Raw genomic sequence first — 143,342 nt, 5'->3', positions numbered from 1 at the left:
TGGAATCTTGTGTGAAATATTTTCACAAGGGCGCACGATGAAAACATTTTAACGTGGGTAACATTCGGAGGAGTTTGAAAGACAAGAAAACGGCACAGAAGACAGAATGCAAATAGTGACTGCCACTTAATATTTTGATTCAACTCTAAACTCTTTCCCCGCTCATTATTTCGGTGTGTGTGCGTGATATTTCAGAGTGTGTGCGTGATATTTCCGAGTGTGTGTGGAGTGCGGTTTGTACTAATTCAATAGCTCTTCTGTCTCTCTGTCTGTCTTGAGCCAGCTCATGCTCGTAGCATAAAAAGCCTGCGGTGGAACAAAGTAGCTCTCGAGCCAGAACCAAAATTAGAAGCTTCATGACTGACACTCTTATTTCTCCATCCTTCCTTCTCCTTATTTTGTCCGCTCCCTCTGTTCCTCTCTCTCTCTCCCTCTCTCATTCTCTGTGGTCATTCTTCCACCTCTCCTCTGTCTCTCCCTCTCCTCTGTAATTGTGCTCTTTTTCTTTGACACACCCGCTGGTTTGTGTGGAGAGTTGATGTCACACTCATTGTGGTGAAGTGCTGTTTAGCCCTCTGCGCTGTAGCTACACTTAAGCCCAGCTGATGAATGGCTCCGGGGTTGGCTGGCTATAAGAAAACACCACGGAGAGAAAAAAATAAATAAAACGAATGGGGCACCAGGCGCTCCGCTGCCGCCCCTCTGAGTTTAAATAAACATGAGGCAATTTCAAGGGGCAGCCGCTGGGGAGTTTATGCATTGGACGTAGAGAGGAAGAAATAGGAGATACTTTGAAAAAGGAACCTAAATGAGACAATATGGTTGTGGAGGAAGAGCATCTGGGAATGTGTAAACTCTAAACGACGGCAAATGGAACCCCAGAAATTTCCTCGCTGCATTATCCAATTTGCTGCAAGCTAGTTTGCCTCAATAAATTGCAGTTTAAGTTGTCAAAGCCACAGTGGAGGAGAGAGACGCTTATTTTTGCATATTCTGTTTTTGGAGCCGCAGCCAAAGAAAAGTGGATATTGTGATTTCATATATCAGTGGATTTGGATGGAAAGGAAGCATTACTAAACAGCCAATCTCACACATATATTGCCCTAGCATCTGACAATGATGTATGCTAACTATTCAGGCATTTCAATGCAGCTAACTGTTAGTGATGAACAACTTCCAATCCAAAATCTTGCCCTGCATTGTTTACTCCAATCCAATCCAATCCATTTTATTTATATAGCACATTTTAAAAACAACAAGGTTACCAAAGTGCTGCACAACAAATACAAACAGTAGAAATACATAATAGTAAAATTAAAAGATAAAACAGAGACCAACACAAACTCTCATGCTGTATTAAAAGCCAAGGAGTAAAAATGAGTTTTAAGACGTGATTTAAACGTATCCAGGGTGGGGGCCATTTTGACTTGGGTGGGTTGCTCATTCCACAGTTTAGGAGCTACCACTGAGAAAGCTTGGTCACCCCTCGTTTTTAGTCGGCTTTTTGGCACGATGAGACGCATCTGATCAGCAGACCTCAGTGCTCTGGAGGGGGCGTAGATGTGTATAAGGTCAGAGATGTACTGAGCTGCCAGACCATTTAGTGACTTAAAAACAAACACTAAAATTTTAAAATTAATTCTAAAATGGACAGAGAGCCAGTGGAGGGAGGCGAGAACAGGGCTGATATGTTCATGCTGTTAAAAGGCGAGCAGCTACGTGTTGAACAAACATGTTCAAAGGGCAGGTAGCATCACTGCTGACCCCTCACACCCTGGACACAAATTCTTCAAACTCCTCCCCTCCGGCAGGCGCTACAGATCACTGTGCGCCAAAACAACCCGCCATAAGAACAGCTTCTTCCCCCAGGCTGTCACTCTGATGAACACTAAACCATAACAGTGTCACACCTGTCAGATAAATACTCTCTGTAAATATACATGTAGATACACAATGCAACAATTCTCAAAGCAGAATTCCATATTTCTATTTTTTGTACTATTTAACTTCTATTTTTATAATGTAAAACTACCTCTGCAACTCACCACTGCACTTTATCATATTATTTTAGCCTGTACATATTAGTCAAGCCTATTTGTTGTTTCTTTGTATTTATAGCTAAGGTTATTGTTATTATATTTTTATTTTATTTTTTATTGTAGTTCTTATTCTTATTCTTATTCTTATGCCTTGTACAAAGAGAGCACAGTTTACTAAAGTCAAATTCCATGTGTGTTCAAGCATACTTGGCGAATAAAGCTGATTCTGATTCTGAGGTCCTTGTAGTTGGCCTAGTAGTTACGACTTGCATCCATATAACAAGCAGCCCGGGTTGGAGTCCAGCCTGTGGCCCTTTCCCACATGTCATTCCAACACGCTCTCTCTCTGGTTTCCTGATCTATCCACTGTCCTGTCCTCTCCAAATAAAGGTGTAAAATCCCCAAAAGTGTTTTAAAAAACAAACATGTTAAGGTTAAAGGCATAGACTGTAAAAAATATGGACGTAGTATCCGTGACGTCACCCATCTGTTTCTGAAGAGCTGTTTTGAGACCAATCGGCTGCGGCAGCCATATTGCTTCTGTCGAGCCAGTGTGACGTAAAGAGGCGGGCTTTGAGCCTCCTAGCCATCGGACATCCAGGACATCGAGAAATTAGCTATTCAGACTACACTCATCTTTTGTACCAGGCTGTAAACATGTTTATTAATGCTGCAAAGATCGTCTTTTCCCCATTCATGTGTATGTGACTTCCGGTACTTCCGGAGCCAGCCTCAAGCGGATCCTCGATGAACTGCAGCTTTTAACACTTCCGCATTGACTCATATTTTAGACCGGAGGTTGCCGCTTGGTTAAAGGTGAGGCAAAATTTGAATCCAAGTTCATCAGATGGGTCTCAGTTTCACTGTAAATAGTGAGTCGCTACAAAGGCTTACTTCAGCCATATGAACTAAAAAAGAAACTAATATCTGTGTGATTTCTTTTTAATTAATGGTATTTAAGCTTACCAGAATAGCTAGCAATATAATGATGCTGATTAGTGTTGTAGTACTCGAGACCGGTCTGGAGGCCGCTTATTTCAGGTCTCGGCCTCGTCTTGCAATGAAAAGCATTTTTACTTGGTCTTGGACTGGGCAGACTCCGTATTTCATATCAAAACCAGTTGAGACCACCACTGATGCTCTCTGTGTCCCTGTCATTACTGTGATAAGAGAAAAAACTAAACTTCAGGAGTCAAAAGAAAGGCAACAAAGACAAAACCAAACCTTGTTTGTTGTTGTCAATAGTATTTAAAGCACACTTAAATGAAATAAACAGAAGTCTTTTATTTTGTTAACCCTCATGATGATTTTCATTGATATATATGGTCTTGGTCTTGTCTTGGTCTTGACTCGGTCTCGATCCCTAAATGTCTTGGTCTTGTCTTGGTCTCGGTGCACTCTGGGTTCAGACATTTCTTGGTCTTGGTTAATGTGGTCTTGACTACAACACTAATGCTGATTTATCAGAAGTAAAAGAGCGAGCTTTGTCAGGTTTGTCCACAAGAGAAGAAAACAACTTTTTAAAAAGCTTTGTTTGGAATGCAGCATGGATCGATAAGAGCTTATGCATTCAACAAAGTAAAGAAACCCAAAAGCTGATTGGCTTTCATGGCACAGCATCATGTTAATCTGTTGCTCAAGTCAACATTATTAATCTTAGTATGTATCATTAACTGCATTAGCATGCAGCTATCAGTGTACATGGATAAATAAATCAACATCAGATTGCCGCCAAAGGGGGGCCGGGATGTTGCTACAGCTGACCAAGCTGCAGAGATTCTACATTATGAATCTGTAAATAAAGATCCCCAACAGATAGAAAGTTATTCTGTGCCTACCATGTGACTTTTTTCCTCCTTATGAGCTGTGGATTTACAGTGTTATGAAATCCAACCCCAAAGTTCCCTCTAATCAGGGGGGGTTAATACTGAAAGGAGAAGTTGAAAAGTATCGGAAAGTCTTGCACAAGCATATTATCTAAATCTCTGCATGACTTCAGCCTCGCCTGTCATACTCCAAACCTGGCAAACTGCTGATATCTTATTCAGGTCATAAAACTTAGAGAGGAGGGGAAAGTGAGAGACGAGCCATATGTTTGATTACGGCAACAAAAGGAGATGAAAAATGAGCAACGACTGTCAGAAGAAAAAAAAAAAGAAGGGGGGAAGTTCCTTCAATGCTGTTGCCTGGCTAACATGATGTAGAGTCTATTTCATGCTCTGGCAAGCCCCAGGGAGAGGCAGCCATTTTTAGATCCAAATTGACCTATATTTTTTTAGACATGTGGGGGGGAAACAGATTTGGCCAGCGTCGAGGATGGGTAAGGAATAACATCGTGTGAAGCCGTGTCATGCACATGGCCTCTTGTTTTGGGGGCTTTTCCGAGGTTTGGCCGGGGCTCAGGAGAAGAGCTCTGAAGCCTCTTTGTGAGCGGCTCCTGGAAAATCATCACTAATGCAACACAGGAGTTGCTAGAAGCGATGTTCCTGTCAGGCTGCTTACATCCCTTCAACACGGTTATGTCACTCTCACATCTATTATGCCTCATTTAGATAGCACTCTGGCTCTGAGGCTTTTTATTTTTTTATTTTTTTCCTTTTTAAAGCTGTCGCACACTTCATCCCAACACAAAAATCCACGGCTGGAGTTATTTGTTGTTTGAAAAGACAGAAGTAAGCTTGACAAGGACAAGAAGAAAGCAACGTGGGAGTTGGATTGTTTTTGAAAGTTACTCTGGTTTTACTTTGATCTTAAAGCAAACATGTTTTAAAATTTATCAAAAAACTAAATGTGAAACTATCTTATCTCCAAAAAACCAAGGGCACTCAGGACAGGCAACACCTATTTAACAGTTCCCTTCAAACTGAAGCGCTGTACTGTTCTTATCCCGGGTGTAGGAACTCTAATCCGCTGAACCAGTTATCATCAAAGCTTTTGATGATAGCGATATGAATAAAGCCTCACACACCGCTCTGCATCAACAGTCTTACATTTTAAAAAAAGACATTAATTTTTAAATTAATCAGATTTGCAAAGGTGCATTACACTCAGTCGAGTGCTTTTTAATCAGCAGTTTCATCAAAAAGTGTTCAAAGCAACTCGAGTCAACCCACAGAGTGCCAAAGAAGAAAAATAATCTGTGCTGAATCAGAAAAACTGCTAAATTACTCAATATGTCAAGCAGAAGTGGCTGAAAAATCATTACAGCACATGGCCGACTGAGACAGGCTGCTCTCACAAAGAGGAACAACAGTCACAAGTCGACTCTCGCCAACAGAGAGATGACGCAAACTGCTGATTTGCATGCAATGATTCAACTTTGTAACAGTGATTAAAGAGTGAAAATGCACAAGTGAAATCAAAGTTTGGAGTCTCATTAAGCACCCCAGGAAGACCTGAATCCAGAATAAACGCTCAACATTTTGGAAACTTGTTTATAAAAAAAAAGCAGCTGGATTTGCAGCCAAAGCTTTTTTTTTTTAAGGCTGTGTGGGTGTTCCCAATCACAGTTTGATTTACATCCAAGCGGCAACCTCTGGTCTAAATATATGAGTCCAATGCAGAAGTGCTAAAAACTGCAGATCATCCAGGATCCGCTTGAGACTGGCTCCGGAAGTACCGGAAACCACATACACACCAATTCAAAAAAGCTGATCTTTACAGCAGAAATAAACATGTTTACAGCCTGGTACAAAAGACGAGTCTGGATAGCTCATTTCTCGATCGGTACACACTGTAGGGGGGTGAATTTTTTTCTAAGGCAGCAATTTAAAAGATATTTAGATTACGAGTCTTCCAATGAGAAGCACAGCTGACTTGATTAACAGGCGGGAACACTGTAGCTGTTGGCAAGGAGGCACAAAGCCCGCCTTCTTACGTCACAATCGCTTGACAGCAGCAATATGGCTGCCGCCGTCAACTGGCCTCAAAACAGCGCTTCAGAAACAGATGGGTGACGTCACGGATACTACGTTCATATTTTATACAGGCTATCCTTACACCTCACATGCTCTAATAAAACCCATCTGATCTGGAACAAAAAAGAGGAAGCAGAAGTCTGGTGCATAAAACAATTCAATCTAATTGGTCACTAAGTTGAGTTTTAAACTCTTTGATTTCCTTGTTATAATTAGCAGTCAGCATGCAATGTTAGCTTGAATGCACCTGTTTGTTTTCAAAACTGCATGTCATAAATTATTAAGTTAGCATTAGCGAGTGCTGTGTAACAGAGAAAGCTCCCTGCAACACCTGTCAACAAGACAGTTATCACCCTCAGAAGGTGCCACATCAAAACAAGAGTGACAGAAGCTCAAGGTGGACATACATCTATACATGTATTTCATTACATTTTCCTGTGATGATAATTTAATTTCAATTCTTTCTCTCGAGATCACAGCTTAAAGCTCCAATGAGAAACTTTAGGTTTCTGTTTCTGAAGCGCTGTTTTGAGGCCAATCATCCTCGGGAGCCAAATTGGAGCTGTCGAGCGATTGTGACGTAAAGAGGCGGAGTTTGAGCCTCCAAGCCAACAGCTACAGTGTTCCTGCAGTCAGCTGTGCCTCTCATTGGAAGACTAGTAATCTCAATATCTTCAAAATTGCTGCGTTAGAAAAAAACTCATCCCCCGTACAGTGTGTGCCGATCGAGAAATGAGCTACCCAGACTACACTCGTCTTTTGTACCAGGCTGTAAACATGTTTATTTCTGCTGTAAAGATCGTCTTTTTCCCATTTATGTTTATGTGATTTCCGGTACTTCTGGAGCCAGCCTCAAGTGGATCCTCGATGAACTGCAGTTTTTAGCACTTCCGCATTGGACTCATATTTTTAGACCGGAGGTTGCCGCTTGGTTTGCACAGATTCTGGTGCCCCCTGTTGACTTATCCCTTTGCTAATTCTGTCCTGTGCAGAGGTTAGTAGTGTCCTCTGACCAAAAATCTCATCCCACTTTATTTTAACATCCAATTTTATCATTGACTCATAATCTTTGCTCAGGAAAATGAACCAAAGGTTATTATGACAGCTGGCTGTCAACTGTTTTGTTTGAACCCACCTGGCAGCCGTAGTTGTAGGTATCAAAATTTATGATCTGGTAATAATTAATCTTGTTGCTAAAGGTCTTGTTTGCTTTTGTAGCTCATTGAGAAGCATCAGTTCTAATTTCAGTCTGGTTCATATCCAGCTAAAAAAAAAAACTCCTTACAGGAGCTTTTTATTTTCCTTTTTTTATTTAACCTTTATTTAATCAGATAAAAGACCCATTGAGATCGAGACCTCTTTCACAAGGGTGACCTGGCCAAAAGAGGCAGCAACACACGTCATAGTAAACAAAACAGACAGATAGCAATGACAACGAACATTCAAATATAAAACAAAGTGCAGAAGTTATTTTACAGTAACAATTTAAGAATGCAGGCACTGCTCAAAGGATTTCCGTTGTCGGTTTCTTAAGATAGAGCAAAAAGCTTCCAATGAAACAAATTCTGACAGTTTCAGTTCAGATTGGAGGGCATTCCAAGCAGCTTTATGATCATATCATCAGAACTGCTACCACCAGAGTTGCAAAAGCACAAAACAAACATAGAAATAGGCTTCACTTACATCCCCAGTGTGGACGATGGCAGCATGTTATGTCGTGGTCTGCCCTATCACAGTGACCAGCCTTCTATATCGCCAGAAATGTATCCAGATATCAAGAAAACCGGCTTTATCTTGAGATAATGGCAAAAATGTCAAGATCTCACACTTGACAACAAATATTGACAGATTTAACATTTTTTTTCTTATTGTTTGTGAAGTGCAAATCAATTAGAATTGCTCTTTGCATGAATGGTGCTTGCCAATGATATGGCCAATAGATTCTATTCACTAACAACGTGCCGACTTCTGAGTAAACAAACATGGCAGACATTGCTAGCTGCTTAGGTACTTGGTAAATCTATAGTAGTATCAATTGATGCTCAACTCCTCTCCTTGTTAGTTCCACTGTGATATATTTCACAGAAAACATTTGAAGAGTTCATTTGCAGAAACACATAACTCACTTTAAAAAAATTAAAAAAATGTTTCAAAAAACATATTTTTTCTATAACTAGCTTTAGGTGTTATCAATCATTTGAAGTCGGGTGGCTTTGACTAAGTCAAAATGACATTACTAATAAGAGGTATCTTAAAAATGTAACTTTATTAAAAATCTAAAAATAAATTTGTTTTTTGAACATTTATAAAAACGGGGAGATATCTGTTTTTGCAAATTAACTCTTTATTTGTATAAACGCTCACATTGTTACCACAAATCAACATGTTGGTACCCGATCTCTGATGTCCATCCAGCTTTATGCTTTGTGTTTCACATTGTCACCATAGCTGTCGTCAGAGGGGTTAGGATCCAGGCTACTTTTGTTTTGTGCTGCAGCCTGTAAATACCAGAGCAAGAACCCTCCTTGAACTCCCTAAACTGGAGCCTGAGTGAGACCTGAACTGAAATCTAACAAGTATAATCACAACTACTCTGACCCCTCCTAAACCTCCACTCCTGGTCTCCCTTATTGTTATTTGCCCTTCCTGTTTTTTATTTTCTGGCTGCAGAAATGCGCTCATCTCCTACCTTTTTCACCTCCCCACCCGGTACACCCACCATTACCCTTTTGTTTAATTTGATAGCCACAACCCACACACACACACATGCACACACACACCTAAAAATGGAGCTGTGCTGTGACTTCCTGTCCCAGCTATCAGGGGAAGAGGTCAGTGGCGCTATCAGGGGGAGCTTATATCAGCGGGGGACTGGCGTGCTCACAATCCCATTACCCACCCGCGCTGCAGTTTAGACCCACATTATCATCTGCCTTAAAGGGGCCTGCTAGGACATATGATTGGAACTCCTCGCCTCCCACCCACCCCCACTCCCTCACCCTCTACCCCCCCACACACATCTCCCAGGGCACATTAGCTGACACCCAGGGCTATGATTATCAACATCATTTATTCAGCACACTCACTTATCTAGGCTTGCATTCATCCACACTAAAGACAAAACATTAGCCACAGTGCATGCATGCTCGATAGCAGTGACTGCTGAGCGTGCATCCTCGCCCATGCGGTGATCCAACTTTTTGATGAGCACATCTGTCCAAAATTGAGGCTGAATCTCCGTGTAGTTTTTAGGGAGTCTGCAGCAAAATCGAGCAAAGACTTTTTTTTTTTCCCTCGCCATATGGTGTGCTGGGACTCCAACAAGATGTAATTAGCATTTAGCAAGTTGGAGATGGTACTCAGTGACATTTGCACTGATTGTGGCTGCTCCCACTTCAGAAAGGAAAGGCTCCATCACAACCACGAAATAAGATGATTTCTACAAGTCTAGGGTTGAAAAATATACACTTTAGCATTAGCTCTGTTGCTTGGCCTTTGCCTCTTTGAGCCTTGTTAGTGCAGCGTAATAATTCGCTTAGTTCTCCTGCCCTCCAGAGCACAGAGAGGACGGCAGGTCTGACATTAGTTGGAGGTCTTTAACACTCTCCGGGGGCTATATTTACTCCTCTGTGACCTCACATGGCATCTCCACTATGCCTGTGAAAAGTGGTGCTAAAGTCAGTCCTGCTTTTTATGTTTACCCCCCGCAGGCCGGGTCCCTACAAAGGCATCCATCTGTTAGTGACACTTCAGTGAACAAAATGGAACATTTTCTCTGAAATCTTTCCGACTTATTGATTGACGCTGGGCTTAAGCTGATAAAACGTTGGAAAGTTTCATCCTGGATTTAGTCGCTTACTGATTTGTCCCTGTGATTCTACCAGAAAGTAAGCCCAGGTAGTGCAGAATCAGATAGCCACCTCTCTGCAGAGATCAAAACAAGTTGCCGCCAGTCAAATCCAATGAAACAAAGGGAACAAGAGAATAGAGGAAACATGCATCCTTCCTTGTTATTCTCCAAAAGTGCGGTTGTTTCATGCACAGAAGTCCCCCTCTGACAAGTGCAAAATTGATGAAAAGTTGATTGCAGCTATTCAAAGATTCCCAGCTCTCTGCATCTTTGATTTGAAGCACTACAGGAGTTAATATTTCAGAAACAATGCCAGAGTAAACACCAAACACTCACATCCAGTCTTTGGGTCGATAGAGAGCATGAAAGCAATTTTAGTTTCTTAAGTTTTTTGATTAATGCTTGAGATTTTTTTTACTCAGATCAAAAAACCCAATTTGGAAAAAGAAAAGGTTGAAAGCAAGACTTAGTGCAAACAATCAGCTTATTTTACACACCTGAAATAGATCAAAATACAGCAATCAGCCACAGTGAGTGCTTTGTGCAAAGACAAGCAGCAGCACTCATACTCTAAATGCTAACAAACGCTTGGGTGGACACCACAGCTTGCTGTTGTCTGTGTTTTGGCCTGTCCTGGAGTAAGAGAAACATGATATTTGAAAGATAGAAATTTGAAAGAGAGAGAGAGAAATCTCTATTCAGAAGCTGTCTTGTCCATCTGCCAGGGTCAAACCCACTGCTATTATGCTCAGCCTGATCTTCCCTCCGACCTATCATCTGCCCACCAGCCTGTCTGACACCGCGTGGATATCGTGGAATGCACCACAGATATGTTAGCATGTAGCGCGGCGCAACTTCCCCCCACGCTGTCAGAGACTTCAGACAACTCTGTTAGCACGCCACAAAGGGATTCACTACACGTCAAAGCAGCCAACGAGGAACGACAGACAATTATTTCCACGGCTTCCCCCCAGTCAGCTGCTGCTGCTGCTGCTGCTGCTGCACTGAGATTGTGGCGTGCATGTGCAAGCAGAGCACTCCAGAGAAACTGCATAATAAGCAATTCAAGGCTGTCGTTCGAAGAGCTGAGACATGATGCACACAGGCCTACAGCAGGCTGGACAGCAATTTGTTGAGTAGTAATGGTGTCTGACTGCCAAGTTTTTGCGTTTTGCATGAGTGTGTGTGTTTGTGTGCTGGTGGAAAAGAGAGACAGAGAAAGGGAAGAAAGGGAAGGCAGTGGGAGTGCATCCACATGTTGAGACAAAACATGACCCGACGCTTCCTCGCCAACAGCCTACATGTTCATCTAACAGCTCTGTTTAAGCTTTGAAATAAATCCTCTGTATTTCAAGATTATTTTTGGAATTGCAGACACAATTGAGATTTTTTTTTTTTTTTTTTTACAATTAAATTTGTATCAATTATCCTTACTTTGATTCAAGAAATGTTACAATGTGTGAGACTTGAGAAAATCAGATTCTCCCTGAAAGGTTCCCTACAGACCTTTCATAAGATCTGGCAACTTATTTTACTCCATATAGATAGGGATGCACCAATCATACTTTTTAGGTCCTGATACCGATATTGATACCTGGGCTTTGGTATCTGGCGATACTGATACTAGCCAATCCGATCCTGGTATTGATTTAACAATCTCTATTCCTTAATGTGAGTATAGAATCATGTTTGGGCAACTTCAGGCTTTTCTGACTTTATGGGGAACTGTACCTGGGTTCCAAGTGCTAAACCAGAGGCTGGAATCCCTTTTATTTCCAGGATCCAGAATAATTAACTCCAAAAACCTGTCTGTTTTTTCACACGTTGTATCAATTAATAGAAGGTTGCTTGCTTCTTTGCAGTAGGCTACAGCTGAAGTAAACTTCTTCCTTTGGTCTTCCATTATATTTTTCAGCGCGACTGCCATCCGTGGAAACATTAGCGCTGCACATGTGGCAAGTTTCCGGCGGAGTTGTCGTGACATGCACCTAAACTGCAGAGCCACTGTAGTTATCCTCCATCATGCTCCACTGGGCAAAAATGCACAGACCTACTGGCGCTGAGACGCACATGGCTATTGTAAACACAGAAAAGCATAGAACCGAGATGAATAGATCTGCCATATGGATCAGCACTATATATCAGCCCCTTGTCACCGGCATCCCTACATATAGATATCTTACACATTGAAGCTGAAAACCAATGAACTACTAATCCCCACTACTTAATTTTTTTACATTTTATTTTTGCTATTTTATTTTTTTCCATCCTCTTCCCTTTTCTTTCCCACTCTGCGCTGTTATTTCTCCACTTGTTAACACTTTTTGACAATTGATTGTATTGATTGTATTGTCCTGTCCATTTTGTCTCTTGCGGTGTGAATGAGTGTGTTTGAATGAGTTGTCTAAGTTGGGCAGTTGTTTATTGTTGTGCATCTAAAATGTCATTTTTCTGTACCCACCTCATAAATTGAAAAATTCAATAAAAATATTTGACAAAAAAAAATTATCCTTACTTTAAATGTTGTTTTGTAAAGCTGTCCTCTGGACACATTTCACTCTAAATCAGGGGTGTCCAAACTTTTTTCAAAGAGGGCCACATTTGATGTTGTCAGAATACTTCAGGGCCAGTGGCTCCTACTGAGACTTTGGAATCATAAAAGTTATATATGAAATATTTAATAACAATTATTTTACATTTTTTTCTCAATAAATCAGTAACTAGGAAGTCCTCAGTTCTCCACAATCCATGTAAACATTAGTGAACTTTATCGGGTTGGGCAATGTGGGAAAAATATTGTCTCATTATTTTCCTATATCAGGATCATGATCTGGATTTCATCACACTTCTATTTCATGTTGTTTTTAAGACTTTTCTGACCAGCAGACAACATTTTAAGAACTAAATAATTCTTGTCCTGCATTCTGAACTATTTTTTATTCACCAAATTTTGCCTTTTCTGTACAATTTCATAATTTTGATCTTGTCTTGTGTCCTCTTTTGTGTCTTCTGAACTTTTAGTGTTCATCAAGAACATTTTCACATCATGATAAAAACATTAATTTGAAACCTGTCAACTTTAAGAGTTCTTGTGTTTCCTCCTTATTATATTCCTGCAGAATATCCAGAGCTTTGAATTTATAAAAGTAGTCCATGTGAAGCTTTTTGAGACCTTTCTGGATTGACTTTAGTTTTTGTTTGTGCGCTTGAAAGAAACTACAAATGTACAGATGATTCAGAAGGTTATTCATTTCTGTGCTATAAATAACACAATTTAAGATGGAAGCTTGGGGCCATAAATAAATGGACCTTGGGCCGCAATTGGCCCCCGGGCCGTACTTTGGACACCCCTGCTCTAAATGATCCAAAATCTCCACTTTATACAGGTTGGTATCAAAAAGAAGGAAGCAGTTAAAGTTAGGAAGGAGTGTGATTCGAGCACAGAAGAGTGAAGAGTGCAAAGAGTCTCACTTTAAAAGTGACATCAACATAAATTACAGACTTCGCTGAAGTGATAATTAAGCACATGCTGAATAAAACCCTAGGCAGTATTTATGTAGTAAATATGTTGCACTTGCACCTCACACTACATTTTAATTGTATGACTCATTAGCTTGCATGGAGCTGTTACAAATAAAGGTGTTCAATTATAGCAGTGAAATAGGAGTTAACAACAATTCTACAACAGTCTCTTGCAAGCATTAAACAACATGTTCATTCTCACTTAACATGATAGGTTTAATTACATTTCCAAAAATAAATAAGTGTAAGAAGAAAAAGTTTTGTAACTTGTTGGAAAATACCTGAACTAATGTAATGTAATGTAATGTAATGGATTCTGTGAGGTTGGAATAATGCTAAACTTCTCCACAAAGCAGTGATTGGCTAAATGTAGTTAGCAAGAGTTACATTCAACGGCAACATGCTGAGGCGCTTTGCATAACTGGACTCAAGTTAGATTAATAGATTGGGGTCTCATCATTAAATCAGTTTCGAAAAATACAAAAAAAACAGAAAGAGAGAGAGGAGAACTGCATTTTTATCTTCCATTGACTGCTAACATGAGCCTGCCTAGCTAACTTGTGCACTCACTGAAGCCATATAAACCTAAATTTAAACCTCGGAGCTGTTCATATGAGTATTTTGGGGCAGAATTAGGGAACCAGGAACCCAAGCAAAACTCAGCAAAACATTGCATTGTGTTTAACTAAAAGCCTCTTCTCAATGGTTGAATAGATCTGCTAGCAACAGTTAGTTGTAAAAGATTGTCATGAAATGTTAAGACTATTTTTCCATACATACAATCAAAGACCATAAATAAATTAATAAAACCTTTAAGGGCTGAAATTTGCCACTGTTTTTATTTATTCTATTTTATTTTTAATCATGATCCATTAGCTTTTGGTTCAGTTAGCTCAGTTATGTAGTTTGGTCAAATCAAACCCTCCTACTGAATTTCCTCCTTCGTGGATGAATAAAGTACATTCTATTCTCTCTATTTCAATGCCTTGCCGTTTATGATTGAATAAGGTTGGCTATATGAAAGGTGTCCTGCTTGAGCCATGCTAAATAAATGAACAGAAGTCCTGCAGGTTTTCGACTGTGTCTTTCATGGAAGTCGACTGTAATGTTCCAACACACTGTTAGTCTGAAAAGAATTGTCTAGAGGTTAATAGCAGCACGCTTTATACACAAAAAGAATAAGAACAGCATAGCTTCACTTCTTTGTTAGATTGACACTTATTTTTGGTGTGATATTTAAAGCTCCTGTGAGGAACTTTCTGTTTGTGTTAATTCTGGTGCCCCATGTAGACAAAGGGCCCGATCTACTAAAGGTTTGCGTGTATAAAAACACGTGCAAACTTGATGGCGCGCGCAAAGCTGACGTACTAACTGGGAGCACCGAGGATTGTGTCTGTCAAATGAGCAAAATAGCACTCGCAAATCATTTGTGTTTGCCTTCATGAATATGCAGAATACATGTAGATCATCAGAACGCGCAAAATACTGGGAGGAGGAGATGCAAATGTAAACATTTAGCACACGCAATGTGATCTATCAAACCTGAAGCAGATAGCGCGCTCTGTATTTGCGTCTATATTTAGCACGTTTGAAAGGCAGGTGCAAACTGGCACAGCGTTACGCACACATGGCTGTTGTCACTGTAAAGCTCATCATACCATCGATTTACAACATGACTGCAAAAGCTGGGATTATAAGCATTACTAAATGTTTTAGTCAATCAAACCAAGAGAACAAAATGATAATAATAAAACAACACAAATTCAAAGCAGTTCAGCACCACGGATAGCGACCGCATCATTCTGACACCCACTTTAACTTTTTCAACTAATGAGAGCACAGTAGGTCACTGTATCAACAGATATAAAGTTTAGTCAAATTGGCACAGCGGCCCACATGTTCACATACAAACAAAAAGACAATATGAACCAGGCCTACTCACCACTGTTTGGACAAGCCTTAAGCTCCGTGGACTTGTCCACGATGCACTGTATGTCCATTTTCTTTGATCTGTCATTCTCAATAGATATCATGACATGTCCACTCAGTCTATTCTGTCCCATCGTGCTCATCAAGGGGTTTTTAGTTAGTTTTAACGTGAATGAGCGCTCACTGAGCTGCTCCAGGCAGCTCTGCGTAACTCCTCATCTCGTGCTTGCAGCAGTGTGTTGGGGCGAATTGACTCAAACATGTTCCCAGTTCCATTTAAGCTGGTGAATCTTTGGGACAGTTGCTGGATGATGATATCAGGCATTAAAAACGTTCACCCGAAAGTTGCTCCCTGGGACAGTGAGGCGACGGTCTTCATCCAAGTGACGCCTAACTTTTCTAGAGCAAGACTGGCAGACTAAGCCTCATCAAATCGCTCTCTAAACTCCATCAAAACACTGATTGCGTTTTGCAGTAGAGTAGATGCGTTTATTTCATCGGCAGATCTTCAGTTTTTTCTCACATCATTCACCTTTTCACAGATGGCCTCCCAAATCGCGTTTTTAACGCTGAGAGGTCTCTGCTGGAGTTCACCGATGTGTTTATTTCCCTCCTCCACTAAAACCTCCAACTCCATATCTTCAAACTTCATTTATTGCTTAAGGCCACTCTGTTCTCTCAAACTCTCCATGGTGACAACCGATAGCACACGCAAAATCCTCGTAATATAGGGCGGTCCGCACCACTTTTGCACTCGTTATCATTTGTGCACGCAGTCTTAGTAGATCACCCGCAACACGCCCAGAAATAACACGTGCAAAATTATTATTTGCACACGCAAATTAACGCTCGTTATTTGGGATCTTAGTAGATCAAGCCCTAAGTGGTACCTCATACACCTTTGCTAATGATGGCTGCTGATTTTGTAGCATTTTTTGGGGGGGGCAAAAAACGAATCATGCTGCCTTTTAAACATCAGAATGTATCACTGTCCGTGACTACATGCGCAGCTCCATACAACTGCTTCCAGGTCCAAGCAGCTAACACATTTCTTATTTTCAATGTGCAGAAGTGGTGTGTTCCTTTTTGGTTTTTTTTAATATATTTTTTGAGCTTTTATACCTTATATAGAGGAGAGGACACTGGATAGTATAGGAATCAGGGAGAGCGGGGGGAATGACACGGAATCAGGGAGAGTGGGGGGAATGACACGAAGAGGCCGCAGGCTGGATTCTAACCTTGGCCAACCGCTTCATGGGCGCACAACTTAACCATTAGTTAGGCTAAGTCTGCGCCCAGTTACTTGCTGTTTTTAACAGATCAAAGTCTAAAACGACCATCATTAGTATTTGTTTTTTTACTTATACTCATGATGACAAAAAGGAAGTGAAATTCTTAAATGGCGAAAAGGGAAACTCATAACATTTTCTGAAGTTATCATAAAGCTAAGGAACTTGTAAATAAATGCTACCAATGTATTAAGTCCAAACAATTGTAGTACATAATTAGCCAAAAGGCTAATTTTCATTGATAGTCCCTTGTGATGATGACAGATCTCGTACAGTCTGTGCTCAGTACCTCTCCCTCTGCTGTGTGAGTCACTGCATGCAGGTACCGTTATACTGAGGAGGGACTGCTATATGTTAACTGTGCTAAATGTTACGACTGATGAAAAACAAAGCCATAAAAAGAAAGGCTTAATGAGAAAACTGTTTTAAACTTGTTTACCAACACCTGTATTAGCCCACATAGTATTATACACACTGCTTTAAATCTCAACAGTGTTGGATGACAGACTGCACAGATGAGCAGACAACATAATGCTTTTCTACATGCTAACTATGTGTTTTGATAATATGTTGGCCTTTTATTCACAAGGAAACCCACACAAAGATGTTCTTGATATTCTTCTTTGCTTCTGTAGGTCATAAAGAGGCATCACTGTTTATTTCAGTCTGTTTCATAACCAGTCAAAAACTCCTTTGAGGAGCTTTAAGTCCAAGAAAAGTAAATGTGTTGCTTCATTTTTATGAGATCTACTTTATTTTGCCTTACTAGCAGTTTGTTTATGGCCAAATAAGTCTGTTATTTGTACAAATGAACCCTCCATAGAATAAATTACCCGTATAATTGAGTTCTGAATAGAATTTGCTTAATGCAAAGCTTTATCTCCTCCATATGTCCATATTTTCATGTATAATAGATGAAGAAAGCTTTATTTATTTATTAAGGCAGATACTGGGTTAGCTGTTAGGGGGGTTCGAATGGCTCAAGAGGCTCTGACCAATTTAATTCTTGTGAGTGTGAATTTCAGGGCGCATTTCCGCACATGCATATAAGTGTGTGTGTCCATGTGAGCTAGTGATGAGAGTAAATATAGCCTATTCTCTTTGTAGTATCATTGAAGGAAAACATTAAAAAAATATATGAAACGTGAAAGCCAGCATGGATTGGACCTCCATCACAGACATGAATTATAATCAGGTAGCCAAATCAGGAAGCTGGGGGTTTTCGTATAGTCATCAAATATGCCCTTTCATGAGGGGAAATAAAAACGTCAACACTGTATTAAGTGTATTGAACCGAGTGATCAATACATTGTGGTTATTGTAGCGTGGTGTATTCATTCTGACATATTTCCTGACACAATCACATATTTAAAAGTGTTTATGGAAACTAATGGCCTCAGATGTGCGGTCACACATGGAACCTAATGGAGTATCAAGTGCAGGAAAGACAGCATAATCAGTAAGTAAGTTTAGTCATGAGTGTTTGTGCACTAATCCAATGTAGTCTGAGCAATTAGATAGGAGGAGATCAGAACTCAACACTACCCAAACTTCTTTCCCTTTATTTGAACCTGCGTTAAATACAGATTCGCCGCACATCCCGAAGCATTTGACGAGGTTGAATGAAGGGTATCATTAGGAAGACACATGGACGAGATGAAATCTAACGCTGAAACAAAGCAGCACAAAGGATTAGATGTGGTTAGGTACTCAGAGATCGCAGGAACAAAAGGATTAGCTGGAGAGAGGGATGTGGGTCACACCCGGCCGATAGTGAAACCAGCCAGTCAGCCTTGCCCCGGGGCCTTTCCCATAATCCAGCATTGAGGGTGAGGGTGGTGCAGGCCGTGTGCCGGGGAAGGGAAAGAGGAAGGGGGGGGGGGGGGGCGGTGGGGTAAATGTGTGGTTGGTCCAAATTGTGTGTGTGTGTGTTTGCGTGTGTGAGTGTTTTTTACAAGGTAACCAATCAACTTATGTTTTCTTTTTACTTTTTAAAATCCCTTTTTTTCTTTTTAGGAAATGGCTGCATGTTCTGACTCTTTTAGGTTTCCATGGATGGAGTGTGGTGCACCTCCCGGGCTGTGACCTTTGACCCGTGGTGGCTCAGGGGATAAGTCACTAAGAGGACAGTCTGTCAGGCTGGCAGCCGATGAGGATTACACCATTAAGCTCCTTGTTAACCTCGTGTCACGAAACAGACCCAAGTGTCTCAAGAGATGATTAGAGGGATGCATGTTGAGGATTTTTCTAGATATTGTCTGGTGTGAATAGTGATGCAAGGGGGGTTCAAGCGACCCTGCATCAGCCATCACCTTTCTAATTCATGTTCTTTCTAAATAAAAACATGACACATTCAGGGATAGAGCACATAAAAGGAAGCCACAATACTGGGATTTAGCTTCTATTGCCATTAGAGGATAAGTGGGGCTAGATGGTATCATGGTGCGGTAATTACTCTGACATGGCCTCTCCAGCGCTCTCAAAAGACATGGATTTTCCTCAAACATAGGAAGTAATATGGGACGACAGATCTGATAGGGAGTCATTGCGGGAAGCAGCCTTAGAAACCACCTCCTCTTTATCTGATGGGATCAGTGGGACAGCAGAAAACTCAGTGACCTACATCTCCCTCAGACAGACATCTGTTACCTTCCTCTCCACCCTGGGCCAAAGTGAAAAGCACCAATTACTTTGATAAACCACCTTCACAGTGGCCCTCTTGCAGCTACTGTAACTCTGTAACTCTCAGGTGGAGTTTCACATTCTGTTGTCCGGGGAAAATGGGCACAAAGCGTGATTTTTGGGGAAGGATTTCAATCAAGTTTTGCCATCTGCAGCACGGGGGTAATTACAAAGATCAGTGGTGGCATGCGGTGCAGGCAGGGGCATGGGACAGAAGGAGGAGAGATGATTATTATTATAGTATCATCTGAATAAGATTGGTGTGTGCAGTCTTGTGTTCTAAACCCCGGAGGTCAGAATAAAAGAAAGAGGATTACAACCCAGGAGCCAAGTAGATTAAACAGCGGCTGACTCTACTGTACTGCGCTTAAACTCCTTCCTTCATCCTGCATCACATTGAAACACATTACAAAACAGTTGCATTGACTATTACAGGTCACATTTCGAAGGGGTATGGATGTGTCTGTGTGTGTGTGTGTGTGTGTGTGTGTGTGTGTGCATTTCTGTGCATTTCTGTGCAGCTTTAGTCATTCTGTTGCAATCACCAGCAATAATCAAAGAAAACTAGCTGCACAGAGAGAACAATCAACCAATGCTGTTCTGCTACGTCGGCACGGCCTGATTGTGCCCTGGTGATCATGCAATCAATGGTTATAAATAGACATGCTGGTCATTGCTGGAATGCATTTCTAAAAATGTGCACTGAAGCGTTTATTCTGGAGGAAAAGTCAGTCCCAAGAGGAGTAAACGAACATTGTAAAGTTCAGGAAACACACAAAAAAAAGGCTGCTTCCTGATTCCCCTTCGACGGTGGTCAACATGAGCAAACCAACCACAGGGGCCTAGAGGTTGTCAGATTTTCTTTTGAGAGAAATAGGCTCACTTTTATGTGACAGAAACATGCTGCACATGAGAATAATAGGTTCAAAAAGCAAAAATGAAGGCTTTAAGTGTGAACACATATATTTTGCTGCAGTTAAAGTCCAGTATCTACGATTTTCCTTTCTTTGGGTCAATGTTATCTCTTTAAGCACACTATAGTTAAGCCTGTACAGCATCTTCCTGCCTCAGCTGCTACCATAATGGAAAATAATAACACCACCACTGCACCTTCACTGCAAAAACTCAAAATCTTACAAGTGAAATTGTCTAATTTTAGTCAAAATGTTTTATCCCACTTGATTTATGATACATTTACTTAACAAGTAACATTTGAGCAAGATAGAGGGACTTTTTTTTAAGACAATGCATCTTAAATATCTTGTTAAGTCAAACAATCTTCAAATGATCTTGTTTTGAATTGTAATTTAGAAGAAACAAGGTTTATTTTACATTTCATACATTTTTCAAGCTGAGATCTTATTTGTAGAAAACGGATAATCTTGATTTAAGACAAACTCTTTACCTGATTCAAGTAAATGCATTTTATTGGAGAATCTGTCGGAAAACAGCTCCATTGATAAAAGAAAGAAAGAAAGAAAGAAAGAAAGAAAGAAAGAAAGAAAGAAAGAAAGAAAGAAAGAAAGACAGAAAGAAAGAAAAGTTGTTGTTTTTAAGGGTGGGTTACAGTTTTCAAGCACAGTTTATTCTAAATCAGATAAAAATGTAAATCCTCAAACTACATGCACACAATGAAACACCTACTTTTGAGCATAGCTGGCTTATCCTAAAAAACAACATGACTGAATATTAGGATATCCAGCTCACTCTGAGATGACATTATATCTCAAAATGCTCAAATTAAACTTTGTAATCTTATTTCAAGTACAAGATGGTCTTCAACCTAGAGAAGTGCTGCTATAATACAACTCAAATTAAGGTGAATATATCTCAAATGAAGAAGTTGACATGAAATTTATTAGTGCAAAAATCTTTTTTTGAGTGGAAAAATAATAATTGTTAGCATTCCTGTCTTATTCTTAGACACTCCGCTTTAAAATACTGGTAAAATATTGCTTAAAATAAGTTTTCCCTGCTAATTTTAAGATCACAGTTTTCTAAATATTATGTCTTATTTTAAGAAATCCTCACAAGCAATTTTTTACTTGTTCTATTGGCAGATTTTTCTTGCTTATTTCAAGGTAAAAGTACCTTGAAATAAGTTTTTTTTGTTCTTGTTTTTGGTGGGGCATTTTTTCCAGTGTTTGATTGGCACATTTCCCTTATAAAAAACTCCCAGACAGCTCGGTGGACAAGTCAAAAGTAATATGCACTTTGTGTCACACAGAATTAAAAATCACTGAGTACACAGAGTTGGAGTTACCACCCTTGAGTTTAGCACACAGGTGCAGCCAATCAGACTGATGACAAACGGATGCCGCATCATGAAAGCAGTGCTCTATTTTGGAGTGTGCAAATTAACACAGACCTGGAGGAAACCAGATAGAATAAGTTAACTTCAGCACTTTTTAAATGGGTGGCAACTGACTGAAGACTAGTCAACATTTGGAAGACTCAGATCTAAGGAACGTCTTCAAGTTGGCATGAGGTGACCAGGTCATTTGCCTCAACAATAGCTTCATGCACACAGCATCTGTATGGAACAGAGAAAGCAACCAAATTGGAACTCCTAAAAAGTCATTGTTTCAGACCATACTGGTTTTTTGGACTACTTCATATTTTTGTAATTGGTATAATTTCTGAATTTGTAGCTGGTTTCTCCTCTTAAACTCCTTTCAGCTGCCAAATACGATTGCATTTGTTGGCTACTTTATTATTCATAATGATTAATTTTGGGGCTTCTTTGAGAAAGTTGAAGAAAGACAGGAAATGTGGGGAGATGGTGGGGGATGAAATGTGACAGGATCAGGAGTCGAGACTGCAACCAGTGCAACAAGGACTGAAGCCTCTGTACATGAAGCACCTGAGCTGAATCAACGGCCCATGCATCATTCATCCTTAAAGATAAAGAGAGGATATTCTGCGGAACACTTCTGGCAGAGAGTGCTTGTAAAAATGACTACATAGTGACATGTTTGCAAACCCTCTCTTTGCTAACATGGGAAAAAAATTTGATTAATGAATAACCAACATGCTCCATTTTTCTCAGTGTACTTTGCATGGCCTCCTCACAAACAACCCAAATGCCAGCCAGCTGAGCTCTTGCACGGTGAGTTATCTGTGCCCACGTGGGATTCAGAGTGAGCAGGAGAAGTTGATGTGTCTGAAACAGGAGGTGGATGCAGCCTCTCTGAGGACAGGAGAATCACACTACCGATGACATTTTCTGCTTTGCATCATGCACAAACTCTATTCACAGCAGCCGAGCTGATGGGACAGGCTTGCTTTCAACTCTGTAATTTAACAGGCTATGATGAAACGGCAGCATGGCCTATGGGCACTCAATAATAGAAGGAATGTGTAAACAGAGTGGAACTGTATGCCTCAAGGCTGATAACAAGGTTAATAATAAGACGTGAGGCCAATTGAACAACCTCTTTACTTTCTCCCTCTTCATCTGAGTCCAATCTCCCCCTTTGGTCTCCCCTGGAGTAGGCCTGTGGCTACCCTGAATCTCCATAAATGACCAACCTAAGCAGGGGCTATGACTGGAATAAAACAACATCCATTATGTAGAAGATGAGTGCCATTACTAAATGAAATAGTTTATTCAGTAGAAAGCTCTGAATCCATGAATTTCTAATGCTTTCCTTTAACAAATTTTCTCCAGAACCAGAATTGTGGGAGAGTGAAAGGGTTAAGACATTTGGAGGGGGTATTATTGTGCATATGGAAGGAGAGTCTGAGCCATGGTAAACACTTGAACACACTCAAGCGACTCCTTATCTAAGCATGGCAAGTCTGAGGGTTCATCTTATTAGACTTTCAGAAATAGACTGGAGTGAATCTCTCCCCTCATATGGAGAGATTGGCAGTGCAGTCAGGGAAGTGATTTCAGAGCTACATTGAATTGAATTGCTGGGGGGGAGGCTGGTTAAGCAAGGGGGTTTAATTTGCTCTGGAGTATGTATTCTCATACTGATATGCCAAAATGTAATTGGAGTCGCTACAAGAGCTGGTCGTTTTCATTTGAGATTTGAGGGTGTTCATTTGGGGCTTGTGAATTGCATCGTCTGAACAGCAAGCCTATACTAGATCCGTGTGCATCGTGCAAAACAGGAAAAATGTAAACCTATTGTAAATAAATTGCAACTCTGGGATACAATCTACATAATCTGGTGGGATAATAAATGTCTAACATGCAGTTACAACAAGCAACTGCATGTTTATTCCAACACACAAACAGGTAGTGGTCCAGAGGGGGCATGTGCCCTCTGAAATCTGCATGCTCAGACACCACCCCATCCTGGTCTATGATTGGCCACGATTTAAGGAGGATTTAACTGCAAACTAACTTATTGGCCTTTGTTGGATCAGGCTAATAGCAACTTTGTTGCATTTCAGTGTAGCCATAGACTGTAAAAAATATGGACGTAGTATCCGTGACGTCACCCATCTGTTCCTGAGAGCTGTTTTGAAGCAAATCGACGGCGGCAGCCATATTGGTAATGCGGAACTCAACTAGGCAGAGTGTGACGTAGTGTGAGTCTCTTAGCCAATGGCTGTGTGTTCCCGACCGGGATTCACGTCAGTCATGTCCTTATTTGGGCAAAACTCATAATCTTAATATCTTCTTAACCGTCATGTTAGAAAAAAATTCACCCCCCGTACAGTGTGTGCCATTAGAGAGATTAGCGTTGTAGGGCCAAGCCGTTTTTTGAACCAGGCTGTAAACATGTTTATTAATGCTGCAAAGATCGTCTTTTTCCCATTCATATCTATGTGGTTTCCGGTGTTTCTGCAGCCAGCCTCAAGCGGATTTTCGATGTATTGCAGTTTATATCACTTCCGCATTGGCTTCATCGTTTGAGACCGGAGTTTGCCGCTTGGGTGTAGCACATTTATTTTGTGTTTGTAAATCCATCTTTGTTTTGAGTCTAGATTGCATCTTGTGGTGCAGTTTGTCAGTATTTTGATCTAGAAAATAATGATGGTGATAGAGCTTTGTGTCGACTGTGTCTAGTTAAACTGACCACTAACCAACCACTTGACTGGGTCAATGTGTAACAAGTACAACTAGGTGGACATTAACCTGCAGGGGGGCACTGAAGGTAGTGGGGCTAGCTCTGCGAATGTTAGCTGCACTTGGCAAACCAAATCTCGGTCAACAAAATGTGATGAGTTTATTATTTTGAGTGTTTTCTTACCTTTAAATTAGTCAGTTAACCAGAAATAAGTCACTTCAGAGAATCCCACATTCTGAATTAAATGGAACAGCTTCCATTCTTTTTTTCTTCTTCTGCTTACCCGGTACTTTGTCACAAATGAAACAGCCCAAGCAAATTGACCCATGAATCCCTCTTCTTAGCAATGTTTACCAGCTCCTCCTGGAGTATCCCAAGGCTTGGGAACAAGACCCTGAGATACTTTAACTACTTCACATGGGGCAAAGGCTAACTCTTAATCCAGAGAGAGCAATCCACCGTTTTCTGGCACAGAACCATGGCTTCAGACTCAGAGCTGCTGACTCTCATCCCAGAGATGAGCACTCAACTGCAAACCACCCCAATGCCTGCTGGAGGTCACAGCCTGAGGAAGCCAAAAGAAGCACATCATCTGCAAAAAGCAGAGGATGGAACTCTGAGGCCCCCAAACTGGGGCCCTCCTCCCCTCCTTGAGATTCTGTCCATGAAGATCACAAGAAGAATCTGTAACATTGGGGAACCCTGGGCAAGGCCAACATCCACTGAGAACGTGATTGACTATGCTGAGTATGCAGACTTAGCTCTCAGCTTGGTCATACAGGGACTGAATAGATCGTAGTAACAGTTCTTGGACCCCATATTCCTGCAGTACTTCCCACAAAGCCCCAATGAATATCACAATTGAAGGACTTCTTCAAGACTCAAAACACACTTAGACTGGATGGGCAAACTCCCATGCCCCCTACAGAAGCCCTGCAAGTGTAAAGAACTGTCCCACTGTACTACAGCCAGAATGCGATCAAGCATTGTTCTTCCTGGATCCAAGGTTCAATGATTGGCAGGATGATTGGCATCCTCCTGGGCAACACTGAAAAATGTGGTTCCAGAGCCAGCACACGGTGTGGGGCCCAACTATATTTGGCGGGTACAGCTCCACCTCCCATACCAACTTCAAGCTGCACGGGATCAGCAGGTCCACACGCCTGACTGGTGCCCAGCTTACTTTCCACCTGACTCCAATACCTATCCCTGTTGGTGGTAGTTTTTTTGGCTCAGCCTGACCGTGCCCAATGGAAGGAAGCCCAGCCGGCAGATGGTTACCGTCTAGCTCTTCCCCCAGGTCTGCCTCTAGGGGAATGCCCTGATGTTACCTGGTGAGAAGACTTGTGTGCCTCTAAGTCTCTTTATGTTGGTACAGTGAATTGCTCTTAGTCTGGACACTTCCCCAGGACCAGTTTACCTTGGTCAGAATATGAAAAATGGTGAAGAAATGCTTGGACATTTGATTGTGACCACATTCATCATACAACCTGGCAAAAGCTAGTGCTACCTATTTTTTTTTAACTTGGCCACCCCAGTCCAAAAAGTTTGGACACACCCCTGCCTCCAAAACCCAAACTAAATCAACATCAGTGCTTTCTGATTGGCTTGGGTCGTGACATATGGAGATTAATGTCGGTAAACACTGCTGCACATGTTGAGTCACGTCCACTTCCCACACACCTCTCCCAGTGTGATTTCTGTGTAATGATCGGGGGAGTCTGGGCAGCCGTCTGCTAATCTTTGCCGCGCTGTGGGGTGTCGAGCTGAGTGAGAGGAGGAGAAAGAAGACAAGAGAGGAAGCTTTTTCCTTTTTTTCTCCTCATTCTGGCAACTCTCTCCATCTTGTGCAGAGATGTGAGAAATTAATAAACACAACCTCCTGTGGAGAAGAAAAAAAGTTGAAGTAAAAATTTTAATAAATGACAGCGGTTCACTGAACCTGCTCAGAAAATAAGCATCTACCGCTGATTAAGAAAACACGAAGAAGCATCTCACTGTGACTTATGTGTGTGATTTCATTCAGAGCATTGTTACAAACAAACAGCTGATGATGATTGTACTTTGAACCAGTCGCATTATGATACAAATCCCATTATTCGAGATGAAAAACAAAGAGGAAATTCCTTGGGTGTACTGATGCAGAAACGCAAATGCCCTCTGTAGCTTTCAATCCCTTTATGAATATTTTAAACGCATTGTTACAGTGAAACCAAAAGACACTGTAGATAAAAAGACATCAACTTGATCTTTTTGTGAGGTCTGGACCCTCAAGGCCATTCAGCAGGGTTTAAAAGCTAAGTCCTTCGGGAACTTACAGTTGTGAAATCAGTCAAACGGAAGCACATCAAACTGCCGGCTTAAGTAGGACACTCCTGCTGAGTTGTTGCTTTATTTTTGTGCTATGGTCCTCACACATTCTGGTGAAAGTGTTGGTTTTAGCAGAGGGAGATTGTGATATAGATGTGTTTTCACTTGGCACAGCAGAACACTGAATGCCAAGTGTAACTACTGATAAGGAAGTCATGGGAATCCCTGTGGGGGATGGAGACCTCCACTCTTCCAGACATGATCCATGTGTGAATAAAGACAGAAACTGTCTGAGTGACACTCTTTTTCCTGGATATCATGATTTTTTTGCTCCAGTCACGAGGACTCAGAGAAAGATGTAGGTGAGGGTTTGGTGTAAGAGGCTTATTGGGAATACTGGCCTACAGTATCAGGGGAAAAAAAGGGGGGGTGGGAAGGATAAAGAAGAGGAAGTTAAAGAGGGAAAAAAAAAGCAGAGGCGGGGTTGCAGGAGGAAAAAAAATCAACAAACCCTTAAGGGTTCTGTAATCCAAAAATGAGAGAGCTGTGACTCTCAGACACTCAATCTGACAAGATGCATTAAAGAAATGGAAGAAAGGGAAGAGGCAAAGCTAGATAAGAGGACTGCTTCCAGGGAAAAAAAGAAGGGGAGAGAGATGGGATGATGAGCTGCAGATGTGACAAAGGAGATTGTGCTGGAAACCAGCCATCAACAGATCCATGAAACAATGGCACCATCCTGGGCAAAGAACACAATCACTGGGATTATGCTGTGCAACACAATTTCATTCAGTCTGACTCAGTAGTGTGAACCTTTACAGAGCATGTTATGACTCACAGGACCAGGTTGGTTAGTTTTGATGATGAAAAAAAATCCCTTTTTTTGCAAGTTAACACTACTTTGCAATGTAACAATTCTTATGTTCAAATGTTAGGTGGAAAACAATACTTCAATCATAAAGGTAAACAAGCAAATTAAAGACAATAATACAAATCTGCTTGTTTGCTTTTAGCCATCATAAAAAAATTAGTATCACTCTCTTGTTTTTTTCACATGTATGAAACGACAGTTTGCCAATGGTTAGCTAAGCTAGTTTAAAGCCTGGCAGCAAGTTTAATAAACTAGCTAACCTTATATCTAAAGGTAACACAGGTCTAAGAACCTACAGCCAAGGTATCTACTGTATGAGGCTATATTCTGGGAAACATCAATACTGGCATGCTAACATTTACCCTATGAGAGAATGCTAAGAAGCTGACGTTTAACAGGTATCTTTTAGCAGATGTTTCAATTCAGTTTATCCTGTAGCATGTTAATGCCAATTTACAGAAGGAAAGAAGGACAAAGGCTGGGTATCTTTAATTTAGCATCTCCACTGGTTTCCTGGTCATTTCAAGGAATTCCACAAAGTTCTACACATAGGCAAGAAAGAGTGAAGAAAATAGTCCCCGTAAGAAGCACATTTTGTTTTGTTTCTCTTTGTTTCCTTCTGTGAATTAGCCAAACAAGTTATAGCATGCTAAAAATGTTGTTCCGGGACGGAGGCAGCCTGGCTTATTCTTTGGTTTTATGCTAAGCTAAGCTAAAGTAACAGGTTGTTTGCTTTAATTCATACCGAATGGACTGACCTGAAAGTGGTATTGAAGTTGTTGTTTCACTCTTAGCCAGGAAGCAAAATGGCTAAGCTAGCAAGCTAACTTTCCCCGTGGCTGTTTTCGAAACCTCCCACCACACTATCAGTACGTACTGATTTGGCCAAAATTCAGTAAGTAGTGTGTGAACAAGAGCAAAATCTGCAGTATGCCAAAACTACCCGGATGTCTACTGATTCAGGAATATTTCACAGCATGCAATCAGACCAGTCTGGCTCGCGTACTGGTTCTCACGATGCACAGCGCTTGTTCAGCTTTTTCTTTTTTCTTCTTTTTTTTGACGGAGGGAACTCAGTTTTTAGGTGCTGTGAAAATTATTAAATTACATATAAACAACTTCCTAACTTTTTAAATCATAAGTGGATGCTAAAGAAGCAGTTTCTCTATCAGCTTGGCCGTTGTTTACATCCACTTTCCTAAACCGGAAATCCAGTGACGTCTGGCTCAGCATGCTGCATAACAGATCGAACAGAACACTCATACTACATACTTAATTCAAACGCAGTATGTAGTAGGCAGTACCTACTGCCTACTACATTCGTAGGTAGTATGCTAGTATGTCTCCTGGCAGTTCCCCAGTCAAAATATAAGCTGAAGGGCGACCGTGCTTTTAGTGTAAAGGCCCCCTGTCTTTGGAACAGCCTCCCCTCCTCAATCAGGGCCGCCCCCTCTATCAACTCTTTTAAGACTCTCCTCAAAATGCACTTTTATATTTTAGCATTTGAGTCCTCTAGCCCTGAATAGGTTCTCATTTCCAGTGCTGTGCTTTCCTTGTCGTTTGTTTGTCTCTTTTTAAATGATTGCTTGTTTGGTCTCACATTGGGTTTTTTAATGTATTGTACAGCACTTTGGTCAGCTTCTGCTGTGTTTTTAAATGTGCTTTATAAATAAATTTGACTTGACTTGACTTGACTATGTTACAGGCCATTTCGTAGACAGCCCATAATTCTGAGTATAGTTGTATGGGTGTTATAGCTCAGATTAAGACGCTTTGTAAATAGCTTTCCCCTGTGTGTCTCTGATGACAGTTCTTCGACGTCATTTTGCAAATAGTTTAGTTTTGTTACTTGGTAGCTAAACACATATTGTTGCTCCTAATTATCAACATTTTAGACTCTGAACCAGCCGATTCAGATTTTTTTTAAGCTGATGCTGATGTAATAATTGTGTCAGTCCAACTATTGGGATATCTAAGCATGTCCCCCATAAGACAGCCAGTGCTCTGCTGAGCTGGATATCACTTTAACAAATATGTTTGCTTTGTTTTGATGTCAATTGAGGAGAAAGCAGAAGGCAAGAGAAGCAGACAAACCAAACCTACGCAGGAATTTTCAGTAGAGAAAAACAAACATGCTGAGGTTGAGGGTCAGATTAGAAAGGTCCTGTCATTTTACAGTTTCATTTACTCTGCCTACATATTTAGAGTTGTTGATGTTTTAAGTGGGAGTGGAAACAATTTTAGTCCTTGTTAAAAGATGACAGTAGGGACTCTATGCCCAGAGAGCTGTGTCTGTTTATTCCAGATAAATCTTGCCCAGCCTCTGGCAACATTTAATGTTTAATTTGAAGTGGTGAATTTTTATTAAAAAAATAAAGAAAGCTAAGAGAGGAGGATCAAATTAAACTGTTTAATTTTTAATGTCACTCTTATGTCAGACATTCCAATTTATTATGCAATTATTTGATATGAAGACTTCCTTTTGAAACGCTGCTTTTTCATTCTGCTGCAGTGAGGCTTCAGAGTACAGCAAGTTCTTGTCTCAGATCTGATATCATTACAAAAAGAACAAATTACATATTCAAGGAGGACTTTACAGGTGGATAGAAGGTCTTTACACGCTGAGTGACAGGAAGTAGGAAATAGAAGGTTAATTAACTTTCATTGGATGTGTCACCTGAAGTGTGTTGCCTTATTTGTGTGATAAATTCACCAATATGTATTTTTAAAGTGTTGTAATCAGACAGATGGAACGGGAACAGTTTATAGAAATGAGGCCAGACGACTTGTCTTTACACCAAGAAAAAAAAAGTAACAAACTGTTTGGATGACTACACACACTGACACACACATCATCAGTGTAATCTTTCTTCGCACAGTGTTGTCGATGCAGATCTGGCTGTTGGTGACACGCACAGAATGTTTTGCATTCATTCCTGCGTGAATTGGTGTCAAAAAGCCTTCGGGGCTTCTTAATCCTTCTACATCAAAATAGGACACGTTTCCCATAAATTACAATGCTGTATCGCATAATTACTGTGGCCCTCATGTTACATAAACAACTGACTGATGCCTGCGAGTTCAGATCCTTCACTTTTGGAATTGAAATTAATGAAGCTTGACTTTGTGGTGAATTTAAGAGTTGTTCTATGAGTCTGTGGTGCTTATATTGCTCAGAAACTTTCCTCAACTCATGTTAAAGGCTTAACATTTTGTGGAAGACAAGCACTTTGGCTTACAGATGCATCTCAAATCAAGGGGGAGGACCCTAAAACAAACTCAAATTATTCAACAAAGATTTAAAAATGGAAACTTAAGAGTTACTTTCCAGTAAAACACATAACAACACTGAAAGAGCCAAGAGGAACATCCACAAGGAAGTAGAGTTTAAAATGTAACAGTACAAACTGGCGGGGAAGGGAAGGCCTGATTTTTAAAGCAAAGCAAAGTAACAAAAATATATTACACTTTACAATCTTTTTTTCTTCTTTATTCTACATATTTTTTAACCTTTCTTGAGGCCCAATATGGCTGCATTCCTGGGCGAACTTGTAGTTGTTCGCCAGGAGGCTCATGTCTCACCTCATCCCACCTCACTACCTGACAATTGATTTAGCCAGCAATTCCAATATGGCAACTGCCATCGATGTGCCTCAAAACGCCACTTCAGAAACCAATAGATAGATAGATAGATGGATGGATGGATAGACAGATACATAGATAGATAGATAGATAGATAGATAGATAGATAGATAGATAGATAGATAGATAGATAGATAGATAGATAGATAGATAGATAGATAGATAGATAGATAGATACTTTACCAAGCACTCTCAAAGTCAGACAGTACAGTAAAAAACATCAACAAAGTAAAGTGAATAAAATAAGGTAATGACACTGTGATGGCGTCCATATTTAATACAATGTATGGTGGACAGTTGCACTGTTTCACCTCTATCATGCTTCTGTTACTACCTCTGATGTTGGCTCAACTTCTGACATTAGCATTGACAGTGAGGTATCTCAGAAATGTAATGGTCATGTCTTAAAGCTGCAATGTAAAAGGAGAAAGTTAGTAAATATACATGGGGTTATGAGACATGGGTGACGTATACAGTATGTGAGAAAAATAAGGGTGGGGCACATCATCACAATGGCAGGAAAACATACAGCATGAAGTGGAATGACATAAGAGATGTCTGAGTGACAAAATAAAGCAGTCAATGATGACTGAGCACTGATATAAATTCAATACAGAACTGATTGAGAATACGGCATGGCAGTTAAAATGTCAAGTTTTGACTCATCCCTATAAAATAAACAGCGACATCACAACAAATGGAGGGTTATCACTGTGTTCCAAGGCAGCCATCAGAGACTGTTTAAAGACTACATTAAATGCAAGAAATATTGGCAGTGGCTCGGTGGTAAGGTTGGTCACCTCTCAGTCCAAAGGTTGGCGGTTCAGTCCCAGCTCCAGCAGCTGACGTGTTAAGGGGTCCTTTGGGAGCACACTGACCTCCAAATTACTCCTGAGTGGCCCTGTGAGCAGTGTGTGAACGTGGGATTAGTTTGTACTGACAGAGACTTTACATAGCATGAATGTGGCAGGTGGTAGGAAGATTTGAAAGTAGTGTAAGTATAGTCCAGTTTGTTAATTCCATTTGTATTCATAACATTCTAAATCAACTTTACCTTATTTTAATGCCAATTTTAAACACTAATTTGTGTCATGTCATATTAAAGTGCAGCATAGAGTCGTATTTGCAACTAATTATTAAGTAGCTGTAAGGAACAGTTTGTACACGTCTGCAACATCTGTAGCCTTGTCGTCTGAGCCTGTGTCTGAGCCTTTTATCCTAATTTAAGGGGCTGGAAGCAACACAATTTCAATGTCAGAGCACAGCTGGAGCTTTTTGAGATTAAGCCACACTCAAATGCAGTAACTGGTTTTGTGAAATCTTGTGCAGTGACATCAGCAGTCAGTCACAGTCTACCACTTCTTATTAAAGTTGTAAGCACCAAGGTGAAATCATTTGCAGATTACCACATGTCTGCTAAAATTAGTCCGGCGTAAATATGTGACTCCATGAGCCAAAAAATTCTTCTCAAGCTGTGTCTGTTTTATTTCTGATAGATTTCGCTCATCCAATAGCAGCTGGCGTTAAATGTTACTGTCATTCGTAATTCACTCAGTTATGCGGTGTTGTCTCAACAAAGAAATGGAGAACTGAGGGCTTTCCAAGCCAGGCTGATGGGTGTCCCTCTCTCCTCAGCATTATGAAAATCAGCCCCAGCATAGGCAATGCAGAAGAGCATGACAGATTTTTGTATAATTAGTTGTATACAAGGAGGAATCCAGAAAATGCTTGCATGCATCATTAGCTGCAGATGCACGGGTACAATCTTTGATTCATAATTTGCTGTAATAATGCTAATCAAAGTTCCTCTTTACTGATTAATTCAACCATTTTTATGCCTCTGTGAAAAACTAATTAGACACAACATTTTGTTAAATGTTGGACATGAAATGAGAGATGCTATGTCTATCATGAAGATATGATCGACTAACAATATAACATGTATAAAAATGTCTGCCTGTTTTTGCATTTAGCAGTCTTACATCGTGTGAATAAACACAAAGAATCAATTTCAGCTCCATAAATATGATATATTTCCCCCCCGAATTCACACCAAGGGATAACAATTATACATTGTAAGTATTTAAAGCAGTTTAACAGCTATTTTGGGAAAGATGGTAAATAATGTGACGATTTCTGGCACTGCTAAGAGCACCTCATGACACCATGTTGAACAGAGGGATAATGGGCACTCATATTTGGCACTCAGAAACAGATAGCTTATTCACACTGATGCAAACACCCATCTGCAAGCTGAGTCCATACATTATGTCCAGGCAACACTGACACACATTTTTTTGCAATGTGCCAAATTTTAAGTACTTTATTTATATCCATCAAGCTAATTACTGTGCATAGGATCCAAATTCTGAGAGGTTCTTACAATGTTTGGACAATTATAAATACATAAAGCGCCATCTGCTCCTCACTGCCAAGCCACCAGTGACAGCTGAGATGTAGCAAAAATTTGCCAACTACCTACTTAGATTTGAGTTATCATCATATGAATTTATAGACTGTTGCAGGAAATACAGTGATTTATGTCAAGTCAAGCAAAAGCTTCCAGACAGCTGAAATATGGGTGTTGTTCCGTGTGGCTCATTTTTTCTCTTAGACTTTAACAATACTACTTCCCTCAATTAAACTGTTTTTAAACCAAAGGGCTGTATTGTGAATACAATAAAGGCCCCTTGGTGTTAAATAATACTTTCTGCTTTAAATAATAAATGAAATTGTAAAGGCACAGCAGCACGGGGTCAAAGCATTATGTATTATGAAATACACATTCAAAGAGCATCAGCATACTTGTGAAAGCACCCATACTGTACACTACTGTTGTTCAGTGCAGACAATACAGTGTGCTTTAGGTTCAAATGCTTCTTTGCAATATTCTTTGGCAAAGGTATGATACCATTACATTCACATCATAGTGTTACATTATTGTGCACTGACTACTGCCCTGACTAATTTTGGAAAGGTTGATTATTTTCGAATTCCAATCAAAGTCCTGCCTCTCCCCCTTGGCAGCCAGCACCAAACCAAACCAACTACCTTCTTGCAAAGTAGCAGTTCTCCTAACAAACACACCTCTGTGCTGGTGTTCAGAACGCTTCTTTATACTACAGTAGATTGTGAAGATAGATTCAGCTCTTCTGATTCTACGCTAGTTAGCTCTCCAAAGTGACACACCAATGACACACAGTGGAAGGGAATGATTGAAAGCTAATATTGACCAAGCGGCAACCTCCTATCTGAGAAATGATAGGGTCAGATTTTGTTCAGTATCATTCAAACTAAGACATCACACCAATATATATTCTATTGCTAGTGTAATAGCCGTAATGTGATAATTTAACTTAAATGATAATGTAGTTTTAAATTCATGCTTTTTTCTTTTTTATCCTTATGGTGTATGATAAAGCGGCAGCCTCCGGTCTCAAACTATGAAGCCCATGTGGAAGTGTTATACACAGCAATTCATTGAGAATTGTGGCTGGCTGCAGAAACACGGGAAACCACATGCACACCAATTCAAAGAAGAGGATCTTTGCAGCATTAATAAACATGTTTACAGCCTGGTTAAAAAAACGGCTTGAGCCAATTTCTCTTTTTTTTTCTAACGCAACGGTTCAGAAGATATTAAGATTACAAGTTTTGACCAAATAAGGACATAACTGACTTGACTCCCGGACGGGAACACATAGCTGTTGGCTAGGAGGCGCAAACTCCGCCTCTTTACGTCACACTTTGCCTGGTTCCGCATTTCCTATATGGCTGCCGCCGTCGATTGGCTTCAAAACAGCGCTCAGGAACAGATGGGTGACATCACGGATACTACGTCCATATTTATACAGTCTTTGATATTAACCAATCTGAAATAAGCATTCAGAGTTAAGAATGTCAAGGTGATGTTTGATTGATTATTTACAGTGGTCCTGAAGGTCAAAACCCAGCAAAATTATAGAAAACACAACAACATTTCATAAAAAAAGACAAAAAGAAAGCATGCACTGCCATGCATGTGGTGTTGTGGACAGGGTTGCTGCCTTTCAATGCAGGGGACCTGGGTTTGAGTCCCAGACATGGACTGTCCATGGGAGATGGAAGTGAGTCACTTTCCTCACACTTTATTTTGAACTCTACTTTTTAAGTAAAATATCCAAATGGTAGAAGGAAAAGGCAGACAAAAGAAAGCTATTCCAAGCAGCCCTGTGGTGTTGAGGATAGGCCTGCTGCCTTTCAATCTGATGGTTCTGGGTTCAAAACACACTATGGGCTTCCAATGTGAGATGGAAATGAGACACATTCCTCATGATGTGGATGAGCTGTGCTTTTAATCTACTACAAAAAATTGGGAAATGAAAAAAACTAAAGAGGCAATCACTGCAGAGTTGGCCCATGGTGTGGTGTGGTGGACAGGGCTGCTGCCTTTCAATACAAGGGTCATGGGTTCAAATCCCACTATGAGCTTCCAATGTGAGATGGAAATTAAACACTTTCAACACAACATGTATGTGTTGTGCATTTAAACTACTACATCAAAATGGTTGGATGGAAAGACTTAAAAAAAAAGATCAGGCACCAATGGGTGATGTCACTGAGATAACATCCATGCTTCATACAGTCGATGAGAGAAATGAAAAAAAAAATTGCACCACTACAACTATTTCCACTAGCAAAAATGCTCCCTATTATATTTTGATGGATTAAATTTCATGAGCAAATGTGACAAAACTGATTTAAGCACTGATGAGGTAGTATTTAAAAATGCGTCATGTTAAGCTGTACCTATAATCCTGGTTACGCTAAATAATAAATGTATATATAAAACATATATACTAAGTTGATTCCTTGCAAACCACCTTGAATCTGAACAGCTGATTTTAGCTCTTACTGAGCTGTAGCCAGAGAGTTTGCTTGGATTTATTGATTTATATTTTTTAAAGAAACCAGTTAAAAACCTATTTACCTCAGCTTGCTTCCTTTCATCTTTTTTCTTCCATTTCTTTTCAATATCTGTATTTTGCTTTCCTCAGGGGAGATGAGGCATTCACTCATTTGACCTGGGCAAGATGAATATAATTGTGAGCCGAACTAAACCTCTCTAGTCCTTTTAGTTGATGTGAGAGGAGCTTCGAGGGATAGAGAGAGAGACTCCATATTTTCAAAGATAAAGAGTTAAGAATCATGTTCCTTCAGTCAGTTAATTATACCATATTTATGGCAGTTGTAGCTCAGGGAGAAAAATGTTTTAATTTCAGACCCCTTCCCTTCCTCCATGGGTATTCAGTCCTAGAGTTGTGACGTTCACGAATGAACCGAATCAATTGACCAGTCCTTAACATGAACTGATTCTCAGTTGTGAGATGTGCTGTTTTTTAATTAATTTTTTTTATTGCTGTGTTTCACAAAGATAGACACACACTCGTTAACCTCAGAGGGAGCTACCCAATGAACATTAACCCCTCTTGCACTGGATGTTTTTTCTCTTCCACAATCCAGGCATCAATCATAGACCATAAGGATAAAAAAAAAGAAAAAAGCATGAATTTAATACTACATTTTCAATTAATTAAAAATTATCAGATTATGGCTCTTACCATAATCTAAGTTGTCTAAGTTTGAATGATAGGCTACTGATCAAAATCTTACCCTATCATTCCTTACAGTGATCATTTCTTAGATAAAAGGAGTCTCCCCCAGGCTGGCTTCTTAGCAAATAAATAAATATAAAAATGAGCCGTTCTTTTGAAAGGAACGGATCCACAAGATCCTGCTCCCTTCAAAGAGCCGTAAATCCCATCTCTAGTAGGTCCCAATTTTCCCGCCTTGATGCTGCAACTGTTGTATTATCTGATCTGGTTTGGTTCTGGTTTCTGGTTTGGTTCTGCTACCAAATCAGACGTGAGGAGACTACAACGGACACTCAGGACTGCTGAGAGGAGCGCCCCCCTGCCCTTCCTCCAGGACCTGTACTCCTCCAGGATGAAGAAAAGGGCAGGGAAAATCCTCACAGACCCCTCTCACCCAGGTCACCACCTCTTTTACCTGCTGCCCTCCAGTCTGCGCTTCAGAGCTCTGAGCACCAGAACATCCCGGCACCGGAGCAGCTTCTTCCCTCAGGCCGTTTCCCTCATGAACTATCACGCTGTAAACCACTAAAGACTCCTGTGATACATCACATACATGTGCAATACTTTGATTTCTGGTGCAATACCTCACAACCATGGGCAGTATTGTATTTTATCCCATAACATATTTTATTATTATATTCATCTACTACATGTGCACTCTGTCTTAGGCTAAGTTAACTTATTTCATGTCTTTAAAAGTACTTCCTTACCTTTCTTTGTAAGGATAGTATTTTTATTTTTATTTAGAACTTTTGGATTTGTGTTTAGGCCTCTATAGATATTGTCCTTACTATTATTATTTAGTATTTATTATTTAAAAGGACCATGCATGTTAATTAACACTTCTGTAAATATGCCAGAGTTAGCCAAAAGGCTATAGTTTACATCCGTAGTCCCTTGCCAGATGTTAAAAAGGCTCCCTAAAAAGATCAAGATTAAAAAAAGATAAAATAGGGTAAAATAAGATCAGAATAAGAAGGTAGAGGAGAAACCAAAACACAAACAAACAAACAAACAAAAAAGAGAAGAAAAGAAATGTACAAATAGCACCATGGGATTAAAAATGACTAAAAGCTACATAAGGACATAATATGACAGTCTTTGAGAAAGTGTCCATGGACATAAAATACATGGAGCAAGACAATCAGGAAGCAGCAATAAGGAAATGTTAAAGAAGACACATGCAGACACAACAGGACAACATTTAACAGTGCTGTACATATTTGCATCAGGCAGTGACTATCAATCATTAAACTAGATGCATGCAATTCAAATGAGGCAACGTATAGACTGAGCAACAGATGAGAACAACGAATATCTTGTTGTTAAGAACCAGTGTTCCATTCACCACGTCAAAGTTCTTGTGTGTGCGAGCTCACTTGGCAATAAAGCTTTCTTGAATCTTGAATCTTGAATTATGTTTGATGCATAGACCATTGTAATACAGCTTTCAGCCAGCAGGGGGCGCGTAGAGTTAAAAGCAGCGGCCCAACGCTCAATACACGAAGAGGAAAATGAGCGTTAACTGTTTTGATTAAACTTAATGCCAAGGGGAAATATCAGAAACACATTTTACCACCTTTTTTATGGACTAAGTCTTCTTTCTGTAACAGAACTGATGTCTGACATCGACGTGACCTGTGCCGTATTGTTGGGGAGTCCACACCTGTCTTTAATTGCCTCCTGTCATCAACACCTGCGTTATGAACTGAAACCTCACAGGACAGACAGAAAGGAGATCGAATGGACACCAAGAACACTTTTAAAGTTCTCCAAAGTGCATATTTGAAGACAAGGAGGGACGTAGACCTTCAGGAAAACGCCTAAAAGTAGGTGAAAGACATCTTTTTAAAATCATTCTGATGATGTTTTGTCGTATTGGCTGCCATGCCAAAAATATGTGTTTTTCAAGTTGTATAATTGTGGAGCTGCAGCACATATGTCCAAATGCTATCACACTGATGCAGATGCTCTTGTTGTGTTTCTCATGAGTCTCGTGCTATCACTGTGCCTTCAGTGTTGATGTCACTGTGCACCAGGATCTGTTATCTTCATAGTTCATTGAGATTAGACTCGGAGCAGGTCTGTCACATTGTTGTTGTGTTTATTTATTAGTGTGTGGTGTGATTGATGAGATTCTGCGGCCCTATAAAGCAAAGAACACAGCTCTAAATTGAAGATCTACATGGATTAATGCTTACTTCTTCTGGTTGCCTTCACAGTGGCCTCAGTGCCTGTAATGTTAGAATTATTTAACGTGTTAGAAGGGAGGAATAATAAGGAGGCATAAGCTGACATGCATTCATACGTTTTGTACTATTTTTTTCCTGATAAGTTATTCATCCTCCTTCTTCTGTCTCATTCTGATACTGGAATATTTTGGGGGATATTTAGAAACAAGGCTTTTAAATTGGTGAAACATCTAGAGTGCAACAATAGACATTTCTGCAAAGTAGTATTGGTGCATGAGGAAATAAATCCACGCCATTGCTCCGTAATGTGGTTCATTCATTGTGACTTATGAGTCTTTGCGTTATTCTTCTTTGCTTGTTGTGTGTTCGCCTGTACCAGTGTTATGCTGCGACCTTGCCTGTTGCTGTGGATGTGTGAGCTGGGCTACTCTCACACTGTTGGAGGTGTTTTCAAACAGAGTCTGGAGGGACTAATAAGGTTGCAAAGGGGTGGAAAATTTCTGGTAAATTTCATTGGGAAGTTAAGCTGGGGAATTTTGGAAATATTCCAAATTGGAAACTTTCCATGGGAATTATGGGAATTTATGGGAATTAACTGGGAATTGAGGGTAATTTAATGGAAAGGTATCATATCCAAGCATAAATATTTGTTTTGTTATAAGCAGACATACATCCAAAATTATACAATTAAAGGAGATTTATTTGTAAGCAGAACTTTATCAAGTGTTAAATATTTTATTGAACAACCAATTCTTTCATTAAAGAACAAAAATATGAATGTTGAGTTAAATATTTTTCATCCCCCCAACCCATTAAAAAATTAACAAAAATCCAATCCCAAAAAAGTCTCAATCAACATGCAAATAAAAAAGCTTCTTCCCTGAAGCTTCTGAAGCCTCGGCAGAACTCTAGAAATCATCTGTGCATGTGATGGAGGAATGCACAGTGCATGTATTGGGCCTGGTCTCAATAGCCCTGCAGTAAGCAGTGTGCTATGTGCATGTGATTGAGGAATAGCATAGATATTCAACTGTACTTGCATGAAATCTGGTTGTTTTAGTCAGGATTATACTAAAATATATTTTCCACAATTATACTTAAGTTCCCTATTAAGAGCCAACCTTCAATTTAATACATTCCTGGTTTATTCCCATTAATTCCCATGGAAAGTTTCCAACTTTACTGGAGACATGGTCAGATTTATTGCCTTTCTGTGCTTACATTATGCTACTGTTGATTTTAAGGCTTAAAGGCTTGTGACTTTTTCTAAGCAGTGTGTATCTGTGCTTTGAGTGGTCGCACAAAATGTACATGTGTAGTACATTTTTTGTTCTAGTAATTCCTATAATTGGGTATCCTTGGAGTTTGTATGTATTTTGATTCTGCTGGTCAATTCAGTTATTTTTATCAGTTCCCTGATTTAAATCCAAAGTGGTGAATTTTGATAAGCCAGTGAAGAAGTGACATTGATGAACGTGGCAGTAATCCAAAAGCAGAACTATTTTCAACTGAGAGTAGAGTGACAAAAAAAACAGCTGAGGTCAAGGGCTTTTTGCTGAACTGCTTTGGTTCGCATCGGCGCTGCTAACACATAAAACGCCATGAATGGACACCGTTCTTTGATGGAGTTCACTTGTTTTTGGAGCAGACACTCAAGGAAGTGCAGATTTTTTGCCTTGACATATTAGCTTCTTTTTCAACAGCAGTCGTTGCTTCTTTGGTCAGAGTGCAATGCAGTAATCAAGGTTTAATTTAATGTGAAAGTCTGTCACTTATAGTATGAAGCGCTTTCCAAGCTCCTGTCTTGATCTCCCCTCAACCCTTTATCAACAGTGTACTGTATGCTGAAGAGGATGGTGTTAAACTAGGGATGCACGATATTATCGGCACATTATCGGTATCGGACGATATTGGCTTTAAAATGAACTATTGGATATCGGCCAACACGCCGATGTCTGCCGATATAATTAACCGTTAAAATAATGGGCTGCTGCACACATTTCGGGCTCATGTTTTAAGTTAAATTTGAATTCAAGCAGCAGTCTGTACAAGGTACATGTAGCTGACTAATTTAGGCACATTTACTGTCAAAGAGTAAACCATTTTATTTAATTTGGGTTTAATTGTTGTACAGTTGCACTTTTCACATGCTCCCTGTGAACAGAGGTTAGGTTTACTTACTATGTCAAATGTGAAATTGGTCAAAATTTCCCCTGGTTGTGGGTACTGTTATGATGAGATGATGACAGCATCATCCAAGTTTTAAGTAGGATGTATCTTTTTGTATGAAAGCAGTTGTCATAAATAAATATGCAGTTTTAAGTATTAAGTATTTTTCTTATTTTGCACAAGAAATTGATATTACATAACAAATGTGATAAGAGTATCACCATGATACTGTACGCAAATTCCAATACAGAAGAGAATTGATGATCTCTGCAATTAGGTGAGCGGAAAAAAATATCGGTATCGGTATTGGTAATCGGCTAAATGAGTTGTAAAATATCGGCATATCGGATATTGGCAAAAAATCCAATATCGTGCAATCCTGTGTTAAACAGTATCAAAGATAGTGGCTTGAATCTGTTCCTATTTAATTAAGCTGCTTTTCACCATTCCTCCTTATATCCCCACAGCACATTTCATTTGAACCACGCCAACTTACTTTTTAAAACGCTTTCATCATCGCACAGTTGTGCCAAAAATGTCCATCAGAATTTGAACATTACATAAGGATGAGTTCCTCCTCATATCTCCGATCAATGTTGGTATTGCCAAAATTTCCAAGCTCTCCAACAAAGAGAACCCGGAAACATTAGCAGATTCCACAGGAACTATTGTTTTGTCTCGGTGAAGAGGTGCAAAAAGCATATTTCTATCTGATGGCACCACTTGGGGCGATTTCTTGCACACATATGTTCAGAGATGTGAGAGATCGCCTAAGTGCATGTAAGGCAAGTATGCAGCCCAGGCCATATGGTCAGTGTGAGCTGAGTCTCATTCCACTTCTGATGAACAGAACACTTGACATCGCTTCACTCCAAATGGAAGATATTTCTAGGGCATGTAAAGGCTGCACAGATTTAATGATCAGTGCTGTTTCTAAATTAGATTTGGACTGAGGAGTGCTTCTACTTCGCCTTCATCCTTCACCAGCTCCCACAATTTCCCATTTTCTTCTGTGCTGCATGCCTTAATTTGTCCCTGTGCTTAAAAATACATGTATTATAATTTTTTGTGAAAACTGAAGAAAGCAGGATTATTCTGGGTGTGTTTTGATTGTTTTCTCGTAGTGAAAATGTAGACGATGGGTGCAGCAGGTGGAGGTAAGACTGGGGGATGTTTTATGAGCACACGTCAATCAAAAAAACAACCGGCAGTTCATTAGCCAATGCTTCTTCCAGCCTGCTGAAATTTGCATAGACAACTTGAGCTCTCCTTTCAGTTTGCCTCTCCTGCCGCTTTTCCTTGAAAATGTTCCACGCTCACCTTCCCACAAGCCTTTGCAACATAAGTACTTGTGTCCTTGGCTAAATGAATAGAGGCTGTAACGTTGCATGTGAATTTTTTTCCCTGCCAGTGAACTTCCACAATTGGGTTTCCTAACCTCTTAAACCCCTGCTGGACCCACCAGGGGGGGTGTGGTAACATTAAAATGCATGCTGTGAGGACACGCAGCGTTCAAAACCCACACAAGTTTAATTTTAAATTCTTGTCACGAAACAAACGTTTTCAAAGATGCCAAATATGTCAGGCTGGATTAGAGGGAAGCGGGTAAAAACACGATGCACAAGAGGCAACCAGAGTTGAGGTGTGTCACTCAATGTAAGCGTCATGCTGCTGTAAAGCCAAAGAAAAGACTGTAGACGTAAATTGCACTGAACCTCTCCACTCAGGAGATACTAAATACAAATCTGAAGCCAAATAGAAAAGCAGGCTGTGAAGACTGAGTAAACAGTGTTGTAAAGAGAAACACTTCATCACTAACTATTGTCCCCACTCTAAAACAGCCTTGGTTGAATCTTATTCAGACCTTGGATCTTTGGTAGATTAATTAGAACATTAGGTGGAGAGAGGTACATTAACTATGGCCTTCATGTTTGAAGACATGGTTTATTGAACACACAGAAATGTGACATAATACAAATGACTTGCAGTACATCATTCATAAGCAGTTTTTTATTCACCAGGTAGATGACAACTAGGGTTGCAAAGGGTTGTACATTTTGGGAAAGTTTCCAGTAAATTTTCATTGGAAGTTAAGCTGGGGAATTTTGGAAATATTCCAAATTGGAAACTTCCCATGGGGATTTATGGGAATTAACTGGGAATTGAGGGCAATTTAATGGAAAGGTATCATATCAAAGCATAAATATTTGTTTTGTTATAAGCAGACATCCATCCAAAATTATACAATCAAAGCAGATTTAAAATGTAATTAGAACTTTATCAAGTGTTAAATATTTTATTGAACAATCAATTATTTCATTGGAGAACAAAAACATGAATGTTGAGTTAGATATTACTCATCCCCCCGACCCAACCCATCCCAAATATAACAAAAATGCATCCCAACAAAGTCCCATTAAAAATGTTAAATGAAAAGAGTCCCATTCAACATGCAAATGAAAAGTGCATGTAGGGGCGTGGTCTCAATAGCCTTGCAGTAAGCTGTGTGCTATGTGAATGGGATTGAGGAATAGCATAGATATTTAACTGTACTTGCATGAAATCTGATTGTTTTAGTCAGGATTATGCTAAAGTATATTTTCCCCATCTATATTTAAGTTCCCTATTAAAAGCCAACCTTAAATTTAATAAATTCCTGGTTTATTCCTGTTTATTCCCATGGAAACTTTGAAAATTCCCAGAATTTTGTAACCCTAATGACAACATTTCTCATTTTTGGACTGCATCTGACCCAGATCAGTGTAACTTGCGGCCAAATCCCACTAGATCTGTGTCTGTCTCTGATCCGTCATGTCACCGGCTCTGAGAGGTTTCTATTCTAGTCAGTGTGTTAACTTCCACTGGATCCGCTACATTGCGTTCCGGCTGCGTCTCTGATCCGGCACGCCAGAGCCTTCAGAGTCAGATACGCAAGACTTCTATTTTTGCGATATGCCGGAGCAAGACGCTTTAATCTACACACAGCAGATCCAGTGGGACAGGAAGTCAGGCACCAAAAAAAAAATGAAAACATCCTGTTAATTTTCAGAATAAAACTGCGTTATCACCAGATAGTTTTTAACTTAACTACAATAACAAAATGTAATTTAGAGTGGAGTCAGGCCTGGAGTCAACAGGTCAGAGGTTTTCAGAGGACCAGAAAGACAACATGGATGAGGAGAGGAGGAGGGTAATCCTTGATTCAGTGATTACTTTTGGAAAACCTTGGTCACATGACTCCAGCTGTCCGGCGGTCCTGCTCCGTGCTGCGTTCTTAAAATGCAACCGGTAGGTGTTGACGGATGAGGGAGCACGGAGCCGGACCAAAGTGGATCTGGTGGAAGTCCCGTGTTACAACATCGACAAAACCCTGATAACCAAAGCAAATTTCAACTGTTCATAAAATACTGATCAACATGCAAACGAAAGACATTCTGCATCTAAATGACTCATGTATCTCATCCGTTCTCATGATCTAATGACGCTTTGAAGCTTTCATAGCCTTGTTTTGGTGTTTTGTTCTGATTTGAAACATGACTCTGCAATCTAAAAAACCTTCTGTATCTAAAACTCCTGGTGCGTTTAACCAATTCCAATTTAGATTTTTCTCTGTTACTGGACAAAAACTGGTTATGTATTCAGTCTTTCAACTAGTTTTTAATTACCCAGTCACTTTGCTTTGGAGAGAGCAGACCTCTGCTAATAATTTGGCTCCAGGTAAAAACCTTGTAAACAATGAACCTGAGATGAGCCCGAACAACATAGCTGGAGTTTTTACTAATGAAGCCTCTTTGATTATGCTTTCACTGTTTTCAGCATGCTCTCATAAACGGTAGAATAAAAATACTATTTGTCTTGATGAATGCAAATTTTGATCAATACAAAAAATGTCAATGGCATTGAATAGAGTTGAATTAAACCCCCACCCTCATCTTTTCACAGTTGAACCACTTTAAGTTATGTTTTTCAGTGACAGTTTTGTCTGGATGCAGGATTGAAAAAATCTGGGCTGATTGATACCAATACTAATACCGATACTAATACCGATACCAATGTTTACAATAACAAGTTAGCCTACCGTCGTCTGCGATATCAATGTTATTTCTCTGACTCTTCTTTGAGCTGCTAGGTTTTGAGTTTTCTTCCGTGTTGCTGTCTCTCGTTTCAGCTGTGTTTATATTCTGCTCTGAAAGTCTTTAAGCTCCGCCTGCCTCACACCCTGCGCCATGATTGGCTGTTAAATGCAGTCTAATGTTGGGTGGCAACCATAGACTGTATAAAATATGGACGTAGTATTTGTGATGTCACCCATCTGTTTCTGAAACGCTGTTTTCAGGCCAATCGTTATCGGCAGCCATATTGCTGCTGTCGAGCGATTGTGATGTGAAGAGGCGGGCTTTGAGCCTTCTAGCCAACAGCTACAGTGTTCCTGCCTGTCAATCAAGTCAGTTGTGCCTCTCATTGGAAGACTCGTAATTTCATTATCTTCTAAATTGCAGCGTTTGAAAAATAATTCATCCCTGTACAGTGTGTGCCGATGGAGAAATGAGGTATCCAGACTACACTCGTCTTTTGTACCAGGCTGTAAACATGTTTATTTCTGCTGTAAAGATCGTCTTTTTTGAATTGGTGTGTATGTGTTTTCTGGTATTACCGGAGCCAGCCTCAAGCGGATCCTGGATGATCTGCAGTTTTTAGCACTTCTGCATTGGACTCATATTTTTAGACCGGAGGTTGCCGCTTGGTGGCAACTAGTGTTTAAGGCCCCCTCCCTTTCTAGTGGTTGAGGGAGGTCGTTACAGGTTTATTTATATCAAATTTTTATCAAACATTCGTTATATTCATATTGAGAAAAATGATACCATGATAATCATCATTATCGAATTATCGCCCAGCGCTAATATGCCTTAATATGCGCTAATATGATTAATTCTTGAAATGTCACTTGAACCTGTCTCAAAGAGGGTGTGCGACTCTTAAAATGCCAAATGTTTCTTTTACATTTGACTCTGAAAACAAATCAGAGTTCATCCAACAGGTGACTTCTGCCTAATGAAAAAACTGCTCTGAATCAGCAGTTTGATAAACTAGCTAGCTAGCATTAAATTGATGCAACACAACAGATACACATCTCCTACTGACAACAGTTCACAACAGTATTTTTTCATCCAATGCATCGGTGCATCGTTAATTTTTTCCATCAAAAGTGTTGAGGCAGTTTCTTTGTAAAAAATAGGGCCCTATCAAATACGTTTTATTTTTTTTCCAAATTCCCTTTTTTCCTTTTACATTTTTTAGAATTTAGTTTTTTTTTTACCCTTAACACTTATTTTACCACCATATTATGTGTGCTTTGTCAGTGAATAAAATGTCTGTTGACTAAATGCAAAAACCAAAATTTATTGATGCAACACATCATTGCACAATTTTGCCCAGTATTTCAAGTCAAAACATAATGTTGTAACATAACAATAAGTGCTATAAGTACAAAGTGCTTATAGCACTTATTGTTTTCTCTGTTTTTCACACAGCTTTTGGACGATAAGTGGTCATCACACATATTTTTACAATTCCAGTCAACAGTATTTTGGCAGAATTTGCAAAAAAGCATGTCACCTGACACATAGAAGTCATTCGGGAACTGTTCAGCTCTGTATTTTGGAGTAAGAGCTGAGTTTCGTAGTTTTCTTGCAGACTTAGCCGGTGTTTCTGGTGGCTGCTTCGACATGTTTATTTCGGGAAGGGTGAGTGTTTGTGAGGAAGAGATGCAGGGTTGGCTCAATGAATGAGCGGCCCCTGGAACCATTTCCCCAGGCAAACATTCCATCTCCTCATGATGACAGCATTTCAGTCACATTATGTCAATTTCCGCGATATTCCGCGTTTAAAAGTGGATTCCGTTTTTATTGGCCAATTCCGCGATTCCGTGAACGCGGAAATCACAGGGCCCTATAAATATCAGCTCAGTAATGAATCTGCTTTCCTGTATCTCTTCCACAGCACAGCAAGGTCACAGTGTTGGCCTCTGGTTCATGTTAACAGCTGAGGTACAAATATAAGATACAGAATTGCATATTAATACTCTGTTTAGTTGGATGTTTTATTTTACAGAGCAGGGAGTTTGGTCTTCCCACAATAGACACATATTTAGGGATATGCAGTTATGGCTTTGTGCAGTTTATTTACTGTGTAACTTTAGAATTCAATGCTATCAATAGATGTAACAAAAGAGTCCCTCTGTAATCAGTTGAGTGTCATAAAACCAAATGAGTAGTATTACTCCTGTGTGTACATTGTACTCTGCATATTTTGTGCTGTAATTATAACAAATAGACACTTAACGCAACAGTAGAGAGTAACGCTGCAGCATAATTTTTGGATCTTGAAGTCGAGCCCCTGAGGATCACAATGTTAATGTAAAAAAACAGCTAAGATAATCTTAGGTATCAAGATTTAATAACTCAAATACACCCACTATGATAATACGACCTTTGCTCCTTTTTTATTAACTGCATAATCTTTCATATAAGAGACCTGGTTAGTTAATCAGAGTGTGCTGTTTAACATCAGAAACCCAAACATCTCTTGACCTTTGTTTAACACTGGATGATGACGCTCGAGTTGGCTTAAAATCGATTTGTTCCGGGACTACTTTTAAACATTAGAGTGTGAAAAGCTTTGGGTGTAAGAAGATTTGAAGTGGCGTGTTGTGTGTGTGTGATATGGAGATTGTTACTTCACAGATAACTTCCATTCAAAGCAGAGGTTTAATAAATGCACGCTCGATGGGTGACTTATATGGTATTGCTGTTTTTTAAGTACGGTGGCCCTGAGAGCTCACAGCACTGCAACGTAAAAAAACACATGCAAAAAGACAAAACACAAGCAAATTAAGAAAACATCTTCATCAATTTGACAACACATGCCCAGCATTTAGAAAAGGCACTGCAGAGACCACAACCCAACACATTAGAAAAACGCACCGCAAAGACCACTACACAGCACATTAGAAAAACACTGCAAAGACCACAACACAACACATTAGAAAAACATGCTGCAAAGACCACAACACATTAGAAAAACACGCTGCAAAGACCAAAACACAACATATTAGAAAAACATGCTGCAAAGACCACAATACAACATATTAGAAAAACATGCTGCAAAGACCACAACACATTAGAAAAACACGCTGCAAAGACCACAACCCAACACATTAGAAAAAACATGCTGCAAAGACCACAATACAACATATTAGAAAAACACACTGCAAAGACCACAACAAAACACATTAGAAAAACATGATGCAAAGACCACAACACAACACATTAGAAAAACATGATGCAAAGACCACAACACATTAGAGAAACGCACTGCAAAAACCACAACACAACACATTAGAGAAATGCACTGCAAAAACCACAACACAACAGATTAGAAAAACACGCTGCAAAGACCACAACACATTAGAAAAAACGTACTGCAAAGACCACAACACAACAGATTAGAAAAACCCACTGCAAAGACCACAATACAACACATTAGAATAACACGCTGCAAAGACCACAACACATTAGAAAAACACGCTGCAAAGACCACAACACATTAGAAAAACACACTGCAAAGACCACAAAACAACAGATTAGAAAATCCCACTGCAAAGACCACAATACAACACATTAGAATAACACGCTGCAAAGACCACAACACATTAGACAAAACGTACTGCAAAGACCAAAACACAACAGATTAGAAAAACCCACTGCAAAGACCACAATACAACACATTAGAATAACACGCTGCAAAGACCACAACACATTAGAAAAACACGCTGCAAAGACCACAACACATTAGAAAAACACACTGCAAAGACCACAAGTAGGTGTTTTTCATTTATTTTAACATTGTGATCACATGTTTAACAGCAGATCACTGCAAAAGGCTGAATCATGCTATCACAATGTTCAAATAAATGAAAAACACTTACTTCTTTATCTCATTTTCCAACACCACTGACGGTAAGAGAACCTCAATAGAGCTGTGACTCAAAATCTGCGCCAACAAGCATGTCCGGACGTATGCATCACTTTTAAAGGTGACATATTATGCTCTTTGTCATCAAAATATATTGGTTTTCAGCCCTGCTCAGAACAGGCTGTTTTCTGTGTCTGTGCCTTTAAATGAGAATGAGCTCTCTGACCACGCCCCCTCAGGAAGTGGATGTGCCCTCGGCTCTCCAGCACGTTGATCTAATGTGTACATGTGGGCTCCATAGACGTGGCTGCTCACAGTCCCGCGTTACTTCAACCCTCTGAATTTGATCCTGACGGAGAGGCACCTGCAGCAGGACCTTTCTGAACGATTGGTCTCAGATTTTGCGTTTCTTGTTGTTTTATTTGTCAGTATGTCAACGTGTGTCTAGTTAGCACAGCTACGAACATGTAGCTATGTGGCTGTGCTAACTAGCGCTAGCACTTTTCCATGAAAAATAAAAATCATCCTCTAGATCTTCAAATCTGCAGACGTGGGGAGTAAAACCGACCTTTGTGTTTAGTAAGACAGCCTACAACTAGCATGCCTCCCTCCTAAGCTCCTTGTTAGCACACATGTGTGCAGGTAATGAAAAACGGAGAAGGAGTTGAGTTGTATTTTATACAGTCTATGGGCTGAACAAGCTCCAAGCTCTGACTTCCGTTACAGACTGGATGTCGTTATGACGTATGAAAAACACTGAAAACTGAAACGGCTCGTTTCAGCACACATTTACAGAAGGGTGGAGAAATCAGAACAAGGGCAGAATGGATTTTTTTCATTTTCGGGGGGTTTGTAGACATGCCAGAGACGCATATTTCAGGTAGAGAACCATTAAAAAAACACTTCTGTTCTGTTGTGGTCTTTGCAGCGTGTTCTAAATGCTGCTCACGTGTTGTCAAATTGATGAAGATGTTTTCTTAATTTGCCTATGTTTTGTCTTTTTGCATGTGTTTTCTTAAGTTGCAGTGCTTTGAGCTCTTAGGGCCACCGTATTTAAGCCATTGTGAGCACTATTCATTTCCTCGACTTGTACTCCATCACTGAGTCTCATCTTTAAATTTCCCACATGCAACACACATACCGAGAAATTCGGGTAAAGTGAGACTTAAGTTCTAGAATTTCACACCTTTTACTGTGCATTTTGTTGCATAGCCAGCTAGCGAGCCAATACTGACAGATGCTCTGTTGACGAGACAGCTGCCAGCACTCAATCCAGCAACTGGGTCAAGTCCTTCTGACATCCATGACAAGTCCCTGCCACCAGGGCCATGCCGCTGTCCCCCCAGGCTCTGCGTCTTACCTTCGTGTCACCTGCGCTCTCTGGAGGGCCTTTGAGAGGACCTCAGGGAACATGTTGATTCTCCTGTGGTTCAGGTATTTGGGGTCACATGCGCAGGGTTTTCAGAAATGCTGCTCTGCGTTGTAATGAGGCTGTGTGGCATTCAGGGGGCCTGCAACCTGCGTCTGCAGTTTAGGGCCGAGGATGACTGCTTCTCCCCCCATCCTCGCTGCATTATTAAGGTTGACAGGACCCGTTGTGGAGTGTCTTTACCATTCTCTTTGTACTGCTTCCCCTTCCCCACAACCCCTCCTCGACATCCCACCGCCACATGTGTCCTCTGTGAAATGGAAATGCTGCCCCATTAAAAACCGTCAACCTGAAGCAGATCACTGCTGCACTTATGCTAATGTAGACACAGGAAAATATCACACAAGGAGAGGAAGGGGGGAAAAAAAGTTAGAGAGGGAAGCAAATCGGATAAAAAATTACCAGTTTCACTTGAGGGATGAAAGTACAGTGTCTCTAATTGGAAATGAATACTCCTGTAGTGTGTAGTTAGGAAATATTCACAATTATGCGGGAGTTTTAAGTGAGAGCTGAGGATGCTCCAGAGAGGACGAGAGACAGAGGGATGGGAAACAGACAACAGCCAAGTTAGATGGGAGATAATTAAACCCAGAGTTTTGAACTGCAGAAGCATCAGCATACATCAGCATTTGCAGTCAGCCACAGTGCTGTTCTAAGCATTAGTGCAGGCTGAATTTACAGCTGTTTTTACATTGTGATGAGCTTAATTTATTTAACCCTCCTGTTATGTTGTGGGTCAAATTGACCCTTTTTAAAGTCTATTTTTTAAAACTATTGTATTTATATTTAGGGGTTTCCAATGTATATTAAAAAAGTTAACATTAATTTTAATGAAAAACAAGTGAGATATCCTCATTGAACCATGATCTGTGAGAATTGAAGAACACCAATGGACCAAATCTTTAATTAAATGGTTAGTGATGGAGTAAATAATTAGATAAATAAAATTGAAATTGGGATTTTTTGGGGTTCTGACACTTTTGGATAATTAGATATGCCCTGGGTCAAATTGACCCAGGAACATTATTGCTGTTCCAGAGAAACAAACATCAGAATTGGAATCAGCTTTTTCGTCTGACTTCTCTCCTTTTAAATACAATACAATAAAATACAATAAAATAGAAAACATAAATTTATATATATATATAAATTTACAAATAGAAACATAAAATTGCCAGAACAGTGCAAACAGTGCAATACTTGCAGTGTATGAAAGTTGTGAAGTAGAGGGTAATAACAGGAGGGTTAAACATTTCATGCTTCTGGAAGGTTGTTGCTGTACTTTAGCATGAATAAAGTTGCTGAGAAATAGCCCCTCCAATCACTTAACAATTAAAATCCCGCAAGAGTTCAGTGCACAAGTGATGCTTTTAAAATATGGAGGCAAATAAGGGTCTTCTTCTAATCTGTTCGGTTTCTTCTTGGCGGCCTGGGATCAGGCCCCCCGTCACCGTGGAGAGTGACAGTAATGATAAACAGTAATCAAATGTGCTCCCACGAGGGTCTGCCTCATTCCTCACTGCACATAATAGGGAGAGGGGAGGAAAATTAAGTGTTCCTTTGATCCAAGCGGCTGAATACTGAGCATGTAGCAAATTAAAAAGAGATGCCTGCTGCACCTGCCTGGAGAATTGCCTCTGAACAATACTGTTTTTTCCCACTAAAATATCTGATATGCTTGATTGTCAGTCTTAGACCATAATTTGCTCTAAACGCAGAGGTTTGTGTCTCTTATCAATCCATTGAAAGATTTACAGACATTTTCAGGAGGGCTGTGTAGAAAGGGGAACAATCACATTTCACTTGGAGGTCTTTTATGTGCTGTCATAATGTAATGTTTTCCATTTACTTTAACTGTTTGACTCTTAACCTTACTTCTAGCTGTAAAAACACTAGCCCTGATGGTGTTCATCACAAATGCACTCACATATGCAAACAGGCTGGTGTGATTAACATAAAATGCTTTAGCTCTGAGATAAAGGAAAAAGCAAAGTGAGTGGTGAAGTTTCTCTCTCAGCACTACACGAATGCAAACATCTGTGCACCTCTCTTGCGATGCAGTACATCTTGATTAAATGTGCACTTCACTGTAAAGCTTACCATGGCAACAATATGGCACTAATAGGATTAAGTGGTTGCAATTTGCCTCGTGAATATCATCATGTCACACTGGGTGTTGCGTTTGTCTGCTGTTCTAAAAGGGCCACCTCCTTCAGGTGAAGTATGTGGGAATTGGTTCTCTTTCTTGCTGTGCATGTGGAAATGATAATATTGATGATGATGTAGATGGGGAGGATGATCATGATGAACTCTTGATAACCGTGATAGACATAATCATTACAATAACAGCTGTCGGTTCCCAGATGCATAATTCTGTGTACTATAATTAGATCTATGCCATGGTGGGAGAGGAAATTAGTTTCAAATATGGTTATGTTTGTTGATTGTTTTTACAGGTACCCCCAGTTAAAAGGTAATGACAATTACCTATTGAATTAACCAGGGTTCACTTTGTCAGTGAATCACAGCTGGCATTCATTGATAAGTTAAAGTACAATGCAGACTGTGAAATGTAGCTTTGATAATAAAAACACAAAAGACAGATGTGCAGTCATTCCTTCTTTACAGGAACCAACATTACTCCATTACTCATCAATTTAACCACCAACCAACCAACTAAGCAACAACTCAACCAGCCAAACCAACATATTAGCAAGAACAAACCACTCTACTCCAAGAACCATTGAACCCAGAGGCTTAACCAACCTGCAAAACAAGACTAACTTAACAAAAAGAAACAAACAAACAAACCAAGGAATCCATCAACCATCAATACAACCAACACAAAAACCAATCAAACTCAACAATTAGCAAAATCTATACCAACTAACCAAACAACCAACCAACCAACCAATCAATCAATCAATCTTTATTTGTATAGCGCCAAATCACAACAAACGTTATCTCAGGACGCTTTTACAAACATGGGAGGTCTAGACCACTCTATGTCAAATTATGAACAGAGACCCAACTTCAAAACAGGGTAAGACTCAGTCTGACCCCACCTTAATCCATCATGAGCATTGCACATCGCAGTATTTAGCTAGTTACAGTGGTGAGGAAAAATGTTCTTTTAGGCAGAAACCTCAGGCAGAACCAGACTCATGTTAGACAGCCATCATGCCTCGACTGAGTTGGGTCTGGAAAGACAGATCGAGGGGATTAAGAGAGAGACGTGATAGTGATGAGATGAGTAGTAGCAGCTGTTGCCGCTGAAGTCCAGTACGTCCGTATCAGCTGGAGTCCAGAATGTCTGCAGCAGGAGGACGTCTACGGCAGCTCAGAGGAATCTACGAGACAATGGAGCTCAGGGACTCCAGAAAGGTCTATGGTTAGTAACTTTAATGGGACAGGCAGAGTTAAAGTAAGTGGTGAAGGGGTTGGGGGGAAGGGGGTGAGCTAGGATCCCAGTGTGTTAGTGTGCCAGTTCCCCCTCTAGTCTAGGCCTGTAGCAGCATAACAAAAGCTGGTCCAAGCCTGCGCCAGCTTTAATTATAAGCTTTATCAAAAAGGAAAGTTTTAAGCCTACTCTTAAAAGTGGAGAGGGTGTCTGCCTCCCGGACCCTGACTGGTAGATGATTCCAAAGGAGAGGGGCCTGATAACTGAAGGCTCTACCTCCCATACTACTTTTAGAGATTTTAGGTACAACTAGCAAACCTGCATGTTAGGAGCGTAGAGTTCTAGAGGGGTAATAGGGCACTATGAGCTCTTTAAGATACAAGGGTGCCTGATTTTTAAGGGCTTTGTAGGTTAAAAGAAGGATTTTAATTCTATATTCTATATTTTATTGGGAGCCAGTGAAGAGAAGCTAACACTGGAGAGATGTGCTCTCTCTTCCTTGTTCTAGTCAATACTCGAGTTGGTTGTTGGACCAACCAACCAACCAACCAACCAACCAACCAACCTGCCTACCTGCCAACCAACCAACCAACCAACCAGCTAACCAGCCAACAAATTAGAAAAACAAGACCAACCAACCCAATGAACATCCAACCAAACCAGTCATCAAATCAGTAAATCAAGCCAACCTAACCATACCAAGCCAACCCATAAACCAACCAACCAACCGACCAACCAACCAGTCACACAGAGAAATAGTAAAACCAAACCAAATCAACCACTGAATCAACCTACCAGCCATACAAACCAATTCTTAATATTGAATGGTCTCATGTCAAATATCTCAGCTTTTGTTTTGTTTAAAGGATGACATTAATGAACTGTACGACAACCAACAAATTTTAGTCAAATTGTTACACAATATTACACCAAGCTTAAAATACCAAGAGTTAAAGGAGATACAGTCATGATTGGCATCAGTGATCCATATATTTTAAACGAGACAGGAGTTTTTTATTTTTTAAGTTGTATTTTGTGGGCATTTTTTTGCCTTTATGATAGGACGGCTGAAGAGAGACAGGAAATGTGGGGAGTAGAGAGGGGGCAAGACATGCAGTACATGGTCGTGGACGGGAGTCGAACCGGCAACCTCTGCGACAAGGACTGTAGCCTCTGTATGTGGGGCCCTTAGACTGCTAAGCCACCAGCACCCCGTAAGAGATTTTTTTAAAACTAAGATTAAACAATGAGGTTTAACAAACAGAGTTTGAGATTTTACCAATATGGCAAAGAATTGGTTAAGGATAAATTTGCTAATTAAATTGAGCTGAGAATATTTGCAAAGTTGGTTGTTTCGCAATTAGTATGACAATTTTTAAACACATACTTTAAAGAATGATCACAATATTATACTTTTAATTTCTATCTTTTTAAATGGAATCAATTGGTTGTATATGAATGTCATTAACAACCTCAGCCCTGCCAAAGAACCCTTTTTCATAAAGCTTTGTGTACTGCAGAATTGTGCCACAGGTCTTGATAAGACTTGAAATGTACACTTTTCTGCAGATCACTGTGTTTGAAATTGAAAAAGCTTTAAAGTTAAAATGTATTGATGTATAATTGGGTATTTGAGAAAATCAGGAGAAAACACGATATGAAAATCACGAGTTATTTTCAGGGACTGTTAAATCCCTTTAGCTTCTATCCTGCCAAAGTTTTAAAATGTGTCACCATGAATAATGAAGTTCCTCAGATACCAACTCTAAGATCTCAGCTCAAGTTCTGCTTACTTTGAAAGCCCTCCAGTTCAGACACTTTTTAACTAGACTGGTGAATGATAGCATGGTTAAGTATCACGGCCCGGCATTGTCAAGCGGTCAAACCCTTCAGGGGGAACAAATTACTGTGAGAAATGCGGGAGGTGATGCCCGGCCGTATTACGCATTACACGGGTGAAAACAAATGTTACACTGCACATTAGAGTCATTGAGGCAGAGTTTTAATTATTGTCAGTGTCAGACTTGAGCATTGGCTCCACTCAGGGAGGCAAAAATAGAAAGGGAATTAGGCGGGTTTCACTATCCCTGACAGCTAATTACATATAAAATGGCTAACACCGCAAAACAAAAGCAGCCAGACAATTACACTTGGCTGAAGCTTTTGCCAAGCTCTCAAGACCCTAACAAGGGTGCTAAAACTTTGATTTAAAGAGGACTTTACACGACGATCCCATGAGGTTTCTGCATGCATGAGAAAACATCTGAATGTTTGCATAATTTTTTAGATCGATATGAACCTGCTCAGTCTGGCAGCACATTGGGGTTTATGCTCAGTTTAAATTGGGTGTTGCTTTTTGATGCAGCCTTGAGCTGATATCAGATTGTGTTCTTGTGATAAGTCCAACGCAGTGAATGCTAAATATGAGTCCAGCAAGCAGGACAGTTTTATTGGCTTTTCTCCAAATGAACATTGAGTTCTTCATCTATTTGCAACATAGACCAGTGGAGGATTAAGAGGTAGCAAGACTCCAGGGCACTGTGAATGGACAACTCCGTCTTGGGTGTCTTATTCCAGTATTTTCAATTAATCATATTCAATATGGTCTAATCAATCTAATTGAGGGTCAATTGCTTTCCCCCCTCTGCTTCTGTCCTGGATCTTGGCAGGCTTGCGGCTGAATGGGAGTTGGTTTAAAAGGGAATGGAGGGCTCTGTGGTTGTCAGGGCTGCTGCTTTGTGTCCTTTCCCAGCCTGGCAGAGGCTTCCTGCTCTCTGTCCTCTGAGTCAAAAGCCACCTCGGCGGCCAGAGATGGGCAGAGAAAAGGCCAGAGACAGAAAGAGAGACAAGTCCTGGCCTAGTTTGGTCTCTGGGATACTGAGACTCTTTGGCCTTTTCCTGGACTCTAACACTTTTTCCGTGCTCTTGTCTGAGAGTGTTTCTGTGACTAAAAATGGGTATCTGATGGCCTGTACCCTTGTTGTGGGCTGAGTGTGCAATTTGATACTGCAGGTGTGCTATCTCTCCATGTGAGTGTACGTGTGCTCTTGTGTTTGATAGGAAAGGAGCCCAGGAAGCAGCTGTATTTATGCATGCATGTGTGTGCTTGTGTCAGCGATCCTAGGCCAGCTGTATAACCACACCGCTCGTCCGGGCCCTCACTGCTCGATGCTGGCATAAACAAGCAGGAGCTGATCTGCGACATCCTCACATGACAGCTGAACAAAAGGAGAAACAAAGCGTGTGACGGCCTCCGACGACAGCCAGGCGCACACCCTCCCGACGTGCTGGCTGAATTAAATTTGCCTTTGAGGTAGCAAGACGGCGTATAGCTGCATGACTGCTATAATTATTTCCAAAACGTGTGGTCTAACCTGAGTTGTGCCCACATTTCTCTGGAAGGTGAAACCTTTTTTTTGAGGAGCCAGCTGGACTCAAACGGCTTTTGTTCTTTCTGAAACTTTGTTCTCATCCAGCTGTTTACCTCTCTTAATTGCTAGGGTTTGAAAACAGCAAGGTAGGGAAGCCTACGCCGTAATGACCGATGAGCAAAAGGCACATGGACTTATAGAGTTTAACTGTGGCACCAACTGATCTGTTGAAATTTGCTTTGAAAGCTGTGAGTTATTGCATGCTGTGATGGCCCTTTTTTTTATTTAAGTCTGTGCTTTTGCCTCAAGCTGCTCCTCTTGTGCTGCCAATCCAAAGAACCTGTGACAGCGCTTTTTATAAACAGGATTATTCAGATGCAGAGAACCATCTTTACACTGGTAGCAAGCCTTGACAATCTCTCCTTTCCTTGGGTTATAGGAGCAAAGACATTTACAGCAACGCTGCACAGGGTAATGATTGACATCAATTCCTCATTGCTAATTTAAGCTTCCTATCTCAGAGCATGAAATGGGATAAAGACATAATCATAAAGTTTGTGTAAGTGCCTCTGTTCTGAGCCAATTTTCCTTTTTTCCTTTGCGAGTCGTCTGGGCTCTAGGTAAAATTGTAATGTACTTAATGCACCTAGCAAATGTTTCTAACTGATGCAAAGCAGCAAAATTATAATGCTTGAAAGCATTGGCAGTGATTGAGGCACAGTAAAGCACCGCTAAATGTGTTCAGCTGATAGACGTTCAGGGGCCCATTAATTTGAGAAGGAGTAGTTGTGGAGGTGGGAGAACGAATTAGACTAAAAGCCCTTTAAAAGTGCAGCTTTAGGTGACGTCCAGGAAAAGCAGAATAATCTTTCTTTCCATGTCTCCAGGGAGAAGTCACACCAGAAGGGCTACAATACAACAGTATGCAGTCGTTTGGAGCCGAGATGACTTCTTGTCACATTAACATCTGGATAAACAAGAACAACTGTCTTATTTCAGTTATCTGTCAATGTGTGCTACAGTTAGTGAAGTCATTTGAAAGGTTTCCTCTCAAGTGTTCACAACTGTTTAACTGTATTTAGATTTATCAAGAGAATAATTTTTTTCCTTGTCACTGCATTTAAAAGTTCCCAGTTTTCAACTTAGGTTTCCCAAAAATATGTTTAAATAGAATATTGAGTTTCTGCCCTTCTCAAATGTTGTTGAATCGGTGCTACGGCACTTACCATTTTGTGGTGCAAATGCTACTTTCTCCTGCATCTTTGTTATGAAGACCATTTTTCAGGTGACATGAAAGGTTTGATGTGCTAAGGAGGACTTTTTTCATGCTCTCTGAATACTCGCTGCACATGTTTTGCAAGTTATAATCATGTTATCCACCTCTGAAACTGTGAAAAACCTTCAGACGTCTAAAACCGTCTCTCCCTCCCAAAAGTTCACTGTCAAGCCAGACACTAAATATGAACCTTCTCCTTAACTTCCCTAAGTGCACTTTATCACCAGACTGTGATAGCACGACAACAACCCAAAACAGACCGCAAAAGAGGTTTAGAAATGGTTAGCGGACAAAAACATTAACGTTCTGCAGTGGCCCAGCCAGAGTCCTGACTTGAATCCAATTGAGAATCTGTGGAGGGAGCTAAAGATCAGGGTGATGGCAAGGAGACCGTCCAACCTGAAAGAGTTGTAGCTCATCGCTGAAGATGAATGGGCAAAAATACCAGTGGAGACATGCAAAAAGCTGGTCAGCAATTACAGGAAGTGTTTGATGCTGTAAATAGCCAATAAAGGCTTTTCTATTGATTATTGAGAAGGGTATGAATAATTTTGGACATGCCACTTTTAGTTCAAATGTAAATAAAAGCTGAGAAATAAATTATTCCAAAATGATGCCTCTTGTACATCGTCTTATTACCTTCTGGGAGATGCCTGTGTCATTTCCAATCAAGAAAAACCTTGCTGGTTGAAGAAAAGTAACTTTAAGTCAAAATTTGCCTGGGGTATGAATAATTTCGGGCATAACTGTATTTAAACGGCATACCGTTTTTTGCCCTCCAACGTAACAAAAAAAAACGTATACAGAGATTAACAGATTGCTATGTTCCTGAGCGCTATTTTGAAGCCAATCATCAGCGGGTGCCATAATGGAAATTCTGAACACAAGCTGACTTCATCCGAGCTAGTGTGAGGTAAAGAGGCGGGCATTTAGCCTTTTCGCTAACAGCTACAGTTCCCCGTCTGTCAATCAAGTCAGCTATGTCCTTATTAGGGTAAAACTCGTAAGTTTAATATCTTCGAAAATAACGAGTTATAAAAAAATCAACCCCTGTACAGTGTGTGACAATAGAGAAATTAGCTACTCAGACCGAAGCCGTTTTTTGTACCAGGCTGTAAACATGTTTATTAATGCTGCAAAGATCTTCTTTTTTGAACGGGTGTGTATGTGGTTTCTGATGTTTCTGCAGCCAGCCTCAAGTGGACTCTCCATGAACTGCAGTTGTAGCACTATGGGCTTCATACTTTCACCGGAGGTTGCCACTGGGTTCTACATTGTTGTACAGTTACCTACAGACAAAGTTTACATTAAAAACTATAGTTGTAGTTGCTGACAATATATCAAAAAGTATATAATCTGATATTTTATCAGGGATCTGTACGTAGTGTTTTAGTTTGAAATTGCTCTGTAGCATTTAAGCCTCTGACTTCCTGAATGGGCTATCTACTCCACCTTGTCGCGTAAAAATAGACTTGGCGCGTATCTTTAGTAGAGAGGAGCGGAGACACTTCTGGGTTAGAAGCTGAGACGTGCTGCTGTACTCTCTGTGGTAACAGAAGCATTGACTAAAATGGGCTTGAATCAGCTCCAGAGAGTGCGATGCGTTTCACATGCTTGCTGTAGAACCAAGACGTCTCTCTCCTGTCAGCTTGTTGTGACTGTACTTGTTCTTCTTCTCTGGATCTAATAGCAGATTGCTTTCCACCACTTATTGTGTCGGCATATGCAGGCTTGGTAATAAATGAAAGCAGCTATTAGCATTTGTTTTTATCAGATACAATTAGGGTTGCAAAGGGGTGGAGCGTTTCTGGTAAATTTCCATGGGAAGTTAAGCTGGGGAATTTTGGAAATATTCCAAATTGGAAATTATGGTAATTTGTTGGAATTAACTGGCAATTTAATGGAAAGGTATCATATCCATAAATATTTGTTTTGTGATAAGCAGACATCCATCCAAAAAAAATAATTTAAAACAGATTTATTTGTAAGTAGAACTTTATCAAGTGTTAAATATGTTATTGAACAATCAATTCTTTCATTGAAGAACAAAAACATGAATGTTGAGTTAAATATTACTTATCCCCCGACCCAACCCATTCAAAGATTAACAAAAATGTAATCCCAACAAAGTCCCATTCAAAATGTTAAATGAAAAGAGCCGCTCTCCCTCTAACAAACTCCCATTCAGCATGCAAATAAAAAGTGCATGTAGGGGGCGTGGTCTCAATAGCCCTGCAGTAAGCAGTGTGCTATGTGCATGTGATTGAGGAATAGCATAGATATTCAACTGTACTTTCATGAAATCTGGTTGTTTAAGTCAAGATTATGCTAAAATATATTATCCCCAACTATATTTAAGTTCCCTAATAAGAGCCAACCTTCAATTTAGTAGATTCCTGGTTTATTCCTGTGAATTCCCATGGAAAGTTTCTAACTTTTGCAACCCTAGATACAATTGTATTATCAGATAATACATTTGGTTTTACATCCCTAACAAATTGTCCCCTATATGATCCAAGAGCTTATAGAGCAAGACCAAAAATCTGCCCACTTTGTGAATAAAAAAACTCAAGGTTGGAATCAACAATGACTCAGTAAAACATATATAAGAAGAGATCAATTAAATCACGACACAGAAGTTATGTCATTACTCATCCTGACAGTTGTTTAAATATTCAGCTATGGGTGAAATATTCTAAAGTGAAGTATGAAACAACACTATGACTAACATGTTTTTTTATTACAACAAGAACTGACTGTGCAGAACTGTCTCCCCTACTCCCTTGTGGAAGTATTTGTAACCATGTTTGACATCTCAATAGAAAACTAACAGGAACATCGCCTGTTATATAAACTTGTAGGTCAATAAGGTTACTGCGTTGTCTTTAGTTGCATCCTGAGATCTGTCCCTGCTCCCCGGGTGCTGCTGCCTGTGAAATGGTTCTGTTCTACAAAGATATCCTCATTCTAGTGAGTTTACTGGAGAAGATTATCATCCCAGGGAGATGATTCGCAGCAGGTGAGCAGCCGTTGTGTGTGTATCCAGGTATGACTGATGAGGTTCAATATATGCTGCTCTCCTGCTGAGTTCACAGGGCACTGCTCCAGTTTCAGAGAATGCAGGATCAACATTGCACCACAACAGTCGTACATGGCTCCTTCCCCTATAAATCTGTGGGTGTGAGCTTAATGGGGGAGCATAGGCAGCAGACCTTAAATAGAGGTAACTAATTCCTCTGTTGCACTCGGCCTACAATTCTGCTGAGACATTTATAACTGGGTGAGCCTGCCAATACCTGAGAAACAAATGTATTGCTGGTGTTTTGGTCACCATTTAGAAAGGATTAAAGCCACAAGCCATGATTGGTTTACAGTGTCATTTATTGGCCTGCACACCCTTTTAGTGTGCAGACAGCAAATACTGCAATTGCTCTCTGGGGCCTTAAAGGGAAAGTCTAGTGATATGGGTTGTTTTTGTTTTTGTAAATAAACCCAAGAAGACACCAATCAATTGATCCTTAAAGCAAGAATAGCATGTGTGGCCAAATATGGTTAAATTCTCTGTTACAGTTGTCCAGAATCACATCACTGAAGCACATCATGAGGGTTTACACACAGCAGCCTCCCTTGGTTATGCAGTTTATGCAATTCTGCATGTTTCAGCCTGATGGTGTGTTGTTTGCCATAAAGTGTGCAGGGGGCTAGAGAGCTGATCACAGAGCGGATGCATTTCTAGCATGTGAGAAATTTCAGTCGGAGGACTGCATACTCCGCCGACCAAAGTATGAAGAATTTGAAAGCAGAAAGCGTTGAAAGCAGAACCACGGATGGCAGACGATACCTGAAAGCAACCTGGCAACACGCTGCATGATGTGGACAACTGAGAACACATATACGTATTCAACTAGGGATGTACATTTTAAGTATTTTCCGTGATCGATTTTAGGAAATGTTAACGATCTATTATTGATTAATCAATAAAAAAAACCATTATTATTCTTATTTCAAAAACAAGGCCAATACATTTTTTCCCCCTAAATTATATTTGCTACAGCAACAAAATAGATATAACTGACGGTATTGAATACGGGTACATGTATAACACGCTGAATATCAATGATAGGGCTCATAAAAATATTCTCCGCGGACAGTCTTATAAAGTGAAGGCTCATAATACTAACAGAAAAGTACTTAGGACTCAGTGTCCAGTTTTCTCTCTACTCGTTCTTATTGAGAAAAATAAACATGTGTATTCGGTCAGGTGTCAGCCGGGAATGCAACCGGGTCATAATCAGTCCAGCGGCAGAAAAGCCCAGACGGCTCTGATGTTGCTGGTCTCCGGACATAGCGTACGAGCAATTCCAACTAGTCTGTTGGCTTTGTAACCAAAGGTGGGGAAATGTCCTGTTTAAAGTAGTCAACCTGCATGTCTGTGTCGTTGTTGGCGGCAGTTGCGTATTGATCCTCTTTTAAAAAGCGCACGTGAAGACCTGACGCACAGCCGCAGCCGCCAGCTGAGTGTCTCCGCTGTGCGCAACACCTTTAACTGATTAACATCGAAACATGCTTTAAACTTAAAACACCTCCCTGATAGCTGAGTGTAATATGAGACCACATGTTTGTTTCCATGTGACGGAAAATTGAAAACAAAAATGCGTGTTTCGAGTAATTTGTTAACAATCAATTAATTGATAATTGATTGTGTACATCCCTAATATGCACAGATCAGCCGTAACATTATGATCACTTGAGATCCAATGCAATCTAATACAACACTACCACAAACTATACTTCCATTAAGCTTCTACATTTTCAGTTTTTGACGACACTTGGTCATAATTAGAGATGTCCCTATCATCTTTTTTGGCCTCCGATTCCAATCCAACTTTTAAATATTGATTATTTGTCAATACCGAATCCCGATCCGATACTTGTGTTTGCCTAGATAATAGTTGCAGAAAAGATAAGAGAGTTGAGCTGCACACTGCTTTTTTCCTTTAACAAAAATAAGTAATTAGAAAAATAACTAAAATATGTCTGATGTAAATTCCATTAAATTTCATCCAGCTACCGTTGATGTAAAACTCATAATCTGTTTGACAAGCTCTGCTATATGAGACACACCAAACTGGTGTGCATTCAGCATTCTTAAATTCGAGGCTGCTCAGAACACAACAAGACGGTGGCACGCCCGTATAGAGAACGGCAGCTGCTGCTAGCCACAAAGTTGCTAATGCTAATGTAACAGACTGTTCTGTGCTTTGTTTATGTTTTTGTCTTTCTGAACCATATGTCCCTGGAGAGTTACCGTAGAGTTACCGTAGGGTGCGTAGAGCATATGCTTTTTTCTCTAATATGTCTGGCATGTAAGTTCTACAATAAAATGTAATCATGGCTTGAGTTCTATTATTCTCTCATTATGAATACACGGTGAAGCAAACTCAGAATGCTCAATCACACTCTCGCCTTCAGCTGCAAATTGTGTTAAGTGACAGCGGATGTAAATGATTGGATGAGATGATTGGCATTTGAGCCGATCAATAAAAAAACATCCAGGTCAGCTCTGATCCAATTGTTGAGATTGAGACATCCTTTGTCATAACTGTACTCAGTGACATACTCAGGCTGTTTAGGGGACAGGGGTGAAACCTGCTGTGTGTCATGGGGCGCTTGAACGTTATGATTCATATAGATCTGCCTCGAGTAGCATTTTGAAGACCACTTTGTGAACTCTTCATAGTCCCATTCCTCATTGGCGCTCTATAATAATAAGGTAGCTGCACAACAGGCCTGATTCTAGCCCGTCAAACATAATGGTGGGCTTTGTGAAAATTTTAGTTGGGAACACTGGAAGGTAGCGTGAAGGTTACAGAATTGTAATAATTTCTCAAACCCCTGATACCCAGAGTTCAGGGTTCATTTCAACATGGTGAGGCACAAGTAATTAGAGGGGGGTATGGGGGTCCTCCACAAGGACATTTTCAGCATCTAACTCTTAATTGCCTGGACTCTGGTGAATTTTTATGCAACAATTTGTGGTGGAAATGTAATTATGTAATTATTGTCCCTTCAGCTTGTTTGTTGATCATAAGAAAAACAGAACAGTCTCATTTGTCACTTCTATTGGTAAGGAAGGTAGACCTCTGTTTGACTATCTCGCCCAAGTTTTCAATCTTCACCCCCAAAATGTTTCCATCATCTTGTGCAGTCCACACCATTAATGCAGGTCACAGTTTACTGAGACGTCCACAAACTAATTGGACAAAGTTTACTTCACAAAGCAGCAGTGAAGTTTCTTTTAATCTGCCTCATGGCTGTAAGGATAAAATGTTTACCAAGCAAATACCCACATGGAAGAAACCTCATTCTATTCTTTAGCCCTTTTATTTCATTCAGAAGATCCCCTCGTGAGTTTTGAGGTCCACGCTCCTTGGCAGAGCGAGAAACATTACTCCTTGCTTGGGAATTGTAAGTACACGTCTATATATATAAGTGTAGCCTTAGGCAGGAGCATAGCTATTTGCCATGGCTTGCTTTCTGCATCCCATGATACCTTTCCATCCCAGGTGTTCCTCATACATCATCTCTGGCAGTTCTAATCATAGCATGAAAACTATATTAGCATATTGTGGTGAGGTCACTTTTATATGTAGACATTAAATGTAGGTGTGCAGCATTGTTTGCAGGTTATTCTTAGGATGGTATGAGTTTAATTATTTAGAGTGGCTGTAAAATTAAAGATCTTGTGGCAGGTTTTCACATTAGGACAGTAACATGTCAGCTAGGGGTGGGAATTGATAAAATTTGATCAATGTCAATGCCATTGTCGATTCTGCTCATCAATCCAGTTCCTTATCAATTCTCCTAATGATTCCTGAGTATTTTTTTGAGGGAAAAAAAAATAGTTCTACACAGTCTTCCTCACCAAAAGGAACCATTTTGTTTTTTACAAAATTATGTCTGCACAAGACTGGCCCCTCGAGCCTGGATGAAAAGACTTTGAATTTGGAGAGGAAAAACGTTTTTTTTTTTTCCTCCGGGGGTCATCGCGGTGGTATTTTACCCGCTCTCGGTGCCTTATTTTCGGCTGCGTGAGTCTGGACGTGGCCCCTCAAGCCTGAGGGAAAGCGTCCCGACTCTGAAAGGGGAGAGGTAGGCGGGGGTTCGCCTCCCCGACGTGAACATCTTCACATGGAACCCTTTTCCACTTCGGCCGGACGCGAACCCCAAGCTTCGAGGCCGAGTTGACAAATGCTTCATCATATTTGAGGTGTTTGCACCTTTACATGAGATGACAGCGTTACACTGATTGCACACGGCATTGTTCTCATCTCTTTTACTAAAATGTAGCCACGCTTTAGACCGCTTCTTCCTCTCCATGTTTCCTTGTGGTTGAAGGAGTTCTGTGTCGCAGAGTATATGACGTAATGCAACGTACCGCAACGTGACGTGACGTCGTGCTGGGAAATGAATCATTAAGAAGAATTAATAACATCTCAGGTGTACAATTCCAATGGAATTTATCAATTGGAACCGGTTCTAAGTCGGATCCGGTTTTCGTTTCCCACCCCTAATGTCAGCAGTTGACAAAGTGTTGCATCTTTGTCCTGAAACACCATTTATTCCAGTCCACCAACTAATGAAAATGCTCCTAATTTGCATTATATTTTTCTGACATCTCAAAAGTGCAATTCAGACTCTTTTGACAGTCAATGGAAATCGTAATAGAGTCACCAACTGAGGGCAGTATGCGACTTACACAGAGTTCAAAAGAACAATTAAACCTGCACTGAGCTGGGAAACAGGAATAGGCGCAAAAAGGAAGGAAAAAAAGTAAATTTTATGATAAGTTCTTAAGCTCATAGTCCGCCTGAGACAGATGAATACATCTCAAGGCTGCTAGGGAGATTGAAAAATGGAACATCAAAGGCCTCCAGGACTCCACCATATGTCATTACTAAAGACTCAATATTTGTGCAAGCAAAATGTGTTGTGGACTCAGAGGCTTTCTCTGAGTGTCCTGAGGAAATGAAGTTCCATGACAAGTCGGAGGAGTCAATTAATCGTCGGGCCTTAGTTCAGGCAGAATGATGAGGTGGGGTTAAGTCCGCCGGGCCACTAATTAAAAAGAAGCAAAGCTCGTCTCTGTCTCTGCAACACAATGGTAGTTTAGATGGATGCTTGCTCCTGCTGATTCACACACACACACGTACATGTACATTAATATGCTCACAGATACAAACACTTGAACCCCAACACACACAAAACTGACTTCTGATTAGATTTCACTGCTGAAAGGCTGCTGTTGCACATCGCACCCAATGCAGTGCGTAGGATGTCACCAGCATAACACAGTCAAGTAACATCTACTCGATTACCCCAATCAAAGAGCCACGTTCACGCCGGCTAATAAACTCCATTAACTTCTAACGTTAATTCAATGGCAGTGTAAAACACAGTTACATGACATTGAGAAAGCAATTATCAGCGAGACAATAATTTGGTTAATAAAGATCCCATTAACAGTCATTATGCTACTTTGCTGATTCTTTTATCTCCAGGCGAGCAGGACGGAAAGAGGACAGATGCCCTAACTGCTGACAAAGACCTTAATTCATTCCCTTTGTTTGAGGGAAAAGACTGTATTAGAGATAGCTATGCTTTTTTTCTATCCCTTTATAATATATCAGTTGTGTTCATTTCCCTCCTGGTTAATAAGGCTTAGAGAAGGACACTGTAAGAATGGCTCACCTCTCATTCTTCACCTCAATTTACCTCGCTTTCCTCAAGCTATGCCTCACAGCGCTCACACTTTTGATTTGCATTTATAGTTAAATGATGAAAGTGTAAGTGGAGAGCCAGAATTACATTCAGGCAGGTGGGCTGGGATGAAATCAGCCATCATGATATTCTTGGCAACATGGAATCCAGGCACAATCCTGTCAGACATGTCACACAAACCAGTTATTAAAGGTGTCATGTATAGTCAGTGAATGTTAGCACTACAATGAAGCACTGCTGAAATATGCAAGCCTGTGTTTCTTCATGTTTAAATAAAGTAAAGTTTTATGCTCTGATAGCATCAAGGCCATTCAAAAATGTACATGCAGCATAATACTGTAATATTCTTTTCTCACAATAGTAGATTGATCTCCTCGCATTGTTCAAAATGGTTCTTTTCTTTTCCTTACATTCCTTACATTCCATAACCTCCACACTTGTAGAGTTGCTGTTTAACTAGTATGCCGGCTCCTTGAGATCTGAGCTTGAATTTAGATTAAATCTGCTGCAGGCAGGAGACAGAGAGTAACGGCGGTCAAGTGACATGAGGCAGTTGAGAGAGCTAATGAAACAAAGCGGTAATGCAAAGACATGAGTTATCATTTTGGATCTTTTTTAAAGTGGTTCAATTCTAAAGGAATAAGAAACGTGTTCACAGCTCTGCTCAAACAATAAAGAGGCTACATTTTGCTTATGCTGCTGCTCTAGCTCTCATGCCGCCTGCTGTGTGTGTCTCTGCTCTGCTCTCTGTCAGACCTGCAGCTCTAACATAAGCAACCACAAATAGGTCAGTTCAAATTCACAGGTTGGAAAATACTGATGTTTTATAATGTCCAATTGTGTCTCAATGAGATGCACTGGTCTCATTCGTGTCTGTTGAGGCAGATAAAGAGCAAGACAATTTTTGTTACTGTTAACAGATTATCAAATGAAATTACAAGATGGCTATCCAATTTCTGGTGTTCAGGACTCATATTTTTGTTACCCTGGTATCCAGATAAAGTTGTTACTCATATCATATTGAAGATTACAATTCTGGTCTTGAGGCAACCCTTCGTTCTAATAATTTACAATTTTGAAGTAATTAGTTTTGACTCAGTTGCACAGCAAGTAGTATTCTCAGCCCAACTAGATATCCAGTTGACATCCATTCTGACTAGGGTGCAAAGGGGTGGAAAGTTTCCGGTAAATTTCCATGGGAAGTTAAGCTGGGGAATTTTGGAAATATTCCAAATTGGAAACTTTCCCTGGGAATTGATGGGAATTAACTGTGAATTGAGGGTAATTTAATGGAAAGGTATCAGATCCAAGCAAACATATTTGTTTTGTTATAAGCAGACTAGGATCAGCATTTACTAAAAAGCTCTAACTTTTGAGCATTTATTGTTTTGCATATGAACGGAAGATACGATTAATGTATTTTTGAAAGGTTGGATTTTTCATTTGCACTTCTCTTTCTCTCCTTTCTGCTCTGCACAGGACAGTGCTACAAAGATCATCTTCCAGTGTGACCTTGTGTTTCCTCTCAGTCAAACAGCATCAGGCTCTCCTTCAGTCTGAACGTTTCATGATGTCTGAAGGAAAACGATGGAAGGACTTTGTGCAGTTTATTCACCCAGTGTTCAGGCATAGATCCGTCACTTTCAATGTTCTAATTACTTCTCTCTCTCTGTCTCTCACTTTCTCTCTTTCCCTCTGTCCTTTTCTCTGCTTTTCTCTCCCTGTCTCTTTCTCCCTTTTTCTCTCTCCGTTTTGTCTTTCTCTCTGTTTCACTCCCCCCCTCTCTTTCTCTCTCTCTCTTTTTTTTCTCTCTCCATCTCTGTATCACTCCTTTTTCTCCCCCATCTCTTTTTATCTCCCCTCTCTCTCTCTCCCCTCTCCCTTTCTCTTTTTTCTTTGTCCTCTATTTGTTTCTCTATTTCTCTTTTCTCTCTCTCTCACTTCTTTCTCTCTCTCTCTCTGTCTCTCTCTCTCTCTTATTTCTCTCTCTCTCCCTGCGCTTTCTCTTGCTCTCTTATTTCTCTCTCCCCTACTCTTTCTCTTTTTTTTTCTCCCCCCCTCTTCCTTTCTCTCTCTGTCCCTATTGTGTCCCCTTCTCTCTCTCGCACTTACTTTTATTTCTCTTCACTCTTTCTCTTTCTCTCTCTTTTCTCTCTCTCCCCCTTCTTTCCCTCTCTCTTTTTTACCCTACCCTTCTCTCTCTCTCTTACACTTCTCTCTCCCTGGGCTTTCCCTTGCTCTCTCGTTTCTTTTTCCCCGCTCTCTTTCTCTCTCCCCTGTCTCTTTCTCTCGCTCTCTCTTATTTCTCTCAGTTTCTCTCTCTTTATCCTCTCTCTCTCCCCTCTCTATCACTCTCTCTCTCTTGTGTAGAAAAATACCATTATTTGCTAGCTGTACAATATAAGCTCTGAGCACCATGCAGCAGTAAAAGGCACAGTAGAGTTCAATAACACAGCAGGTTACAGTTTAGCTATAGGCCAAAAGAGGAGGAATAGAAAGGTCATCGAGGTAGAGAGAGCAGAAAGACACTCAAAGATTGTATAGAGTTAACTTGACCTGTTATTGAAAACAGAAAAATCAAGGTGTCATGTCATTTGTTGCCTTAAGTGTTCCCCGCTCTGCTTGTGTGATTATACTCACATTTTTGCCTATAAATAACCTCCACCTAGTCCACAATGCAGTGACACCAAACTGAAACACAACCAACATGAGCATGCAGACCGGGGATAATCTAATTTTCCGTTTCTTCATGGATGAAGGAGAAGAATCGGAGGTACAGTCGCCCGCTGGCTCTCGGGGACCAAAATACAGTGAAAGATAGAAGAAGCATGGGGGGGTGAAGATAGAACGAGGGGGAGCTATTATCCCCGCAGTTCCGGGAAAGACACTTCATCTGAGCATCATCTGTGGTTCTCTCCTGGGGGCTATAACTGGTTGGCTAACAACAATAACAACATATCTCTCTGGAAAAGAAAAGAAAGCTGCTGCCTGGAAAAAAAAAATGCATTCTTATCTTGCTCCAGTCATCTTTGTCATGGAACGAAAAGGTGTGGTGTGTTGTGTCAGGCGGGGAAACAGGGAAGTGATGTATCCTTTGTGCTGCTGGTGATAGGGGAGACAGGCTGCAGTTTGTAGATTAAGTTAAAATGATGCTTCCTTCAATACATACTGTAATGCCTCACTGTTAAATGGCTCAATAATGATGCTGTGACTTTTATAATCCAGGACAAACATTAACATACTAATGATTTTAGTAGTAGATTAACTCTTTATCACATAATCTGATCTGTTCCCATTGTCAAACTGGAAGCATCAATGCTCCCCACAGTCGCCCTCCTGACTTTGCATCCCTGCAGGGGGACAAGTTTTAATGACTCAGATCCCTGCCACCTAGGAGCCCCCTGACTCGGGTTAACTTAAACATCTTGATGCTGTCCAAACCCCCGGAGTGAGGGCACCTTTTCTCGGCTTGTAACTGATGCCTCCCTCACATGGCTTCTCTGTTTCCCCACAGCAAGACGGATGTAGATCAATACCTTGATGACATCTTGCTGTGTTTGCATGTGTTTTTCTTTGCTCCTGTCTCTTCTCAAAGCCTGAGACATCAGCTGGATGGGAGATTTTTTACAGGACAGGGACCAACATATGCAATATTCCAGTATGTGCATTGCCAATCATGTGACTTTTTTGCTAAATACAAGACCAAAACTTCACCCTCTCCTGCCTGCCATAACTAATCTACAGTGGAACCCTGTCTGATAACACACAGGTGCAGCCCTGCACTTTATCACACAGAGAACGGATGGCTGTGCATGTGGAGTCTGGGTGTCTCCTGCCTGTGAGCACAGGCACATGCACAAAGCTGCTGCCATTTTAGAAACACCGGCGTGATGCTCAGCGCTGACACTCATTTACTCCAGGTGGATTTTAAGAGTTCATTCTAGCTTTTTAGCAGCACCTCCCTCCAGCACTGGTAAACACTGTGGCCATATTGACTGCTACCAGAGCAGATGTGCTGCTGTCTGTACTTCAGGTCTCAAAATATGAAGCCCATGCAGAAGTGCTATAAACTGTAGTTCATCGAGCGTCTGCTTGAGGCTGGCTGCAGAAACACTGGAAACCACATACACACCAATTCAAAAAAGATGATCTTTGCAGCAGAAATAAACATGTTTACAGCCTTGATCAAGAAACGGCTTTGCTTTGAATCGCTAATTACCCTATCAGCACACTGTTCGGGGGGGGGGGATTTTTTCCAACGCGACAGTTCAGAAGATTTTAAGGTTACGAGTTTTGCCCATTTAAAGACATGCCAGACTTGACTGACAGGCGGGAACACATAACTGTTGGCAAGGAGGCTCAAACCCCGCCTCTTTACCTCACACTAGCTCGACAGAAGTTTGGTTGGCTTCAGCATTTCCAATATGGCTTCCGCCGATGATTGGCTTCAAAACAGCGTCAGGAACAGATAGGGGACGTCACGGATACTACACAGCACAAATATAGCCCAAAAGAGCATCTTTGGAAAGCCATACAAGGTACAGCTCACAGTGTCATCAGAGAAGTCATCAGAAACCTCACTAAATCAGTTTACCAGTGACCTCTGACCCTCACTGAAAGAAAAAGAAGTTATATTGGACATTTGAGAAACACATTAGATTTGAAATGTTTCAAAGACATTTACAGTTTTATTTTGTATACAAATGTAAAGAAAACTGTTGTTTTTGTTGAAGTTATATGCTCTTATCACCAACTTGCATAATAATTTGGCACACTCTGCATTCTGCATTTATTTAAAAATACAGCCGAAAAGCATCATTTTAACCACACAGTTGAAGAAATATATTCACTATCTGACTTCCTAACAAATTTGAAAAGGACTGTTAATCATTTTTTTTTTAATATTCACAAAAATGCAACTTGCATAATAATTTGGAACATCGTGTATTTATACAGTCTATGGTCTATACCTGTAGTGCATGTACAGTGTAGTGTCCAGGGGGAATGCAGTACAAGACAATGAGCTTTGGTTTGATTAGAAATGACTATCACTGGTGATGCAGAGAAAACATAACTTTGAACATTGTTAGAAACAGTTGATGAAATACTTCATGGTGTTAGAGCTGCTGTCAGAGAGCTTAACCCAGTGTGGGTCGAATGATTTGAGTGGGTTATAATTTAAAAACAGAAAATAGACCACCATGAGGAGTTTTTTTTACTGGTAATGAAACAGATCGAAATCAACAATGATGCTTTTTTTTATAACCTACAGGTGAGTTTATAACCTCAAATGAGTCAGTTTACAATATACTGACCAAACAGCTTTATTTTGCTTCTTCAAATATTCACAGTGAGTGTTATATTTCACGATAAAAAGACAGCAGGACAACACAGAGAACACTGTTTACTCCGTAGACTGTATAACAGCCACATTTCTCTTTGTTAAGTGGAGTTTTAAAGCCCAACGATGCCTTGCAGGAGGCAGAGAGGCGGAGTTGAGGCCAGCTTTTAGTCTCCTGACTAACACTTACAATGTGCTTGTTCCCCAGTCAAGCAGGACAGGCCCCTAAATATGCCTAATTATGCAGAACTTGTAATCCTAATGTCTTAAAAATGAATGAGTTGTTAAAAAATTAACCTCCTAGTATGTAGGATAAAGAAGTGGGCTCTTCAGACCACAAGCAATTGTGTACCATGTTGTAAACATGCTTGATTGTGCTGTAAAAATTGTCATTTTAACATGGGGGTTCATGGGGTCTCATCATAAACTGTATAAATAATGGACGTAGTGTGTGTGATGTCACCCATCTGTTCCTGAGCGCTGTTTTGAAGCCAATTGTCGGCGGGAGCCATATTGGATATGCTGAACACAACCAAACTTCTGTCGAGCGAGTGTGACGTAAAGAGGCGGGCTTTGAGCCTCCCAACGACAGCTACAATGTTCCCACCTGTCAATCAAGTCAGCTGTGCCTCTCATAATGGAAAACTTGTAATCTTAATATCTTTGAAATTGCCATGTAATGAAAAAAATTCACCCTCGTACAGTGTGTGCCGATCAAGACATGAGCTACACTTGTTTTTTGTACCAAGCTGTAAATATGTTTATTTCTGCTGTAAAGATCGGCTTTTCTGAATTTATGTGTATGTGGTTTCCGGTACTTCCGGAGCCAGCCTCAAGCGGACCCTCAAGAAACTGCAGTTTTTAACACCTGGCTTTAATTCTTGCGGCCGGAGGTTGCCGCTTGGGACTCATGGCCTTTTGGAGCCAGCCTCAAGTGGACATTCCCGGAACTGCAGCCTTCCTACATTGGTTTCATGGATTCATCATAATATCTGAGATTGCAGCTTGGCCCACACATGTACAGCAGGGGTTCCCAAAGTGTGGGTCAGGATCCTCTGGGGGGTCGTGAGATGTCTTCCAGAATGTTTTTTTTTTGTAATTGATCTAAAATTAGTACATTTTACCCATTATACTAAAAAAAAAGACAAAAATAGTAGGCTGAACTTGAAATAAAACCTTGAAAATAGAAAATGTAGAGTTTTCTGCCTTTCTTTTTGCCAGATGACTCCTAAGTTTAGCGTTAGTGAACAGTCATTATCAAAAGCATCAGTAGCAGCAGGTTAATTCATAAAGGAACAGGAATCACAGCCACATGCTCACATGGTAGGCTAATTTTGAAGCCACATTAAATCACTTTGAGGGACAGTGGGGGTCACGAGTCTTTGGCACCTACATTTTCGGGGTCGCGGGCTGAAGAGTTTGGGAACACCTGATGTACAGGACAGAATCAGCAGAGATGTAAGAGTCCGTACAAAAAGAAAGTCATACAAAATCTGTCTGGAATTTTGAATCATCTAAAGACAGACTTCTTTTATCTGGATCTCTTATTCTTTTATCGTATATAATTGAAATAAATATTTTCCTATATCTTCCTTCATTTATGTCATGCAGCCCCAATTTCTCATGGTTCCTCTTTTACAAGCCTGAGACTTTCATCATTTACTATGATGCTCAGGAAGAAATCAGCTAATCACAACTGATATCACAACTGTTCCTTTAAGGAGTCTCTCCATGTTTCTTTACAGTGTCTGTGTTGTGTCTGAAATTGGCTAAATTTCACCGAGTCTGGGAGGGGGATCTGTGAGAGGCAATCGATTTAAAATTGCCACCGAGCGGGGAGAGTGCAATTGATGTCAAGGCTGCTCAGAAATGAGTTTTCTTGGCTTTCCGATTGAAATGACGTGGAGCCATTGTGACTGGAGGCAGAGTGGAGCCGGGCAAGGACCTATTATCGAGTACCCCAAGCCTGAGCAGAGCAGTTCAGATACAGAATCTGTGCCCTCTCCCCCCACCCTGCCCTCCCCAAACATTGTAAGCATGCACAATAGAGGCTAAAGCACACAGCCGGAAGCTGCTCAGTCCCTAATCTGCCCTTTTTTTTTTTACAGGCCAGAGTGGGTCAGAGCATCTGCTTTCCAGAGGTCTCTTCACTGGAGACAGCCAATTAGAATGCTCTCTCTTTGCATGGTCTGCAGGGAGCTGGAGGAGGCACCCAGCCGCACCTGTCAATATTTACTGTTCTAACAAAATACATCATTCATTGCCATCTGCTCTCCGGCAGCACGCGTAGGGGCGCTGCTGCTGCAAAATTAATAGCACTTCTAATGCTCCTTTCCTAATGGGCTTAATCAATTAATCAGCCATTCGCAATCTGGAGGCACCATTAACCAGTGCATAGATCCCTAATGCTGTCAAAAGATATGAGTTTGCTCCACCGCAGTAACAAACTCAAAATGAACGCGTGCCTTTTCTGCGGCTGCTTCAGGTACGTAACTGTATCTCTGCATAAACATGATTAAACACTGCTGCTTGGTGTTAACCAGCAAAGCATATGTAGCTTTACTGCTGCCATTGTTGTGTTTCATCAGTTCCTGCTATGTGATGACACATGCAGTGCAAGAAGGAGCCTTGTACTGAGAAATATTGCATGGGCAGCCTGAAGCTTAGGCCCAGAGGCTGGATGTGATCGTGCATTTTGATGTTCCCTCTCTTGTGCTGTTAGGCGGCAAACAAAAAAAAAAAAAAAAAAGCACCGTCCTGGAGAAAGTGTGTTCGCTCTCGTCCATGAATGTCTGTCTTATTCCGTTCTTCTGCCCCCCCAATCACTCCCCCCTTTTCTCACGCAAGCACATCAAAGCTGGAGATGTAAAATGATGTTTGACAAACATTCTACTCAGGAGGCGTCTCATTCTGATTTCACGACCTCGGGCACCTGGAGCAACGTAGGTCCATTCCAAAGGCAAAACCCTCGCATTGGAATTTGCAGCACACTTTTTACTCTGGCATGTAGGGCAAACAGTCAAGGGATTAGAGTGTTATATCCAAGTGTGTGTGTGTGTGTGTGTGTGTGTGGGTGTGTGTGGGTGGGTGTGTGTGGGTGGGTGGGCGGCATATATGTGAATACAAAACTGTCATTTCATCCGTGTGCTCTCAAGCTATCAACAGTATGATCACGCATCAAAGTGGCTGCTGTGTCTGACTGCATAATCACCGAAGCAAATCTCACTCCCATTCAGCCCCGAGTTATCAGAGGATATTGTTTTAACCCTTTGTTTTGTGGCTCTGAGCAAGACATAGAGTCTTTGTTTCAAGCTGGTTGACACGAATATCAGAGTTCTGCATGCAGGTCGATAACCTTCAGCATGTTTGAATTAAGGAGGTGTGTCTTAGACGTGCATGCTGCCATCTAACATAGACTTCTCCAAGTATTCCCACAGTGTCGCTGGCGCTTTAGCACTCATAGTTTTTTGCTCCTGCTTCCCTTGAACTTCAATTTTGCACACACACAAGCATCCAGTTATTGCTGTTTCTCCCCAGAGTATACGCACTCACACACACAAACGCACAAATACACACCCCCAAAATCTCTCACATCTACCTTTAGTGCGCTTGAATTCCCATAGTAATGCTTTGCCTCTCGCTTAAATACACTCGCACAGACACACACACAGCTGGATCTCTCACATCTCGCCCACAGCCTAATTCTCATGCACGACCATTCAGATATTTTCCATATCGGTTCTGAGTCTCTCTTTCTCATGCGCCCACACAGACACTACTCTCTGACACACACAAAAACACACACACACCCCAGCCAAATGATCCATCCCAGGAATAGCGTTCAACATCTGGCCAACAGGGTTTTGTCTCCCGCTACATCTCCTGGGTTGCCCTTTTCCGGACCCCTGCTCGTTCTGATGGATCACCTGCAGACCGGGATGGATGCCGCCTCATCCCCTCTGCTCACCTTCTCTGCCATTTCATCCTATCTGCACTGCTTATCTGTCATACTCACAGGCCATTTGTTACGTCGCCGCGGCTGCCGCGTGCTTTACATATGCCTGTGTGTTTGCATATGCCCGCAGGTGTGATCCCCTGACCCTCTGCTTGCAGCTCCAGTTGGGCTGCCCACCCCTACAAGCACTCATGGGACGTGCCCTCCCCTGTAGCGATTTGTCACACATTTTTGCATTTCCCTATCATAAATCTCGTCATAACAGAGTGGCTCTTTTTGCAGGGTTATGCTTTGTGCTGTACGTTTTTTAGTTGTCTGCTCATCTTCAACCCATGAGAAGGTGGTTGAAGAGGTGAAAATTGGATAGAAAGGGAGAAACTGCCTATTGTTGGGAGAATCACAAGGATTCAAAGTTTGTTTTCCAGCTTTGAAGAGTGTTACATTTACAGTAACACTTTGGTATGAGAGTCCATCGGGTCTGTGTGAGGTGAGGAAAAATGATGCTGATCAAAGCGTCGCTTTCTGCATCCTTGCAGAATGCTCCATGCTATATTGTAAACCAGACAGTGAAGGAGAGAGAGTATTGACGGTCCTGCAGAAATGATCAGAATGGCCTGCACAAAAAATAGACACACACAAAAACACACACACACGCACAAAAAATGCTTCCTACAAAATCAAAGCAATTCCCCTCAGTGTTCCAGCCTTCCTATTGAGCTTTTCCAGGCTCTCTTTAAGTGAGTGTTAGCAGGCAGCAAGGCAGAATACCATGGCCAGAGGGGAGCCTGTCCATCAGTCAAAAGCCTCAACTCCGAACCAAGGGACCTCCAGCATCACACCCAGCTCTGCAACACAAACACGTGTTTAGCCCCGCAGCTGTGCAGAGAGGAAACTAAACAGCAAAATTCAAGGGAACGGTAAACAAAGTTGAGCCGATCTGTGTCAAACAAAACACCCTTAGCCCGAGGTAAGACAGCGCAAAACCTGTCTCGCTCCTCGGCCTTGAGTATAAACACATGAAACGGATTGCCCGCCTCGCCCTGCCCGCATGTTCCCAGGCTGTTTCCATTCAGTAGCTTATTACTCAGGGCGCCTGGATTTGATTTTAAGCACGGGCCTCTTTATCCACTGGAACCTAGGAGAGATGTGAAGCTAAACCCCCCCTGGAGGCACAGATGAAAAACATTTTGTTGTGTTTACACAAAAGTTTCCTAGCTTTTCTCATTTTATGGTTCATGTCGGTCAGCAAGCTCTGTTTCATCCACTTTTGCTACGGTAGTTAGCCTCCGGGCAATGTCTTGGCCACTTATTGAAAGCAGCGGTGGTAGCAACAGTATAGATTGTCAGAGCACTGGGGTGGATTGCTCGCAGTGTTTTCGAGCTTCTAAATCACTCCTCCGTTGCTTCCGAGTGGAGGAAGAGTGTTCCTGCTCCGGTTTTATCAACATGGAGAGGACCACAGCCTCTCTGGGTGCTCTCTCTGGCAGAGTGGGGTACAAATCAGCAGCACACACTGCATTAATCACCGGCCTGGGAGGTCAGCTAAGCATACCTGTCCCCTCACACTTCCTCCTGGATAGTCCTTGAAAAATCTAGGCTGCAGCAATCAATCACAGATAATTCCCACGTGAAGCTTGGATGATAAGACCCTTTTGGTTGTGTGGAGGAAAAATAAATGAGAAACTCTGAGTCTTAGACAGGTTTATTTTGAGCTCTGTCAGGCTTTGCTTCCGCATTGGTACCCACAGAGCATCTGAGAGTATGGACCTGAGGTCAAGGCGCAGACGCTGTCAAAGCTCTGTTCCAACTCCCATAGAAGCTTTTTCAATTGTTTGACAGTGTAATTAAGGGGCTTGGCTGTATGTATGACAATGAGATGTAAATTATACAGTGACACGGCTCACTTAGCTTGTTTTATGTATAATGTATGTCTTTCCCCTCCTCACTTTATGGGGATTTTAAGGTTATGATCTGAAACCTTCCCTTCTGTCACACAGATAAGCATTCACTGCTATCTTTAAACACACACTTAAATAGTATTTTATCAGGAAAAAATCCACTGTCAGTACAAATACCTTGAAGATTTCAGCTGGAGCTGCATGAGTCACTAATTAAATCCACAGGATATTACAGACATATTTGATAAGAGCAGTAGGGAAGCTTAAATCTAGTTTTTCTTAAATATTCTGTCTGATTTTATCAGTTTCTTTTCTTCCCACCTGGCAGGATTCTTCCCTTTGATTCTTGGTCTTGTGGCCAGATGTTATCGCTGGTCTTATCACAGGACTACACAGCACTGAAGGACAGGGCCCTGAGGACGCTGAGGCCAACCTCATGCTAAAACATGTGGGAGGGCGAGGAGAGCAGTGTTTTAGCACGGAGCACATTTCATTCCAGAGGAGGGGGGGTGTTAGCATCTGTGGTTCTGCCTCTGTGACTTAGACATGATTTCCCAGAGTATGCAACTCGTTTGTTGTCATTAAATTACATCTTATCTTTCCCTCCCTTAAAAGATATTGATTAATTTAATGATTTCAAGCAGCTTTGAGGGACTAGAGCATTTTATAAATTGTTATTTTTTCTGCTTCATTTCACTCTCTTTATTCCAAATCAATTCACAAAGCTTTTGAGCCTCAAGCTGAAATTTAGCATCAGTTATCTTGAGTGGTCTAACCTGCAAATACCAATCCTTATCCTAAACCAAAACTGACCATAATAAATCCCAATCCTAACCCTGACTACCCAGAACTAGTCCCTATCCTAACCCTGACCACCAAGAACAAATCCCTATCCTAACCTAACTGACAAATACCCAACACTAACAGCCCAATACAAGTCTATCCTAATATTGACCGCCCAACATAGATCCAAATCCCAATCATAACCGCCCAATACAAATCCCAATCATAAACGCCCAACACAGGTCTCTATCCTACCACTAACCGCCCAACACAAATCCCAATCATAACCCCCCAACACAGGTCTCTATCCAACCACTATCCGCCCAACACAAATCCCAATCTCAATCATTACCGCCCAATACAAATCCCAATCCCAACACTAACTGCCAAATAAAAATCCCAATCTCAATCCTAACCCGAACCACCCAGAACAAGTCCCTATCCTAACCTAACCTAACTGCCCAATACAAAACCACATCCTAACCCAATAAAAATCCCAATCCCAACCCATACCACTCAATACAATTCTCTATTCTTCCCCTAACCGCCCAACACAAATCCCAATCCTAACCCTAACCACCCAGAACAAGTCCCTATCCTAACCTAACTGCCCAATACAAATCCCAATCCCAACCCTTACAGCCCAATACAAGTCTCTATCCTAACACTTACCACCTTACACAGATCAAAATCCCAATCCTAACTGCCCAATACAAGTCTCTGTCCTGACACTAAACACCCAGTACAAATCCCAAACCCAAGCAGAACCGCCCAACACAAATCCCAAACCCAACCATAACCGCCCAATAAAAATCCCAATCCCAGCATTAACTGCCCACTAAAAATCCCAATCCCAACCCATCCCACTCAATACAAGTCACTATTCTTGCACTAACCGCCCAACACAAATCCCAATCCCAATCCTAACCCTAACCACCCAGAACACGTCCCTATCCTAACCTAACTGCCCAATACAAATCCCAATCCTAACCCTAACAGTCCAATACAAATCCACATCCTAACACTAAACCCCACTACAAATCCCAATCCGCTCAATACAGGTATATATCCTAACACTAACCACCCAACACAAATCCCAATCCCAACCCTAACCGCCCTGTACAGAATCCCTTACCTCACCCTAACCACTGAACACAAATTCCCTATCCTAACCCTAACCTTTGTTGCACCATATTGCACACAACACCTGCACACCTGTGTGATTCAAAACGGAGAGAATCTACATTGATTCACGATACATGTTCTCCAGAGATACATGGAAGTTGCCCTTCTTTTCCCCACAGTTCCTTTTTGAGATTTGTTTAGTTTGAGTAAAGGCTGCAAAAACCAAACAGTAAACACTGCAGTGGTTTCTATTTCCCATCGGAAACCCAGCGGGGCGAGCAGCCACAGCCTGCGCCCGGGCTCCTGTCATATCACAGCACGATGTCACACTTTTAAAAGGCATCAAAACCCAGCCGAGGATGTGACTGACAGGTGCAAGCTTTCCATCTCCGGGACCAGTGAGGAGGAAAAAAAAGAAAAGAGGTTCTAAAACAAAAGCTTAGTTGAGTGATTTGGGTCTCATTGCTTGGGGGGTGGGGGTGGGAGTTGGGCAAAACAACTAGCAGAGGATTTTCTGATGTATGTACTCTTCCTCTCTTCTCTCTCTCTCTCTCTCTCTCTCTCTCTCTCTCTCTCTCTCTCTCTCTCTCTCTCTCTCTAAGGGTGATGTAGGCGGAGGAAAATGGAGAGTGTGGTGCTCTGCTGCTTTCTGTCATTAATCAGTTTCGTGACCCTGGTCCTCCACCTCCTACATCTCTCAAACCTCCCCCTTTCTCAACACCTGCCAGGCATCTAGTGCACATTCACTAATGCATATCACACACCCTTGAGCTTTGAATGATGAGCAGAAATCCTCTGCTTCAACCTGAAACTGTTGATACAGACTGGAAGCACACGGGGGAGGAAGGAGGAAGAGGAGAGAGGGAGACCGTCTCTCACTGTGATGGTCCATCTGTGGAGGTCTGATGAGGCTGAGGTGAGGGCTGGGTCGGCGGTCTGATGGGCTTAATGCGTTTGTACTGAATACAAGTTTGATGAAGACCGAATGTATGGAGCACACATGGGGCTAGCTAACACAGATTAGCTCAACCACAGTGGTGTTACCAGAGCAGGGAAAAGGAAAAAAGGCAAGGGAATAAAAAAAAAAGAAAACACACACCACATGGCATCCCTGCAAAAATAGCTCTTTCTCTCACATCATTCTCATTTCCCAGATTCTTCCCTAGCAGCTGCTTTGATGGATCATTTTGTCTCCCTAATAGCAGCTCCAAATCCCTGGATGCTCTCCATTTATGTTCCGTGGGAGACTAACAATTTGGCTGAATCCATCTTAAAGGAAGAAAAAAGACAAGACAAAAGCGTTACCCGAAAGGGGATCAACTTATACTTTATTTAGACTTTCCTCTTCCTTTAATTTGTCTTAAGTCAATGCTTTGTCAATATTAACCGTGGCTGCTGCATGCCTCTTGATTTTTGAAGGAGCATGGTATAAATGTTGCAGTCCTCCAAGCTTGCAGAGGCCTTTCAATCATGCATGAGTGGAGGATAAGTGATGGAAGCCGCCATGGCCCGCCACTCTCTTTTCCTCCCCGTCTGGTTTCCATTTTAACTGGGGGGGAAAGGATGAGAGAGATTTTCTATCACACCCTGCGCTTCATCACAAAAATCAAGAGTGGAAAAGAAAGCGTGTGATGTTTTGAACAGAAGTCTCTGCCAAGTGCAGTAGATATATTTACAGTCAGGGAGTCGCATCAACCGGAGCAGATCATGTGCAATAACTCCAGTCTGTCAATCAAAGAGCATGGCTAACTCAATCTTTGTTCATGGTTTGCATCACACATTAATAAAAACTTCTGACATATTGATCACTCGTTTTTTTCAACGTGATTAATTGACTTTTGTAACATGGCTCATTACACATTTATACAAAGTTCTGAGACGTGAACACTTATCAAATCTTTGATAAAAATCCCACAGGAAATATTAGGATTGATACTGTGAAATACTGTGAATTCATTTGTAAGTTGTGCACGAATGTGCAAACCACGTGCACATAATTCGAATCCACTCCATATGCACGATTGCAAATTTAGTTTCTGTGCTTGTGGATTGGAACGTGGCTCTTGTAATTTCTTGACCTGGCACCTGGTGGTCTTCATTTAAGTCCAGGGCCAATATCCACGTCCAGCCATTATCGATGAAAACGGTCTGGTTGCACTAATGGTGAAAACAAATAGCGATTAACAGTATGCATGAGCCAGGTTAACGCCCCAACAAAGCATTACATCTAATGGCGGTAGAAACCCCACTGTGCTAACGGCAGGATTACCGCACCTGTTAGGCTGTTTGAAGGATGGCGGACATCATGCTTATGCGTTACCGTTTAAGACGAAATACAGCAAAGAATAACGGCCCTTAAGTGGCCCAGATATAGTTTGCCAGGGATGGCCCACACATGAGCCAGCTTAATCACAAGCTCAACCTTAATGGGCCCAGATGCAGCATGGACAGATCTGGGCCACATAAACCAAGCCATAATTGGGCCAGATGTGGCATGCCATCATATATACAACGCCATCATTGCCAGACCTGGTCCACATCCGGTTGGCATACCACTTGCCATGCCAGCAGTGCCGTCTTGACGCCAGATCTGGCCCAGACCTATCAGACCAATTTTGCTATGTAGGTAGGTGAAATGGTTTGTTATATTAAAACTTGAGCACTTTTTGCCTCCTCTTGAACTACCTGTGGCACGTTTTTAAAATTGTAATCAAGTGTGCCTCTCCTGAAACGGCGAAAAACATCCAGACCGGTAACGCTCTAATCAGCTTGTTGCTGCAGTGGTTGTTTTTCTTCTCTGGATTGAACGCTGCCTCCCACTTTGTCAACATGTGTATGCTAGTTAATTAGTAAATAATAAAAAAAAATCACATCATTTATATTTCTTTATGTGGCTGATGTATGTCAGGCTTTCCTAAAGAAAGAGGTAATGTTCACAAGTTAAAATAGTAGGAAGTAAAATTCCTCTGAAAAATGAGACAACTGTTATTTTCTTTCCCTCAGGGTAGAGGCTGAGAGAGCAGAATACATTACAAACAAAACTTTCACCTGGTAAAAAAAAAAAAGATTGAGATCTCAAAAAACGAGTAACATATCGCATAATAACTCAAGAAAAACACCTAAGCCCCAACAGAGAATAAAAAAAAAATACAGCAGCAGAAACCACTTTCGATATCACTTGAGTAATGACTTCATTTCTCATCTGCTGCTTGTTGGCAGCAGGGTATGTTTCACGTTATAAAAGCAAATATTTACAGCAGAAGCTTATTTTGTTCTTGATTCAAATCCACCAGTATTGCCAATTTTATGTTACCAGATTTGCTATTATTTTCCCTCTCACAGTCCACTGCCCAGCACACAGCCTACAGAAAGCCCTTAAGAAAATATGTAATGCAATTTCACTTCATTTGACATTGGAACAAATCCGCTTTTAGCCTGCCTTTGGTTTGTTTTCCTAAAAATATTCACTATGTTGATTTGTATCTGTGTTTTACATCTGTTCAGGGAGTACTGGCAGCAATGTTTGGACAGTATTTACACAGCCTCATATTACATTCCCAGAATTGCTGCCCTAACTGTTGTTATGAGACCTGTTTTAGGCCTTTTAGCCTGGCTCTCAGCTCACAACAACCTCATCTGTCCAGGCCAACTCTGCTGTGGTGAAGTAGCATTGCTGTTGTACCTGAACAAGACATTACTCTTTTTCTGAGGCATGATATGTTCCCATAGATAACTTCACTGCACTGTAGAGTTGTTTTTATGTGTAGAGGGTTTCTGTTTTTTTAATAGACTAAGAAAGAAATGTATCCACACCCTCACCTTCACTGAGGGGTTTACAACAAACTGTACCTCATCTTATTCTCATTATATTCTCACTTATAGACGAGATGTATGTCACTCTAAGTATACGTGAGATCAAAGAAAGAAAAGAACATTGTTGATTATTTATTTAGATTTAATTTCCTTGTGATCTGAAAGTGTCCACTCTAGTGCAATGACACACTAATTTACATTCAGTTTGTGAGTGCACCAATTTATTACCAAAATTCACAATTGGCTGATATTGGCCTTGGTGACTAACATCTACCTGATGCAGATACGATGCCATCCACCAACGGCAGCCTTTGTTTATCTGTTGCATTGCTGAAATGCTGTCTTAGATGGGGATTGAAAGGTGGTTCTATTAAGACCCTGTGCTGCATTTCCATAATCCAGAAATCAATAATGTGTGAACTTATCAGTTATGCTACCAAGTCCCAGGGGTCTAATGACGTATTGACATCTAGAGTCAAGTGAAATCATAAATCAATCTACCTCCCTTTTCAAGCACATCATCACTATGTTAGTGTTAGGGTTTAGGGTTAGGGTTTAGGCTTTAGGGTTATGGTTGTGGGGATAGGGTTATGACTAGGGGATTAGGTTTAGGGTTAGGGTTAGGCAGTAGAGTTGGGCTAGGGTCAACCACTGTGTTAGTGTTAGGGGGTTAGGGTTAGACTTAGGGTTATGGTTGGGGGGTTATTGTTATGGCTAGGGGATTAGAGTTAGGGAGTAGGGTTGGGGTTTAGGGTTTAGGGTGAGGGTTGGGGGGGTTAGGGTAAGACTTAGGGTTGGGGGTTTAGGGTTTAAGGTTAGGCTTAGGGTAAGGGTTAGGGTTATGGCTAGGGGTTTAGGGTTAGGGAGTAGGGTTGGGGTTTAGGGTGAGGGTTGCGGGGTTAGGGTAAGACTTAGGGTTGGGGGGTTTAGGGTTTAAGGTTAGGCTTAGAGTTAGGGTTATGGCAAGGGGATTGGAGTTAGGGTGTAGGGTTAGGGAGTAGGGTTTGGCTTTGGGAAAGGGGTTAGGGTTATGATTGGGGGGTTATGGTTTTGGCTACAGGATTAGGGTTAGGGGGTAGGGTTGGTGGAGTTAGGGTAAGAGGTTAGGGTTATGGCTAGGGGGTTAGGATTAGGGTTAGCGGGTTAGTGTTTGGCTAGGGTCAAGGTGAGGGTTAGGGTTAGTGTTAGTGTTGGGGGTTAGGGTTTAAGGTTAGGGTTTAGGGTTATTGTTGTGGGTTTCAGGCTATGGTCAGGGGATTAGGATGCACTACCTTTGACTTTCTTTGGGTTGACAAACCACTGTCACCTCTGAATGCTGCTGCAGTTGTGGAAGGCAACTTGCCCTCCACTCAAAGCAGTCGTGACTATTGCACCTAAACTTTGTAGCAAGTCCTGTTTGAAATCAGTAGGATAAAAGCTAGTTAGCTAACTAAATGGGGTGACATAACATGTTACATTATGATGTGTTCATGGTTTGGTCAATAAATAATAATTGGGCCAAGGTAAATAAAACATCATCATTTGAACCATTCTTAGTCATGATGCATGTTGAAAAGGTTCCTGTTACATCAGTCGTCTCTATTGAAGGCCAAACATCTTTTATTTTCTTCAACATTATAATCCACACTAGCTCTTTTGAAGACTGATCTAGTCTTTGCACCAGATAATAAAAATGTTTTGAAAGTGGACATCTAAAAGACTGGACTATTAAGGAGTCTGAATAATGCTATCAATGTCAGTAAAAAACAATTATCTCCATATGTACGTCTGGACTCAGACAATAGTTGCAGGACTGAACTCTTTTGATAGTTGTGCACTGAAGTACCCTTCTTCTTGAGAAGGGAGTAGCGATGACTTTGTGCTGAATTTTCTTGAGACAGATATTTATATTGATACTTCGTTTTTTAATCTCAATGATAAACTTATCTTTACAAATCTTTAATTTGGTGCAAAAAGTGTGATTACATTCAAAGATTTATGACGTTTACACAGATTTTCTTTTGATCGTATAAGGTTTCAGCTGACAAACTGCGGACACTTGGTGCTTTACAAAATGTATGACAGAGTGAGCATTAGTCAAACAACGGTCGGCTAGATTTAAATGAACCAGAGAGTGTTCATGAATGTGACTTGCTCATTCATAGATCATTTCATAAAGATGAGGATTTATTTCATAATGCCAAACATTTTTTTGTAATTAATGTTTTTACATGGCTCAAAATAAGAAACAAAAAAAACAACAAACAGAAATGACAACACAAGGAACTGGTTTTGGCGTCAGTTATGGGCCAGTTTGCCATCATAGCCATCTGTACAGAGTTTGACAATCTCAGCATCACAGGATCAGTTTCAGTTATTCATTAATTCCCTTTCTCCAAGCGACACAAAATAAAGCTTAGAATTACAAGTCAAAGAAAGTGTTACATCAAAGTTGAAAGGTTGACAAGCCCATATTATCAGTGTAGTGCTGGGCCAAGTTCATTTTCATTAAATGGCAGGGCATTGGTATTTTGAAATGTTTAAAATATCTTTCCAACCACTAATTTAATTCTCAAGATTGACTTCTCTTTGGATTTTCTGATAGTGCTCTGTGGTTTGTCTTTGTAGTCAAAGAAAGGTGTCTCGCCGTAGAATCTCTTTATACTTGAAATATTCAAATAACACCTGGTGCAGGAGCGCAAAAGGCTCCCTTTTTACTTCGCACCATCAGTGAAAACAGCTTTGGGGTGTTGAAGAACATCACAGCTTGGCTGTGTGGGTGGATGGAGACACGGGACATTGTCGGGCCTCTCAAATGAAACATGTTGTGTGGGACACCACATCGTCACATTATATTATGGGCAAGAAAGGAAATGACAGGCCGGCATCAGTGGGGAAATCTCTTATGCAAGGGAACATCTTGTACGACGCCAGGAACATTGATGGCATCTGTCCTCAATGGACCAAAATTGCAAAGAAGAACGAGGAGGCAGAACTCATCTTCCTGTCCAGGGAATAGATTCCAAGTATAATGTAAACACAGTGACAGATAACACAGGTCATGGATAGTTCTGTCTGCTAGCCTTCAGACTAAACCACAATGTCCGTGTATTCAGAGACAAAGGCAGAGTTTCAGAGTAACCATGCAGCTCTTTAACCATCATCATTTTGCCATGAGAGGGAGATTAGAGAACTTGTGTGCCTTTGAGACAGCAAAGCTGTAAATGAGTTTTTACACTTGCATTATTTTGTTCAGTAAATCTTTTCACTCTGTGGTTGGGTAAGCAAAGGTTTATGGAAACTGTTTCACTGAATATGCAAGAAGTGTTCTCCATCAAATATTCTTATTAGATTACTTCCTCCAGAGACACTAAAAGCAATGTTAGGTGTAAATTGTTCTTTTGATGTTGTCTCTTAAAATCTGAGTTTAATGTGTTTCAAAAAGCAAAATACTCCAAACGTAAATAAGCTAATATCCATTTGTTTAGAAATGATGGACATACTTTGTCACCATTGGATTTGATAAGGAGAACTGAACTGTTGGTCACAAAAACACATCATTCCTTACACAAGAAGTGTAAGAAGTGCCGATATATGTGCTCAAGAATTCTTCTTGCCACCTAAGTAGAGGGTGAATGAAAGTTTGTTTATGCTGCTAAAAGCAATGAAAAAGGTTATTTGAAAAACAACAACAACAACAGCAGCAGCAGCAAGTATCCTTTCGTAGCCATTGCTCTGGGCAATTTCTTTAGAAAACTGTTTCCAATATAAACAGTTTTCTGAAAAGAGAGAGGATTATCCAGAAAAAGTAGGATCTTATTGCTGAAAAGAAATGTTGCTGTTGAGCTTTTCGGATATCATTTTTGATTCTTTGAGCCCTATGAATAAAAATGTATCTTCCCCGTTGTTCTGGGGGGTAAGAGCTTAAATTTCAGATTTTGTTGCGATTTCGTCAGACCTCTTTATATTCAACGAAACTATCTACATGGCTTCATACCAATGTGATAGGTAGAAAACTGCTGTTCAATTTTGATTTGAATAAATGATCCTTCACTAAAAGCTTCAAAAAGGGAACCTGGATGAGTAGCAACATTTATACAAAGTCCTCTCCCTGAGTGCTTTAGGGGATACAAAGCCCAAACAAAAGCCCGGCTAATTTAGATGTTCACAATAAAGCAGGAAGCGAGGGTCACAAGGCCAAATCCCCGGTTTGAAATCCCTGGTCCCTTTCTACAATGAGTGACTGCATTCTTAACTCCCACAACCTCTCACAAATTAGGCCATCACCGTGGAAACGTGGGGAAACTGCCAAAAGTTGAGGGGTTTGTGGGACGCCGCAGGAGCCAGTGATTGAGGTCAATTCAGGAGGTCAGCTTGCCATTTTCCGAGCAAAGTTCCCGTTACCTTTGGCAAACAATTTCTCCTCCCTTGGCGACCAATCAAAGTAGTTTGCGAGACCTTTTGCTTCCCTCAAAAGCGATCGGGGGGTAAGTTAGAGTTGAGCCCTGAGAATTTAATTAGAGCTGGTGGTGATATTGACGTCTGTCACATTTCCCTTTGGAAAACTACTTCCTGTAGCTGCTTTACGGGTCCGTTTGAGACCAGGATTCTCTGGCAAGATATTAAGACCAAGCCTGTTTTCAGCCAGCCCCTTAGTTTTTAAGTGGCCCTGTGGGATGGGGGATGATCTATCCATGGTCGCAGTTATTAAAAAGCAGGAGGATGGCATTTAGGAATGACATAGGGTCTTGCCACTGGTAGAGCTGTCAGCACCTGTGCAGTTATTTGAGGGTGAGGTACACTCCTGTCTGACAGCAGAGTGAGCAGGAATTTGTTGTATCATACAGTATGTGAGCAAGGAAGAAGCTGCTGTAAATAATTCATGACTATAGGTCAGCTGCATGTTAATGTTTCTCTTTTGTGCTGGGGCCCCCTGGTTAGGTTAGTCAGTGGCACATTGAACACGCTACATACAGTCACTTATATGTCATGATGCACACCAGTAGCTGCCATATATTAAATTCCAATGAGGCCTCGGTGTGCTGCACGGTATGAGCTGTGTAAGAAGACCAAAGGAACTATAAAAACTCATGCTTCATGTCGTAGCACTTTTACTGTACAACACTTCATTAAACATTCACTGAAGTATTCAAATAGGAGTTATGAACCCCCTAGATATGATACTGTGATGAGACCGTGGTGTTCTGGTTGGGTTCAATATTGTGACACACCCTGGAGACACACAGAGCATGTTGTTACTGCAACGTGTTATTAAAAATCTACTTAAGAATGCAAATAAGTGTTATCAAGATTCCACATTTCCAAATCTGATATTAGTTTTTCATTCTACCTTATCATTTTTTTCATTTGAATTCTTCTGATTTCACAAGTATCTGTGGCTTGTTTGCATGTATCCTAATGCCAGACTCAGCCACTTGTGCATATTTCTATTACCCGTGAAGCACTTTGTGAATTAATTTGATTGTGACCTTTGATTGTTTGAGTGCGACTGCAACAGAAGGGGTGGGTGAGGCTTGCGGTGACAAGAAGTGAGTACAGCAAGGAGCATTAAAAAGCAGCCCCCTTCATGGTCGGAAACAAGCTTTCAGTGTCCAACCAAACCTTTTAATTTTCCGCTTCATTAAGAGCTCCAGTGCTGGTGCTTTGAGCCCAAGGCCAGAGGCCGCTTGAGGCAGAGGCGGAGCCTTTAATAGCCTGTTTACAACCAGACTTGTGCGGCGTGGGGAGCAAATGGAAGGACTGAGCTTGTTAACAATTTAATGGCTGCGGTGACTGATTTAAGGATTTGCATACTCACAAAGGTCATATTTGTTAGGCCCTTCTCTGGGCAAGACTTAAACCCACATTCACTGAGGTTTATGATCCGCACTGATCATTTTCAGGGATGCGTGGTTGTAATGACATATAATTGGAAACGGCTTCCCTCCTTTGCAGCCACTTTATAGGTCAGGGAATTTGTGTTTAGTACTGCAAACAAAGACAAGTGTGGTACCAATATTTCACATGACTGTCAAGAATCAATTTGTATATGTAGAATAAATTCAAATAAAACGCAATGACAGGTGCTCATGAACAACACTAATAATGTTCAAACTTGTAACAGCACAATTTTGCTAATTTTTGTAAATGTTCTAATCATTGACTGCTTATAGACATGGACAATATCTCTTCATCTCCTCCCATTGTACAAAAAGTAAAGCCAAAATACTGCTGTTGATACTGACATATTGCACAGGTGACGTATTTTTGAGCCAAGGCATGTATGGAATCAAGCCAGCTTATAGAGCCATGAAATTGGGGTCAAGCCCCTTCCACCAACCCAAACAATCAATCAATCAATCAATCTTTATTTGTATAGCGCCAAATCACAACAAACGTTATCTCAGGACGCTTCTACAAACATAGCAGGTCTAGACCACTCAAATTATGAACAGAGACCCAACTTCAAGACAGGGTAAGACTCAGTCTTACCCCACCTTAATTCACCATGAGCATTGCACATCGCAATAATTAACTAGTTACAAGGAAAACTTCCTTTTAAACCTCAGGCAGAACCAGACTCATGTTAGACAGCCATCATGCCTCGACTGAGTTGCGTCTGGAAAGAGGGATAGAGGAGAATAAGAGGGAGCGGTGATAGTGATGAGACAAGTAGTAGAAGCTGTTGCCGCTGGAGTCCAGCACGTCCGTATCAGCTGGAGTCTGGACCGCCACAGCAGGATGCCTACGGCAGCTCTGAGGGACTTACGAGACAAGGGAGCTCAGGGACTCCAGAAGGGTCTAGGGTTAGTAACTTTAATGGGAAAGGCAGGGTTAAAGTAAGTAACAGGGGGTTGGGGGGAAGGTGGTGAGATAGGATCCCAGTGTGTACATGACTTAAAGACCCAGATGTACAACTTCCATTTGAATGCAGCAATTCACTTTTTTCATCGATACTGTGAGCACCTTTAATTACACATAACACAATTGATACAAACAATGTCATCATAGTGTCAGACTCTGCTTGGCCTACTAACTTGAATATCTTGTAAACATGTCACAGTGAGTACCCCATCATCCTTTTTACATCACCCACGTCCCACTGACAGGGAAAACTTCATGCTGCGAAGGACTCTTTCGAATAAGCAACTTTGGAGGATTTCAGGGGCAGGCTTTTAGGAGTGCATGTGTTAAAAGGGCTTGTGATTGCACTTACTCATCTTTGTAAAGATATTTACCATTGCAGATTTATGGAGCTATGAATAACTTACAAAGTCTCACAGAAGTAGCTGATGGTTTTGACTCTGTCTTTGTGTTATTTTAAAGGCAGTTCATACATAAAATGGAGCTATGAATAATGCAGCTGCAATACGATCCTATTGCTTTGCATGTCACAAACCAGAGCCGTTAGCAAAAGAAAAGTCATTGACTCAAAATAAAGAATAAGAATCTTGTCTGTTAGTTTTCATAAAAAAGAGAGTGAGCTTTTTAATTTAGATTGTGGATGTAAAGAGAGCAGGTTATTAAAGGCAGATTGACAGAACGTGGCATACATCACGTGTCCTGGATTTCCTCAACACCATGTCCTTATCTCTCCTTCTCTTTCTTTGTATTCTGCTGAAAAGGAGTGGAGATGGTGACATTATGATTTAAGAGTAGCCCATGTTTTAGCACCTTAGTGGCTTTTGACAGCTCTTTCTTTTCTCCCTTTGCCTTCTTTTTTCTCACTTTCAGCTAGACTCTGTCAGACCGTGTCATACATGCAAGGTTACACGTTGTCTGTACAAGGACTACGGGCATACAAAGTCAATGGACCTTGACTGAAACCAGTGTCAAGTTGCAGCAGAACGGGGAAAACCAGGGCTGCCGAGTGTGGCCAAGGCTAACGCTGTTGTGATGTGAATTTATGTCCAGTGGATGTGTGAGCTGAACCTGCAGATTATAAACAAAGGTGGAAGGCTGGCTGAGTACTGATACGTTGCAACATGGGATGACAACCCGAACCTGAGGCACAACTTGACCAGTGGAGGTGTTTGAAGGGTGGGCACACGCTACATTACCCTACAGGGAACACATCCACCTCTTTGTCAGTGCCGTCCTTTTCATTATACTCTCATCAGCCTCTGTATCATGAATTAAAAAGGCCAGCTGCAAACACAGATCTCATTTGACCTGGAAGTAGGGCAGGTCACCTAGCAAAGCATGCTTGTGGCCTTTTGGAATTGTGTGTTTGTTGCCTGTTTGGTTGCTTCCAACTGGCTGCATGCCTCCACCAGTGAAACTCAGCATTGAAAGTCCTTCCAAGTCACTGGTCATGACAGGCGTTCCCTGGGCTCTTTCTGCTGCCCGAGGGTGACCCTAATACCCTCTCATACCTCCATGTGGAACAGAGGGCACATGGCAAGGGCGAGCGTGCTGGGCACTGGGATGCTTGATGGCGGATTGTAGTTTGATGGGAAAAGATGGAATGAAGCATGACAAGACTAGGAAATAAACCTTTGGAGGAAAACATGAGAGAACATGCTGAACAGTTTACAGATGAAGAAATGCTGCCCAGACAATAGACATGATTAGAATTGGATTAGAATTAGAATTGGATTACTGGTAATTCTCTGCTCCTGATGGCCAGTACCAATTGGATTACCAATTTTTTTCTCACTTTCTCACAAGAAGTTCCTAATGTGTAGTTTGTGCAAACCTGAGAGTAAGACAGGCCAATGTATAAGGAGCAAAGAACGACTCATATATCCATTAGGGATACAAATTATAGGTACTCTCTGTGATCGATCTTTGGAAACGTTAACGATCAATTATCAATTAATCTTTAAAGAAAGCGTAGATGTTTACTGTGACAAAAACAATACCAAATACGTTTTTTTCCACAGCAACACATTATATTGAAGAGCTACGGATCATATAAATGCATACAATGTTAACACACTGAATATTAACGGGTGGAGCGGGCTCATAGAAAACTTCTCAGCAGATGCACAGTCATATAAAGTGAAGGCTTAGTCTACAACATGTGGATTAACTGCAACAAGAGAACTGAACAGAAACATATTTCAGACTCCGTTTCTCGTTTTTTGCCGCCTGTTCTTATTGAGAAAAATAAGCATGTATTCAGGGTCACTTTCTACTCCCTACATTTCCTGTTTCTTTCCAGCTGTCCTATCAGTAAAGGCAGAACTCCCTGACAAAAAAAGAAAAGAAAGAAAGCCATGTTAAAATTTTCATCCAGCCACTGGGCTGTCAAACTAAGCATACTCACTGGACTAACATCAGAAGTCCATATGCCCGTGGTAAAACTCGTCCATGGAGACTATGCCTGGGTTCCAAATGTGCAATTAGCTGGCACAGTCTTTGGTCTTCTTCTTCTTCAGAAATAAAGTTGGTCATCAAGTGCTGTAACTTCAGTGATTTTGTTATTAGTTGCTTCAGCTTTGGGGTTGTCTTTGGTAAACTTTCTTGATCTCAAATGCTCATTTCATCTGCACTATGGAGCTACAGCACTGGAGTTAAATTTTTCCTGATAATGCTAGCTGTGGATTTATATTCTGTGAATACATCTTTGTTGCAGTGAGGATTTTTCAGGTGACTTTCAAGAATTGTTGCATTGAAACTTGAGAACTTTTTTCTCCTCCCGGAACATTTGCGGCACATGTTTTGCAAATTGCAATCATGTTATCCTCCTCTGAAACATTAAAAAACACCCACACCGGTGACGCCATTATGACTCTCTGCAGCTGTATACAGTTTTTCTTCTTCTTTGCACCTGATGGCGGAGAGCATACTGCCACCTACTGTGTCAGAATGTAGATGATTATTTGATCAGAAATTAAAGCAGTTATTCTCACTTTTTATTAGACAAAACTGCACTATTTAAAGCTAGGGTTAGTAGTCACGGAAAACTAGCATGAATTTAAATGTAGCATTACCTCAGAACGACGCCTCCGCTCAAATGCACGAGCGCCGCTGCTTCGCAACCACATGATCCTGACTGATTCCAAACCGGTCCTCAGGACATCGTTTGCGTTTTGCACTACTTCAACTCATGTCTCAATCAGCGGTATGAAAACACCAAAACATTATCGAAGTGAAAGTTAAAAACACAAACAAACATGAAATGTACGCACAGGAGGCGGGCAGAACCGCAGGACAGGACAGGCAGGGATTGGTTGGTGTTTTCCCAGGTTTACTCCGGCTGTAGATAGCGGCTTTTTTTTTCCACACTTTTTTAAGAACACATTATGTTTTGATTGCCATCGGGACATAAAGATCATTTTAACCAATAAAACAAAAGTGTATCTAAATCTGACCACCAACCCCAGCATTAAATGATGAATAATAAATGGTTATTTTCATTATTGGCTATCAATTTATCAGACCGATATATACCATACAACCCAAGATATCAGGGGGGTCAGAGAGAAAATAAGTGGATTGTAGAATGAATTTGCGACAGAAACAAAGGGATGACTCATGACAAAATTAGAAATTGTACCAATAGAGTTAAGTATAATTTATTTAAGTCTTTACAGATCAAATATAGAAATTAGATCAAGAGTTGCTGCTGGGAACATAGATGGCATGGATTGTAAGAGAAAGGTTGAGTACATGGCTGCAGAGATATGAAACAGCTGTACCCTTGGCTTTGGCTCTTGAACCTATCATGCACCGGTCCTCTGCTGTCTCTCTGTCCATCCATCGGTGCCTCTGCCTCTTGTTGGCCCTTTGTGAGGCTGCGGAGTCCCAGCGGAGGAATCCTGACCTCCCCCAGCTGGCTCCCCTTTTCTATGGCTTACCATCAACATCCCCATGCACAGCAGCATCGCCATCTGGAGAATTCCCCCCTCCCACTCTCTTTATTGTTTCCCCACAAAGATACTGTCTGGTTCTTTATTACAGCTAGGTGCACACAATGCATTGAATACTCATTCCAAACCACCGTGGACAGCAGGTTTTTCATTGATGCACACCCAAACAACTGGAAGGCAGACTCATTTGTTTTTGTCTAGAGATGAAAGCCCCACATGTGATGGTATAAAGTCTGAGCACAGGACAGTACATATAAATAATGGATATTTATTCTGTTTGATATTCTTTTCATGCGCTCACAGAGACCATCAGACTGTGGAATTATTTCTACAGTTGGCTGGGAGGACAACGGCCTTTTACAGGTCATTGGACATTTATTCCGGTTTCAGCTGTGCCAAGAAAATAAGGCCAGATGTACATGAGACACAACCATCCTCCTGTCTCTTTGTAGGACACCACTGCACATTTATATTAGCATAGTAAAGGCCAGTGTTGCTGCTTTTCATAATTCCCCCATCTCTGTGCTGTGACTCACTTGTGTTAAGTAGATTTAGACGCCATAGGGCATTTGCATTCAGTTCAAGGTGAGCCCCTGCTCTGTCATGTTTTGACATTCAATTTAGTGTTGTGGATTTTCTCTTTATGATTACTTTGTCTAATAAAATGACGCTGCTGCAGCTCAGAAAAATATCCGTTATAAAACCTCACATAGACGACTCACTGACTGATATCACTTCCATCAGCTGGAACCCCATATGAAAGTAATGATTAATCCACTTGTTCTAACATATTGGTGGCTTCATACAGCGTGCTTCATTGTATATAGACTGCATGATTGAAACCCCAATAATTGCCAATCCTTCAGATGTCCAACCAGACACAATCACTTGGACGCAGCATTCGCCGCATGACTAGTATGCTAGGTATTGTTGTTCTGGGATTTCATCAGGATTCAATAGCCTGTATCTCGTGTGTGTGAGGAATGGTGGGACACGACAGGAGGGACAAGCGGAGGAAAGAATAATTACTGGGCCTATTTCCTCCCCGAGTCATTCACGCACCAGCAGGCCCCACGAAAAAGGGGACTCTCCCCTTGCATTGTTATTATGAGATGAAAAATGGGCAGCAGATCTGTGCAGTGACAGGCCGTTTGGTGTATTTACCTGTCATTTGTCTCCTTTTGGACAGGAGTGGACACTGTGCAGTTTGAGGCGGTGCTCGCCGGCTGATGATATCAGTTTTTGAGCCCCTGCTTTGTGTGGTAGATGGATGTGCTGCACTGTAAGTGTTTGGTGTAATCTAACCACATGCTGGTTGTCGGACATGGAGAGAAACACAGTGTGTTTCAGATGTAATACATTTGAAAGCAGGCCTAATTAAAAAGCGAACAGGCACTTGGCAAGCATTGATTGTTTGTGTACCTGCACATCGAGGATAAGGACGAGACCATTCAACTGCAAGGATACTCTGTATTAATTAGTGGCTCGAAGCAAAGGCCACATTTGAACATGGAGAAAATGAATTGGCATGTTTTGTCACTTTTCCTCCTGCACTCATGTTGCAGGATCAGGTGGACCGCTGCTCGTCTGCTGATATTGGCTGTAAGTAATGATTGAATCTTGAGCAGAGGGTACACCAAGTGAACACATCAATACACATCAACTGAACCCAAACTCTATCATTAGCTTTAAAAATGGTAAAGTTAGGCCGTTTCCAATTTTGGTGTTTACTGGGTCAATTTGCATCAGCTGTCAGGCGTATGAGGACTAATGGAGGTGTCATGCTGGGTTTATTCATGAGCTCAGAATTATATCATTCTATCTGCCTTCAGGATAGCTCAGAGTTATTGAGCCTTTAAGGTTTTCAACTTCCATTCAGTTAGACGATGAACACTTACTCAAAAGTCTTTCCTTTCATGTGTTAACACAGCTGTGGCATTAATCGGTATCCATTGACTTAGTCGGTGAGAATGACTCAGCTTGGACAAAACAGCCCTCAAATTCCAAGGACACTGATCTTCTCAGGACTTTTTGTCCTATGCATATTAGCAGTGATCTTCATTTCAGCATGAGCTAGTCAAACGTTGCTTCATTATTTATAAGTTACTCCATTCTCCCCAAGGCTCACAATGGGTGTTTTGTGACCTAACGGTGGAGACCTCCTGAGAGGAACTGCCCACAGGCATGCCTCCAGTCCTTTTTTTCTCTGAGATTTCAATCCCAGTAGGAAGGCTGAAGGATTCAAAGACTGCCATAGTTTGTTGTGGTAACTTGAAGCATAACTAGAACAACAAAACAAGGAACGACATCGTAGGTTCTGTTTGCTCGTTAGGAGTTGTGTTATATTGCTGATACATAAAAACAGAATTATTAAATCCAGTCTGTGTTTGGATCAATTTTTTTAAGGCTGCTGTTGCAAGCAGGTTTTTTAAAGATGGCCGTAGCAGATGCAGTAGCAACCAAGCGGCAATCTGCTCGAGGCTGGCTCCGGAAGAACCGGAACCCTCATACACATCAATTCAAAAAAGTCAATCTTTACAGCAGAAATAAACATGTTTACAGCCTGGTACAAAAGATGAGTGTAGTCTGGATAGCTCATTTCTTGATCGGCACACACTGTACGGGGGATGGATTTTTTGATATCGGGCAATTTCAAAGATAGTAAGATTATGAATTTTCCATTATGACAGGCTCAGCTGACTTGATTGACAGGCGGGAACATTGTAGTTGTTTGCTAGGAGACTCAAAGCCCACCTCTTTACCACACACTAAAGGCTGATTTATACTTCTGCGTCTCCCCTACGCAGCAGGGGCTGACGCAGACATGAGCACCACATACTTGTGCGTCAATGTGTCTGTGTCGCGCAGCAATTCTCTGCCGAAACGCCTGAGGGCAGTGTGGTCTCTCTGATAGCCGGTCGCCTGCTCCCGGCCCCGCTACGATCTCTGTTTACTTTTTCACAGAGATTCGGAGCGTGTTCTGTTAATCTACAGCTGTTAATCACACATGTTACTGTTTATCATACAGACATGATTACAATGTAACAATGTCATTTAGCAGACGCTTTTATCCAAAGCGACGTACATACAAGAACAAGAACACAAGCAAAGATCTAGACAAGAGGAAACAAGATCAGTAAGAGTAACAAAGTGCTTCAAGTCAATTTGGGTGCAGGTACTGCCAAGCAGTGTAAAGGCAATGCACAAAAATAAGTAAGGAATTTTTTTTTTTTTTTTTTTCCCCGAAATAATGAACATCTACAATGAAGGAACCAACCAATTTAAGACCTTCCATTATCATCATCAACAATTAACATCACCACAATAATGACCAAAGTACCAAGTGCTGGGTCCCTCAAGAGCTGAACACAGATTCCCAGAGTAGAGCAGGACAGTGCGAGTCAATCGTAGCTGGAAGACATGATCTGCCGCTGGGGACAACAGTGGAGAACAGTGATTACATGAAGAATAGAGAGGAGGAGATGAAATACACGGCCGATGTGTGGCCGATGTCCGGGATCCCGGAAGTGCTGTAAATGCGGGAAAGACAAAGCCGCTGAGCGGACCAATCACAAGGCTTGCGGTCCGCGTCGGCTCTACGGGGAGTTACATTTTGGAGGCGGTGCACGTCTGTTAAGTGCGTAGGCCTCTGCGTAGGTACGGGAGCTACGCGGACCTCTGGCGTAGGGTACGCCGTTGCTTCAACGCAGAAGTATAAATCAGCCTTAACTCAACAGCAGTTCGGTTGAATTCAGCATTTCCAATATGGCTCCAGCCGCCGACTGGCTTCAAAACAGCGCTTCAGAAACAGGTGTAGGTGACGTCACAGATACTACATCCATTATATATACAGACTATGGTAGCTACTCATGCTCAGTGGGATAATGCATTACATCAGTGTTGAAGTCCAGTCAGCAAACCTTGAGTACAAATAAAAATCAGAACTTGATTTGGACTGGGTTTGATTGCATCCTGTGGCCCTTTGTGAAAAAACATACCCAAGTCTCTCCTTCCAGTTTGCTATTCTATTCACCTTCCTCTCTCTCAATAAAACATAAATGCCCCCCCCCCCAAAAAAAAAGATATAAAAAAGCAAACAAAAAGCAAACAAAAAATGTCCCAGTTTGCCAACTTTTCTTGAAGCTAAGCAAAAGTTTCTCCTGCTTTTAAAGAGCCAGATGTTCTTGTAAGGGATTAGGAGGTGGCTGGTCAAGGAAACTCAATTTGGCTCTCTGTGGGAGATGTCACTCAGGACATGGTGGGCAGGGATGCATTTAGACTGGTTGCTGCAGGAACTTGCATAGTGGCTTGAGAAGATAGCATTTTCAGTTTACATCCCCTGAGTTCAAAAATGTCCAAATACATTAGCAACAGCAATATGAGGGTATCTTAAACCAGAGGAACTTCTAAGAAGTGTGATCCCAGTTCTGGCAGTGCAAACACAAGGAGAAGTGGCGCAATCCTCCAACTATTCTCGGAGCTATGAAAAATACATTCCACTCTGAAAAGCCTAATATCAACTGTCACAAGTAGCATTAGAGCATTTTCACTCTGGATTGAAAATGCTTTCTGTCAGTTTAAAATGTTAACATTTACTTATCTTCATATTAAGCTGCCTCCACTTTGGACCCATACTGAGAGACCTTTAAAAAACGTCTGATGTTTCACTTTTAGGTAAGAGCAAGGAAACCTTTAAGAGCTCCTGCAGAACATTTAGTCTGACAGTTATGTGTACATTGACAACTAACAATAAAAGTCAGTCAAACGTCTCTCTTGTCGTAGGAATAATGGACTGTCAATGTGGAACACTCCAATCTTGCCCTAAATTGACATTAACAGAAGACTGCAGATCTCGACTGCAGATTTTGACTGCAGCTGGACAGATTTTAGGTTATAGGCAGTTTGTTTATCTGCAGGATCAGTATTTCACCTAGTGAGGCTGTCAACACAAACAATGCTGTTTGAAACGCCAGCAAGGCAGTGTTGTCTCTTTCTTCCCCAGCGCCTCGAGAAGAAAGCTACATAGATTAAATTAAACATACAAGCTGTGTTTCTAAATTTGTATTCTGCAGAGTTAAAGCCGTATAACAATTTCAACCCTCCGACATCTTTGCTATTGCTAACCAGCTTCACCTTGAGTGACTGGTTAGAGGCAGGGATTCTGACGCCCTGGGCCATTTTAGTTTGCTGATCAGACTTTAGGTGGGAGCTGATCTCCACATACACACATCTGTCTGCAAAAGGTTTGCTGTCAGAAGTAAATTCCCAGCGATCAATCTGTTGCTACACTCAGAATGACACACTGCCATTATTTTCTGACACTGGCGGCGATGCTGAAAATGATAGCGCTATATACACTGAAAGGAAAGTCAATTTGCCCCAGCGATTTGCAGAAACAGATCATAGCAGTCAACCAACACTGTGTTGACTTTGATGGCACCAATCACAGCAGTGGAGAGACACGTGCCATGAACTCAGTCCCACAAACTCTGCGGTTGGTGCTTTCAGGTTTCCCCTCTCTCTCTCTCTCTATCTCCTTTTCTCTCTCCGTTACTTCCTCTGTCAATACACTCGCTGCACGCCTCACTGGCATGCTCTCCTACACTCAGCCCCCTAGAAAAACACAATCATTAAAAAATAAATACATAATGCCGATAGCAGCGAAGCAGGTGGGAGTGTGAGCCTTCAGACTGACTCAGACTGACTCATACTTCTGCCCACTGACTGAATGCATTTACTCAAAACCACTGCCGACTTTATGGATTTTGGGTATTGATTTTCTTATTTTAAGACTTAATGAACTGTAAAGAAGAAAGAAAAAAACTGGAATAATCCCTCTCCTCTATTGGACAGCTTTTCCTTAGTGGCTGACATTAAGAAGTCAGTATTTCTATGCATAATTGAAAGCATTATGATTTCATTAATGGATTGGGTGGCCTCACAGAATGCTGGAGTCATGATATACAGTAAATGCTCGGAAAGTCAATACCTCTCAAACACACATACAAGCTTTTACAGCAAGTGAATTCAGCCTTGTAATTATGACATTTTCAACCGACTGTAAGCTCAATAAAAAGTGGAATATCACTTTAAACGCTTGCCTCTATACCTGCTGTAGATGTTTTATTCAACTGTATTGCTTTTCAAAGATTCGTCCAATCTTTCCCCCACGTTACATTTTACCAAATTTCCTCACAAAACACAACAATACGTGCTGATGTAGAACTCCACAACAACAATCTAACCTCAAGGTCTGTTTACTAGCTGCTCTGGAGCTTCAATTATGTTACATAATCTTAAACAGCAGACGTAAATTACCAGTTTAACACCCCTCAGTTCAGTTTTGATTTCCAAGGGGCGTTATTTAGGTTTCTAAACAATGAGTTTCAATCATATGAGGTTGAACATAACACATGGGCTTTTGGCGTAGTCCAATATCATAGCCAACCCTGACCGTTTAAATGTGTCACATCAACCTGTTAAATTTACACCCATCAGCCATAACATTATGAGCGCCGACAGGTGATGTAAATAACAGAGATTATCTTGTTATAAGTCAGTGGCTGTCAGTGGCGGATAAATGTGAGGCAGCAAGAGAACATTTTGCCCTCAAAGTTGACGTGTTGGAAGCCAAGGATGGAAAACAGGCAACAAGGTCATTTGTGGCAAGGCTCATTTATGTATGTGGGGGGAGTGGCGGCTGGCTTTGGTTTTTTGATCCAACAGAATTGTAAATGGAGCTTGAACCGTTGAAAAAGTAGACCAGTCAAGGTGAACCCTGTCCACTCCTGAAAGCTCCTACAATGGTCATGTGAGCATCAGAACTTTGGACCACGGAGGAATGGAAGAAGGTGGCCTAGAGGAGGAAGACAATAACAGGTTCAAGGTGCTGACTTGGTCTGTAAATTCCCCAAATCTCGGTCCAATCAAGCATCTGTAGGAGGTCTAGTGGAGTCCATGGATAGTCAAGGGCTGTTTTGGCTAGAGGTCCACCAAATGTGAAAGTCAGGGCCGATACAGATACTGACGTTCTTTTGCTTTATTCATTGCTACTCCAAGTGTCTGTTTTTCAATTCAGCTACAACATTTAATGTATTTAATTTTTTCCTAATAGTTCCTCCACTTAAAATGTCACAGGAACATGTCTTGCAAACTGCATGTAGCTGATCTTTTGTAGAGACAGTGTAATACTCCCACACTGCTGACATTTTCTCTCCGGTTTTCCAGGAGGGGACTTCTTCAACTCAAAAAAGACTGTTTTATGAATCTGCAGTTTAATAAACTAGCTTAGCATTTAATGGATGTGACATAAAAGAAAAAATAAGCCAATGCCATCGGTCCATTTTATTTGCTTGTTTTTTTAAACAGGGCTGATATTGGCCTATACGAATGTTCAAAACATACATTGGTGCGTTCCTGGTTTTAGCCCTGATATAATGAAGGGAGGATATTAAGCAGGTGATCAAAATGTGATAGCTAGTTGATGCATATCAATATTGAAGTGAAAGGGCATTCAGATGGTTCACATGAATGGCACATGGACTGTATAATAAATGGACGTATCTATGATGCCATAAAAAAAATCACTGATCTTCTATTTGAATGGTTGTGTATGTGGTTTCTGGTGTTTCTGCAGCCAGCCTAAAGTGGATGTTCGATAAACTGCAAATTTTAGCACTTCCGCATGGGCTTCATATTTTAAAGGTGACATATCACACTTTTTTCATCAATATATATTGGTCTAAGAGGTCCCCAAAACATGTCTTTAAAGTTTATGCTCAAAAAAACACTTTGAAATCAGATTTTGGCATGCCTGAAAAGCCCTCTTCTTCAGTACTCCTCAGAACACTCTGTTTTCTCTCTGACCACGCCCCCTCAGGAAGTGGATGTGCCTCGGCTGTCCAGCACCTTGATCTAATGTTTACATGATGGCTGAATATACACGGCTGCTCACAGATAGCGTTACTTCAACCCTCTGAATCTGATCCAGAATCTGATCCTGACGGAGAGGCGCCTGCAGCAGGACCTTTCTGAAGGATTGGTCATAGATTTAGTGTTTCTTGTTGTTTTATTTATCAGTATGTAGACGTGTGTCTTGGTACACAGCTACGAACATGTAGCTATGTGGCTATGCTAACTAGCGCTAGCACTTATCCATGATAAATAAAAATCATCTTCAAATCATAGATCTTCAAATCTGCAGGCCTGGGGAGTAAAACCGACCTCTACCAGAAAGGCAGCAGGACCTTTCTAAAGGATTGGTCACAGATTTAGTGTTTCTTGTTGTTTTATTTGTCAGTATGTCGACGTGTGTCTTGGTACACAGCTACAGCTACAGCTATGAACATATAGCTATGTGGCTATGCTAATTAGCGCTAGCACTTATCCATGACAAATAAAAATCATCCACTAGATCTTCAAATCTGCAGACGTGGGGAGTAAAACCGACCTTTGTGTTTATTAAGACAGCCTACAACTAGCATGCCTCCGTCCTAAGCTCCTTGTTAGCACACATTTGTGCAGGTAATGAAAAACGGAGGGGGGATTCAGTATTATTTTATACAGTCTATGGGCTGAACAAGCTCCGAGCTCTGACTCCGTGACAGACCGGATATTGTTGTTACGTAACAAAAACACGGAAGTCTGAAACGGCTCGTTTCACACACATTTACAGAAAGGTGGAGAAATCAGAACAGGGGCAGAATGGATTTTTTTCATTCTCGGGGGGTTTGTAGACATGCCAGGGAAACATATTTCAGGTAGAGAACCATTAAAAAGTCCATTTTGCATGATATGTCACCTTTAAGACTGCAGGTTGCCGCCTTGAATGCCAGCAATCTTGGATTTGAAAAAAAATGCATGAAGAGTTAAACTCAGCCACAAACAGCTGTGATTGAGCCCCCTGAAATATGCCAGAAATCTGGCTTAAAGGGAACCAGACCATCTGCCAGAGCTCAGAAAACTTCCAGGTTTTTATGCTTCCAAGGCTATGACCCCAAAAATCTCACCTTATTTTCCATTCATAAACTGCCTGACAACATCCATCATCTGATCATATCATGAGTCATGTTTAAGAAGCCAGCCAACGCCCTGAAATTGTGCACAAAATTGAACAGACTAAGGAACAGATTATATTTGTCTGCTGTTTAAAATGGTCAATAATGAACTTTGAAGTTATCTCCTTTAGTCATAAAAATATCCCCCTGTGTTGTACGTTGAAAGACAGTTTAGTTTAAAATTGAACTATAAGGCAGCTTTATTGGATTTAGTGATGTGCAAGGTAGAAGGTAAACCTGATTTGAACAGATGTAACTTTGTAGGATGATCTGAGAGTAAGAGCAGGTGTACTCATTTAATTAATGAAAAGATAAATAGTGGATGCCGGCTGTGGTTTGAAAGAGTTTCACTTTAAAAACAGTTTAATTTATCCAGAGGAACCTCAATGTTACCCCTTTTCCTGTAACTTTCAGCTCTAATTTACCTGTAAATATAATTCCAGTGAGTCTTCTTACAGCTTTTCCATTTGTGCAATGCCTCCGAACAAAGGAGAAAGATTGAATCTCATTCATTGTCAGGCATCATTGAAAGCCGGCTTCACTAACGGGTGTTTGAATGCCTGAAATTTTTATCTAAGCATGTAAATCTTTTGAGGTTTCTCTGTGAATATCTCGCAGTGGCCTCCTCAGCTATTCCTAATTATTGTATTCTGAACTGTGCAGAGCAGACAGCCACAGGTTCACTGGTGGTGTTTATGCGGGGGCCTTCTAAATGATTTTGTTCTGCTCGGCTGCACACTTTAATGAAAGTGTAAATGCTTTTGGAATGGTGGAATCAGCTGAGTTGGGCGGATTAGCACTTCCTCCTTCCACAGCCTTGATGTTTAATTACCACAAGTTTGTTGTTTTCGTATTCATCTGATACTTTTTTCCCCCTTCTTTTTTAACTTTCAGACAGCTCACATTTAGCCAAAGGCCTGAGTAATTGGTGTATTTGGGAGGAGGAAGAGTGTGTCTGGTTTCTGTCTGCCAGACAGAAGATCTGTAAAAAGGAAGTTTGGGGGCAGCCAATCGTTTTAGCGCAACTGCCACATTTTCCACACAGGCTTCTCGGCAAAACATGGATATTTATTTTGGGGTTTTTAATTTCTCTATATCATTCTCTCTGCTTTTTCACCCACTATCCTATCAAACCATCCAAAAGAAAACCACACCCATGCACCCATCCTCTCCTCTTCCTTCCTCCTGTGACATCAGGCTCTGGATTATCATTACTCCCAGCCGGTGGAGTGTGTTTAGGTCACTGGTTGGCTCTGACCTGTATTTAGCATTTAAATCAGGCCAGGCCTGGCTGTGATCTCATTACCAGGGCCACCTGACTGTATTTGATGTAAAGCCTGGGCATTAATAAAGATTCCTCCCGGCATTGAGGGAGGAAAAGATGAGGCTTGTCTTGCAGCCTAGGTAATTTATTGCAGCAGAACAAGATGGAGAGACTGTGTTATTATAGACTTGATCGCTTGGCATGGCCGGCTTGTAATTGATCTGTGCTCTGCAGGAGTGCTCGCCGGTGATGGAGGGTGTGGCTTGTGGAGGAAGAATTCGATGCAGAATGTAATGCATACTGTATAACTGTGAGATGGATCCATAGTTTGAAAAGCGAGAGGACGGGTAGAAGAGGCTTAGACAAGAGGATATTGATCGAAAAATACTCCCTGTGACATATTTAGCAAATTGTGTGGGAGCGGGTGTTTTACAGTTTGCACACACCCCTTTTTGCTAATAGAAAATACTTGATTCAGTCTAAGCAAACAGAAGACTGGTAGACAGAACTAGAAAATCAAAAGTCCAGTTTTTATCCCTTGCTCAGTTTTTTATCTTCCTCTTTTCCCCTCATATCTTTAAGGTCAGCCTCACATAAAGATGATAAATTGCTTGAAAATCATTCTTCACCCTCATTAGAAGTCATTACAAAACATAAAAAAGGTTCTAATTAGGCTAAAGTATATTTCAGCATTACTGTTAGCTATTAAAATCACATTATGTCCATTTATTAAAACCTCAAGCTCTCATTAGACATTTACAAGCTGCTCATGAATCAGGTTTCATTGTTTTGATAGCTGTTCCTGCCGGAGTCAGTGAAATACAACCCCGGTCACCTTTAACACAGTGACTCTCTCCTGTCTGTTGGGGTTAATTCTAATGTGAGCACTCTGATTAGACATGAAAACAGAGTCACTAACAGTAAGAAGTAGATACAGGGATGGAGCCAATACCGATGACTGATACTAAGCTACTCCTGATTGCTGATACCCATAAAATTGCAGGTTCTTTTTTTTAGCTTTTTGTGTTTCAAAATGTGTAGTTTATGCCCACCTGAAAGTAAGAAAGGGTGCGATTTATTGAGCAAAGACACATATATATTTTTTAATATTCTTTCTTAACCAATTCTAACTGAAATTCCTATTTCTAACACCCCAAAAAACAAAGAACAGTTCTAAATCTTAACTAATCATTTATCTATTTTTTAGGATACACCGAAATGAAAATTCTTGGCAAAAACTGAAAACCCAAAATGAGGAAACCAAGGCCGAAAAACCAAAACCGAAAGCAATTATTATGCCAATTATTAGTAGGGAGACCTCGGACAGTTGTAACACGGGTCAGTTGTAACACTTGCACTTGCTGCAATCAGGAACAAATTAGGAATCACCTGATTCACTCTGCACATGCTCAGTTTAGTTGTAGCTAGTTTGTATAGCAGTTTGAAAACACTGGATTGAAAGAGATCAAAGTTATAGACAGAAATGTCAAAAATGTTACAACTGTCCCCGGTCTCCCCTACCATTGCATTTATGGCTCTGACTGTGTGCTAACCTCACTAAAATCAAGGATCTCATCGAACACATCAGACAACGAGGGTGCATGCCCCTCATCTGGTTCAGAGAGACGAGTCCTTTTTTCTGCGCTCAGTTCTCCTTCTCCTGCGCTGTGCGCTTCTCTGTCTCCAAGCAGGTTCTCCGCATCCATCGCGGCCTGGATCATTTGTCATGCAGGCTGCTTTATTCCCACATCCAAGTAATGATCTTTATAACACGGATCAAGTACAGTCGCGATGAAGTGCAGAGGATCCGAATAGATCTCAGTGAAACGTGTGCTGACAAACTCTAAGAGTGTACTTTTCATTGTTTTCACTCCGTGGTCAGTCTCAACCTCTTTGCTTAGAAGACGCTTTAGTGCTGCAATTAAAGGAATAACGGATGCAGACATGTTGACCCTTATCCAGACCATGATCCAGACAAGCGCTTACTGGCCGCGTTTTTTGCTTGCGACATCACAACATTCTGTTTCGGCCATGTTGTTTCGGTGATAAAAGTCTTTCGGCTGAAAACCGAAAATGCACTTTTCGCCGAAAATTTGGAGCACTCCTGTGAATGCACTGGAAACACATACGGACCAACTGATATCACTGTCCCTCTCATTTATTATCTGTTTGTCTGCAACATACATAAACCTAACCTGTGTGTCTTTATTACCTGTTAAAAGGTACCTGTTGACCTGTGAATGAGGAGAGTTAGCAGTGTATTGGCTGTGACGGAGAGCAGAGCAGAGAGACACACATTCAGCAGGAGGGAGGAAGCGCAACTTCAGCTGCAAGCAAACCAATTCTAAAACCTTCATGCAGGTTTGTGTGGATATGTGAATGCGTTTATTCGTGCTTAAGAGAATAACCGCTGTGAAACAGTCAATAATAACTCCCTATTTTCCATCGTATGCGTAACCTTTGCTCTCTCTCTTTACATGATCGCTTTGTTGATTTACTATTGCTGCTCTCTCTCTCTTATATGTTCATTTAACAGCATCTGATAGGAACTATGATTGAAGATCTTACTGTGAATTGTTTTATTTTTCAGGCCTCAGTGCTTTTTGATACTACTAAATGTAAAAATAACATTGGCGACTCAGGATAATGTTCCAAACATGCCATCAGCTAGTGAAATCCTCAGTCTTTTACCTCAGGAAGTAAGAGGTTGGCTAGTAAATTAAGTGATTTTGTCATTAACTTCATTAGCTTTGGGTTCTCAGCTGCAGTCCTGCTACGTCGTATTTCTTTAATACATCTTTGTTGCGAGGACTGCTTTTCAGGTGACTTTAAGGATTTGTTTGTGTGCGACTTGAGGACTTTTATCCTCCTCTCAGATTACTTGCGTCACATGGTTTACAAATTGCGGTTGTGTAACCCTCCTCTGATACAATGTTAAACATCCACGACAAAATGTGTACTCTTTATTCATCTTGTTGAAGCTGTGCTTGATCTTCTCTGCATGTAACATACCGCCACCTACTGCGTCCAAATGTCTGGGCTTGTTAACAAGTAAAAGAAAGCAATTGTATCTTTTTTTAATCTGATGAAATTGTGGAAATGCAGATACAATATCCCTTTTATCAGCTGATAAATGTACGGACTGCTATTTGTCATCCGTTAAATGCATCCCTGGTAGTAACAGATGAGAAATGATGCACTAAACTGAGTTTTTTCTCTGAGTATTTGCAGTGCTCTTACGTTTTAACTACCATAACCTTTTTTGTCATTCTTGTCAGGAAAAAAAATGTGAAATGAGCTGATTCAAAAACATCCCCTCCATCCCTCCACACACTAGGGTAATACATCTTCTTCAACAAAAGCACCCATGAATACAAATCCTGAAGGGCCCTCTATAAAATTGCATATCCTGACAGCAGCATGTCTTATGCACAATGTAACGTCCTTATGCTTTGTACATGTGAAGCATTATCTTTACGAGGCGAGTGAATACTCTCTCAACATTGTCAAAAAATAAAAATAAAAATACAATAAAAACATCGTTTACTGTGTCCTTTGAAGGTGGCTGAAATCTGTGAAGCCTGCAGCTGATATCAGAGCAGCGGCACAGCCGGAGTGCAAATCTGGCCAGACTGTCTTTCTCTCTCAGCATCTGCAACAAGGCACTATTGATCCCTGCGCTTGAGGGAGTCAAATCTGCAACAAATAAGAATCTTCTGGAAGCACATCTGAGCTACTCTTAATAATTTTGCTGTCTTCATCATGGCTGCTTACAGCAGGGTCCTTGAGGGAGCCCAGAATCAATCGAGCACTGCGGAGGTCTGCTTATTATCTGCCAGTGGAGCATCTGAGAGTTATTTCTGATGCAGTAGACAACGATGAAGTAATTGAATATCTAGGGGGGTAAAGGAAATAGTTTATGATAAAAAATAATGCTTGGAAGAAACTTTGATGTCTGCAAGCTGTTGGCACTGTGCTGCAAATGGGAACACTTCCTGCGTGACTCACAGGATTTTGGACAGAACAAGAAGCAGCGACGGCATTTGGAGTTAGCCGTGGTGTGGCAGGGATGTCACTTTGTGTTTGTCACTGCAGTCGCAAATGTTTTCTGGAAATAAATAGATGTGTCTTTTCAAATCAGCTTTGGAGTTAAATTCAATTCCCCAACCCTCCCCACTCGCAACCCCCCCTCCTCCTCCTCCTCCTCCTCCTCCTCGTCTGTCCTCCTGGTCCGATGGTCCTGCTGAATGTCTGGCGAGGGGTGCAAGGGAGGGTGACATCTAGGTCAGACAGAGTGAGTCAGACCTATCACAGGAACACAGGGAGTTTGGCGGAGGAGGAGGTGAAAAATACTCTGAACTCTGTCACTGTTTTCTGTTCTTTTTCTGAACATGCGGCATGAATATTCTGTGACCAAGACTGCGTTCACACTGCATTCAAAATTGACCCTAATCTCAGTTTTTCCTTAAATGTGACTCAGATCTGATTTTTTTTTTCTTAAAGATTAAAGTCACAAGGAGTCTGATATCTTCACATCAGATTTGGGCCACCTTCATATATGGTCCTAAACCAGATACAGGTTAATTGTGTTTGCAGTGCGACCTCAATCTGAACAACCAGTTTGGAATCAGGGATGTGCGAAGTGAACATCGTCACCCTCATTAGACACCACCAGGTTAACTGGGCTGTTGAACTAATTATTAACATTTTCAGTATTTTTGGCCAGAAATGTGAGTCAAATGTTGTCTCAGCTGTGATGCAGCCATCGAATCACTCGACAGGCCTGTAGCTCTGTTTAATAGCTACTGCTATAATGCTTGAAACCTCTACTACCTGCATATAAATAAGCACAGACAGCAGATTCTGTAGTGGAGCGAGGTTTGTCCCCATTTGATCTAAAAAAAAAAAAGAGATGAAGTTGTATGTATGCTATGGCTGGATAAACTGGCATCTAAAGAAACGACAATGAGCAATGTGTAACCAGTAAAGACAAGTAGGCGTTAACCAGCATGGTGGACGAAAGACTGGTGGCAATAAGAAACGATAAGAAACCCCCTCCCCCGTACAGTGTGTGCCGATCGAGAAATTAGCAATCCAGAGTACACTCGTTTTTGTACCAGGCTGTAAACATGTTTATTTCTGCTGTAAAGATCTTTTTTTTATTATTTGTGTGTATGTGGTTTCCGGTACTTCCGGAGCCAGCCTCAAGCGGACACTTGAGGAACTGCAATTTTTTGTACACTTCTGCATTGGCTTCAATTCTCACAGCCGGTTGCCGCTACTAGTTGGTTAGTTTAATTCAAACTTCTTTCTTAATGGCAAGTTAATGAGTCACTTTGGGAAGTCCCTAATCCCAATGCGTGTGACTTTGAGGTCACTCTTGAGCAACTCAAGCCATAGCTCTGCTCTGGTGGGACAGTAGCGGGAGTATCCCTAAGCCCCCCTTTCATTTTGAAGGAAATCTCAGTCTGAAAAGCCAGTGATGCCTGATCCAACCACTCTGCATCCACACGCCTCCGTCCTGAGCTAGAAGCCACTTCTCCACAAGAAAATCATCATTACAATTCAGACTCTCATTCTCCCCTTCAATCCCCTTCAAATTTCACACTGTGGGGCGGCAGTAGCTCTGTGGGGACTTGGCCTCAGAACCAGAAGGTCACCACCGGTTCAAGCCTTAATACGGACCATTGTATGGAAATTTTGATGGTACCTGGAAAGTGCTAGTTCACTTCCTGGGCTCGCCAAGGTGCTCTTGAGAAAGGCACCAAACCCAGAACTCCCTGAGGCGCTGCTTACAGTGTATGTTTGCAGCGCCTTCTCCCTGACATCTCACCATTAGTGCAAATCCATGGGATACTGATGTGCATGTGTGTATTTATGGCCTGTGTGTGTGTGTAGCGTGTTCAAGAACGGAGTGTAAAAATTGAATGTCCTCTCGAGGACCACTTAAGTGTGAAGCTCATCTTCTTCTTCGTTCAGTGGCCAGCATGTTTACTTCCTTGAACACTTTGCTGTGTGACATTTTTGTTCTTCTTTTGCACATGTGAGTAAGTCAGCACCGGACTGTGACCACTTCACACGGAAGCTGATAAAGGCCACATTAATAGAAAAAAGTAAATGTGCAAAACAACCAAAGAAAATAGTAGTATTGAGAGACTTGCAGTGTAAATGTAGTCTGTGAGGGAGATGAGACATACCTGCTTGCATTGAATCTAATAGCCTCACAATTGAAACAGATCTGAGGCTGCTGCAAAGAAAAAACAAACATGACTTAAATTCATCCCGTCTTTATTTTGATGACAAAAAGGCCTCTGCTTTATCGAATCCAACTCGTGGCCTTCCATTATTGTCTGTGTCAACTTAAACGGCCGATGAAATCTCTCCAGTTACAGTAGGAACAACATTTTGTGGTATTGTTGCAAAAAATTCATTAGGGATGCCTTTTCTATTCATAAGCTCTCCTCCTCAGATTGATTATTCTATGACACTCTCCATTAAAGCCCCATTAGCTACCATTATGCCAGGCTATTTTCATTGCCAACAATAACACTCAAGCAGAATGCAATCCGGAAAAAAAAAAAAAAGAGAGAGAACAGGATACGAGCGCAGTTTGACAGCTACAGGATTGTTCATCATTAGCCAACATTGTCTGCGAGACACTGGGATATGTCATTCACTAAAGGGCCACGGTTGCGTCCTTCCCAGTCGAGCGGCTTTACATGACAGCGGACATTTCTCTCACGTTACTACAGGATCCTCTATCAATGCTGTCAATAGGGGGGAAGGGGTACAGAGGAGGGCTTCGCTAATGACAAAAGACGCGATTCATTTAGTTTAAGTGCAAAAACATCCATCCTAAATATCCCCTCCTGCTGCCGAAGCTTTGATTAAGAAATTCAGTGAAATGGATTTGAAAGGAGAGTGTCAAGAGGAAAAATACACGCCATATCCCCAGTGCCCTCAATCCTTCTACCTCTCGTTCTACAGCTGTATAATAAAGTAGAAAAAAGTTAGATGGACGGTCATTATTTAAAGTTTAAAAGGAGAGATTGAAAACAGTTTCCTTTTGTACTCTCTAAAGTTACTAATGAATGGATAGACCTACCTATTAGCTGTAAGAGAGGCCATACACTATCTACATGAATAATTAAATTGGAAAATTACCATCATATCCAGGAGATTGGCCATTATTTGAGCAAAGTGTGACAACACTTTATGCTTTTGAGAGGCACTTGTTCTCCTCCTTGTTTATTTTTCCTATTGACTCCCCTGCAAATGCCATAATCAGGATTTATGTATCTCTGTCTTAGAGCTACATTAGGGTGATGGAACCTGAGTTTTGGAGCTTTTCATCTCCTCAAGTTTCAGTATCGCAGGCACTGTAATGTGTTTATCTCAAGCAGGAATTGTGATTACAGACAGCAATAAAAATCATAAGAGTTACATTTTCAAATAGAAGTCCAAAAAGCCTGACATATCCTGCTTACACTGCATACTAATTACTAAATAACAGAGCAGAGACGCCTTTTCTTTTGGCGGTAAATACTCCAGAAACGCAGACATGAAGCGGCCGCATGCTTCTGCTGTGTGTGCTTGTTTTCAGTGTTGCAGATAATTCACTTGAAATAAATTGTTTGCTGTAGGGATGTGCGTGATTAGCCTACTACACAATTAGTCTCCCTTGCTAGTCAGCACTAGAATTACTAGTTAGTTAAATGAATTATTCATGTCTTTGTAAATGTAGGTCCAAAATGATGATTAAATACAGTAAAACCTGTAACACAGGCCTGTTTGTACCCAAGGCCTGTCACTTTAAGAGGGTTGCCTGATGGATACACAGTGTTTAGTGTGTGTTAGTGTGTGTGAAAAAAGAGATCCACTTTGGCAAATCCACTCTGTCTGCAATAGTTTTGCAAGCAGAATTAACCCAGGCTGCTAGTTAGCAGCATTCATGAACCAAGCAGTTCCTCATACTACAGTTAGGAACCATGAAACTGAGAGAGGTATCAGAAGCCACCCACCACTAGGAGGGTGAAATTGAGGTCTTAGTTTGTATTCAACTGCTTTCCAAAAGCAATCAGACCTCTGTGTGTCTGCAACATCTGTGTGGCGCTGCAAGGTGTTATTTTGGACTTTACGTTTGTAGAATGAGTATGCTGACATGTATATTTGCTAAACAAACATTTTTCTCTAAGTCAATTAAGTATCACATGATGTGTATTAACTCCTGAAGCTGCTGCAACAGGGTAGGCGTCAGACAAGGATGTTAACATCACACTCCCAAAATCGCTTTTTATACATTTTCAGGGTCCAGATTCCCTTTTAAAGAAAGCAAAACAGTCTTCCCTTTGATTGAATAACACTACTTACTCATGTACAAGGCAAAATCGGTAGAGAGACAAGATGTACTGCTTTGTCCACAGGGGGCGCCAAAAAGAAGACAAACTGAATGTTCCTCACAGGAGCTTCAAAGTTGATTGACAACCACATGCCAACAGCCTTAAAATGTTAATCCTGGCCTAACTGGCACTATTTTGTAGATCTCTTATGGGCAGTTAATCTTATGGCTGTTCACAGATTTCATATTCATTTTGTGTATTACCCTTTATTTAAGGCGGTCACATTATTGACATGTTGATCCCAAGCTATTATGTACCTTCCAGCACACCGTAGTAAAGTTGCCGCAGTTTCTTCCTGCTTCCCACTGCTGCCATAAAAGAAAATAACAACACTACTATGCTATTGGATGGCAGATCTCACTTAAAACAACATCAAGACTACTCAGATTACAAGTCTAAAGTAATCTGCACCTTTTGTCAAATAGAATTAAAATATCACAGAAGAACTTCAAGTTTAAATGAGCTCTGTGAAGATTGTGCCATGCCATTTCCATTGGAATGTTAATTTTAAACATATTGAAAATGGCCGTCAAATTTGTCATTGAAGAATTTATGGACAGTTATGGACAGTTTTTAGCCATGTTACATAAGCTGTGTTTAGGGTTGCAAAGGGGTGGAAAAATTCCATTAAATTTCCATGGGAAGTTCAGCTGGGGAATTTTTTGAAATATTCCAAATTAAATTTGAAACTTTCCATGGGAATTATGGGAATTGAGGGTAAATCAATGGCAAGGTATCATATACAAGCATAAATATTTGTTTTGTTATAAGCAGACATCCATCCAAAGTAATACAATTAAAACAGATTTATTTGTAAGTAGTTAAAATATTTTAATGAACAATCAATTATTTCATTGAAGAACTAAAACATGACTGTTGAGCTAAATATTACTCCTCCCCAACCCAACCCATTAAAAAATTAACAAAAATGCAATCCCAACAAAGTCCCATTCAAAATGTTAAATGAAAAGAGACCCTCTCCCTCCAACAAAGTCCTATTCAACATGCAAATAAAAAAGCATCTTCCTTCAAGCTTCTCAAGCCGAGCCTCTGCAGGATTCTAGAAATCATCATGCACAGTGCATGTAGGGGGCGTGGTCTCAATAGCCCTGCAGTAAGCAGTATGCTATGTGCATGTGATTGAGGAATAGCATAGATATTCAACTGTACTTGTACGAAATCTGGTTATTTTAGTCAGGATTATGCTCAAATATATTTTCCACAACTATATTTAAGTTCCCTATTAAGAGACAACCTTCAATTTAGTAAAGGTAACTGCATAAAAGGTGATAACCTTATCCTTCAGGTAGAAAACATGTGCGATGTGTCTCTATTTTTCGTTGTTGTGCAGGCTTGATTAGGTGGTGAGTGTCATGCATTCAGCTCCTGAAGTATGTGACTGTCACTGCACGTGTATCAGTGCTTAATATGCGTTAAACATATATTTTAGGAGAATAAACGGGGAATAACAATGCGCAAGTAATTACATGGTGGGTGGCTCCCCCTGAGCATCTGTCATTCCAATCACTATGTTGAATATCTTCGTGTCTGTTCCATTTTTTTCCCCCGGAGCAGAGCCTGAGAATTTTAATTTGCATTGTGTCCCGGGTCTTGGCGCTGGCACTCATTGACAATAAGCCAATAAAATTAGAATTTGGAGACTGTCTTAGGGATATTCAGCACATGTGCATAGAAATCAGACGCTCGAATCCCCTGTGATCAGACATTAATAACTTTCTGAATGAATGTCTTCGTGTAAATGGCAGGGAGACACCCGGGGAAATGGGCTGAGTGTAGATATTGACATTGTGATCAAAGGAAAATGACAGAGCAAAGATGACGGGGGGGGAAGCAGCCTGGAATAGTGGACAGCAGGGATGCATGGGGAAATTAAAGTGGATTCTTATCACTGCTGACATCCAGTGTGGACACAACCTCCGTCCTGTGTCACTCTGGTGTCTGTACTTGCTAACATTCAAAGATGATTGCAGTAAGGTCAATGTGCAGAGCAGCAGGAGAAGACTCTGCAGTCTGCTGAACTCATGTAAGCCAGAATTAAGATACCCATTTACTTCAACACAGGTTTAAGTGGAGACCATACATATTTGATTAGTGTTCTGTGATGATGTGCATTATTTTATGCACCATTTAAGCCTAAAGCATATCTTAAACAAATAGGCCTGTCATGAATCTCTGGTGCATGCTCACCACTTAAACTAATGGTGTTTCTCTGTGCTGAATAATAGCAAAGAGCCATTTATATGAAAAGTGCGCTCATGCCACTGCTGAGCACGCGCGCCGGTCGGGGACTGCGGATGACAAATGATGCAGCGTTGTGGAGTTATTGACGTGTGATACCGACTTCAGCACTTGAGCAGCCGCTGCTACATGGATAAACTTCAGTGCAGTGCTCATGATTGTAAACAGGCTTTGATTTGCAGACCATTGCTCTGGATGCTGAAATGACTCTAACCAATTTCTCTCTCTGACTTCTTGATATTGATGTTTCACATGCGCTGCTCCCTCTTTGAAAATAATTGATTACTGTTGGCTACAGTGTGCGTGCACATTGTTCAGCAGTGCAAGCCCTGTATTTAGGTCAGTGTTGTGAAATGTGATTTCATGGTTTATTACAGCAATTACTTCCATACGTCTTTAAACACACCAATCATAGTCTGATGTCTTTTAACTAATAACCAAAGCATCTTAGCGGCTGTTTTATTCTGCAGCATCAGCAAATTAACGCTGGTGATAATTTATTACTGAAAATTAAGGAAAATAATCCATGGAGCCTTGTGGTTGGCGTATTTCTCTGAAAGATTAATGTTTAAATTTAAGACACATCAATTTTTAACACTGCTGAACCCTGTTAAACTCCTCTGAAACCTCAGGGCTCAAGACGAATATCAATGAGTTTAATCTGGTCCTTTGAAAGATACTTTGAATATTGACTTTTTTCATCACAGATATCATCGTGTTTATCATAAATAGTAAAAATCTGTCAATTTCAATAGTTTCTGAGATCATTATGGATCAACAGATCTGTTTACAATTGCAATGATGATATTTGTAAGTGTGTGAACAGTTTGGCAATGGATGTATGAACGAACAAAGATTATGAATACAAACTAATCAAACTGACTTTGAGAAATAGTCAAAGACTTCCAGTGAGTGGATAAGTGCCCAAATATCCACTGGTCAGAAGTACAGGATGTTCGGATTTGGTAGAGAATCCTTTGTGCACACCAGAGACAGAAACTGGCATTGGCTCTCAGTCAAACGTGGCATTGACCTCCAGATTCAGCTCCTCACCTTTAAGGCCATCCACAAACTTGCTCCTCTGAATCTCTGAGCTCATGCACATCAACACACCCACCTGCACTCACAGGTGTTCTTCTTCCATTCACCTCACTGCACCACACGCTTGCTGGACCACCGCAGGGTATAGGGCCCTCAGCCGCTCTCCTCCACCTCCAAAACTCCCTTCCACTAATCATCCGTAACACTGACTCTCTTTTCATTTTCAAATCCAGTCTGAAGATGCATCCTTTTTTTTGTTGTTGTCATATTCAGTTTGATCTCACAAATGTTCTTGATGATTTTAGAGAAAGGGAATATGGGGAGTAAAGAGTGGGGGATGACTTTGGTCAAAGGGTCTTGGCCAGGATTCAAACTAGGTACTGCTGCAACGAGGACTGTATCCTCTACACAAGGGGTGGGCACGTAAACTGCAAGGCCAAACGCAACCTCCCATTTGATTGTTGAAAAAAGAGCTCATCTCAAGGCAACGACAAGGACACAAGAGCACTATGTATGAGACTCGGTTCATAACCAAATAATCAGAAAACTACATCATGACAGCGAATGCATCCACCTTGCAGGGTAAATATCATTTTCTGTTGTTGGCTCGCTAGCTAGCATGGTTTGTTCAATGACATAGTTGTAATGTGAAAATGAATTATGCTGTTTAATGTTATTTCAACCTACAGTTAGTCGTAGTCGTTCTCCTATAGCTTCATCATAACTGGATCTTGAACCTAACCTTTAGTTATATACACACAGTGGTAATTGAGTTGTTAATATTATTTAGTTGCAATCAAAACATGACTGAGCCATGGTTCAGTACAGTCAATAAATTGAATAGCTTGATTTGATTTTTTTTTATTTGATGTCTCTATTTTGAACATGTTAAAGTAAAATGGAAAAAAAACAAACATAAAAGTAAAAAAGAAGAAATAGTTATACAAAATAAATTAGTTCCATTAGCAAGCACTGAAACATTTTACTTAACATGTGCAAAAAGCAGTAGGAAGAAGTTAAAACTTATCAAATCCTACCCCTTCATTCACTATTTTCTGGCATTATACTAGTGCATTCCCACAAAACAAATCTTCATATCCTATCTTCATACTTACACCTACAATCAAAAGCAAACCCCTCATGATTCTCAACACTTGTCTTCCTCGTATCTCATGATAATTACTTCTTTATACTTCTTCTTGAAATGGATTATGTTCTGACATTGCTGTAGCTCCATGTTGAGTCTGTTCCACAGTTTTACTCCACTGATTAAAATACAAAACCTTTTCCTTGTGGTCCGAACACTCACCATCTTTAATCTTAACTTCCCTCTTAAGCTTGCAGCTAGAGTCGCTTCCGGTTGCTCTCATACAGTCAAGATCCTGTCTGAATTCTTTAACACCACCATTGACATCTTGATTCTGTCACTGGCCATGCAGCATGCAAACATTTGATGCTGGTAACACTTCTACTTCAGTGTGAAACTTGCAAACTCATTAGGATTAATTTAAATGCAATACGCCATACCCTCCACACAGAGTACTCAAACAGATATAAGGAAGCTCTAAGCCGTTGGAAATCCTTCTCCATTCAGTATGGAATGGTACTTGCAAAAAAATGATTCTAAAAGTTTGGAACAAGGAGGGACCGCCCTGCTTTGAGGCCTGGCTTACAGAATTCTCCAGTACCTTATATATGGAGATAATTAGATATGAGGTGTTGGGCAAAACAAGCAGATTCAAAAAGATATGGCAGCCCTTCCTTGACTACATCATGGCTCTTAGAGGACCCACATGACACCTCAATGCCTTTGCCTTTTTATCACACATCATAATTACACAAAAGGATAACCATAGCAATATGTAATTTAGAGTGCTACACAGATGATGATGATGAATGTGTTTTTTGTTTTTGTCAGTTTGTTTGTTTGTTTTTTTGCTTTTTTGTTTTGTTTGTTTCGTCTTGTTTTTTATGTAGAATGGGATGGGGGAGGGGGAATGTTCTTCTCTGTTAACCTTCTGAATGTTCTATGTCCTCTGAAAAAACTATAAATAAAGTATTTAAAAACAAAACAAAACAGATATCCTCAGAAAGCGTTCTTTCAAATTATGAATCTTGTATTATTAATAAATGAAATAAGCTGCAACAAACTTTTTTTTTCTTCTCTAGACTTGAAGTTCTCAAAACCAGGATGTGACTGTGGCAAACTCTTGTATTCCACAACTATATCAGAGAGCCTGCTGGCATTTCTGTTCTATTAGCATCTGCTCAGCAGGCCCAGCAGAAGCCTGGCACCCATCGCTATGTCTTCTTCTCGTTCCGAGAAAGAGACGCCAAGGCGACTTAATTACCTCACAACTGGCTGCTGACACTCTAAACTGTTCTCCACATCTTCTCTTTCTTTTGTATCTACATGCATCTCTGCCCCCTCCCTACTCCATTCATCAAGCTGTTTTCTTTTTAAAGGATACAGTTGGTGATATCATTGATGCTTGAGTGGAACGACTCCCTGTTGTTGAAAAGATTACCACTGTTGTTGATCATATAGAGAACCTGCGTCACATTGAACATAGACATCTAGTCCACAAGTGAAGTGTTTCTTTCAGTAAACTTACGTTGGATTCTTGTGATTAACTCCTGTACCGAACATCTGACAGCTCTTTACATTACAGGAGGGAAGGAAAAAAAACATCAATACAGCATTATCCCTTCGCCCTGACTCATGCTGTACGATTGTTTTATTGCTTGCACCAAATATCAATATTTACATTTGAAAATAATAAGGCTGTCCTCACGGATTTTCCTTTCAATATGGCTCATTGTGTAATAACTTCATGACTCCCGGCTATGGTGCTCAAGTCCTGGAAGTATTGAGTTGGATCCTCCACGGATCAGACTTGGTAATCCGGCACTTCCCACAGACGCTCGATTGGCTGGGACCTTGGGAATTGGGAGACCATGTTGACACCTTGAACTTGTCGCCCTGTTCCTCTAGGGCACCATTTTCCATTACTTCATTGTTTAATTCTGATGCTCGTGTTCATTAAAGGTGCTTTCAGAGGTGGACAAGAGTCAGTATGGGCACCCTGATTGGACTGCAGTTATGCAGCCATGCACTCAACAAACTGTGACACACGGTGTGTTGCAACACCTTCCAATCTCTCTACAGCAAGTATGAACATTTTCAGGAGTTTGATCTCCAGTAGCTCTCTAAAATAGTATGGGAGGTAGAAGTGTTGTAGTACTCGAACGGTCTTGGTCTCGAGGCCACTTATTTCAGGTCTCGGTCTTGTTTCTGAATCAAAAGCCTTTTTACTCGGTCTTGTCTCGGTTTCGAACTGGGCGGACTCCGTATGTTATATCAAGTACACTGATGCACTGTGTCCCTGTCATTACTGTGATAAGAGAAAAAAAGAAACTCAAGGAGTCAAAAGAAAGGCAACAAAGACAAAACCAAACCTTGTTTGTTGTTGTCAATAGTATTCAAAGCAAACTTAAATAAAACAAACAGAAGTCTTTTATTTTGTTAACTCTCATCATGATGATTTTTCATTGATATGGTCTTGGTGTTGTCTCGGTCTTGCTCTGCCTTGGTCTTGGTCTTGACTCGGTCTCAATCCCCAAGTGTCTTGGTCTTGTCTTGGTCTCGGTGCACTCTGGTCTCGGACATGTCTTTGTCTTGGTTAATGTGGTCTTGACTCCAACACTAGGAGGTAGAGCCTTCATTTATCAGGCACCTCTCCTTTGGAATCATCTACCAGTCAGGGTCCGGGAGGCAGACACCCTCTCTACTTTTAAGATTAGACCTAAAACATTCCTTTTTGATAAAGCTTATAGTTAGAGCTCAGGCTTGGACCAGCTCTTAGTTATGCTAGGGAACTGGCACACTGACACTGGGATCCTGTGTCAGTTAGATCACTCCCCCTGCCCACACAACATCAAGATCAGTAGTTCACCTTCATCTCATGTTGAAAGATCAGTATGTTAGTCGTCGTGTTTTACTATGTGATCAAAACATTAGAGCATAAGTTCTGTGGTTATAGGTGTTGATAAAAAGCTTATATAGTATCTCTTCATTCAAAACAAGGTAATTGTAGAGACGGATCTGTTCATCACACACATGCAATCAACTCACTTCATTGCATTAGCTCTAACACATCATTTTATAGTTAGCTTACATCAAACAATTACTTTTTAAACAGTAATAGCTTACATTCATTTACATCTAAGAGGGGATATGTGATGCATTGTTCACACTTACAGAGGATAACACTTACAGTAATGATTACCTTCATTAAGGATTGTAACACAATCAAACTGTGCAAAGTGCACTTGAGCACACTCACGCTGCACTCTGCACTCTCAATGACTCGAGCACAGGAATAATGACTTCAAGGATTGTGGAGCACTCCTTGTTTTGTAATTTAAAGTTAGAATATGTATTCATAGATTGTGATGAACTTTATCTCTATTTTTACACATTCTAAATGAAAATGTAGAATCTGTACTCAACAGCAGGAAATAGTACTCAGTGGCACTTTTGACCAATCAGCAGTCTTTGATGTATGCATCTAAAACAGTCGTATAGAGCAAAAGCAGGTGGCATGCACACTGCCATGATGACACTCTGGTTTACCTTGGTGGTAATCGGTATAAAATGACATATTCATTTATGCAAGTGCAGCTAATAAACGTTAGCAATTCTAAATTTTTTACTTCAGTGACATACCTGCTCAGCACTGTGCAAAACCAATCAGTGGTTACGGCTCCCTACAACCTGGAATGCATCAGAAGTACAGTAACTGATTTCACTTTGCTTACATTTTGACTTCCTCTTGATCTCTATCATGATGTTGTTCTTTTGGCATAATTAAAACTAGGGTTGGAATTTTCAAAGTTGGAAACTTTCCATGGGAATGAACGGGAATAAACCAGGAATTTACTAAATTGAAGGTTGGCTTTTAATAGGGAACTTAAATATAGTTGGGGAAAAAATATTTTAGTATAATCCTGACTAAAACAACCAGAGTTCATGCAAGTACAGTTGAATGTCTATGCTATTCCTCAATCACATGCACATAGCACACTGCTTACTGCAGGGCTATTGAGACCACGCCCCCTACATGCACTTTTATTTTGCATGTTGAATGAGACTTTGTTGGAGGGAGAGGGGCTCTTTTCATTTAAAATTTTGAATGGGACTTTGTTGGGATTGCATTTTTGTTAATTTTTGAATGGGTTGGGTCGGGGGGGTTGATTTATATTTAACTCAACATTCATGTTTTTTTCTTCAATGAAAGAATTGATTGTTCAATAAAAATATTGAAAACTTGATAAAGTTCTACTTACAAATAAATCTGTTTTGATTGTATTATTTTGGATGAATGTCTGCTTATAACAAAACAAATATTTATGCTTGGATATGATACCTTGCCATTAAATTACCCCCAATTCCCATTAATTCCCATAATTTCCAATTTGGAATATTTCCAAAATTCCCCAGCTTAACTTCCCATGGAAATTTTCCAGAAATGTTCCACCCCTTTGCAACCCTACTTAAAACCCATTCATTGTAAGATTCTCAAGAACATAGGTTTCTTTTTCAGCCTCATACAGCTGGAGTAAGCTGGAGTGAAGCCTCTGTGTAACTAACTGTCTACTGTTAAATTGAGACCTACTTGAAACAGATGAATGGGCACAACTCCAGGGGGTGAAATGGACCAAATAATGATGACATTCATGTTATTGATGTTAACACCACATGGAAAAGGAGGTGTTGGCTGGAACTAATTTAATGTTAACCCCTGGTTTCACTGAAATATCTGGAAAGATGCCATTTGTTCCCTGAGGCATATATCGCGCTGTATTGTTAGAAGATGATAGAAGGGCTCCAAGATTGTAATAAGTAGAAGAACAGGGATGGGATACACACAAAGGGCAGATAGGGATTTTTAATAAATGCAAAAGTAGTATTGACTTTTGTCCCCCAGAAGGACCTAAAAAGACATTCATAAATTTGTCAGTATGTTCCAGTTTCAAATCAGTGCTCAAAGAGAACCTAAATAGAGATCAACTAGAAGCTGCTGTTTGCCACATTCTGTTTGCTAAATAAACAAATTGCCTTTGTTTTCCTTCCAAAGAGAATCTGCCAAACCAAGTGGTTTATTGAAAACCTGTTTTGCCTGGCTGCTTGTGTTTCTTGTCCCAGGGTCTTCATTTGGACAGTGTGTACATATTTGCAGATTTTAGTCATTTACTCTGTTCACATTGATCATATTACAAACAGGAATGATTGGCTGGAACTACACAAATGAGACCCAAGTTGTAACCACAATTACCCTCTCAGCAGCTGTAGATACTGCTTATTGATGTGGTTGATTATGCAAACAGACAGAGATAGAAATGGGGAGCAGTCACCGGGGAAATGGTGGTGATGTGTTGTTATTTGTATGTTGCGTCAATGACCGACTTAGCTTGACTTAGTCAGCTCGCTCAGCTGAACCCTCGGTGCACTTAGGGCCATGATAAGCGACGTCATGGGCCATTTGCTTCATATGCAAGAAATGGAATCTACATTTAAATACGACAAGTTAAAAGGTAGCAGTAATCCGACTCGCTGTGTCTCTGTAATTGAACAACAGACAGTAGCACATCTGTTTGCTGAGATATCACTCGTTTTCCATATTTACATTTGTTATCCTTTGCCTTGCACTATAGAATTAATAGGCAAAATTAGGATCCTGCCCGAGGCGGTAAACAAAGAATGAGATATCAGAGCAGCGCAGGGCTTCTGTGAAATGTTGTCAAACCTCTTCTGAGAACACAAGTGACACACATTCAATTCACTTCATCTTTACACTCATTGGAGACAGCGTGATGCCAAGGTACTTTAAAATTAGATATCATAATTTTGTATTACCATTAATAAAGTTATTAATTTTAATCTCTTCTGGATGTCCTCAATAAAACAGCATTTAAGAATCAAGGATGTTCTCTTCAGTGCTAAAATAGGAACTCTATTGGAACAGACATGTCATTCTGAAGGAGTCAGTTTAAAAGCAGTTGAAATTTAGCACAGAAATATGCTCAACCTGTGCCCATAGATAGAGTTCATGAGTGATTAGCTTCCCCGCTGGCCTGAGGCTGAATTCCACCTGAGCTCTCTCTCCTGTGTCTCTTCCCATCACCGTCTCAGAGAAAGTTGGCGAACGTCACCAGAGCTTCTTTAATTTCTTATAAAGCTGAACAGCCAGGGAAGCTCAACCTGTTCAGAGCGCATTCAACAAACAGACAAGCAGGGTTCTATGTGTTGACTCTTCAGTGGCCAACGTGATTTGATTTTTACTTTTTCTGCCAGTCTTGCAAGTACAGAATCATTTAAAATATAGAAAAACCATGTAAAGAAAAAACTATTTCATTTTCTGTTTAACTTTCAGAACTCTGGTATTGTGACAACTCTACTGCAGAGTAATTGTGGGCCAAAATCAAAATGAGTGGAGACTAGTTTCAATGGAAGAAACATGATACTTTTAAAATCAATATATGGTGTAAATTAATTTTGTATCAAAGCTCTTCGAGGAAACTTTTAGGACTTGTTAAGAATTCTTCCTGTGAAAAATGTGAAGTGGGTTGTTACTGCAGCATGTCATTTATCACCTTGTGGGACACCTAGGCTGCAGCAGGTGAAGTAGACATTAAAAATAACTATGAAGAATTAAGCAATATTTACGCTGATGGTGCGGTTTGTTTTTGTAGGTCATAAAGAGACACCAGTTTTAGGTTGAGTCTGTTTTTAGCTTAATATAAACTACTGCAATAGCTTTAAGTAAGTACATGTAATAAGTGGGGTCCTGCTCACCCTGTGGGGGTTCTAATATGTTAAATCAGCCTGTTCATTACACATAACGCCTTACAATTCATATGAAATGCATGTGAGATGTTATAAAATGTCACTGTCATTTTGAATAAATCTATAAAACTTGAAGGTTTTGTTTCTGGTTATTTGATTACATAAATGCCTGATGATGGTTTTACTGCTGCAAAACATTCTGAAGAGATTTGAAGCTTGTTTCCTCCCTGGTGAATGTATATAATAAAACATAGATTATTTTGTTCTATCCCACCAGTCAGCTGAATATTATATTAAACAAAAGTTTGATATCCCAGAACTCAATTTCCGTTTATCTGTGACTGGGAAGGGGTTGGGTCTCGCCACAATGTTCCCAGGCTTTCATCTACCAAAATTAGACTTCGGGAAATCATTCCATCCACAAGCCTCAGTACTTCCTCTATCTATATTCCCGACTGACATAAGTCTTTTTTTTTTGTCCTGGCTGGGAATGAAAGAGCTCCTGTGGAGGTGGCCGGAGGGCTTCCTGATTGATTAGAATTCTTCAGAGGGAAAAGAGCTGAGTGGTTCTGAGGCTCGCAGTTTGAGTGTGAAACATTGGGTGACATAGGGCGTGCAGGTTTCAGCTGAAAATGCACACCTAGAATATGTTGTTTACTGAAACAAGCACAAAGTGTGCTGATTTGTGTTGTGTTGAGGGAAGCAGTTCACAGGAATTCACAAGGGATCGTTGCAGGTGTCTGTGCAGGTGCTTTTGAATCTAGTGGACTGGAGCGTTTTTGCACTGAGCCTTGGGACCCTAACACTAAGGCTATTTGCTGAGAGTTTGCCTAATATAAACATTGCTGACCTGTTATTTTTGTCCATATATGGAATAGAAATGATTAATAGTTCCTGGCCCATCCAAGCTTCTTTGTATTTCTCTTGTATCCGAGGACAAATAGCACAAAGCAAAAACACCATTCATGACTGAAATACGGACAAGGGGAATAAATCTGGGACGCTTTCAAAGCATACATGCTCCAAACAATAATAGATACATCAGTGTACAAAGGCATCTAAGTGAGTTTAATGATGTTCTCAAACTTATATAAGAATCCCTGCTAGTACATCCCTCAGAATCGGAAAGACGACACGGCTCAGATTTGATGAGCTGCTTCCGTGGAGGCCCCATGCCGGCTGGAGAGAGCCAACACAGAATGCCAAATAAGATGAAACGGAGCCAGTTACCAGCACACTGTGTCAGACGTTGGAGAGATCGCTTTTACACTGGGACTGAAAAATGGTGTTTCTAAAAGACTCTGTCTCATTACTTTATGCATGTATGTTCTATTTGCACACTCACATAACATGCTGTCCAGACTTTTGATGGTGTTTAAAATGGATCAGCATCAGTGAAATCTTTGCTTCATGGTAAGAATTTGTTTGCTATATAGTAGCAGCATCGCTCAAAAACATTAAATCATATTGTTTTAATGGTAGAGGCTTATATGGTAAAAGTGCCCAGCTATTATTTAACAACAGCCAACTCATCTGAAGGTAAGACCTGGGACTGATCTTTGTTGGAATGAATGATGATTCACTATCAAGTAGCTGTTAAAGTCAAAGAATTTCACTGTTAGTGATTAATCTTATGTTTTAGCTAGTGTTTTATCAGCTTTTGTACACCATTATGGAGCACCATTTATTATTTTCCCAGACAATGCTTTGCGCTCCTCCTCTATTGACTGACTTACCCATACATGATGACGACCCCTTCTAACATTAGCGATCCTTTCAGTGTTACACAGTGTCACCAGGAGGTCTAAGTTTAAATTCATCCAGTGAAACAACTGAACAAGCACTGAGTAGATTGGCACAATTTTGGCTGGGAAGTTCATTGATTCCCCAAAGTTATATCCTAATTACTTTTCCTCCACTTGAAGTGTTGACATTTGAATTGGCATTGAATGGAACTTTCAAAAAGTACTTCAAAGATTACCTTTTAATTTGGTAGACAAGTATGTCCTTTTTGAATAGATGGCAGCCCTTTGGAGATCCTTCGACTGAACCTGTAAGTTAATCATCTATAGTAGTTTGACATGTGACCAAAGTTAATGCATTACTATCAAGCTAAGTTTGTCGTGGAATTTTCATAGTCTTATATATGTATATAAGAATGTTTAACTATTGTATTCTTTCAGTCTAAATGTCATGTTTAGAGTAACTTGTTTCCTATGCCATCTGTGACGGGCGAGATCGTGTCAGGGTAGTAGTCAAGGTCTCTCCCCCTGCTCCTGTCTTTATCTATGTGTTATGGCCGACTTACTGTCTCCAGAACTAGAGCACAGGTCTTCTTCCTACTTGTTGTGTTCCTATTGTCCAAACATGGTTATCTAACTTTAGTGTCGTCTTCAGAGGGAATAAATACCATGCCAAGGGTTTTGTCTGTCTGAACTGACTTGGCATTGCTCTGCACTCTCCTGCCTGTGTTCTGTTATGTTATTTCTCCTTGATCAAGTTCTACATAAACTATTTCAACGTAAGCCGTCCGAGTCTCCTGAGTCTTCTGTGTCCAGTGTCCAGTTTGTTGCTGAATTCCATCACAAAGTTGGACACAATGGATCGGGTGTTGGACAAAATATCAATGCAGCAATATCTCAATGTACTGACTTGTGCAATAAGTATTGCTATCGCCAAATATCTATATTTAAATTTTAAGATAACACAGTTTTTATGTATCTGTGATAAGGATACAACTGATTTTATTTCCCCTCCTATTTGATTCACTGTACCACTACGTCAGGACTCCTCTGTGGCCTTAATATCATTATCACATACTGCACTTGACCTTTGTAGGCGTACTGTAATAAGATATCATGACGTACCATTATGTGATTGTCTTGCAACTTATCAATTATTACAGAATTGCTTTATTTCAATAACGCATCGTATTGCATTGTATCAATTATTTTTGTATCCTATGTATTGTATTGCATTGTTTAGTATTGTACTGTGTCGTGTTGAACACAAGTGGCAACCTCCGGTCTCAAACTATGGTGACTACTGCAGAAGTGTTACAAACTGCAATCCATTGAGAATCTGCTTGAGGCTGGCTGAAGAAACACTGGAAACCACATAGACACCAATTAAAAAAAGACGATCTTTGCAGCATTAATAAACATGTTTACAGCCTGGTTCAAAAAACAGCTTGGCTCTACGTAGCTAATCTCTCTATCGGCATACAATGTACGGGGGGTGAATTTTTTTCTAACGCGACGGTTCAGAAGATATTAAGATTCCGAGTTTTTGCCCAAATAAGGACATGACTGACGTGACTCCCGGACGGGAACACATAGCTGTTGGCTAGGAGGCTCAAACTTTGCCTCTTTACGTCACACTCTGCCTGGTTGAGTTCTGCATTTCCAATATGGCTGCCGCCGTTGATTGCCTTCAAAACAGTGCCCAGGAACAGATGGGTGACGTCATGGATACTAGGTCCATTATTTATACAGTCTATGGTTGAACACAGTACCTGCTAAAAAATCTAGCGCTGTCATTGTTAGCATGCTATGTTAGCATGCAGACTTTAAAATTTGGCGTATTGCCCCAATTTGTATACGTACAGCTTCACTGTGCAGCAAGCATGGAACTTGGCTTTTGGTCTTAGTAGCTACCAATAACATCAACATTAAGAATAATATAACTGAAAAAAAGTGTTACAAGTACTTCCAGTTTTTAATCTCCTAGTTGGCAAATATGAACTCAGTCCGACAGAGCGTCGTCCTTGCCGGCTGTAAACTGTCATTGGAGGTATTAACCCAAAGTGGACATGGATGTCACGCCAAGGGGAAAATGCTCAACTATAAAAACCTTGACAGCAATTTCCGGGCTTTGTTTACTGATCCTTCTGTGAGCCATATTTTAAAGGCTCACTTAGGGGAGTAGCAGCTGCTCAAACACTTACCGTGTGTGGTTGAACAAATGACATCATGTCAAATAATGAGGAAGAGTCACAGTACAGGAGAATCCATAGCTAATTAGAGCAGCTGGCTTTTAAGGCCGACAGTTTGACGAGGACATCAAGAAAAGCATGTACGTGGGGTGTCGATACTGTTTATTTTGCTCCCTCCTGCACTCTCACACTGTGCTCAGCAATATTGGATGGGTTTCATCGCCTATAAAACAGACTGACTGAACAATGAATGAACGGCTCGCTGTGGTTAGAGTTGGAGGCTTCACCTTTATCTGCGGCCAAAATGATTAAAGTAAAAGCAGCTCGTTGTGAAATATTCCACAGATATTACTGCTCGTAAAGAATCTGTAAGTAATTCTCAGCCAATGCAGACCATGTGTTTGGCCTGGTTCTGATTTAGTTTTCATCCTCATTTAAGTTGACATGCTGTGCTTAGGAATAACCACTGTTAGTCATGCTAATTAAAGTGTGTTATTTATTGGCATCAGCTTGAATGATGGATGTAATTGCTGTGAAGGAACAGGGGAGCTTCATTATTCGGAGGAATTGGCTGATTAAATTTGGCTTGTATAACCCTTATCAATATATATGTAATGAGCCGCTGATGCTCTGCTTGTAAAATTGCACTGATCAATGTTGACATTTTCCCGCCTCAGAGCTGATTAGCTCTTGTAGACAGGCTTCGTCTTGAACATTCATGTGCATAGAGCAACATCATCTCTAACTTTAATGTGTTTTTGATGCATTTTGAGCACTGTCAGATATGTTGAACTGTCTCAGGATTGTTGTACGGGGCTGTTGCCCGGAGTGAAATTCAAAGAGTGTAAAAACCCTTCAGTCTTTTCGATGAAAAATTAATATTTTCTCACCAGGTCTTGCTCTGTCTCTTCTTCAACAGCATCGGTCTCATTAAAACCTTATTTTCCTCAGCGGTGTCCTGTTCGCTGTGAGGTTTGAGCCCTCAAAAAGAAAGGAAGATTTTAATTACCATGGATGAAGTCTTTCTTTAATTAATCATTAATGTTGTTGTACATTTCGGTTAAGTTGGAGTTAGCAGAGGAACTAGGGAGTGTTCATATCTCTGAGATAGTGCTAGAGATAGAGAGGGGGATGTTATTTGATTTTAAATCTTTACTTATGACGGGATTTTTGTTATTTCAAGTCTTTTGTCTTTGAAATATTTAATTTGTGTTGAAAATGCATACAGTATATGAAACCTGTTAGCTTGCCTATTCATATTGGATACAATAGACAATTCAGATAGGGGTGGGAATACTTATACATGGTATGGTGACACATTATGTTACAAAACATTGTCATATTGTACAATAAGATACAATTTGTGTATGTACGGTAGGTGAATTTTTTTCTTACGTGACGGTTCAGAAGATATTAAGATTACGAGTTTGTGCCCAAATAAGGACATGACTGACTTGACTCCCGGATGGGAACACATGGCTATTGGCTAGGAGGCTCAAACTCTGCCTCTTTACGTCACACTTGGCCTGGTTGAGTTCTGCTTGTCCAATATGGCTGCCGCCGTCGATTGGCTTCAAAACAGTGCTCAGGAACAGATTGGTGACATCACGGATACTACATCCATGTTTTATACAGTCTATGGATACGATGCGATACTAATCAATACCATGTGATGTGTCAATATACGATGCGATGTGAAACGATACAGTACAAAACTATGCGATACGATGTGATACATTGCAATACAGCATGATGCGACAATAAAACGATAAGCTAACATACTATACAATGGGACACGATGCGATACAATCAAGCGGCAACCTCCAGTCTAAAAATATGAGTCCAATGCAGAAGTGCTAAAAACTGCAGTTCATTGAGGATCCGCTTGAGGCTGGCTCCGGAAGTACCGGAAACCACATACACACCAATTCAAAAAAGACGATCTTTACAGCAGAAATAAACATGTTTACAGCTTGGAAAAAAAGACGAGTGTAATCTGGATAGCACACACTGTAGGGGGATGAATCTTTTTCTAACTTGGCAATTTCGAAGATATCGAGATTACGAGTCTTCCAATGAGAGGCAAAGCTGCCTGCAGGAACGCTGTAGCTGTTGGCTAGGAGGCTCAAACTCTGCCTCTTTACGTCACACTGGCTCCACAGCAGCAATATGGCTGTCACCGCCAATTGGCCTCAAAACAGTGATTCAGAAACAAATGGGTGACGTCACGGATACTACGTCCATATTTTATACAGTCTATGGATACAATGCAATAATGTTATTTGATATATAAATAATATGCCATACAATACGATTCAGTGCTGTACGTTGAAGTACAGTGCGGTAACACGCCACATCATAGGATATGATATGATACACTACAATACACCTATGACTGTAGGATGTTACAACGATCCTTTATTTTTGTTCAAAATGAAGTTAACAAAATTAAGATTAATTGGACTTTAGTTTGCTTCCACAGTACCAAACAATGCACATATTTTTAAACTGTAACCTACATTTACAGAACCCTAGAACAGTAACTTACACGTGTAAGTGCTTAACAGGTATAACCAGCCTGATGATGTAAACCCGTTCAGATATTAAAGCTTAAACTTCACAACATGAACTTGTTCTTTATTTTTAACCTATATGACTTCCTGTTATAACTACAGTTACAGTCAATAACTACAGCGGGTTGTTTTTCAGTCAGCTTCCATTCCTCCATAAGCTTCAGTTGAACTCCTGAGCACTGCTGTTAGTCCCTTGAATCACACTAGCTTGCAGCAGGGAATGCATTTTCCACCTTTTTTCATTAAAATGGGCAGCACAGATAATTACCAGGTTGGACTCCATCGCACGTGAAGTTCCCCCATCACAGGTGATGGCTTTAATGCACCCTCCACCTTTCTTCTGTGTCAGCCGTAAGAGCTGGAAAAGCTTTTTCTTGCTTTCTTCTTTTTAGTTCTAAAAGTGTCCGTCCGCATCTCTGAACTACTTTTACTAACATTTTCTTGGTGGCTTCTTCTTCTATTTCGACTTCTTTGGCCAATCAAATTCATTCATGTCATAAGCGCTATCACAGGAAGCCATGAAGTAGTGATGTAGTAGGTCAAATTGGGAGGGAAATCTCTTTTTTATTTAAAGTATGAATATTTGGCGTCAGTGCATCAATAAGCCAGGAGGATATATTGCTATGTTTTCTTCCATTCCTAATTAGGATGTTTTTATCATACAGACTTCGCACATAGTTTTACATGTCCATATTGCTTTTCCTGCACTTATATAATGAAAGTGTATTGCTCCTTCTACATCCCTACAGGGAGATTTTTTCTCGTTAAATGCAAATGTTTCCATTTCCCTCAGTGTCACAGGTAAATGAGTGTCTTCATGAATATCTTTCAGAGAGCTGAATTAACAGGGAGGCATTTGACAGAGAATGAATCATCAACTAATAATGTTTGCAAGGTCTGTTTCCGGAGAAAAGCTCCCCCCCTCGTTTCTCACCGAGAGGCACCTCTGCAAATGGCAGACCCATGCAAAGAAAATGAAAATGCAAAAGTACCAAGTGGACTGACCTTGAGAGATAATAATGCTTTTATCTGTAAGGGAAAAAATGCTAAGCATGACTGGCCAGCTTTCACACCATTTCTGTTTCTGTCCATTTCTCCTGCTCTAGCCCTCTGTTTTCTACATTTTGCAAGCCCGCAGCGAAGCTTTGAAGGACACTGCTATGAACTTGGGCGCCGAAGTCCATCTGTTTCATTTCTCCGGTTCCAAACTAAAGTGGGTTTCCTCTCCCCACCCATCGGTGTGAGATCCCTAACTATCGATTCTGGCGGCTCGGCAGCTCCCGTAATTAAAAAATTCTATGTGGAAGATGGTAAACACTGCTCAAAGCCAACTGTGGCAGGGCTCTTCATCCTTAATGAGATTTCAGTGGAAAAGCTAAGCAACCAACCCGAAGAATCAATAGCTTCTCTCTCATTCTCTCTCAAATGCTTTTGATAATCTTCTCTAAGGCTCTGATCAATTTGGGCTGATGCAACTCATTAATAATCCTTGTCCCGACCCACTTAGGCTGTGTTGAAGTCTTCGAAAAGGGATCAGAAACAGCAACTAAGTTAAATTGCGTTTCTTCATTTAGACACCCTGGGAACTTTATATATGTCTGCATCTGTTAAATAATCATTCATTTGAAGTTACTGTTCTACCCGGAGAGGTGGACTGGATCATTTGTGGGAAGTATAGTTAAATGCATCACCCAGCAGGTTCCAGACGGCGTAGGTGTCATCTCATTAAAGCTTCAGTCTTTATTAACTTCTTGTCTCAAACCATTATGTTCCGTCTGTGGGAGGAACAAATCAATAAACCATTAACTTCATTTTATACTTTGCAAGAGCTAATCTGTACATGTCTGCCCCTGCTGTGGTCTCAAATGCAACCATTAAAGAAGTCTGTGGACTCAGGCGCGCTTTTCTCCGTCTCCATAGGCACCTTGTGTCTATTTCAGGCCGTGGATAAATGCCAACATGTGGTACTGCACAAACATACAGAGGGAGAGAGGAGAAAGTGTGCCAGAGCTGCTATCTAAAGCTTACTTTTTCCACATAATGAGCCAACTAGACTTCGCCGTTTACCTGTGTGACTGACATTAGCTCTGCTGGAAGCTTCTCATAATGATAAACAGTCCAGTTAAAATGGAAAAAGCTCAGAAAAATACATTTATTATCATTCTGGGCCATTACCTCTCTCCAACTTAGCTTAAAATAGAGATTTTGGCACCGGGGCTTCTCTTCATTATTCTACTCTCTCCCTTCTTTTCCAGGTTGCATTCTCTAACAAGGTGAAGAGCATTTAATATCTCTAGCGCCCATAATTGATGAGCATCCTCACATTTCTTCAACAATGAAAACAAAACTCGCTCATTTTCACGCGTCTGAGAAACAATTTCCCCGAGGTTAAAAAACGCAACAGACAATGATTAACAGAATTCATTAAATTTACAGACCTTAAAATCACTTTCAGCATGACAACATGAGTTTAGAACAGCAGAGTGGATAAGGAGTTACAAAGACTGTGACGTTGCATATTCCTTTGTGCTATATTTAAGCCTGAGCATGTATAATGTATCACCAAGAATTTGCATAGTTTTTGTATGAGAGCAACTGTGCAATAAATTAAAAAAAAGGTAACAGAGGAACACCAGAAGGAAATCCCAGCGGACCTTAATGCTTGGAGGCAAAGTGTGGAAAAAGTACGGCAGCCCAGGCAGCCCACAGCTGGAGATAATATTGTCAGTAATTACTTCCATCCCTACTGGGCAGAGGACCTCAGTGTTGTCTGTTTCTCTGTCATATCTGGGCCAGCCGCTCATCTCGTTCCAGACTGCATCGGAGCTGTCAAGCATCGGCGAGGAGGGGGAGGCATTAGTGGACCCTGGAGAGGAGCGGGATGAGGTGATAAGAACATCACAGGGAATCCGGCTCATTTAATGCCGCACGCTGCTGAAAGTTGGGGCTCGTCATCTGTTTAAACAAGAGGTGTGCAATGCTCTGTTTGTGTGTGTGTGTAAAGGAGAAAAAAACGTGAATGTGCCTCTGTTGGTTTAATCCTATTTACACCATTTTGTGCAATATGTCACCCACATTTTAACACATTGGTAAAAGGGCATTTGAAGTGTGTTAGTCACATTATTTTGTTTCAGACACAAAATAAAGCTGTTTCATTTTAAACAGGTCTCAGCAGATGTTTGAACAAAGGTCAGCTTCGTATCATTCCATACAACAGTAGAGGCAAAAACTATTTCAGACTTTTAAGTAGCACTTGGCTTTCCAGGGATGACAGCTGTTTGATTTAAACAATATGCCATAACACACAATTGTTTAAATGATTATTATTTTTAATTCATCAAATGGTATCACAGTGTCCTAAACAAACCATAGCATCATTCTAGCCAGCAGTATATTTGAGATATAAGTAAAACAGACAATAGTTGTAGTGAAATAGGAGTGGGGCAACATCACGATTAAAAAAATGAAAAGCTTCTATGACGAAACACAATTAAAGAGATATTTAAGTTTTTTGAAGTGGGGTTGTATGAGTTGCATGTCACCAGTAACTGTACTAGCAACAATGGATGGCGGTCAGCTCGGCCCCTGTAATGAGAAACTGCCGGTAGAAATAACATACAAGCTAGGCTACAGTTTTCTGCAGACAGGGCCGGTTACCTAATTTTTTAGAGACTCCGATCCAAGCACTCATCTACATTTAGGTGTACACTCTTCTGAGAACTTTTTTACTTTGCCCAGAGCTGGCCCTCACCAACTTAGTGCCCTAGGCAAGATTTTAACTGGTGCCCCTTGTATTGTAACCAACTCCAACAATCACATCACATATACACTGAAAGACAACTAACATCCAGCTTTATGTTTTACAGGTTTCCTTTGTTTTAAAATCACCTCTAAAAGAACATTAATAAAATGGTAAAAACTCTGATATTTAGAGGGGGGAAATATACAATTTCAAAAAACATAATGTAGTAGTAGAAGAATTTATTCAGTCATTATAAAACACAATCATTTTCACAGAGCAGACACTTTAAACAAAGCAACAGTAATGAATTAAGTGATGACTGAAAAGGCAGAAGTAAAATGATTATTTAAGCCTAGCCTACATTTTCTATCTAATTAAGCTTCCAAAGTGTAAGGAAAACAATGAAAACAAACCAAAAACAGGTAAATCATGAACACTTATAGACTTCAAAAACGGATTTGCATACCATTATTTTTAAAAACCCAAAGTGAATCACAAGCTTTTAAATGTTTACTGGCATCAGTCCTCAATTTAACCTAAAATTAAATTAGATACAACAATATTGTTTTTCCTTTTATCTTCAAATTTTCTTCCTCACTCATTAAGCGACGCCCCCTATGGACGACCGGCGCCCCTAGCATTTGCCTATACTGCCTATGCCACGGGCCGGCCCTAACTTTGCCCCCAGAAAGCCCATTTGTTTTTGCAATATTTGCGGACGCTACATAGATATGCTCTTCTGACTGCATCCATTGTTGCTAGTACAATTACTGAGGACATGTAACTCCAAATTGGCAAACATTTGCATTAAGTTACTTTAAGTTTGAAAATACTTGAAATGCGCTACAATTGAAAAACAAAGAGAGCTTCCATCTGTTGCATTGTAGTAATAGTTGTTTTAGGATTTTAGGGGTGACCATTTGAAATTCAAGTGGGGCCAAAGCCACCCTGACCACCCCCCTGGATCTGCCCATGCAACATACCCAAAATGACACTGAGCCATCTAATTTATCAAACACACCGCTACGCATAGTACATTGCTCATTACGCAACATTATGGATGCAAACGCAGGACCACTTAAGAATGCATCATGGTTTGTTATCACCATTGACTGTTTAAAGTGCTAATTAAGGTGAATGAAGTTCTGTATTAATTTGCATATCAAGCAGGACAGTCATATGATTGACTTGTTTTTTTTGTATGCTTCAATGTTTCTCAGTCAAGTAAAACAGAACAGTGTTGTAAAATGAAAAAAAAAATTTTTTTATTCATCTTACCAACTAATTAGAGTTCAACCAACTGTTTTTTTGTTTTCACAACTTATTTACTCACCAACACATTTGTTGCTTTTATGTCAGCATCAAAGTATCTCATGAGCATCACCCAAACTTGATCATATTGACACCTGTTTGACAGCTACGTCAATTTGTACCAGAACCATGACTCTATAACTGCTAGAAACACATCATAATAAACACTAATCGGGCATGACAGAGAGCACAGTTCAGTCAGAAGTGAAGGAGTGATTATTTCTTGAAATTAAACCAGAGTTAGTCACCAAGGTTGCAAAGTTATACACAACACTGGACGAGCAAGTATCAGGATTTAAAGAGAGAGAGGATAATTTGAGGCTGATGAACTGACCTGAATTTTGCTAATGAACAAATGTGTGTGTAACTTCTGCCAAGAAACTGCTGCACCCTTAATATACTGCAGGTAAAACTTTACTAATATATGAATGTGTCTTTGGGAATCAGATATAAACTTAATTGTCTTTCTGCTTTACTTTACTCCTCTCTTATGTGCTTCATTAGAGCAGCTGCTTCAGTACTTATAATTTTACATTCACATCTAATGAAACTGTTGGATATTCCATATACAGCACACCCTGTGCTATAGTTATCCTCACAGTAGCTCCTCCATGCTGAGCTTCAGATGGGGATATTCCATTTGGGATCAATTCATAGATGGATGTGGTTTGATAGAACACAGCTTCAGTTATAAATCAGCCTGTTCGTACGTGGGTTATTGTGTCTCGCAGCTCATATTAAAATGATTGAATGGTTAATTTTAGGGATGCGCTGATTGAGAAAATCAGGGCCTGTACTGATTCACATGTTGAAAATAATAAGTTTGCAATACCGAAGTTTATATTTCTAAAATCAATCATTGTTGCCAATGTTACGTTTTTTATTGTCATTTCCTCCATCTGGGAAATCGACCCAAATCATTTCTTGTTATAAAAACATTGGTGAACATTTTTTAAAGTCACTCACATCTCCATAACACAATCTTTGAGTGAGCACACATTTATTGGTCCAAATTAACAAACTTTTTTTTGTCAACAGAAGTATTATATCTTGAAATAATGAAGTACTTTCACAGCCCAAAAAACCCTCCTTTTTTAGAAAGATAAATTGTTTCATACTTTGCTATACAAATCACTTTTTTGTATCCTCAAGTAGAAACCGTGAAGTAGGATACATTTTAGGACAAGTTTGGGATAATATATAAAGAACTGGCGGTTATGCAAATTAGAATTTTGACATGGTGAGCAGAACACAAACATGAGACAGAAGGTTCTGAATGGATTCTAATTTAAGATTTTTATATTATCCTACTTCTGCGTCGAATCGACAGCGTAGCCTACGCAGAGGACTACGCACGTAGCTGACGCGCACCTCCTCCAAAATGTAACTAGGCGTAGAATCGACGCAGGCCGCAAGCTCTTTGATTGGTCTGCTCAGCTTTCATCTCCTCCTTAACAGTAACATGTATCAGCTGTAGATTAACATAACACGCTCCGAATCGCTGTGGAAAAGCAAACAGAGATCGTAGCGGGGCCAGAAGCAGGCGACCGGCTATCGGAGAGACCGCACTGCCCTCAGGCATTACGGCGGAGAATAGCTGCGTGACACGGACACATCGACGGACAAGTGCGCAGGGCTGACGCAGGAGTTTAAATCAGCCTGTTACAATGTCATTTAGCAGACGCTTTTATCCAAAGCAACGTACATACGAGAACAAGAACAACACAAGCAAAGATCTAGACAAGAGGAAACAAGATCAGTAAGAGTAACAAAGTGCTTCAAGTCAATTTGGATGCAGGTACTGCCAAGCAGTGTGAAGGCAATGCACAAAAGTAAATAAGGATTTTTATTTATTTATTTATTTATTTTAAATAAGGAACATCTACAATAATTACCAAAGTACCAATAGCTGGGTCACTCCAGAGCTGAACACAGAAATGATGATTTTTAAATGATACATCCTAAAATGTGGTCTCTCTGAATATACAGTGCTGCTCAAAAGTTTGTGAACCTCTTGAACATTTTGGAATTTTCTATTATTTCAACCTGATTTCCTTATTTAATCAGAACCGTTATTTTTTATATGATATAGCAGGTATAGGTTTATCAATTCAATATACTTTTTTTTTTTTAAAACAATTGTGTAGTCAAGAGTAAATTAAAAAGAGTTTTTTACCAACTGATGTAGGTGCAAAAGTTAGTGAACCCTGAGCTGCATTGCTTAAAACAAGCAGTTAAGTAGAATCAGGTGGGACAAATTGGTGGCTAAATTAACCACTGAAATGGACCAATAAAGTGAGAGATGTTTAGGGAAGAAATACCAGGTCACTTTAGTCTTACCAGGTGAACCCATACAGGTCAATCATGCCGAGAGGAAGAGAGATCTCAGAGGACCTCAGGAAGAGGGTAGTGACAGCACATTTGTCTGGGGAAAGCTATAAAGTCATCTCAAAAAAATTTGAGCTTCATCGTTCCACCGTGAGGCAGATCATCTACAAATGGAGAGCACTGAAAAAGACTACAACCCTACCTAGAAGTGGACGACCTTCTAAAATATCAGCAAGAGCCACAAGAAAAATGATAATTCAGGTAAAAGCCAACCCAAACATAACATCTAGGGATTTGCAGACCTCTCTTGCTGCATCTGGGACACATGTGCATGCTTCCACAATAAGAAGAAAACTCAATCAACATGGCTTTCATGGAAGGGTTGCTAGGAAGAAGCCTCTGCTCACAAAAAAGAACAAAGCTGCCCGTCTCAACTTTGCCAGAGAGCACCTGGAGAAACCTGAAGCTTTTTGGAAGTCCATTCTATGGACAGATGAGTCCAAAATTGAACTGTTTGGTCACAACCAAAACCGCCATGTTTGGCGAAAAGTCAACACTGCATACCACCAAAAGAACCTTCTCCCAACAGTGAAACATGGTGGTGGGAATGTTAAGATCTGGGCTTGCTTTTCATCCTCAGGACCTGGACAACTCCACATAGTCCAGGGAATCATGAATTCTGAGGAATATTGTAACATCCTGGAACAGAACCTGAAGCCATCAGTTTTGAAGTTAAAGCTTGGCAGAAGATGGATCATGCAACATGATAATGATCCAAAGCATTCCAGCAAGACAACCAAGGAATGGCTGAAAAAGAAGAAGATTCGTGTTCTGGATTGGCCCAGTCAAAGTCCTGACCTAAATCCCATTGAAATGTTGTGGCGGGACCTGAAGCGGGCAGTTCATGCCAGACGCCCATCCAACCTCTCTCAACTGGCTGCGTTCTGCAAGGAAGAGTGGGCAAAAATCCCCCAAAGTAGATGTGAGAGACTGATAAGTCACTACAGAAATCGTTTGGTTGAGTTTATCTCTGCGAAAGGAGGTGCAATATCCTATTAACTGAAGGGGTTCACATACTTTTGCACCCATGATATCTGAGTTTTTCTTAAATCAACCACTTGTGTTAAATAAAGAATGACAATTTAACTATTTCTTTTGTTTGAGTCCATTATTTGGAATGTCAGTATTGTGGATTGGGGTATAACTTAACATTTAATAAGGTTATTTTAGTATTTTTTTACAAAAAATCTAACCATCGTTGTGGGTTCACAAACTTTTGAGCAGCACTGTATGGTATGGTAATGCTTCCATGGCAAAATATTCTAATCATCCTCCCTGCAGTATGAACCAACATAGAACTGAACATTTCAATTCACGGTCAAGCAAGACATCAGCCTGCTTATTTATCAAAATTCATAGTAAACTAAATTTTCATTAAAGGTGAAGTTAGAAAAGATGAATGGGACTTCTGCAGGAATATTTATGTTGACGTTTCTGTCCTCATTCAGCTCTCCTTCTTCTTGGCTCTTTGCAGTTGGCACCTTTAAACAAGGCAAATGTCACAATTCTGACATGGTTGCCATTATTACTACCACTTATGGTTAAAGCTATACTTTTAGAGATTGCCACTTTCGAGTTTGCCACCTCTCACTAGCTCTGCTGTCATTGCCTGGATTGCAGGACAGGATGTTGCTCCACTTTTCCCCATCAGAGATGTTTGGGGTGCAGCAGCTCCTCAGGCTGCTTTCACATCTGTGCTCTCCAACTGTCTTTATTTCTCAACTCTCAAGACCAGCCTGAGACTGAAAATGTATCTTTTTTATTGCCACAGTGTCAACTGGCAGATGTGAAATGTATTAGATTTTATGTGAATTGTGTTGTATGGTTTTCCATTGCTGAATTTCGCTTTTGCTATTGAGGATTAATCACAGGTTTAATGGGCCAAGGATCAATCAAAATCAAGTGTTTAACGCAGCCAGGTAATCAGAGAGAGAGAGCCAGGTGATGAGCTTGCTTTGTTAGATTTGAAGCAACAGATACAGTTGTGCTCATAAGTTTACATACCCTGGCAGAATTAATGATTTCTTGGGTAGTTTCTGTTATCATTATGATATAAAAAGAGTAAACACAGTTGTTTGACAATAAATGGCTTCACCCAACCACTAGCCATGATTGGAAAAAAAGTTTTCGCTTATCATTCATATTTTCTGAAAAATGGCCAAAAAAATCACAAATTCTGCCAGGGTATGTAAACTTATGAGCACAACTCTAAATCGGGGAATGCCAATTTATTTGCTGATAGACCATCTCAGCCATTGCATCCCCAGTTAACGTGTGTTTTGCATCCATCCATTATCTTGACCGCTTATCCCGTCAGGGGTCACGGGGGGCTGGAGCCTATCCCAGCTGACTTCGGGCGGAAGGCAGGGTACACCCTGGACAGGTTGCCAACCTATCACAGGGCTAACACAGAGACAGACAACCATTCATGCACACACTCACACCTACGGGCAATTTAGAGTGATCAATTAACCTGGTGAGCATGTTTTTGGACTGTGGGAGGAAGCCAGAGTAACCGGAGAGAACCCAAGCATGCACAGGGAAAACATGCAAACTCCACACAGAAAGGCACCGGTCCAGCCGAGGATTCGAACCAGAAACCCTCTAGCTGTGAGGCAACAGCGCTACCCACTGCACCACCGTGCAGCCCATTGTTTTTCAGACTTAAGATATTTAAAAACATTTCTTACTGGAACTAAAACTCAAACCTGTTGCTTTCTTTGGAACAAATAAAACAATGTGTCGAAGTGGAAAAACCATCACTGCCACTGAAGATTTACTATCCAATTGATTTCTCCAGTGTGAAAACAATTCCTTCACCGGATTTTAAAAGCATCCAGGCATAGAGGAGTGGAAGAAGGAGGAGTGGGAGAAAGAGTCTTGTTCTTATTTGTAGGTTTGGGTTACTCCATATATCCTTGACCTTTTTTTTTTTCTTTTGGACTTATTCTGGAGCACTCTATAAGATAATTACTCGAGGCTTTAACAGAAGTCCTGAAGCTCATGCTGTCGATACTGTAATAGCTACTGGAGCATGTCAGTGTTATTTCCTCTGTAGTGAAAACAAACATACATGACCATTGTCGCATTTCACTGCTCCTGGGAATAATAAAGCAGTATTATTCACGGCTCACCAGCTTGGTAATTAATAGCTGTTGGTTGGGATCTCTGAGCTGTTTGCATCATCGGCTCCCGACTAAATCAATGCATAGACAGCAGGGTTACTTTGTGCACCGCCAGTCACCCAGCCCATCTAATCACACTGTTTATTCAACCACAGTAAACAATAACAACCTTCATTCTAGCCATGGCCTTTCTCCTCTAATTACTCAAGCGTGAAGCATCTAGATATACGTTTACAGAGAGAGTGTGAGTTTGCTCGGGCTCCCGCTGAAGAGCAGAGGGACGCTTTTGAGCACGGTACTGTAAATGTATCCTCACAGAGCTGCGAACAAGCAGATAATGGGCTCATATGCATAATACTGACAGAGGGGTTAGATGGTGCTCTGCCTGCTCACCGACAGCATGTTGTGATCCTTTAAGAGGAAGCCTGGACTCGTGTGAAATTAGTCAGCACATCTTGCTGAAAAGGGCACGGGGCGAACTGAATATGTCAAGCTTTGCTTTTTTTGCTCATTTATTTAGACCGGTTAAAATCACTTCTTCATTTTAGATACTAAGTGACAAACAAGCAAGCATGCAGACTCCTTTTTAATCATTTGTAATTAAACAGAAGTCTCTATAATTAGTAGGAAAGTCTGCGGCTAGATTAATCACTTCAGGTTTGTGCGTATACGTCTCTTAAAGCCCACATTCAGTCCATTAATAACATCGGGTTCAGTAGGCGACATGGCCATTACAGTTCCTCACAAGTGTCAAATACGGAACAACGGATCATTACACCGGGAAGGTGAGATTAATAGAGACAGGGAGATAGGTTTAATAGGTACAGTAGTCCCCCCCCCCACAGGGAGAACATGTGACATAACTTCAAGCAGGTGACACATGAGGACCAATTACAGGGCCAGCACCACCTGGAAACCTTGTGTGTTGCACCTCCTCGGAGTGCCTCCCTGATTCAGCTGCGGAGCTTCGTTTCTATTAATATTGCACTTCCTGCTAAGCAGCAGAGGACATCACTGCCTCAAATTGACAGAGGCACACAAAGGCCAGTAATCAAAAGGCCTTATACTGTAATGAGGCTGAAATATTAAACAGAACATCCTTGCCTTTGATCCGTGGTATCACCTTTGGGTATGATAATAAGTCAGATGCTAATGTGTGGAGCGCTAACAATAGGGACAAAGCGCTATGGGTACGGGCTGAATGCTGAATATGAATCTAAGATCTGGTGTCACAAAGCTGTTGCAAATCGCCCAATCAGACTAGAGAGAAATAGAAGAGCAGGCCACCAAAAGTTCTGTGATGTTTTATCACCTTTTGAATGCTTTTACTGATCTACAGTGTAACTTAAAGGGAATAAGAGATAATCAAGCCAACAAGGAGCCAAGTATG

General features: G+C 40.7%; 2 long non-coding RNA genes across 2 annotated transcripts; both read left to right on the top strand.

Moving 5' to 3' along the window:
- Window positions 1–38,198: 38,198 nt before the first annotated feature.
- Window positions 38,199–108,849, top strand: LOC117828717. Its single transcript, XR_004634484.1, has 3 exons — window positions 38,199–38,537; window positions 107,554–107,692; window positions 108,610–108,849. It is a non-coding gene; the product is annotated as an uncharacterized LOC117828717 (long non-coding RNA).
- LOC117828718 lies at window positions 61,440–75,155 on the top strand. Its single transcript, XR_004634485.1, has 3 exons — window positions 61,440–61,538; window positions 74,387–74,672; window positions 74,750–75,155. It is a non-coding gene; the product is annotated as an uncharacterized LOC117828718 (long non-coding RNA).
- Window positions 108,850–143,342: the final 34,493 nt, after the last annotated feature.

Source organism: Notolabrus celidotus, chromosome 17 (genome assembly GCF_009762535.1).
Source record: "Notolabrus celidotus isolate fNotCel1 chromosome 17, fNotCel1.pri, whole genome shotgun sequence".
Taxonomy (NCBI): domain Eukaryota; kingdom Metazoa; phylum Chordata; class Actinopteri; order Labriformes; family Labridae; genus Notolabrus; species Notolabrus celidotus.
Note: the sequence above shows the minus strand (reverse complement) of the source record. Positions and strands in the feature narration are given on the sequence as shown.